Genomic DNA, 144179 nt, shown 5'->3' with positions numbered 1-144179 from the left:
AAAGTAAAATATACGTACCTTATGGATTAAGAGATATACATCGTGATCATTGTCATGATCCAAAAACAGAACAATTTGTTCTTCTGCTTACACCAAAATACAATATAGAGGATAAAATTTACATATTGTTTGTTGCCTTACCTAAGACATTTTGCCTGTTTCACAAAATACACTTGGCCCAAAGCAAAGTACTGCTAATTCAAGCCATTCAAAACTCAAAACTTCTGTCTCTCCCACAGCCCTAAATCTTTTGCTTTTCCTTTTGGAAGTATGAACTGCCAAAGATCAGTCCTTTTTAACAGCAAAGCTAAGGCTTATTTCTCTTTGAAACACAATCTGATATGGATCATATTTATAATCACATTAATTTAGAGAAAAGAGCTCATAAATGCACCCATTAAAATTACTGGAATTTTTATACTACTGCTCCTACTACCACTTCTCACCATTACAGTCCCAAAACTCCATTTTAATTATGTGTTTAAGCATCATGTGTACTAAAGTACACTGATAATTAATGAGTTTGAGCAGAAAATCTTAGTTTTTCATATAACTCTTCTTTTTTCAGTGCTTGACATCTATTTTATATCACAGCACAATAAATATTATCTATAGTTATCTATGGACCCCTATTCATGATAAAATTACACATTATTTCCCATTTTACACTGTCTTTTATGGCTATTCAAGTTAATTTCAAGAGAAATATTCTTTATTTTTTACTGCTTTCTAGTGTGAAGTTAACATGAATTATACTCTAATTTGTGTTTATTAGTGGGTTATGATTATGACTGCATTTCCACAAGAAACATTATTGACTTCCACAACTACCTTTCTGATGATCATAAAACAAATATTCAACAATGAGGAAAGACTAAGAGAAACAACCTCCACACCCCCGCAATCAACAAAAAAACCCCTAACCAAACAAAACTAAACAAAACTAAACAACACAAACAAACAAACAAAAACAAAAACATACCAAAAAATCACCAAAAAAACCCAAATAAACAAACAAAAACCTGAGGAAGAGCTGCCTAAATACAACCTATATTCTATGCTATGTCACTTACAGAAATTTTTTTTCTGCTGTGGTTTTAGATGCAAAAACTTTTGTTGCAGCACTGTACCATCTGTGCCAGTCTATGCCAGTGATTCCAAGACTTTTGGAACAGAAGGTTAAAAAAATTCCCTATGAAAGTCAGAATAAATTAAACTCTGAGCAAGGAAATGTCATGGCTTTGCTGTTCTTATTGACATTAGTCCCACTGACTTCACTAGAAGCTGGTTCAGTCTCTTGTTCTGGTGAAAAACTGTAGATCTGCCAGTTCTACGTGCAGAGCTGCTCATATGTTCTGCATTTCTGATACACAGTCACAATTGCCTGGGGATTGACCATATTTAATTAGATTAGCCACTCAGAACAAGGAGAACTACCCCTTCTCAGTAGGTATAGGAAAACATTGCTATCAGCTTTATACTAGTTCATTAGACTATCCAGCATCATGTTAAGAAAACAATATAAATATAGTAGATAGCGATATGGTTTATTTAATTGTAATTTATGTGATTTAATGAAATAATTTGATCAAATTGTAGAATCAGAATTTATACAGGTACTGTAACACTACAATACCTGCGCTGTTACTGGCTGGGGAAAACTTCAGAATGGTCCAAAGTCTGCACTCTGTCACACATGGATGGCAGTCAAGGGAATGGAAGAGTGGATGGCAGACAGCTTCCTGTCTTCTGAATTTTCCTCTGAGTGCAACAGCAAAACTGGAAACTGCTAATGCCTCCACAGACTGCTTCTTTTCCCTCCCAATGGGCGAAACTGTCACTTTTTTCTTGGCCTCAACAAGGTTATTTGTTTCTGTCACATGCCCTGACTGCTAGGAGATGTTGTAAACAGTATAACCCCATTGGGAAAGCTTTTGTGCAGTGGGGAAGAGGTTTTGGGCTACAGTTTCTATGCACATAAAAAAGGAGCAAAGTCCTTAAAGATGGAAAAGTGTTAGTACTGAGCACTTTGCTGTGTCCCTTCATCTGGCTGGACTAATTCCTAGCCAACAGAATATTAGTCACCTAGGGAACATCTTAGTGCTATATGCAGCAGGTGACAGCTAATTAATAGCATATTACATGAAGAAACTTGCCTTAAACAGGAATCAAGCCCTATCTTGTGCAGCCTGAGTGAATGCTGTATCATGGAGTTGCTGGAAACCAGGATGCACAACCCCTCCAGCCACAGAATAAAGAAATGGAGTTTGACACTCAGTCAATACGGGCTATGTTAGGTATCTTGCTGAAGGACTTAGATGCATCCCAGTGTAAAGAAAGTATTTTCTATGAGGACTCCAGACAGCTAAACCAAGGGCTCGAGGGATTCTGACACCTGATCCAGGTATACACATTTGTGAAGCTAATCCTGCCTATGTATATTCAAATAATTCTGAAATACTTACACATGTTCATACTTTGTCCCATGCTCTTTTTCTTTCAGCATAAACAGAGATAAATAAAGAGATGTAGAGATAAGTCATAATACCAGTAAATATTGAGCAGAAAATTAGTAGCCCTATTTGGGTGAGGACTGAAAAATCAGGCTGCAGTTATCCAATCATATTTTTCTCCTTTTGTGCTACTTGATAAAAAAAGTCACCTACATCCAAGTATGAGTATACCAGTGGAGCACAGAGGAATTTTCACTTCCCACAGTTCTGCCAGTACAACACTCACCTCTGTAGCTGCAGCTGCTAGAACTTCCTTTTAGACTCATTTATCTCCATCCTTCTATCCAGTTACACAGTAAGCCAGTGCTAGATCAGCAAGGGTAATCTAGACTTTTCAGAATGTTGATTCATGATCTTTTAAAACCATTTGTTTGAGGGCAAAATATAGTACACAGTGTCATCAATGAAAGTGAACACAGATCTTTACAATGAAAGTGAACACATAATCTTTACAGATCATGGCAGCTCATGCCTACATTACACAGTTGTAAGTGGCTAAAGTGAATGTTTTCAGGGGAGAATTTGACCTCAGGAAAATCTTTCTTGGTGACTTGCAGTCACCCTTAGGACTGCATATTTTCTGAACTGTCCATGACTGACATCAGAATCAGAGGTTTTTTTACATAATTTATTATAAAGGAGAGATCATACATCTTACAAACAGAATAAAGGTGCATGCACTAATAATGTTTGTTTATCTTTTGAAAATGCTTCTTAGCATAATGTTCATCGTATTTCCATAAAATCAGAGTGGTGATGATGTGATTAGAGAGTTAAGTTACCTTATCATTAAAATGATTCTATGAACAGGATGAATAATGACAGCTGGATATCTGAGATAGCCTTGATCTGAAATCTGTTACCTATATACAGAGATCAGAATGGGAATAATATATGTGAAAAAAATGTAAAATTAAAACTCACTAAGAACTGCCATAAATCAAATTTGCCAAACTGAGTTTTACAGGTAACCTAAATGTGGATAAGATAGAGTTTTCACAGGCAGGGAGATATACTTGTGACTAGGAATAACTGGGAAGCTGAAATCCAATTAATATATGTGCTTGTGAGCACTGGCAGAGTGGAAACAAATGGAAATACTGCAGGAAAAAGAGGAAAGAAAGAAAGAAAGAAAGAAAGAAAGAAAGAAAGAAAGAAAGAAAGAAAGAAAGAAAGAAAGAAAGAAAGAAAGAAAGAAAGAAAGAAAGAAAGAAAGAAAGAAAGAAAGAAAGAAAGAAAGAAAGAAAGAAAGAAAGATGGAAAATACTGAGTGTGAGAGAATGACAAGAGTTAGACAAGACCTGGAAAAGAGTTTCAAAGTCAGCAATAAAACACAGAAATCATTGGTCAAATCAGTGTTGCTCCCATGGGATTCACTGCTGGGACAGTTACAATCAAACCTTCAGCAGACATATTAGTACCCATTTTAAGTAAGACAATGTTGAGGGTTAGTTCTTTCTTTTTTTTTTTTCCCTCTGTGGAATTTTCCCCATTGTCATGCTAAGATACCTGTTGACTGGGCCCTGGTGACAAGGGGGAGGGGACGGGAGGGAAGAGGGGAACCCCGCGAGATTCAAACAGCCAGAAGAGGAAGCGGAAGGCTGGGCCTCGGCCCATTTCCCCTGTGGAGTTCGGACGAGAAGGACGATCGCCGTCTGTGTCCCATCCCAGCGTCGGGAAACCACCATCGGACCCTGCCCGGCTGTCTTCTCGCTGTGAACTACCACCATCCAGTACTCTGCTGAGCACCAGGACCCACACCGTGAGTGGAGGGCTCTCTCTCCATCTCTCTCTCTCCCCCTGGGACAGCTCTGCCATCACCCCCAGCCCTCCTGCGGCTCTGCGGGACCCGCCCGCCCCCAGCACTGGGAACTGCAGCTCAGGGAAAAGGTGCCTGCAGCCAAAAAACACTGGGACTGAGTTACTGTTCTGTTTGTGGGTAATTTCATAGCTGTTGTTGTTCTTGTTTGTCTTGTTAGATATACTAGTAAAGAACTGTTATTCCTATCCCCCATATCTTTGCCTGAGAGCTCTCTTAATTCCAAAATTATAATAATCGGAAGAATCACAATTTTTTTTTCAGTCCAAGGGGAAGCTTCTGCTTTCTTTGGCAAACACCTGTCTTTCAAACCAGGACAGATTTTGGCCACCCAACGTGGGGCCCGAGGGCATTGAGAGAAAAGGGTGAAAAAGGAATAACAGTTCTTGAGTTACCTCAGTTTTGTGTTAGGTGGCATCATGTTGTCCAGCTTACCGTGGTTTGGGCTTCATGTGGCCACAGCTTTATCTCTCCCATTTGCAATCCCTTACTTGATCATGGGTCCTATAACTCAGGCTGCTGTAACTATTATCCAGTTCCTTTTGTGGGCTGATAACGTGAGAAATTCATGGATTTTTAACTTCCTCTGGAAGGTGGGCACATGGATTCAGGGCTATCACACTCTAACTGTATGTTTTTGGGGTTACTTTAATAATGGTACATACTGTGAGGATATGACACCAGGAAAAATTTTGTCCCAACCCCTTACAGTTTTTTGGGTCTGCTCCACCAGCTTTTGAGGGGTTCAAATCTCTTCTAAGCAGTAATGATATCATACAGTGGCTGACATTGCTAATAGGCCTTGTAAACCTGTTCTATTTAACATTCCGAGATGAGGGGAGATTGACGTGGATGACAACCCTGATACGTCCCCCAAGGAATAGGGATCCTGCCCCAGAGCCTTGCCCTGCCCCAGAGCCTGGCTCTGCCCCAGAGACCAAGGATTCTGCCCCAGAGCCTGACCCTGCCCCTTCCCCAGAGACTAAGGATTCTCCCCCAGAGACTAAGGATTCTGCCCCAGAGCCTGACCCTGCCCCTGCCACAGAGACTAAGGATTCTGCCCCAGAGGTTAAGGATGTTGCCCCTGAGCCTGATTCTGCCCCAGAGCTCACCTCAGAAAGGAACCATCCAGAGTGGGTGGGGTTTCTAGTGAAGGAGATGGGCCAAATGCTGAAGGAGTACCTTTCCCCAGCTCTTGAGAAACTCTCCCTCTGCCTTAAAGAGGGAGAACCTGATGGTGCAGCAGTGGAACCCACAGATGTTACATCTCACCAGGTTCCAGTTGAACTGCAAGGGAACTCACAGCCAGCAGCAGTTGCCCCTGTGGAAACTAGAAAGTCTAAGGTGAAAACAAAGCACCTGGATAATAAGGACCAGAAAGCAGGGCCCTCACAACCAGCAGGGGAGCCAGAGGTTGAGATCGTCACAGAGTCCCTGTTGTACGAGAGTCTCCGTAATCTGCGTAAAGATGTTGTACGAAGGGGCCGTGAGGCTTTTACAAGGTGGTTACTGCGGGTCTGGGACCTTATGGGTACAGGTGTGCAGCTGGATGGTACTGAGGCAAGGAATTTGGGACCCCTGACCCAGGACTCAGGTGTGGATCACATATTCGTAAGGGAACCAGGCCCCCTTTCCCTCTGGGAGCGGCTTTTAATGAGTGTAAGAGAGAGGTTTGTCCATAGAGAGAGAATGCAGGAGCACCACCATAGAATGCGCTGGAAGACCGCTGAGGAGGGGATCCAACAGCTGAGAGAAGTGGCAATACTGGAGATACACTTTGGGAGGGGTGGACAACATGACAATGACCCCGACAAGGTCAGGTGCACAGGACAGATGTTGTGGAATCTGGCACACCTGGGGCCATCTCAATACACCACATTCATTGCAGCCATTAATGCTGACACCAACCACGAGACAGTGGGTTCTGTTGCCAATAAGCTCAGGAATTTTGAGAGTATAATGAACGGCCCAATGCAGGCTCAGGTCTCTGCCGTGATTAGGGAACTCAGAGAGGAGTTCAAGGAGGAGATAAGAGGGGTGAGGGAGGAGATGAGGAAGGTCAATGCAGCACCAGTGCGAGTCACAGATGCCAGAGTTAGAGCCCAACGCCCCCCAGCTAAGGAGAGAGGATATACCCCACGAGCTGACCTGTGGTTCTTTCTGCGTGACCATAGGGAAGACATGAGGAGGTGGGATGGGAAACCCACTTCTGCCCTGGCAGCGCGGGTGCGTCAACTCAGGGAGGGAAACACTAACCAAAGGAGCACCACTACAGTGAAGGTAGCCTCAACTTCCCATAACCAAGATGTAGGGTACTACAAAAGGGAGGATGATTTGTCAGATCCCCTTGAGGGAACCTCCAACATGTATGCCCAGGAAGGAAATAATAACCAGTGCTAGAGGGGCCCTGCCTCTAGCCAGGGAGAGGCACGGGAAAACCGGGTCTTTTGGACGGTGTGGATCCGATGGCCTGGCACATCAGAGCCACAAAAACATAGGGCATTAGTTGACACTGGTTCACAGGTCACCCTAATACCATCAGAACATGTGGGGGAAGAGCCTGTTTCTATTGCTGGGGTGACAGGGGGATCACAGGAATTGACTTTGCTGGAGGCTGAGGTGAGCCTGACTGGGAAGGAGTGGCAGAAGCATCCAATTGTGACTGGCCCAGAGGCACCATGTATTCTAGGCATAGACTTCCTCAGGAATGGCTATTACAAAGACCCAAAGGGACTCAGGTGGGCTTTTGGAATAGCTGCTGTAGAGGCAGAAAACATTAAGCAATTGAACACCTTGCTTGGACTGTCAGAGAACCCATCTGTAGTGGGACTCCTGAAGGTGAAGGAGCAGCAAGTGCCAATTGCCACCTCCACAGTGCACCACCGGCAGTACAGGACAAATTGAGATGCCGTGATCCCCATCCACAAGATGATCCGTGAGCTGGAGGGTCAAGGGGTGGTCAGCAAAACCCACTCACCCTTCAACAGCCCCATCTGGCCTGTGCGCAAGTCTGACGGAGAATGGAGATTGACTGTGGACTATCGTGCATTGAATGAAGTGACTCCACCGCTGAGCGCTGCGGTGACAAACATGCTGGAACTCCAGTAGGAGCTGGAGTCCAAGGCAGCAAAGTGGTACGCCACCATTGACATTGCCAATGCATTTTTCTCCATTCCTCTGGCAGCAGAGTGCAGGCCTCAGTTTGCTTTCACCTGGAGGGGCGTGCAGTACACCTGGAACCGACTGCCCCAGGGGTGGAAACACAGCCCCACCATCTGCCATGGACTGATCCAGGCTGCACTGGAAAAGGGTGAAGCTCCAGAACTTCTGCAATACATTGATGACATCATTGTGTGGGGGAACACGGCTATGGAAGTATTTGAGAAAGGAGAAAAGATCATCCAGATTCTGCTGGGAGCCGGTTTTGCCATCAAGAGGAGCAAAGTCAAAGGTCCTGCCCGAGAGATCCAGTTCCTGGGAGTAAAGTGGCAAGACGGGCGGCGCCAAATCCCCACTGAGGTCATCAATAAGATCACCGCGATGTCTCCACCAACCAACAAGAAGGAAACACAAGCTTTCCTAGGTGCCATATGCTTTTGGAGAATGCACATTCCTGAGTACAGCCAGATCGTGAGCCCTCTCTACCTGGTCACCCGGAAGAAGAACGAATTCCACTGGGGCCCTGAGCAGCAGCAAGCCTTTGCCCAGATCAAGGAGATCACTCATGCTGTAGCCCTCGGCCCAGTCAGGACGGGACCAGAGGTGAAGAATGTGCTCTACTCTGCAGCCGGGAACAAGGGCTTGTCCTGGAGCCTTTGGCAGAAGGTACCTGGTGAGACCCGAGGCCGACCTCTGGGATTCTGGAGCCGAAGTTACAGAGGGTCTGAAGCCAACTACACCCGAACAGAGAAGGAGATCTTGGCTGCTTATGAAGGAGTTCAAGCTGCCTCAGAGGTGATTGGCACAGAAGCACAGCTCCTCCTGGCACCCCGACTACCAGTGCTGGGGTGGATGTTTAAAGGGAAGGTCCCCTCTACCCACCACGCCACCGATGCCACATGGAGCAGGTGGATCACCCTCATCACACAGCGCGCCCGTATTGGAAACCCAAATCGCCCTGGGATTTTGGAAATAATTACAAACTGGCCAGAAGGTGAAAATTTTGGTCTTGCCGATGAAGAGGAGCAAGAACAAGTGACCCGGGCTGATGAAGCCCCGCCATACAACCAACTGCCAGCAGATGAAACTCACTACGCTCTTTTCACTGACGGTTCCTGTCGCATCGTGGGGATGAACCGGAAGTGGAAAGCAGCCGTATGGAGCCCCACACAACAGGTTGCACAAGCTACTGAAGGAGAAGGTGGATCAAGTCAACTTGCTGAACTCAAAGCCGTTCAGCTGGCCCTGGACATTGCTGAAAGAGAGAAGTGGCCAAAGCTTTACCTTTACACTGATTCATGGATGGTAGCCAATGCTCTGTGGGGTTGGTTGGAAAGATGGAAAAAAGCTAACTGGCAACGTAGGGGAAAACCAATCTGGGCTGCTGATGAGTGGAAAGACATTGCCAGTCGGGTAGAGAAGCTACCCGTAAAGGTCCGTCATGTAGATGCCCATGTCCCCAAGAGTCGGGCTAATGAGGAGCACCAACACAATGAGCAAGTAGATCAGGCTGCAAGGATAGAGGTGTCACAGATAGACTTAGACTGGCAACACAAGGGAGAGTTGTTTCTGGCTCGATGGGCCCACGATGCCTCAGGTCACCAAGGCAGAGATGCTACCTATAAGTGGGCACGAGACCGAGGGGTGGATCTCACCATGGACAGTATTTCCCAGGTTATCCATGACTGTGAGACATGTGCTGCCATCAAGCAAGCCAAGCGAGTGAAGCCCCTCTGGTATGGGGGGCAGTGGTCCAAATATAAGTATGGGGAGGCCTGGCAGATTGACTACATCACACTGCCTCAGACACGCCAAGGCAAGCGCTACGTGCTGACCATGGTGGAAGCCACCACTGGATGGTTGGAGACCTACCCTGTGCCTCATGCCACTGCCTGCAACACCATCCTGGGCCTGGAAAAGCAAGTCCTTTGGAGACATAGTACCTCTGAGAGAATTGAGTCAGACAATGGGACTCATTTCAAGAACAGCCTCATAAACACCTGGGCCAGAGAACACGGCATCGAGTGGGTGTACCACATTCCTTATCACGCACCAGCGGCTGGGAAAGTGGAACGGTGCAATGGGCTGCTTAAAACCACCTTGAAGGCACTGGGTGGGGGGACTTTCAAAAACTGGGAGATTAATCTACCAAAGGCCACATGGTTAGTGAACACCCGAGGTTCCACTAATCGAGCAGGCCCTGCCCAGTCTGAGCCCTTGAGAACACCAGATGGGGACAAGGTTCCAGTGGTGCATATGAGAGGTATGCTAGGAAAAACTGTTTGGGTGAACCCTGCCTCCAGCAAAGACAATCCAATTCAGGGGGTGGTTTTTGCTCAAGGGCCAGGGTGTACCTGGTGGATCATGCAAAGGGATGGAAAGACCAGATGCATACCCCAAGGAGACCTTGTTTTAGGGTGAACTACCTACAATACTGTGCCTGTATCTGTAACTGTATGGATGTCTATAATTTGAAGATTTTTAATTTGATTTGGCATGATGGTAGGGGAAAATTCGGGGTGGATAATGTTGAGGGTTAGTTCTTTCTTTTTTTTTTTTCCCTCTGTGGAATTTTCCCCATTGTCATGCTAAGATACCTGTTGACTGGGCCCTGGTGACAAGGGGGAGGGGACAGGAGGGAAGAAGCAAGCCCCGTGAGATTCAAACAGCCAGAAGAGGAAGCAGAAGGCTGGGTCTCGCCCATTTCCCCCCGCGGAGTTCAGACGAGAAGGACGATCGCCGCCGGTGTCCCATCCCAGCGTCGGGAAACCACCATCGGACCCTGCCCGGCTGTCTTCTCGCTGTGAACTACCACCATCCAGCACTCTACTGATCACCGGGACCGACACCGTGAGCGGAGGGCTCTCTCTCCATCTCTCTCTCTCCCCCTGGGACAGCTCTGCCATCATCCCCAGCCCTCCTGCGGCTCTGCGGGACCCGCCCACCCCCAGCACCGGGAACTGCAGCTCAGGGAAAAGGTGCCTGCAGCCAAAAAACACTGGGACTGAGTTACTGTTCTGTTTGTGGGTAATTTCATAGCTGTTGTTGTTCTTGTTTGTCTTGTTAGATATACTAGTAAAGAACTGTTATTCCTATCCCCATATCTTTGCCTGAGAGCTCTCTTAATTCCAAAATTATAATAATCGGAAGAATCACAATTTTTTTTCAGTCCAAGGGGAAGCTTCTGCTTTCTTTGGCAAACACCTGTCCTTCAAACCAGGACAGACAACTTCATAAATATGATAGAGGGTGCTTTTCAAAAGGCTAGACTCATTAAGTCATGAGTACTCCATGAAGTAGTGGAGACTACTGAAAGACATAATGTTCATCTACATCACATGCTTTTAAACATATGACCCCAAAAACCTATGGGAAGTCTTAATTAAAATGCCATATTTCAAATCTTTCATTCATACAGACTACTTTGGCTTCACAGATTTATACATTGATGAGATACCCATGTTTCTAGCTATTGTAGGGATTTGAAGTGGTACAGGATAGTTTTCAAGCAGTTAGGAAAATTGAAATTCTTCCCTTTTAGGAAAAAAACCCCACACACTAGAGAATGATTTAAAGTACTGCAGCAGATTTTGGTTCCAAACACAGTTGAGACAAGTTAAACTGAACTCACAACATTTTGGCGTTGAAGAGCACATCACAAAATCAATAAAGCACAGCACAAATATTTGTGGCCAAGAAAATGTTCCCAGTGTAGGTAAATTTAGGTAAAGTCATTTTCAGTTGGATTGGTCAAGTTCCTATTCTCAAATAGTGATATGGAAAGGACATTCTAGTTAAAGAGAATGTACAGTATTGATTCACTGTTTTCATTTTGATAACATCTTAATAATTATTAGAAGTTACCTAAAAAAGAAGTTGCAGATCCCAATTCCCCTTAGAGTCTGGCTTTTATAAAGGTTCTACAAGACTGTATTTTTATCTTCACACTACTGTTGTGTTATATTAATACATGTGTCCTGGTTTGAAAGACAGGTGTTTGGTAAGGAAAGCAGAAGCTTCCCTTTGAACTGAAAAATGTGATCCTTCCTTCTTACAGATTATTATGATTTTGAAATTAAGGGAGCTCTCAGGCAAAGATATGGGGATAGGAATAACAGTTCTTTACTAGTATATCTAACAAGACAAACAAGAACAACAACAGCTATGAAATTACCCACAAACAGAACAGTAACTCAGTCCCAGTGTTTTTTGGCTGCAGGCACCTTTTCCCTGAGCTGCAGTTCCCGGTGCTGGGGGCGGGCGGGTCCCGCAGAGCCGCAGGAGGGCTGGGGGTGATGGCAGAGCTGTCCCAGGGGGAGAGAGAGATGGAGAGAGAGCTCTCCGCTCACGGTGTGGGTCCTGGTGCTCAGCAGAGTGCTGGATGGTGGCAGGTTACAGCGAGAAGGCAGCAGGGCAGGGTCTGACAGCAGTGAGGATGACTCCCAGTGCTGGGATGGCAGGGATGGGACAGAGGTGGCAATTGTCCTTCTCGTCCGAACTCCACGGGGGAAATGGTGCCGAGCCAGAGCCTTCTGTCTGCTCTTCTGGATGTTTGGATATCGAGGGGTTTCACTCCTCTCTCCCCTCTCCTTTGTCACCAGGGCCCAGTCAACAGGTATCTTAGCATAACAATGGGGAAAATTCCACAGAGGGAAAAGGGAAAGAACCAACCCCCAACAACATGTGAGAACCAGATGAAATTTTTTTGTGTTTTTATTTTCAAATAATCCCATATGTTGAATTTTGTAGGAATGGCAAAACAATTTGTTTTGAAACTCTGGAAGAGAAAACAAAGTGTTGTGTGAGCAATGGAAGCACTGAAGCTGGAACACTACAGATTTTCTTTCTACATTCTCTAGAGCCCATGACTCATACAAGAACTCAATTTTTCTTTCAATTATCACAAGCCATCCACTTCTTTCAGTTTCATGTTTAATGAAAGCCAAAGAAATTTCATTCTTTTGAGACTTATAATTCTCTGGGAAGGTGGAGGCTTGAAGGGAAGAGGAATTAGAGATGGAGAGTCTGACTGCACAGTTTTGTAAGGTATTTTGTGAAGGAAATTAGAGAATAAAATGATAATAGTAATGTAACCACAGTCAAAGACAGCATGGGAACTATTTTAGTTTGAACTATTAGCTCATCAGTGGATGAGACTTTATTGATTCCATATATGGTCAAAGACCGGAAACTGTGGGCCAATTATTACTTACAGGCCTTTTGAAACACAAACTATTTAAAAAATACTCCCCATTCATCAATTCATGGACACACACACACACAGAAAAAACCCCACAGAACTGACAGATTAATCCTTGATTACATCTGAAGTACAATTTGCACTGATGTTTATGAGTTCTTTGGCTAAATAAAATCAATTTAAATTAGATGGTCTAGTAAGTCTTACTTGGAGTAAATCTTAGAGTAGATTATCTTTATTTAAATTGATTATAAATGGTAGTTACTGCACTGGAAAAAAGGTAATAAAGCTGTTCATCTTGAACAGAAGATCCTGCTTCTATGAAGAACGAGAGGTTTTATAACATACCATGAATAAATGTGTTTTTTAAAACTATTGAAAGATTGACATTAGTTCTTATAAAACTGATAAATATGAATGTGAAAATGAATAAAATATAAGGTCATCAGTGGCTTACCCTATTTTATGAACTTTGATCATGTAATAGAGTTTGCATTTGTTTCTCAGATCTGAATGGAGATGGAATTCAAGATAAGATATTAATAATAATTAAACTGACTATAACAGGTCTATGCCAGCAAATTCTTAACGACAACAAAGAATGCTTAGCCATAATGAACTGCTTCATTCATTAATTTCCTCATTAAGAGGCCCTCCACTTAATAAATTCTGTAAAAAGTTGATATAATATTGTATTTGTATTCTCTTTTTTTATGAATTTCCACTTTGGTGGTATATTATTTAGAAAATGAAATAAATAATTTAAAACATATAATTGCTTGTATATATTCATATAGTAATTCCCTAAGCAATGCTGTGTTTATAAGTTGTCAGTGTGCATATTAATTTGTCATACCCAACAATCTCATGTTCATTTATTTACTACTGTTCTTTGAGAAACAGATTAAAAAGGACATGCTGACCCTTCTTTGAAAGTTTTAGCAAGGCCAAGTAGGCCAAACAGTATATTCCAATTGAATCCTGCTGGTTGCCAGGACTTGAAAATAACTCATTACTCTTCTCCATGGTTTAATATGCTTGTATGCATGATTATTTATTAATACATGTTCAGTGACAGATAAAATAACACCTTCTCCTTAAGATATTAAAATGTATTAATTGTTCAGTATATACAGGCTCATACAAACTTGTAGAATACCATTAATAAACTGAAATATGTGTCATATTAATAAAAACTGGTGATGTTCCTGTGCAGAATAAACAAAGAATGAACTAAAGACATCATCCTTTTCCTTGTTCTTCTCCTCTTCCTTCCTACCACCAAACCAGGCCCTCATAAATACCTATATGACCACTACCCAGAGAATTTAGTATTAAAAAAAATAGCACCACAGTCACTGCATGTAAGCAAGGAAAAAAGCATATTGTTCCTGCTTTTCCCAAAAACTGCCAGAATCAAAGAATCATTAAGGCAGAGAAGGACTTCTTGAGATCATCTCTTGGAATCTATTACTCAACTAGTGTTACCAAGATCTTGCTGTCCAGGACTGAGGCCAGCTGGGTTTTGAATATCTTCACAGAAAAAAATTCCACATCCTCTCAGAGCAAACTCTGTTCTTGTTTGGCCATCCTCATAATATAAAAATATTTTTATGTTCAGAAGAAATCTCATGGGTTTTTTTAATTTGTGCTTATAGTATTTAGTTTTGTCAGTGGGCAGCAGTAAAAGGAGCCTAGCTCCCTCTTTTTCATTCTCTCCCATATATCATTTACACACGTGTTTAAGATCTCCCTGAGCCAATCTCTCTGGGCTGTTTAGTTCTAGCTCTCTCAGTCTCTCCTCACATGGAAGATGGTCCAGTTCTTTTATCACCTTCTAGACCCTGCACCAGGCTTACTCCAGTATGTTTGTATTTCTTCTTTACTAGGGAGCCCAGCACTGCACCCAGAACTCCAGATGTACCTCACCCATGCTGACCAGAGAGGAAGGATCACCTCACTCAATCTGCTGAAAACAGATGGCATATTGCAGCTCCACAGGCTGTTTGATCATCTTCGACTCAGTGTCCACTGTCCCTCAGGTCTTTTTTCTGCAAAAATACTTTGCAGCTGAACAGTCCACAGAATGTCCTGGTGCTTTTCTCTCAAGAGGCAAATCTTTCTCTTACCCCCATTTGCACATCATGAGATTATTCACAGCCCAATTCTCCATCATGGCAAAGTCCATCTGATGTTTTTGCTAATTGTCCCAGCTTCGATTCCTTTGCAAACTTGCTGAGGGTGCACTCTGTTCAGGCCACGGATTACATGTGAAACAGAACTGACCCCAGTATTTTCCACTGTGTAAACCACTAGCTATCACAAAATATTTTGGGCCTGGCCACTCACCCTGTTTCCAATCTGTCTCACTGTCCACTTTACTAGAAAGTACTTTGCCAGCTTGTTTATGAAGATGCTATAAGAGATAGTGTCATACAACTTTCTGAAGTTGTAAATAACCTTTCACTGCTCTCCCTTTGTCTACAAAGGTAGTCAACTAACTGCAGAAGTATTTCAGGTTTCACTGGATGTTGAAAGTGTAGCGAAGAAATTACATAACTCTCTGCTTCTTTTAGCACTAGCAGCAGAAAAAAACTGTGTTATTGCAATCCTTGCATATGTCTTGTTTATAAATTCTGTGTCTAAGCCTAGGAAAGAAGAATTAAGGATTTACTTCCAAAACCATATAATTTAAATTATGTTCTCAAAAAATAAGATGTTGTGCAACAGATTTTCTCTGACGATATAAAATCCTAGGCCTAATCTCATATACTTATGGAAATATGGTTCTAGTGTACAATGGAATGTGAAGAAAACTTACCTCCTGGACCCATTCAAGACCTTCATGACCAAATCTCTTGCTGATGAACCATTAATTAGTAAAACATCTAACTGCTATTTTTTTTTTTTTATTTGGCCAAAAGTCCCACTGCTGGGAAGGATGCATTTCTGGGAACTGGAGAGGAAGATGGTGTACACCTAGGAGCTGCCTGAGAGTGGAAAATACTATAAAGCAGTGGACATTATGTAGTTCATGGAGTTAAAAGAAAAAAATATGGAACTGACATTTGAATCTGAAATACCTTTATGCTTTCCAATGCTTTATTATGTGCTTTATATAACTAAATAAATATATGCATGGAATTTTATGTTTAAAATTCTATATTTCATTTTCCAAATAATGTATCACTGAAGTGAAATTAATAAAAAAGAGAATAAAAAATACTATTAATTTCACTCTACTTTTGAAGAGCAAAGTGAAGGCATTTCTACCCAGCACATACTCTGATGAATGAATCTTAATGTAGCCAGTTACATTAATACTTAAAGAATTCAAGAATATGGTTACATGATAATTCTATATGAAAGTCCTTGTACTCTGTATTAAGCAACTCTTTCCTGCATTCTTTTTAAGAACAGTAGCACATGAAACAAATAACGGTAACAATGTTTATAAAGCAAGGTTTTCTAAGAGAGGCTGTCTCAAAAATCAACCTTTGCAGAAATTTCTGGGTTTGTTGCTCTGAAGATAAATTACCGGTCTTAACTGCTTGTCCAAGAACATATTTGACTGAGATTCCTAGTCAAATTCTTAATTACTTTCATATACCTGAAAGAATAATATAGCAAACTGATTCTACCTTCTTTAATAGACAACTACTCACATCTGCCCAAGACAAAAAGTAATATTGTCCTGCAGTTACAAATAAAAATACACAGATTATAAATATTTTGTGTTTTTTTTCTCTAAATTGCAGGTCACTTCGAAAAGATGTTAAGATAATAAATCTACTGAATAAACATATTCTCCTGGCACTCAGCAGGGGTTGGCTTGGGCTCATTTGTCTCCAGTTCATTATCTTGTCTGCATTATTCAGTAGTCTGGTTCATGCTCAATGGGCTTCAAACAACTTTTAACAGCTAAAGTCCTTCAGTTTTGACTCACTCTCTCTCTTTGTAAAACAAATCTGAAAGTTGCTCAAATTGCTATGGTGAATTAATGTCATTAATGATGTAATTGCGTGTTACTTATTCACGTGGTTCTGTAAATGTTCAACTTGGAATTACCTAATATAAATGACAAATTTCCAAAGTTTCCATTTAAGCATTGTTAGATTCAGTTTCATTTATGAATAACAGTTGTTAATTCAGAAGACTTGTGCTGCATCCTTTATACATATATATGGTTATTATTGTTTTAAAATTATAAAATATATACTATCTTATTTTATAAATACTTATTTTATATACAAAGATCAACAAAACATGTTGAAATAAAACTCTAAACAACTATTTATTTGCATATATTTATAATTTATTAATGTGTAGCAATACTTGAAAGCCCCAGAATTATGTATTCCTAAAACATGACTTGGACATATTTCAACCTAAGGGTGTCAAAGATTTTTTAATACTGTTTATTGGGTTTGCATGGCAAGATTTTGATAGCAGGGTGGCTAAAGGCATGAGTGAAGGCACTAGAATGTTCCTCCATGTCTGACTGAGCCAATACCAACTACAAGGTGAACCTGTCACAAGCCAAGGCAGAGCCCATCACTGATGCTGCTAGTGCCTTTGAAATTACTTATTTAAGAAATGAGAAAAAAATCTGCTACACAAAAAGCAGCTCAAAGAGAGGAGTGAGAACATATGAGAGAAATTGCCCTGTAGGCACCAAAGTCACTGGAGAAGGAAGGGAAGGAAAGGCTTCAGGCACCGGATCTGGGATTCCTCTGAAACTTGTGATGAAGGCCAGGGTGAGGGAACTGTGTCTGTGCAGCCTGTGGAGGTTTGAAGTGGAGCTACCTCATTAACTGCATACAGAACAAACCAAAATTCTTTTGTGAGCAAAGTGACTGCAGGAACTGCCAAAAATGCATGTAAAGACAGAATAGGGTTAAAACACTATTAAAAGGATCAAACAAAGGCAACTTAGGGACCTAGCAAATGTCAGCTACTTCTTACTATCAATTTTTAGTAATTAAACAACCTGCAAATGCCAAACAATGCTGGGATAACAGAGCTGACAAGTCTGAGAAATAAAAGTGACGTGAAAAAGAAGGAAATTGCAACTAATCAGGTCCTCACCCATTTTCATTATAATATTCCTATCAGCATAACTTCTCTGTCATTCTGGAGTCTGACAACAGCATGATCCTCCTACAAAATCAATAAGTGGAACTTCCAAATTTGTTTCCTCACTAAAAATACATGGAAATTGTTTAAATAAAACAGTGAAAAGAATTTTGCTTTTAAAAGCAAGAGGATTAATAATATTGTTTTTCATTTGGTCTCACATCTATCTGAAGAAAAGTTACTGCTATTTGTAAGCTATGCACTATACAGTACTCAACTGCTTAACAGGAGACACCAGTACTGAAGTTGCAAATACATTACTAGACTACATAAGAGAACTTCTCTCATGCTTTTGAAACCTTGAATATTTAGGAAAGAATTCCAACAAGATAAATGAAAAGATACTTGAAGTAGATACAAAGAGAATGGAGGAAAATCTTAGGCAGTCAGTAGCTGTGTAAGGACATTAATTTTTGTACAGTAAGTGAAATGACTGATGGTTTGCAACAAAGTTTTGTTGGGATGTGGGCAACTGAAATGTATTTAAAATGAAAAATGTATGTTATTAAAGAGATTAAAAAAATAACACAAGGCTTTAAAACACATTTGGGCTGCAGACTTGAAATTTCTTCTTGCAATTGGCAGACTGGGAAAAAAGCACAAAAAATGTGAATGTTCATACAATAGTATTGTTTCTTAAAGTATACCTCTTCACTGAGATTAACTTGGTATCAAGAAAATACAGAAGAGTTTTAGTTCTAGCCAAAGGGGCCTTCTAGGTTTTTGTCGCTTCTTTACAGTCTGTGAAGAAAAAAATCTTTTATAGTTTTTTCAGTAGTGAATCTAGAGATGATAAATTTGTTCCAATGTCACTGGCATACATTTAATGGAACATCTGCATCTTAAAATATTTTTAAAATTTATTTTAAAACGTATCATATTCTCAGGTGGTAAAACCCATTTTCTGTGTAGATGTCTTTGAATAACAACAGAAGCTGTGGTGCATTTGCTCATATCATTATTGCCCTACCGATTAAGTAATTCAAAAAGCAATTGTGATAATATAAAAGTGAATCATTCTCCAGAGGTTTTATATTCCACTGTGTAATAAGAAATTAATTTGAATGGGAATAGGAAAGACTGTGTTAGAGAGTAATAATGGTAATGATCGATAAGGTAAACCAAAAATAGAAGAGACAGAACAATGAAACATTACTAGACATCAGAATCCATCATTCATATAGTTAAGAAATGAAGGGAGATGTTCTTATGCTTCACTGATTTGAATTTATTATGTGGGTTATGTTATTTTTCACATTAGAAAAAATATGCCTTCAAAATCAAGGTCTAACTTGTTTTCATTTCTTCAATTTTGTAGTTGCTCAGAAGCAAACACAACAGAGCTAGTGTAGATGTGATATTTGTTGAGTAATAAATGTTGTTATATTTAAGATCAGTAAAGAGGGAGACCAGAAACCACGTCAGCTGTAAAGAGACAAATAGAATCACACAAAGAGCTATCGACTTTATGAACTAGGAATCTTGAAACTACTTGACACTCATTCTCAATTACCTATCTCTTGTTCCACCTGTTAACTGAACAGCACAAGGAAATATCTCAAGTAAATGAATGAACTTTGTGAACCCACTGTGGTGCAAGAAGCATGCTTCAAAGAAATCAACCCTTGTCACCAGACCACATTGCTCAGAGCCCCACCCAATTTGGCCTTGAACCCTGTCAGGGACAGGGCATACACAGCATTTCAGCACAAGCTGTTCCAGTGCCTCGCCACCAGTAAAGAACTTCTTCCAATGTCTAACATAAACCTTCTTCAGCTCAAAGCAATTTCCTCTTGTCCTACTATTACAAGCCCTAGTAAAGAATCCCTCTACCACTTTATTGCAGGCTGTCTTCAGGTGCTGTAAGGCTGCTATAAACTATCCCTGAAGTCTTCTCTTTGCCAGACAACAACCCCAGCTCTCTCAGCTTGTGGTCATGGGAGAGGTGCTCCAGCCCTGTGATCAATTTAATGGTTCTCCCCTGGACTTGTTCCAGCAGAGCTGTGTCTTTCTCGGGTTGAGGACCACAAGCTCAATGCAGCACTGCAGGTGGGGTCTTGGCAGACCAGAGCAGAGGGGCAGACTCCCCTCCCTCATCCTGCTGGCAATGCTGCTTTTGATGCAGCCCAGGATACAATTTGCTTTCTGGGCTGTGGGCACACAATGAACTTTTAGCCCACAAACACACCCAAATCTTTCTTCTCAAGGCTGCCCTCTATCCATTTCCCACTCAAACTGTACTTATGCTTGGGATTGCATCAAATCAGGTGGAAGACCTTACACTTTACTTTGTTGAACTTCATGAAATTTGCATGGGCCCATCTCTGAAGCCTGTCATAGTCACTCTGAATGGCATCCCTTCCCTCCAGTATGTCAACATACCACCCATCTTGGTGCAGAGGGTGCACTTGATCCCCTGTCCATGTTGCCAAAAACAATGCTGGTCACAATATGTGTTATCAAAGAACACATTCTTAGACCCGCATATTTACTGGGGGTAATTAAAATCATTGTTACAGCATTATTATATTAGGAAGAGAGAGAAGCTTCTCACAGTTTCATCAATCACACAGTGAACCAGAGAATCAAACCAACTGATTCAACTGAGCAAACCAATTAACAAGCAGAAAAAAAAATGGGTAATTACTTCCTATCTAAATCTGTTAACTTGTCTCTAAACCAAAAAGGTCTTGAAGGACCAATTTAAGAGGTTGTGGCACTTCCTCTACTGCATTTAATTTTGGAAATAAATCATACCTAATTTTCACCTATTTTTATACCCAGGTATAACAATCCTTATTCTTTCTCAATCTTATTATATTGATGGGTGATACTGTCATATAAGACACTTGATTATTTACTCTTTTCAAACTACTGTTTTTTAAATCTGGTTTTCTACCAGCTGGATGGCATTCAGAGCCCTCAACAATTCTTACCAACATTCCCCTGATGGGAGTAACACAGAATATTTCTTACAGACACCTATCCAACAAATATGGTCTTTTTTTCTTATTATTCCTATAATTTTAGCACGGCTACTTAGTTTACCTTGGAGTTAACAAGTTTTGTCCTTTTTATTCCCCACCACTCTACCCACTGGACAGAGAAAAAATAATTAAAGGCTTCACAACTGTTCTATTTAGAAGTGAAATGAATTCCTGAACATGATGATGCAATGTGCAAAAATGTACTATTATCAATTCAACTGTTGCATTTTGTTTTCATTTCCTTCCCTCACTTATGTCTCATGTGGATCTTGAACAGGTAAAGTAGAAAAACAAAATTAAGACAATAGACATAATCAAAGTTATGCGATGGTTTGTCTGAGGAGAAAATAAATACATTAAGATTCTTCACATTTACGAAGGCCCAGATTAGACAAGATACACAGCAGGCTTTTCAAACTGAAAGTGGCTTCCAGGTCGCTTTTGATGATACTTAAACCTTACATCAAAATAGTTACACTGCAATTCATTACATTTAAACATTTTGAAGGATACTACTATGACAGAACTACTATTTGATGATCTGTGAGGGTCATAGTATTTTTCTACTGGCTCCCCATGGTAGCATATTAAGTTGGGAGCATTTTCCTCTCCTGAAATTTACAAAGATCTGTTGAGATATCTACTCAAAGCTAGCCTTAATGTGTGGCTCGGAAGGTAGTTTCAAGAAAGGATTAAAAATTATTCCAATGAGTTGCTCTGACCAAGCATGGTGTTCTAATTAAATTGTGCAGGGAGTATATTTTCTTTTTTTTCCCTATCTTTCCACAAGCTAACCTTATACATAGTACTCAAATTAAAATCCAGAAAGAAAACATTAAACTGCTTGCACTTCTATCTGCTGGTTCAATCCTATCTCCCCTGCCAAACTAGAAACAAACTGCTACACTGAGAAGAATTAGACCTCAGTTTTAAGTGCTCCCACAAAGATCCATGGAAGTACTACCCTCATTCTGAACTATCCTGAAATCCGTGTAAAAGGTTATCTTCCATCACCATTAATATTTTCAACCATTGATATGCCTGTTCAGAAACAGCATCTATCTTGAAAACATGTGCTGCAAAAAACTCCAGAGATGGCAGTAAGAAGAGAAAAACATCAGTGTAGATGTGGGTTTGTATTTATGTGCTCAACAGATCACTGCATTATTTCTTTGGTATATACACATTGACAGCCCCTCACAGCATTAGTCTTTTCAAATTGATAAATCTGTTTGAAATGGATTAGCCCTCTTCCTTCCCTGTGCAAGAATAATGGTACTGATACAAATGTAGATTAGCTCTTTTCTCTTACACATTACATTCAAAGCAAATGCTTGCATTACAAAGGATATTGATTTGCTCTGAAGGTGTGAAGAGGTTCAGTGGAACAAAATTCTAATCAACACTTGCTGCCATCTTCTGGTTTCCTAAAAACCCACAAAATGGACTTTTCTTCAGACTGAAATGCTTCTTTGGTAAAAACACAAAATTAAATGCCACTGCTTTCCAATTTAATAAAAACTCTCATATCTCACAGGTCCAAATCTACAAAAAAACATACATGAAGTTTTAACAACAACAACAAAAAAGGAATTAGGGGAAAATATTGATAATGCAATTATATTGCATAGATGCTAAAAAGAATATATTTGGTAAGTTTTCAGTGACACATATGCTTTATTATATACTTCCATTTATGATACACATGCATAGTCTTTCTAATGTACTATAGGTACTGGTAATTTAAATTTGTATAAAAACTAGATTTAGCAACAAAAACATCAAAACAAAGTAAATCACATTTTGGGCTTAAGCCCTTTTAACACTCAGAGCACAGTATGCTTTTGGATACTGAAGGTCAACCTTAATGCAGTACTAGGAGAAGTGGAAAGGGAAATTTGAAGAATTCTAAAGCAACTTCCAAGGCCCAAATCAACTAGAATTGAGCAGGGGCATGAAATGGGTGACAAGGCTCTACATTCTGAGGTTCAAAACATCAGAAGACACAGGAGTACAAAACAATGGCACAAGGGTTTGCCAGCTAATTATAAATAAGCTAGATCTGCAAATGGACGAGGATCTTTATTTCTAGGAAAATAGATTAACTAATGTGCACATACAACCAAGTTAATGGTCTGGTAATCCAATATGCATGCATAATAAAATACCACAATTTATGAAAAAATAATTTTCTTTAGCATGGTGACTACTTCAAACCTACCCTGTTCAGTTTGAAAATAATATTTTCAATAAATCACTTTTATGGCAGGATAGGAGTGTCCTATTGGATGGTTACAGGCAGGACAGAAGAGGCTGGAGGTGGCATTTTATGTAATGACACTAATAGAATGTATGAAGCTTACAGTGGGTAATGGCATAGCTGAGAGACACTGAGTAAGAATCAGGGGAATAATGAATAATGTGGAAGTCATTGTGGGAGTCTGCTACAGACCTCCCAGCCAGGACGATAATGCTGACAAATTATTCTTTGAGGAACTAATGGACACTTCCAAGTCAACTGCCGTTGTCTTTATGGTGGACCTCAACTTGTCAGAAATCAACTAGGAGCATCACACAGATGGTACAATCCAGGACATAAGATTCATAAAAAAACCTGGGTGATATCTTTATGAAAGAGTTCTAAGCCAGCTGACTCAGAATTGGAGAATCACAGAACCATAGAATGTGATGGGTTGGAAGGCATCCATAAGGATCAAGTCCAACATCTGGTCCTATGCAGGACACCCCAAGAAATCATGCTGTATGCCCAAGAGCATTGTACAAATGCTTCTTGACACAGGGAGACTTGGTGCTGTGACCACGTCTCTGGGGAGTCTGTTCCAGTGCTCAAGCACCCTCTGGGCAAAGAACCATTTTCTAATATCCAACCTACACCCCCACCTGATTCAGCTTCATGCCATTTCCTTGAGTCCTGTCACTAGTCACAGAAGATATCAATGTCCGCCCCTCCTCTTCCCCTCATGGGGAAGTTGCAGACTACAATGAGGTCTGTCCTCAGTCTCTTCCAGGCTTAACAGACCAAGTGACCTCAGTCACTCCTCACATGGCTCCCCTCAAGGCTCTTCACCATCTTTGTGGTCCTTTTTTGAACGCTCTCTAATAGTTTAATGTCTTTCTTATATTGCAGTGCAAACTGCACAGAGGATTTGAGGTGATGCCACCCCATCTCAAAGCAGAGCAGGACAATCCCCTCCCTTTCCCAGCTGTGATGCTGTCCCTGATGCCCCCCAGGACAGGGTTGTCCCTCCTGGCTGTCAGGGCACTGCTGACTCAGGTTCAGCTTTCTGTCAGAGGACCCCCAGGTTCCTTTCTGCAGGGCTGCTGTCTCATTCCCCAGTATGTCTGTATGTCCAGGATTGCCCTATCCCTGGTGCAGAATCCAGCCCTTTCCCTTGTTGAACTTCATATTGATTGCCGAGCCTTCTAATTTGTCAAGGTGTCTCTGAAGGACCACTGGAGTAGAAGTGTCCATACACCCATTTTTTATGAAAAAGCTCATACAGAGGAACTACAGGATTCAGATTTGCCACTTGATCCATGCAGTCCCAGTATTTTCATTTAGAACCACAAAGTGAGCAACAGTGCAGAAAGACTGGGAAGCAAGGCATAGCAATGATAGCTCTTGTTTCTCTGGACTGAGCAGAGATTCCTAAGTTGACACCCCATTTCAGCAGGGATAGTCATGGTTCACATTCAGATGTGACTTCGAAGAACTATTTTGGAACGGCCTGTCTTCAGGGACTCTCCAAAGACTACAATATCAATGACTTTTCAAAAGGAGACACAAATGTGGCATTAGTCCCTATGACTTCTAGAGATTATTTTTAGTATCTACATTGTCTTACTTGTCCTGTAGACAAGAGATAAACATGCAAGAATGTACTTGCAATCAGTTCTGTCTTCTCTTTTCAGGTGATACCAGAGAATAAACAACACGGGAAAATCACAGTTTTTATCTAATTCCATATAGACAACACCCATTCAATGCTAGATGACTGCTGTGCTGCCAAGGGTGCTTTCCAAACACCAATTCCACTGCAATTATCCAAGGCCAACTCCAAAATCAACTACCTTTGTGTTGTTACAATTCACAATCATGTTGTTACAATTTTCCATGTGCACCTCATTTTAAAAGGGACATAAAATAATTTAAAATTATTAATATTACCCACAATATTATATTTGTTGGATATAAACTGTCATAAAATGCTTGAGCCCATCAACCCAACGCTACGTGTGTTGGAAACAACACAGAAATCTTCTCCGTACAGCCACCAGATGGTGCCACCTCCATCATTCAACAGGGAGAGCTCTCCCATTCCAAGTGTCCTCCATATAACCAGCAAAATTGCTCATTTGCTCTGACTCCTGCAATTCTGTGAGTAAAAGCCAAATGCCAACTTTACAGTCCGAGTCTCCATTATGGTTAAGACTTCTCACTAGCATTTAAACTTTATCACTCTCTCTCCCTTTTCTGCAAAACAATCCCAGCAATACACACTTCATGACAAAGAGTCGGGTTTCCGGTGCTTTGCTTTTGGCTGAGATGGAGTAATTTTCTTCACAGTAGCTAGAGTAAGGTTATATTTTGGATTTGTGCTGGAAACATTGTTGCTAACTCAGGGACGTTTACTTCCAAGCAGGGCTTACACAGGGTAAAGACCATTTCTGCTCCTCACAGCACCCCACCAGTGAGTGGGCTGGGAATGCACAAGGAGCTGGGAGACCCAGCCAGGATAACTGAACCCAATTGACCAAAGGGATAATCCAGTCTATACACTGTTGGAGAAGAAGGAAGAAGGGGGGAGGGAGGCTTTCAGAATGATATCATTGGTCCTCCCTTGTCACTGTCATGTGTGATGGAGCCCTGCCTTCTTGGAGGTGGCTGAACACCTGTCTGTCCATGGGTAGTGATGAATAAATTCCTTGTTTTGCTTTGCCTGTGTGCATGGTTTGTGCTTTACTGATTAAACTGTCTACCTCAGCTCATGAGTTTTCTCACTTGCGATTTTCTCCTTCATCCTGCTGCAGGGGAGTAAGTGAGTAGGTGTGTGTGAGTTTAGCTGCCAGCTGGGATTAAACCTTGATGTTTGGTCAACTGAAACAGGTGAAAAAATATTTAGCCATATGCTGACCTTCAGATCTGACACCACACACCTTCTCTCTTGTCGCCCTTCCTATTTTCCCCCATCAAGGCATGACTTTAGCAGACTCAAGCGTCTTACAGATGAAATCTAGCATACAGACTACTCTTTGACTATTACTGCTACTATCAACCTTGAGCATTACCAGTGTGCAGCTGCATTAGCACAATGGTATCACCTGACTGAGGTTCAGTAGCACAACAGAAGTGGAATGCAGTACAGAATGCAGTACAGAAGTATTGGCTTCACTGAAGACTAGTGCTTAGTGTTTAATTAAAACACAAAGAAGACATTCAATAATTATAGATCATGTATGAACAGAGGCAAATCCACATGTTGAGCAGGATATGCAGCATGTTGTGGATATTTGTCTGTGTAGCACAGTGGAAATGTACACTGGGGTTGCATACACAGAGCTGTGTTATAATAAAAAAAATAAAAATATGAGGATGATTATTGAGTTCCGTGAATTGATTTCATAAAACTAAGGAAGTAACATATATCTGCCCTTTGTGTCAAAAAGAGCTCTGTGTCACGTAAAATATCAGGTAGTGTGCCTTAAGCAGTTCTATCAATATTGCCTGTCTCCTCTGAATAATTTTATTTTCACATTCTCCTGAGCAAATTTGTCATCTCAAATAGAGATTACTAGAATTTTTTGTATTCATAGTTGCCCTACTGGGGTCCAGACGCCATTTCTAGTGGAATAAGTGGCAACACATCAGTTTACTTTGCTAACAAGGGAATCACTTAGAATGACACTAACGCTGCTCTTCTAAAAACACACAGTAAAAAAAAAGCTACTACAAAACTGGACTATTTGGGAACTTAAGAATACGTGTGATGGTCCAGGGAAGTGTCACTTTTAAGGTGAGTTGCTAAACTTGCTGCCTACTATTTTACTTTTCTTCTTGTTTTCATTTGGAACCTAGAGTTGTTCTTCCCCCATATTTTATCTACACTGGAAAAATAAGGATCAGGATAGAGCTCTCAAAAACCTGTGAGAAATACAGTAGAAATACGTTTGATATGGGTCTAACAATTCAAAGGATGAAAGGTCTCAACATTTCAAGTGCTTTAATACTGAAGCATACTGTGTGTTCAAACTGTGGAGTCATTTCACTCATTCCCTTTTCACTTCTAACTCAATTTTTTTGTCCATATTATGATACTTGGGATTCAAGGAAACTGCATACTTAAAAAAGATGCTTTGATAGGCTTCAGTAATAAAAGACCTAGAAAAGCAGTGGAGCAAGACCTAAGGGTGGAGACAGTATCTCTCAAAAGGTATAAAACAAAAAAGGGATCCTCTATCTGTGAGCTTTTGGATGGACTAATGGTTTTTCATGATATATGTATGTACAAAACTGTAAATACTTTAAACCAATTTGATGGAAAAAAGTTACTGCTATTATTAAAAAAGTGTCAAAAGTTTTTTCTCTCTGAAACCATTATCCCTAGGTTTGGAACGGCACATCAGCATGGGTTTTTTGTATTTATTTTTTTAAAAAAAAACCCCAATATATATGTCTGTAGGACCTCTCCAAATTGTCTCAGTCTCCATTCAGATTTTTTTCTCCCCTTTTGCAGACTCCTAATTTACAAAAATTCTACATAATTACCTCAAACAAAAACATCTCTCCTTCCATCACTTGTAAACCCAGGATAAAAGCCTACTTTAAGAAGGATAGATAAATTGCAAAATCCATGAATACTGCTTGTGTGGGAAGATGATGGTGTAAAAAGATAATGGTATGGAAAGAATAGGGGAATATACAGTTGCTGCTCTCTGGATGGAATGTGGCCAACATATCTGACCTCTCACACACAATACAGTCTCAGGGGAACTAAAGGATGGGTGGAGTGGGACACCATGACCAGGCTCTGGTGACACCCTTGCAGAGGAGGGAGGAACTTGGTGGTACTTCCTAGCTGATAAGATACACAGCAGCTGAAAACAAAGTGAGATAAAGAAACGTCCTGCTGTTGGATCAGCAACTGTGGTGAAATCATTCTCCTTGGACTAACACATGTCCCTGTCCCAAGGTTATGTCTGGTACTAAACTGAGATATCTGCTGCCAAGGTACAGCCACCTCTCACTGAGTAAGATGTATGACTATAGCCATACAAGTTCCACAAAAAGGTAAAGAAGTAGCATAAACAAGAGTTAGGAATGAAAATAAGTAAGGTAAGACTCCACTGGAACTTCTGGGAACAGTTGATGGGTTTCATCCTAATACCTCTGTTGAAAATAAAACAGAACCATGCCTACTAGAAATGTAAGTAATCTACTTTACTTCATATCTGCTCAAGGGGAAGATAGTGCCCTTTATCAAGATAAATTTTTTCCATTAACAGTAATTTCTGACAGTAAACATGTTTTGACTGAAATCAGGGCTTTACTTATAATGCCTTGTGTTGCCTAACACATACTTTGATCAGTAAAGAAGAAGGCAAGGACATGTAACAAAATATGCTCAGTGTCAGATTTAAATTTATTCTGCAATGCCACTTCCAGATGGTAAGACACATGCGTACTACTTTGCACATGCCAACAAAGTATTTCCAATTCTGATTTTCTTTCTAAGTCAAATTGCTTTTCAGTGCTTATGAATGATTTAACAAATGTAAAATTAAATGCAAATTAATATATCTGGTGTAAATTAAATATATTTAAATAAAGTATAAAGACAGTATTCATAATGTTAAGTGTGGTACTTCATAAATTTTTTAATCAACTACATCTTCCAATATGCCAAATCTATTAGAGAAATTATGTTTTGTCTTCTGATATGCTAGACTACAAATATGAACAAAGCTTGAAGATCAGGGTCTTCTAAGTGATAGTGATAAAAAGGCTACTGGACTTCTAAAGTTTCTAGTTTAGCAAACCCCTGAATGCACTCCTTTGATGAGGACAGGAAGAATATAATTACTCTTTAGTTTGTTCCTTGAACTGCAAGAACTGGCTTTAAATTTAGCTGAAGTATTTTATTGATAAGAAGACCTTGGAGTTTTTATTGCTAATGCAGAGCATGAGGAGGTAAAAAAAAATATGGTTTTGTCTTTCAGTTTCAAAATCTGTAAGCAGTTCATGCTCAATACAACTGACTTACTAAGATTACTACACATTTCAGCAGTAACTACATTGCTGCATGTGTAATTGAAGGATTACACATTTCACCTTGTCTTGAGAAAAAGTTTGTGTAAGTAGAGCAAACATTCCACCATGATTCAGCTGATTCTGAAGGAGATTCAAAACCAGGTGACTGAAAGATTTAGAAATAAGCCATCTCTGTGGTGTGTGGTTTTGCTGCAGTTATATTCTAAAATTCTCCAAGAAATAGTTCAAAAATTTTGAAAGCCCTGTAAGATAATGCTTTTGAGTTTTGGGACACACTAAGGAGGGTCAGAGTTCATCCTGCTCTATTATTTCATACTTCTTTGAATTAAAACCATTTTGAAAGGACTATTTGCAACATGGAAGAAACAAGAATAAGAACACTCATATTTACGAATATGAAAATGTATAGAATCATGGCAGTATGCCTATACTTACGTAACTTCATTAGACTCAGAAATTATTGTCACAAGTTTTTTGAGGAGAGTAAAACCAATGAAAAACATATTTTACAGGTTTTTGTTTGTTTGTTTTTGTTTTAATATGAGCAAATCTACTTTCCTTAATTCTAACATGAGGCTGAGAAAGATGCTTGTGATTGTCCTGAAATAGAGGACAACACTTGCCCTGAAGATGACCTGCCATCCTGGCAGACCTGTGAGGTGCTGAGTCACTTCAGTAGAAGTCTTAGCAGCCTTCACACAGAGGGTAGCAGAAAGCTGACATGGAATTATAGAGAAGACCAAGGCCTTCGGGCTCAACCTACAGAAATCCTATGAGCAGGGAACCCGGAAACTTGGCTGCTAACATCCAGTCACATGTTAAACAGCTTTGTTACAGGTGTGAAGTGACATCAAGCACTTCAGAAGCTTTGGTTACAAAAATGGGAAAAGCAGAGTGACTGCTAATTGATTTCAATGGAGACAGCAGGAATATACAGATCAAGAGCTCAAGTGAAAAAACTGATGTCCAGGTGACTCTGATTGTGTCATGTGTGAGAGAGAGTCCCCAGGTTTTTTTGGAAATGCCAGGGAGAAACTTTGGTTCATGGGACTGGAAGGATGCCCCACAGGTGGCCTACTGTTTGATGCTTACTTCTCAGACAGTGATCCAGCCTGCGCTTGAAATTACACTGCTCCTGCTAGTGCTAGTGAGCTGTGGGACACAAAGAGGAGTGAAGGGGAAAAAGACGGAACCCTGTGCCTTGATGAATCTGCAAAAGTTATGGACTTCTAAGTAGGTAGGAGTCATTAGTAGGAAACACATGCTTGTCCGTTGTCACCTACCCTAGGCCTAGCAGTTCATCAGCAGTAAGCGTTTATCTGAAGTGGAGTGCTTCAAGCCTAGCTGATTGCTGTGGAAGATTCACCTACACTTTGAGAATTACAAAAATCCATCACACCATAAAGGTTTCTTTGCAGTAACAAAATAAAAATTGTATCCCTTTGATCAAAAGAAATCGTACTCCACCTAGGACACTCTTGCTCCCCTGACTTCAGAATGCCTTCTCCAGAATATCTGAACAAGAGAAAGAAATTTTACACACACCCTAAGGACCTGTAGATCTACAAAATAAAATTACTTTGGAAAACGGACTGGTAAAAGATAATCCTGAAGATGCATAGCACCAAAGACCAACTTTGGAATTGTAAATGGAGGGGAGTAGATTCAACATCTAGCTTGTCCACAACTAAATAGGAAGATACATGATTAAGTCACAAAATAAAACCTTGTGCTCACACTTTTCTCTAGAGATAGCTTGTAAGAAATATGTCTGGCTTTGTGTAAGAAATTTACAGAAAGTCAGCTGCACAGATATTCTCATGTATGTATATTAATGCTTGGACACTAATACACATAACATGGAAAGTTACATTTGGCATTTGGCATGCACAAGCTGCTGATCACATTTTGGTTTTATTGGTCCAATTATTTTTTTTTTGTATTACTGCTGTTGTTCAATAGAAAACGATGCTAAATCCAAGAACTGAAAATGCTGAGATTGTAATTTTTCCAAAAAATACAAAGTAACTTCAGAGGAACCTAAGCCTCAATAAGACAGTGTATTTTTTGTCTTCTGTTATCATTCTTCAGTATGTCTTTTCCCTTCCTTGTCCTCATAAAGAACATGATCCCTGATAAAAATTTCTTTATATCAAGATACTGATTTCAAAATGATTTTATTCTGCATATTGGGTAGATGCAAATTATTGCTGGTGCGGCAGGTTGTGGTAAGCAGGCTTATAAATCCCATAGTGAAAGGAAAGTTCAGACGTGGTAGGCAATATTCTTTTATTTCTGCAAAAACTAATGAAAAGATGTATAGCATCTGGCAGTTTTCTCATTCCTTTTTCCTCAACAGTTTAATTTTTAATATTAAATACAAAGGTTCAGCAACACTGACAGAACGTGAGGCATATACGAAGTCCAGCAGCTGGTTCACTTCAGCATTCACTGAAGCCACCTGCTGTGAAAGGCCTTTGGTCCCAGCAGTGGAAGTCACTGGCATTGGGAGTGTGATTGTCAGGGAGTCTTGTGAATGGTCAGACTGGGAAGTTTCCCTAAAAATCCTTGTGACTGCAGAGGTCCTCAGCACAGCCACTAAGGGCAAACACGGCCCAGTTATTTCCACGTGATTCAGCTGACACTCAAGCCAGAAAACAGCCTGGAAGTCAAGCTCTTCAGAGAGATAAATTCAATTTGTTTTAGCCATTATGCCAGTAATAGCTCAGCCATTTTTAACTGCTCAAGAGATGCAGTAATTTCTACATTTGCCTAGCCTGGGAGAGAAAAATACTCAAAAAACTTTTATGGCTATGGCCACACTTAAATCCCTTGGACATACCAATGGGTTCATTGGAGAGCAAAAAGATAATGAAGGGATTGGAGTACCTCTCTGATGAGGGAAGGTTGAGGGAGTTGGGCCTGCTCAGTCTCGAGAAGAGTTTACTGAGAGGAGACCTTATCAATGTCCACAAGTATCTGATGGGCAGGTGCCAAGAAGGTAGATCCAGACTCTGCTCCGTGGTGCCGAGCAATAGCACCAGAGGCAGTGGATAGAAACGGATGTACAGGAAGCTCCACCCGAGCATGAGAAATAGCTCCATTACCGTGCAGTAAAGAATTTCACTGCGCAGGGCAGATTGCCCATAGAAGTTGCCTAGAGAGGTTGTTGAGACTCCCTCACTGGCGAGATTCAAGGACAGCACGGCCGCCATCCTGTGTAATTTACTCTAGGATGACGCTCCTTGAGCAGGGAGGTCGGGCCCCTTCCAACCTGACCCATTCTGTGGCAATTCATACTTTCACAAGAGCGGGCAGACACCGCGCGTACGGAGCGGCCCTGCGAAGGACAAGCCTGAGGCAGGCCGAGCTGCCCGGCCCCCACCGGGTGCCGTAGCCTCGGACAAGCCGCGCCCCTTCCTCACCGCGCCCTCAGCCGGGCGGGGCGGGGCGGGGGCAGCGCGGGGCCGGCCCCTCGAGCCGCGGGGCGGGGCGGACCGGCGGCGAGCGGCAGGAGCCGGGGCGGCGGCGCTGCTGCCGGGCGGCGGCGGCGGCCGGGAGGCAGGATGGTGTTTGAGTCCCTGGTCGTGGACGTCCTGAACCGTTTCCTTGGCGACTACGTGGTGAATGTGGACAGCTCCCAGCTGAAGCTGGGCATCTGGGGAGGTACGGGCCTGGCGCGCCGCGGGAGAGCCGCCTGCCTGCCCTCATGCCGCCGCGTGCCTTCCTGCCCGGCCGGGTTCGCCCTGCCGGCCGCACAAGGGAGGAGGCCCGGGCGGTATCTCCTGGGCGCTGCCGGGCCGGGCAGGCCCACCCGACAACTCTGCCGCCTCTCCACCTGCCCGGCCGCTTAAAAATAGCCGCGGGGGCGGTCAGGCGGGCAGGCTGGGGAGGCGGTGCCCGCGGAGCAGCCGGCTGCGGCAGCGGGGGGTGGTGGAGCGGGAGGAGCTGCGGAAGGGGGGCAAGAGAAACCGGGAGAAGTGCTGGAGGCGCATGAACGGCCGCTCCTGTTTTGTTTTTCCGTATGGAGCTGCCCGTGCTGCCTCCTAGTTGGGGACGGACCTCGGCTGGCCGCGGCGTCTCTAATACTCGTGGAAAGTTTGGGAATTAGTGGGCGGGCTGCTTGGAGGCGGGAGCCTGACCTGGCTCTGGGAACGCGAAACTGAGCTGGTTTACGGGCGTTTTTCACGCCCGGAAATGAACGATGCATAAACGCCAACGGTTTTGATGGCGTTTTCGTGTCAGGGTTTTAGTGCTCGTGGGTGTGAGCGGCCTTTCCGCGAACGGCAGTGCCATCCCGTTTGTTCTTGGCGCTGTCGTCTTGTAGATCTGGAATGTTTATTTTTAGCCTTAAAGAACCAGGAGTAGATATTGCCTTAGGTGTCTGCAGAGGCGGTGCCCAGCTGTGCTAGGCGAAGTAAGCAGTGGTTTGTTAAATTAAATTAACAAACCAGTTCTGAAGGCAGTGAAGTGTTCCGTTTGTGCGCTCGCGAAGTCCCCTTAGAGAGATACCTACAACAAAACAGCACCAAAGGTCTGTCAGACACAGACCGTGAGCAGATGCCTGCACAGTGACCACTGCTGGCTCAGTTTCGAATGTGCATCCCAGGTGTCTGCAGCATCAGCAATAGCAAACACAGAGGCTCGGGTTTTTTTTGTTTTTTTTTTTACGAGTGCATTCATACAGTAGGTGTGAGACATTCTCGAGGTATTTGCCTACCTGCAATTCCATTCCTAGGCACTCATACACATTAACCAGATTTTGTAAGCTTCTGTTGGACCTTCTTGTATCCTGGACATTTTTGTTTTAATGCTTGTTTTCTGAAATGGCGTCCTTATTTAGTTTCATCTCTGCAGTAATTTTCCTTCAGTTACTGAAGGCATTTATAGCATCTTTGTAGAGTTCAGTCTGTATAAGGAGTCTTAGCACAGCAACAGCACATGTAACTGCTGGAGACAATGTAATAGTCCTTGATCTATAGCGGTAAGGCTTAATATTGCATATCTCGTACTGATTAGGTGAATCATATTTGAAAGGTTTGTCTAAATGCACCTTTAAGCAAAACTGTCAAACTGATTGTTTGATTTGTGCACTTAAGTTCTGAAGTTACCATAGCTCCTTCTTTCTGTTCAGTGAAGACAGACAGAATGTTTAATGAAATATATGGAACATTGTAAATTTTTTGGGCAATGTTTATACATTACAAAAAAAGGTAAAAGCTTCTTTTTCCAGCTCTCTAGGTTGCTGATGGTTAGTCATGGCAGCTTATGCTTCTGTGAAGCAACTACTAACAGATGAGATGCACTCTCTTTCTCAGTTAAAAAAAAAAACTTAAGAAAAAACCACAAAACAAACCAACTCAAACAAAAACAAACAAATCCCCCTCAGTTTACTTTGAGATTTTGATATTCAGCTGTTATATTTTTCCATGTCTGTGAAAGTTGATTTTCCTTTTTATAATTTCATCTTCGAGAAGCTCTCATATTTTAGATGCTCTAGTATAGTTTTATTTAAATTAAATTTCTCATTTCTCTAGTGCCTGTGTATAAAATAATTTTTTCTCTGCATCGCCTGTTGACTTGTTTATAGTGTATACTGATATATGGAGCTACCTATGTCTTGCTGTAAGAGTCTCAGAACTGCTGTGTAGCTTTGTTGAGGCATCACCTGTGGAGTTTAATTTTTTTCCTGGTCTACCACAAGATGCTTTTTTTTGTCTTAAATTGTGTTTAATGATCTGTGCATCTGCAATATTTCTTTCATTTCAAATATCTCCAAGGACCTAGAAATTGCATTCTGCTATCTAAAAGGAAGCAACTGTTAGTAATAACAGCAGGAGAATGCACTTTTTATATGGACTGCATCACTGATTAGCAGATCCCTACACTCAGTAGGGACCTAAAGTCTGTGGATAATTCTTTTAGCTTGCAAATTACTAAAATTCTGTAACTAAGGTATTTTAAAAATATGCTGTTTTTGCCTTCATATTTTGTGTAAACTTGAATAGCTTTTAATGCTTGTCTGTGTGCTCTGAAAGCATTTCCATTACAGCTATGTGTTTTCATACAGAGTTGGTCCTTGTGTGTCTTGATAAGATCACTAAATTTTACATCAATGATGTACTATTGAAATGAAATTGTCCTAAATTCTTCAAATTTAAAAAAAAGGAAAGTTATTTGGGTTTTTTTCCCCTGTTACAAATCACCACAGGTTATGCATATATGTATAGTCTTACATTTTAAAAAGCATGTATTTTTTTGCCTCTGAATGGTTAAAAACCAGAGTGCTTTATTTTAAAAGGCTGTAGGGAGCGAATTGTGGCATTGTGGTACTTTATAGCTAGCCTGTTTAAATTAAGGCAGGTAACCTGTTTGTAGACTGAATATATGTATAAACCTTAATTTTACATAGTTTCAGCTTCTGTAAATTGAGAGCTTTATTATGACTTTTCAATAAGCATACTTAATAGTAACCTTGATTTGGATAAATGAGAGTATACTTCATGCAGTATTGATGCTATTCTATATTTGATCTGTGTAGTAAAGTTGTGTGATGATTCTGCTCCAGAAAACAAATGAACACATTAATAATTACAGAAATGCTTTGATCCTTTTTCTTGTTAAAACCTCCTCAGACTGAAGGGTAAAAATATAGACTGTCTCAATCTTGAAAAAAGATGTGATAGATGAAAACACTCATTGCTGAGAATGTTGCAAGAACTGAATGACCTGAAATATAAAAGGCAGTGCAGAAGGCTGAAGGTAGCTCAACCTACAAGAGGTAAAATGACAATTTGAATGTGTGAAGCCAATACTGGAAAAGCCAAGGCTCAGGAAGAAGTATAATGGGAGAAAATTGTACACCTAAGGAACTCCATTAGCATGGAGCAAGCTAGAACACTACTGTGTTAGGCAGCTGTCAGACAAAGCTATTGGATGGCTGATGCTGGGAAGGACAGTAATCTCTTTTTGTTTGGTGTTCACTAAGAAAGATAGTTTAATGAGCTGTGTTAACAAGTGTGCAAGTACTTGTCTTATATTGACAGGTTAGATATGTATTTATGTGAGTTAGATGTTTTTGCATGCTCTAGACCTGGTCAAGTTAAATACCTGAAAAGATGCTTGCAGCAATGTGAGATGTATAGTTACCTTTGACAAGAAATGAAGTGCCAGTGAGGTTTCCAGCGTTGAGAGACCAAACAATTGTTTTATTACAGTTCATGATGCTATTATTTTCTTTTGACTATGTCTAAATAATTTTTCAGTATCTTGGTCAGACCCTCTGTACTGCCCTTAAAAAAGCTTAATTCTCAGTTGACTTGGCACACTTGCTTATTAGGTAATGTCTCAAGCATGTCTTATTATTTGAATAGCTGGTGTCTCTTTTTGGGGCAACTGTATTAGTAAGATGATACAGGCAGATAATTGGCATGTTTGTGACACACTAACTTTTTTTTTTTTTTCTACAACTGTTGTAGGGAAAGACAATTACTCCTGTGTGCCTTGCTTTTTCTAGGTATAGCAGGTGCAACCTCCTCTCCTCCCCTTACATAATAGTAATTTGAATCCACTTGAGGGGTATGTAATATCCAGTAGTTTTTGCTGTCTTTCATGGCCTATTTTACAATAGATGTCAATAGATGAGGTATTTGGCAGATACTGATCCTGAAAGGCTTACAGCTTGTCTCCAAGAGGGTATGCTTAAACAGAAATAATTAACAGCATGAATACAAGTGGGAAATAACTAGCAAAGGCAGCTGTTTATGTTAAGTGATCAGAGGTGCTCACAAGCTGACAATGCTGTCAGAAAAAAAAGCAGAAATTTTGTTAAAATATTTGAACAGGAATGTTGGGTACTGATAAGATACTAGCTAAGGTTTTTTGCATTTTCTGATCTTTCATCTCTCTCCCATCTGCTTTGCTTCCCTTGCCCCTTTATTTGCAAGACAGCAGAGAGTGTTTAATTAGGTAAAATCTACAGGATTTTAATGTAGATTAATATTCTTCCCCCCCCTTTGTCTTCTGTTTACAATTGTAACAAAACTTCACTTAGGCCTCTTGGGTGAAGTAGTTTACTAGGTCTCTTTTTGCAGGCTGAATCCTTCATAGTAGATGTTGGTTCATGCACTCAAATTCATGAAGTTATTTTGAGTATCTAAAATTAAAACTATTCTAGAATTTTGACAGTGATTTTATTTTGTTGAATTATTCACATTGTTCAGGCATCAGTAAATCTGAAAGTTTGCTTTACAATGTAGCCTAAATAAATTCTAGACTTTGCTATAGATATTTATAACTGTTCTGGCTTTTATTATTGTTTTGGCTGGTGGCCTGCATGTTTAACCCTAGATATTTATACAACTCCAACTATTTGTACATAGAGTTTCTAAGGTTGCTTGGTTGGGTAATTTTTAATCATGCATTGGATGCATTTCTGACATCAGAACATCTCATTGCTCCCAACAGGGGAGCACCAGCCCTGCCAAAAGAACCCCAACCAACCATCAGCAAAATGACAATCAAATCTTGATGTATTTTCTGATTTTTGCAATTAAAATCTACTGTCAGTACTCCAAGGCAAATTCACTAGCTGTGTTATGTCCTGTAACTAGAGTTCATTGCCTGGTTTTCCTGCTTCTGTTTGTGGGGGCTCTTGGTTTTTTTTGTCTCCCATCCCCAACAGAATGGTCAGGATTCAGTGTAGTTGCATTTAGATCTGCATTCATTGCAAGGGAAATGGCTACATGTGGTTGAGACTAAATTTTGGTGATGAAAGAGAATACTGACATGGTCAATAACTGCATTTCAAATCATGACCATCAAAGTTGGTTGCAAGCTTTGCAAGTGTGGTGGCATTGGAAATATTTCCTGTTTACTGTGGGACTATTTAGTCAGTCTCTTGGGCTCTCTCTCAAGTATAGGAAGAAGAAGAAAGTTTACATCAAAACACGAAGTCTAGTGCCTCTTTAGTAGCCTTTTTTGTGCTTGATGGTCCATTCACTGTGATCAGACTGCATCCAGGTTTTTGTAAGTAAACTGTTATATTTTAGTAAACATGTTTCAGCAATTTTATACTAAAATTCTTATGCCTGCAGTTCTACTGATGTGTATTTCTTCTAGAGATTCTTAACTAAAATATTAAAATTTAATTGTAAAATCACAAGTGATTTTTAAAGATTGTAAAATCATAAGAAAAGCAGTGAAGAATTATGTACCCCTCTTCCAAATCCCAGCATTTAATGTAGAAATTTCAAAGTCTTCCTGTTTGAAACATTATCAAGTCTGTATTTATTGTCTGCCATTATGATGTGCTCAGGTAAAATGAGAAATAGTTCTGCCATCACAAAATATTGTTTGTAAGTGCTTAGGATAATCCTTACTCACTTTGCAGCGCTATGTTTTTGAAAGCATCCAGGCTGCCAAATTATTGTAGCTTGAGTTACTGTGCCTCTGAGGAACTGTGGCATGTGTCAGAGCCTTGATAAATGAGAGGGAATGTTTACATAGCCATCAGTGAAAGTGAAGAAACTCAACCCAGTCAAACTGTTTCATGTGTCACACAGTCTTACAGTTTCCTTGTGAATGTTTTTAACATACCTCAACTGACCTGCAGAAATTGCACGTAGTAACTTGGTTACGAACCTGAGCCTTTGCTCTGGATGCCATTAGAATTACTTGCCGTGAATAGAATTACAATTAGTGATATCTTCTTGAAGAAGCAAATGTTTTTTTTTTAGTGTTAAAATGGTCTCTGCAGAGTAAGCTTTATCAGGGAATAAATTTAGAATGGAATTGAACCAATTTTTACATTCCATTGTAAAACTATCACCTAGTTATTGCCTACAAAGACTATATAGTTCTAGTTCCTGGAGTAGTTATAGACTACTATTGGGAATGCACTCTGCCTTTCCATTCCTCCCCCGCCCCCCCCCCCCCCCCCTTCTGTTGTTCTTGGCAATGTGTGCTTATTTTAAGGCTTAACATCAGTGTCATATGCTATCAAAAAGCTTCTGCATGCAGTATTTCTCCGGAGAGGCTGATGTTAACACATGTCAGATATATAGACTTCTACTGGAAAGTGATTATAAACTGTTGAAATGAATAAATTAAAACATTAAAAACATAATAATATTTTGTGAGTCCTATGAGTTGGATGGGTTAGTTTACCTGGTCAGCTCTTTCATATCAGTTAAAGAACTTGAGCCAACTCTTCTGGTTTATGCACTTTTGAGATTTGGGTCCAATTTCCCAAAATTGGTGGTACTTTGAACAGTTGTTTTTTGCCATTAGCACTATATAACTTCAAGAATATTCTTGCAATTACAGCTCCCATTTCCCCATACATTTTGCTATTTCTACCATACATCCCGAAAGAAAAGCATTTTTGGGTGAATTAAATCTTTGTTTACAACCCCAAGTCATATTCCTTTCCAGGCCTGTAATCTTCTTCTGGTTTCTGGAATCTCATTTATGCTCCTGCTCAGCTGTATCAGGTGTCTGTTCCATGTGCATGTGTTAATGCTGTACAACTAATTTGAAAGTAACCATCACAGAAGCTGCATCTTCTTGTAGATTTTGCAGAAGACATTCCTTTGGACTATGTGTGTGTTTAAGTTAGGAGTTTTCTGGTCCCAGTATTCCTTTTGTTATGGCAAGTGATTGACATGAAGTGTGTATTGTAAAATTGATCTTGCATTTCAAATTTTCTTTGTTCACAGTATACTGAATTTCTCTCTTAAAAATTAGATTACTGAAGTACTTCCTGTGAATTTTTGTAAGCCTATAAATAAAACTGGCAAGAATAAGACATTTTGAGGGCTAAAATTCCACTCACATTTGCTGTTGCTAGATTTCTGAAACAAGCCTAGGAAACAGATGGTTGAGGAAAAAGAAGCTAACTTTTCTAAATGGAGCCTTACAAAATTGAGACAAAAATTTCTGGCATTTTGAGTAATTTTAGGCTATTTTTCTTGGACATGCAAGCTTTGTGAGACAGTGTCAAATATTATTTTGTAGAATGATTAATCATCTTTCATGGTCTTAATCATCTTTCATGGATATTTGACGTGTAGGCTGTGGATCTCTTCCACAGTAAAAGTTTTGGGAACCATAGGTCGTGGACCACTGGGGTGTCTCATTGTGAAGGGGAAGGAAGCACCCAAAATTAGTAAGTACCTGTGGTCGAAAAGGAGCAACAAAAGTCAGAGTGTCTGTAAAAACTTAAAAAGTTTTATTATTAAATGATACACACAGTGTGGAAATTGGTGTAAATTAGTCCATTATAGTATAAACACATGGTGGTATATCTTGGATAAGGGATGGGTGAAAGAGAAGAGAGAGAGAGAGACAGAGAGATTAAAGTGCAGTACAGAGAAACAAAGGAAGAAAGGTTTGCACTCCTGACTCCAGCATCACTGTAGATGGTGGAATGTCCAGGGTCCTGGGGCACTTGTGCCCAGGTTTGGTGTAGGTACCTTTATACAGTTAGTTTCCATACCACGGAGCTAATTTGCTTGTTTACTATGCAAATGAGTTATAATCTGCAGTTAATTCTTCTGAACTTTTCTGGAAATGGGTCAGAGGGCTTTGGGGGTCTCTGGAGGTCTTGTTTCCTCCATACTGGGTTGACCTTAGGTTGACAGTCCATGCCTGCTTGTTGACCTCATTCCTTTGTTTATGCTCTACTTTAGGAGCCAGAACATAGACCTTTGTCCAAGAAGAGGTGTGGCTTGCATCTGTATGGCCACCTTTTCCTGCCATATCCCATTCTTTCTCGTGTCACGTTCTTATTAATGAATTTTGGTTGACTCCACTGCTATCCTCCATTGGTGTTTGAGATGTATACATTATCCCCTTATCTTCTAGGCTTCTGTAACCCACTGATTCAGACTTCAGGACTTGAAATGTGTACCACTACTACTTTTCTTATCCCAGTTTTACTTGTTTGTTTCTTTTCTTTTAGGAGCTGTTGCACTGAAGAATCTGGAAATAAAAGAAAATGCACTGGTAAGCTACTGAAAATAACAGTTATAGTTGCAAAAATGATTCCTGAGCTATATTTTGGGTTTAATATGCATATTTTATTTCTTACTTTAGGATACACTTTATTTTAAGTGGAAAATTACTGATTTGCTTTCTCTGCACCTATATAGATTATCTGATTCATTTGAGATTAAATTTAAAGGGGAAAGTGTATGCATTTTTATCCTCCTGAGAGAACTCCCAGCAATTGCTGAAAGAATGTGCTTAGGTCAAAAGCAATACTGAAAGACTATTTTCTTTTTCCCTATAGCTCATGAAGCTAAGACTTTGTTTTTTGGAGAAATATCTAGCCTAACATGGCATAACAGTCTGAATTGGTAATCAAATGCTTGCTTATCCATTATACTGATTTTGTATTTTTATGTGGTTGATAGGTAAGTTTGTTAAGGTTATCATGTTATCTTTTCCTGTGTTGGAGTATTTCATAATTGTTGAATTGAGTTTAAATTTTCTAAACATCTTTGTCTTTCAGAGTCAGTTGGATGTGCCATTTAAAGTTAAAGCAGGACATATTAGTAAGTTGCATTTCATCTTGTACATATGCAGGGGTTTGTAAACATACTATGTTGCCTTGCAAGTGACTTTAGGCATCCTAAGCAAGTAATTTCCATACGTTCATTGATTTGTATACTTTGTACATTCTGAAGTTTGTCTCTTCTGAAAAGAAACTTTTTGAAGAAGCTTCTTTTGATAAAGTATACTGGGGTCATTTTTAATCACTTCAAAATTAATGAGAAAATAGCCTAACACAGTAAAGATGAGCAGTTGAGCAGGACTGGATCTCATTTCTTGTCTAACAGGACTCTACAGTTCATTTTTACCTTTCACTTACCTTTTCATTTCCTTCCTTCCTTGTTTTTGCTAAAATATAAAGTTTTCTTATTGCAAATTGATTGTATTGTAAAAGTTAGTGGTTTCTTAAAGTAAAGTAAGTCTAAAGCCATTATGCTTCCTTTAAATCAACTCTGTAATAATGTATTTTCTGTGACTGATTTAATATTTTATTACAATTTGTGCTTGGGTGAAGGCGAGACACTGAGAGTGCTGCAGTGGATTTCCAAGGAGGGAGAAATTGCTGTTACGAAGGAGAAATGTAATTCAAGGGAATAAGGAAATACTGTAGACTTGATAATTCTGCTCACAGGAAAGCTTCTCATGTTGTTTGTGTAAGAAAATGCAACCCAACTAAGGCTTCTTTTGCCTCAGGTGCACTGGGGTATTTTCTGTCCAGTGTAATAATTAAGAGATTTTGTGTTTAATATCAATTATCTTTGCATTTCTTTTCCAGTCAACTATTTAACTATATACTTTCATATTTGTAGGTCAACTTAACCTACAGATTCCATGGCAAAACCTTTATACTCAACCAGTAGAAGCAGTTCTTGATGGAGTTTATTTGCTTATTGTGCCCACAGCCAGTAAGTTAATATATAGGAAGAAGTGGCTATAGATTGGTGGTATTTTAAAATTGTCTGGAATGGGTTGGTAGTGTTTTCATGAGCTTTATTCATAGTAGATATTTTTAGCAATTACAATTAAGTAATGGAGAGGAAGTCTTTCAGTAATTTACCTTTTGTCACCTAATTTTTTTGCTGTTATATGGCTGTTATGAGAAATAAAAAAAAATACAGCTTTTGAAACAGTATCTTTAAAAAATATGTAAGGTTTTTTGGTATAATACTTTTTTATATTATGTGTTTAGGCATAAAATATGATGCTGAAAAAGAAGCTAGGCAGCTCTTGGAAGCAAGACAAAGGGAATTGCAAAGAATAGAAGAAGCAAAGCAGAAGATAGCTGACCAAGGTAAGAGTGGGAAAACCTAATGAAAGTGATACTGCTTCTTTATTTTAATGCAGAAAGACGCAGATTTTGTCAGAGTGTTCTAGATTGTTTTCTCCTTGTTACTTAAAAATCTACTAGTTATGGTTTTTTTAGGTATAATTGCCGTTAGTATTGCAGGACCAACATTCTGAAAATAAAAAGGTTTGGGCATTGATGTGATCTGCTATAAATTAGGCTTTTGAAATATTTCTTTAGTATCATATGTGGCCTGATATTTTCCTTTCTTCTTTCATAAGATGGTTTCTAGTATCAAAGCATTTTTTACCAATACAGCTTTTCAAAGGTTTGCTTCAATCTGTTCTTTGATTCTTGCGAATTCTTATCTTTAAATTCAACTTCTGGTACTTCCAAGATATCTGATTGGCTCACCTTGAGCATTGGTGGGTGCTGGTCGTATTTTTGAACTACCCGATTCTTCACTCAGCAGATAGTAAAGCTAGCAAACCTTCAAATCTGAGAATATAAATGTAGATTATAAAGAGCAAACATATTTTTAAACAACTGGAGTACAAAGTAATAGAAAATTCAAACATTTATTTTGCTAAATTTATTATTTTATTATTTTGTCTAATTTTAAAAAATACTGAAAAAAAAGTAAAATTGTTTTCCTTTAACAGATAAAGTAAAGGAAGAGAAACAAGACACTTTTGTAGAAAAGCTAGTTACTCAGGTCATCAAAAATCTTCAGCTGAAAATTTCCAACATCCATATTCGCTATGAAGATGATGTAAGTACTTTTGTATATCTCAGCATAAGGGGTTGTGTACTGTAACATAAAATTTGGAACCTGTCTGATTTCTTCTGTTTGCTTTTCATGCTGAGAGAATACTAGTATAGTCCTGGGATTTCTTAGTCTGATTAAGAAAGCCAAACAAACTAAAAAAAAAGCTTGGACCAAAACATTAAGATACTTAAATTCATAGCCAAATATATGCTTGTAGAGTGTGAATTAATTATTTTTTTGTCTTTTCCTTTGTCCTGTTAGATCACAAATCGTGATAACCCCTTGTCATTTGGGATTTCACTTCAGAATCTAAGTTTGCAGGTAATTTTATTTCTCACCTTTTATCTGAAAAGCACGTTACTATATACCAATAGGTAAAGTTCTGCTTTTGTGTGTTGTGCTGTCTGGTAACATAATCTCTAATGGAAAGTACATCTATAATCATCAGCCATGCTCAATGATAACTGCTTGGTTTATCAAATTCAGCGCAAGTACTGTGGTGGGTATGCCATTAAAGATAAAATGCTAGCATTAAAGTAGATCTTTTGGAGAACATTCTTACTCTTTTGCTTGTTGCTCTTTGTGATTTCCAATACACTTTGCTGGATTTGAGCTGTTAATTCTGAATATTTTACTGAAACTTACTTGAGCTCCAAGAAAAGAAGTTACTACATGCTAACAGGGAGTGGTGGGAAAAGAAAAAAAAACAAGAAAAGAGAAAAAAAAAGACAAATTAGCTCCAGTTGAAAAATTTTTTTTTATCTGTGAATTACACTTTAAGGTGCTAAGAGAAGTAATCACAGATGGTATGAATTTTTTTTCTGGAAGACTATGTAGTAGGAGCAGTATGTTGATTGTGCTGAGTTGCTGATTCTGTAGTTTTTGCTGGGAAACTGCTAGTCTTAAAGAATGTATGTCTTAAGTAAATATTACTTTCTTGAATGAAATGGTAGTTTTGTGAATGCTTGTTCCTAGCACATTAAAGGATCTCTTTAGCTCAAACTGAAATTAATTGCTTCTGGAATTATAAAATAATTCAATTCCTTGTTCAACTCTGTCCAAAGAGCCTGCCTAAAAATATTATTGGTGTGAAGGAAAACAGTTTGCAATACTGAAAACAGGATTTCATAGTATCTTTGGTTCTTATGTGCAGCCTATCAGTGTACATACATTTGCATATTTTTTTGGGGAAATAACCTTTCTAGGTTCTCACTTAAAGTAATGAATTAATCCTCTTAAATCAGAAGATTGTATCCCATTGTTTTCCATGGCATTTAACTATGAATGTGTTGCTTTCTTTTTTTGTAGTTTGCTTCTGTTATAATGTGTTGGTGAATTATAGATATTGGAGTATTTTGTTTAATTCTCATTTCAGACCTCAGATAAGAATTGGAATCCATGTTTACATGATGAAACTGCCAAGTTGTTCCACAAGGTACAGTATAAACCATATGCTAAGGAAAAAATTGCTAATAGAACAAGCTGCATTAGAGTTTCTTCCACAGAAAGTAAGATCAAGAAAGCATATAACTGTATAAGCTCTATAGCAAAAGTAACAATCTGAATATTTCTATTCATCCGGACTGTGAAATCCAAATCATTAATCTCAAATTTGTGGATACTAATACATGTGTTTTGTTGTATTTTCAGCTTGTGCGACTAGATAACCTTTTTGCTTATTGGAATGTGAAATCAGAGATGTTCTACCATGGTGGTTGTGATGAATCATTGGTAAGTAAAACATGAGACAGTGTATCTAGCTAGTTGAAACTGGGAAGCAGAGAGCATGCTTCACATTCAGGCCTGGTTCTTGTTCTGTCAATGTCCTGGGGAATTGTTTGTAACTAAAAGTGTTATTAGGAAAAAATACTGTATGTTAATGGTTTTATGTGATGTTATGTTATGTTTTTATGTGAAGTATAGCACCCATCTGAGAAAGTTAAAAAAAAAACAGTCTTCTGCCAGTAACAGAATTCAGACAATTAATGGTCATCTTATTGTTCAGTGATTTTTATTAGCTAAAGATGGACATAACATTCTGTTTAAAACATAGATGAGTATTTTGAATTTTACTTTGGGTCAGAGGGATTATCTGAGAATGGTTTAAAAAATGCTAACATTTTTTACTTTAAAAACTTTATCTGGAAATAGAAATGCAACTTCCTGTTCACTCTGTTGTGTGTGTAGGTTAATTTAAAACAGGGAGTTGCCAGTCACAACGTGATTCCAGACGGTTATGATTTTGGTAAGTGTTATTTAATTGTAATGTGCATTTGTAATTTTAATTTTTAGTGTATCTTAGAGTTTGTCACTTTGGCTGTTACTCAAAAATCTTACTAAGAAGTGCAGTTTAAGCCTTGGAAGAGTTGCTGTCTTTCTTATAGTGAGTAATGTATTGTATAAGTAGCCTTAAAAAAGCCTTGATAAAAGTGAGTCTTGTGTCATGTATCATTCTAATGGAATGTCATACATAGATCCTCATTCTTAACATCTATTGATTAATTCTTTTATTCAAGAAGTTTAGCAATAACTTAGACACTGTGTAAGTTTTGTGAATTCACATTAGTTTGAGTATGTTTTTGAGGTTACCTGGTCTATGCAAACTATATTTTTAAATGAGAGGTGGAAACAGTAATCATACAACTTTGAAACATTAACTTTTTTTTGGTGAGAATATTGCAAGTTATATTGCTTTGAGTATTGCTCAAATACAGAAGTCTGAAAGTCACATTGGCATCACTCAAACTTGGTAATAGTTTGCTTTCTATTGTATGGAAAATACATAGTCTGTGTGATTGTTTAGAAACTGTTTGCAAGTTTGAATTGCCTTGGAAGTAGCTTGTTCTCCAGCAAGAAAGTCCTCAGTTCGCTGTAGCAAGTATTAAAAAAGGCACTGTCAGTTTCATGCTGCTGCCTTCCCCTAAAAGTGTCTATGTTGACTGACAGAGAACTATCTAGTAATTTCTTCTGATTTCTTACTTATCTTTTTTAGTTGCTGGCTTTGATTCTTTTTGCAAGAAAACAAATGTTAAACATTATAAGTGGTTTAAATCTTTATGTAGTAAGTTCAAAATAGGTGTATGTAAAGTTCAGGATTAAAGATTTACACCTTAAAATTCAGCAGTGCCATCAGAGATGCTGAGCATGCTGGTGTTCTGTGGTAAATGAAAATTTGGTCATGTTTGGGGTGTGTCTTTAAATTAAAACTTTGATAGGAAAGTAATAAGCATGAATGCTAATTTTATCACTTCATGTAAATACAAACATTATACTTATGTATAAAAACAATAAAAATGAAGTTTAGGAAGCTAAATACAGGGACAGAATTAATTGAAATGCTACCATATAGAGGTGTAGCTAAAAGTTTTCATGGTGTCTTCTTGCAAAAATGCATGTTTCCACTAGTATGAAACTTTCAGAGAATTTTGAATATTTTATATGTAGGTAATATATCAGTATTTTTGCTGAGGTGAAATGAATTGTATTTGATAAAAATAGGATTTACACAAACTCAAGTAATATAAAAATTCTTACTGTTGGATCAACTGCTGAAACAGATGAAAATATTGAGCTAAACATGGCTTCAAATGCCTGATACTGCCAAACTATGGAACAGATAAAATATTTGTGTTCTGAATGTTTTTTCTTGTGATGTGTCTCACTTTTATGGAGAATGCATATTGATTTTGTTCCATGCTTACTTGGGCTTGAAATTAGGTACATGAAATGTTTGGTTTTAAGCATTGTTGTGAGTATAATTTATCAAAGAGTAAAGCATTCCTAACAACAACAAAAATCTTATGGAGTAAGAGTTCCTATAGTAAAATGAATGCCATATTTGAAACTGTCTTGTTCTATAAATGTATCATAGCTAAAAAAGATTACATTTGCTACAAATGTCAACTATGTGTTGAAACATCTGTGTGTAATTCAGCATGCAAGAAAGTTTATGGTAGTGGATGGTGCTGCAAAAGTTTGATAAATGTTGCCAGAATGAAACTGAAAATTGAGTATAGACTGTATTCTCTTTTAAGATGTGTTGGTGCAGTTCATCTTTTTCAAGTCTAGCATTTTAAAACTAATAAACTGGCATAATTTAAGATAAGCATATGTATAATTTATTACAGTCTTAAATAATTTAACGGCACTTTTTATATCAACTTGTGTTTTTTAGTATTCCGCCCAATTTCAGCTAAAGCCAAACTCCTTATGAATCCTCGATCTGATGTTGACTTTTCATCACCGAAAATAGATTTAGATGTTAATTTACAGGATATAACTGTGGAATTCAATAAGCCACAGGTATGAACTATTTTTCTGAAGTTTTATGTAATGTAGTAAAAAAAGTTAAGTTTGCAAGAATAAGAAAGGCAGCCTGAAATTTTATGATGTTCATATAGAGTCTATTAACTTAGTATTGTTTTTCTTTGTAACTGATTTTCTCTTCAAAGAGAAACTTGATACCTGTTGTTCTCAGATAATAATGCTCAGTTTGAATTTGTTTGCCTAGTACTTCAGTGTTATGGAGCTTCTTGAGTCTATTGATATGATGACTCGAAATCTGCCATATAGGAGGTACAGACCTGATGTTCCAGTGCACAGCAATGCCAAGATATGGTAGGCAACCTTAGACTTTGAAAATAATTTGTTAGTTATTAACTTGAAATAATTACCAAGGAATTGCTTTTTACTTAAGGGGTTTAGAACTCTATTTCTTCTGAAGGGAAGTCTTCTCTTTTATTTTTTATTTTTTCTTAAGTTAGTGTAGTAAGAAGTTGATGAGGACCTCAAACCAAAGTTGAGGGCACAATATTTGAAAAACTGTAATTGAGGTCTTAAAGATCATTATCAGGAACTTGTCTGATAGTGGTTTTTGTATCATAAATTTGTTTAAATGAAGCCCCCCCATTATATGTTATATTGCATTACAAGAACATAGCTATTACCTAAAAATAGGCAAACCTTTGCAACACAGATTATAAGGATTTGATTTCTTTTCAGAAGATGCCTTACAAATATATTTTTATTATTCTCATATGTGCATGCATAGATTTGTGGGTACTTTTCATACACAGTTGCCTTTGAATTTTAGGAAATGGCAATGTCAACCTTGTGTAGGGAAGAAAAGTAAAATTGTTAGGTTTCTCTGCTGATCAGAATTGCATTATTAGTCAGGGGATTTCACTCTTGGTGACTTGAAATTGTATGTAGACAATCTGCAAAGCCTTAGGAGTCTTTTTGATAACAAAAAGAAAGATAAGCTATGTGTTTGTCTTTGCTTTTAGGTGGAAATATGTTCTTGATGGCATCCTTGAAGTAAATGTTCGACCTAAACTCCAAATGTGGTCGTGGGAACATATTTCACATCATAGGAAGCAAGTGAAGAGCTATAAAGAGATGTATAAAACAAAGATAACTTCAAAAAAACCTAATGAAGAAATCTTAAAAGTATTGGAAGTTAGTATAAATGTGGTTCATCTTGATACTTGTTCAAGCTTAAATGTTAAAATGTTCCTAAATCAGTTCTAAGTTAAAATTTTCAGTGGCCATACTTGCAACTTTGTCACTACCTGTCTCTCTGAGTAGTATTAACAAACATGTAATGTAATTATTTAAATTAGAAACTGCAACAAAGAGCAGCTTAAGCTGATGTGCTTTTTTCCCCCAGGTTGGTTTTACGTTTTCAGATTGAATGAATTAACTTGGATTGCATAAATTGAATTGTTTGCTATTGTTTCCTGTAAAACTGAGCTGTGAAATGTAACAGTGGTTGAATTGTCAAAATAGTTTCTTATCTCTCTTCTAGGAATTCGAAAAGGCCTTGGATATTTTTAACATCACTCTAGCAAGGCAACAAGCAGAAGTTGAGGTAAAATTGCATCATTTAAATGAGTCTATGAATAACTGAAACGTGAGGTTGTGGAGATTTTAGGCAGATGCCTTTTAGCTATGGTGCTTGAATTGTGTATCATACAGTCTTTCAATTTTCCTTGTTTGTGTTTTTTTTATTGTAAGTCATAGTTAGTTTCTCAGCTTGTAATTGAACAAAAATTCAATAAATCCATATACTCTTTCTTCAAAATTTCTGGTCGAGGATAAGTACCTTTCTACTTCTGGTGGGAAGAATCTACTGTGGAAAATGTGGCCAAAGGATGACTGAACTCAAATTAGAAACAATTATACCCAAAACTGTGGGGTGGAGGGTCCCTCCCTCCAACCCACAACAGTCTAGATTATTAGTTTATTCTCTTTTTTTCATGATACTGTGTTACATTGAGTGGCCACCTGTAGTATGCTGATTCTTTGCAGTGTTTCTATTTGCACGTGTTAAGAGCAAATGCAGAATACATTTAAGTAAATCAGTGCAATTAGGTGAGATAATGCGACTTGAGTAGTTACACTTAATTTGTTAGCCTTGGTTTTCCTAGGTTGATGTACTGCTTAGTTTTATACACAGTGTCCTAGCATCTTTCTAGGAGACTGAAGTGAAAATAGTTTATATTTCACTGAAATCTGTGATCTGTCTTCATTAATAATCAAGGCACCTAAAAGTAAGTAGAATAAGAAGTTTGCAATCTGAAAGAAGGCAGTAATTAATAATTAAACTTTATAAATATCAGTATGGCTTATGGCAGTGGTTGAAAGCAGTTTGATTTTTTTTAGTATGTGAAGTATGTTAAATATAGCATAAATGCAATTGCTCTAGTCATAAATACTGCGTTTCTAACCCAATACTCTGAAGAGGAATCTATGAATGGGATTTTTCCTTCTATTTGTCTGTATGTACACCCCCATTTGGATACTTATGTTACCATCATCCAGACTTTAACAGAATCAGAAGAAACATTCGAGACATTCATTCCCCTTCAGTTTGTCCAAATTGGAGCACTTTTCAAGGGGTGGGGAGGGTTTGTTTTTGTTTTAGTTCTCATTTGGTTTTGTAATAGTCTTACCTTGTAGTGTACAGTTTTTCCTCCAATTTTTTGCAACTTGATGGAAATCCTTAAATACTTCCTATTGAGTTTTATTCTTCCTTTCCCCAGTATGATTATACTGCTTACAAAAGGTTATGTCATATTGTATTCCTGACTGCCTTCAAATTCTGAGTTTCAAGATGCATTTATGTAACACTTAGAGCTAGGTTGCAAGAAAATGGATTTTCAATTGTTTGGGCTTTTAAGTGCTGTAATTGAAAAATGTTAGAAGTGCATCTTGAAAGATGTTCTAGCTGACTACCTGATATATTTCAAAGTATTGAAAATCAGATCAAAGTTTTCTGTCTCCATCTATCTGTCAGGACCCATCTGTGTTACTGTTATCAGGTTATACCTTTGAAAAAGGATTCAAAGGACTTAGAAGAGACAAATCTACTACTAGTTTGGTATCCTGACAGCCTTAAGTCTGCCAGGTATTTAAAGGACCACCCATTAGATGTGGGCTGAATAAGGCCAAACAAATGATCCTGCTGTTTGCAAAGCTTTTGTTTCTTAAAAACGTACCTAAGAGTTGCATTTCAAGGGCTTATTTTTACCTAGACCTTGAAATCAAGCTCCTCAGAAATCATGTTTGAGATCACAGTACTGATTTTTGGACAGCTTTGTAGCCAGAACTTTATATTCCAAACCTCAGACTGCTTTTGCTTCTTTATCACAAGTGCTTAAAGTATCAAATAGTAGCTTCAGTGAGCTAAGTGTCAAGTCTCTTTATCAGCTTGAGAAATCCTTCCAACCTAGGGCAGAATTTTAGGATTTTCCTAAGTAAGAAGACAGGATAGAGTCATGGAATTATTTAGTTTGGAAAAGACCTTGAAGATCACCAAGTTCAACTGTTAACAGAGAATTGCTAAGTCTACCAGTAAACCATGTTCCAGAGCACTACATCTACATGCCTTTAAATACTTCTAGGGATGGTGACTCAACCACATCACTGGGCAGCTTGCTCCTTTGCTTGACAACCCTTTCAATGAAGAAGCTGTTCCTAATAACCAATATTAACCTTCCCTGGCACAACCTGGGGCTGTATCTGCATGTTGAGTTGCTTTTTACTTGAGAGAAGAGACTGACCTACCTGGCTACACCCACCTTTCAGATAGTTCTCTCTTTTAGCCAAAATAGTTGAACTTGCTAATTAAGCTTTAAGTCTGTGACTGTGTTGATTACTAAACCATTGTAAATAGGTGTCAGAGAAAGTTCAAGAGGATTCTTCAGCAAATTTTTGTAGTTCCTATACTGCACAGATTTTTTATTTTTTCATATTTGCAGAAGTGGCTTCTGTCTGCAGTCTTTCTTACCCTGGGCTCTGATGTTTGCTTCTGCCTCAGTCCTTTTATGAGTCGTAGCTTTAAATATGACCTGTTCTCCATAGCAGTTGTCCTTCAGCACCTACCCCTCAGTATCCCAGAAACCTGTAATTTCACAGACTTGATCTCCTTTTCTCTAAGGCCTGTCCATTTTTCCTTTGGGTCATTCACTTTGTAGCATCTGCTTGATGACATGGTATCCATTAAAAGAGGAGTTTTGAGGACTTTGTTGAAACTTTTTGAAGCTTTGTGTTGTTAAGCTGACATTCTGCACCATCTCTCTGAAGTGAATAAATAGTATAAATCCAGAATCCTTTCTGGTTTTGCGATGAGTCCTGCCTTCCTTTGGCCAGTAGCTATGTAGATGTGACAAGTCCCTACAGAGTACTGATTTATATCCTAATTGTGTTGCAGAGTTTTGAACGCTAAGAAGGGATCCCTGTCTCACTTTGACTATAGTGTCTTTAAATTTATAGCTTATCTGCAGCTGTTTGTATGTTTTTGGATCACATTAGTCACAAGGAAAATTTGTGTGGATCACTGCAGTTCTGAGGGCAAATTTGTCCCTTGGATCACTTGATATTTGTTTGCCATCCCCATGATGAACTTTCAGTGGTCAATTTTGGATGTAGTCTGTAGTCTTTTTGTGAGGACCCAGTATTGGAATCATCACTGGCATCAGATGATGATCTAGGGCATCCTCTAATTGTGGTGATAATGAATGTGGGAGAAGGGAGGGCTTCCTTACTATTCTAACTCTGTGTATCACATGCGGGGATGATTAGAGCAAATAGTGTATTATGAAAATAAATACTTCTAAAATTGCTTTGGGCATCCACCTTGAAATGAAAAATATAGGGCTATTGTAAAATTTGGCCTGTGATGGCTATTTAATTGCTTACATAGTTACTTTAAATTATTCTTTAGAAAGCTGTTGCATATAATGTTGAGGGTTTTTATGGTGAAAGCTGGAGAGAAAATCTGCTATGTAGGAAATATTTATTGACCTTTTAAATTCTCTGTTCTTTTTTAAAGGTGGTTGTTATTATGCAAAACAAAATTGGTACAGTATTGCACTCTGTACTTGGAAAAAGTGACTAAAAGGGAAACTAAAAAACATTTTCCCATTTTAATGGTTGTCTAATGATGTTCTGATATGTTAGAGCTGCTCTGAGTCTATATTTTTCGTAGGAATATGGAGAAAAAAGCATGAAGAAAACTACTTACCTGAATATTTTTTAAATTTAAGGCAACTAAGGCTGGATTGAAAATCTACAGGCCAGGAGTAAAACAAGATGATGAAAATTCTGGTGGCTGGTTTAGCTGGATATGGAGCTGGTCGGGTGAAAAAAAGCATGAAAACCAAGAAATAAAGGGTTCAAGTATGATCGTTTACTGGTGTTCTTTCTGTTACTAGGTATCTCTTAGAGTCCTAGGTCCCTAGCAGTGGAACTTTGTTATCGAATTATTGCTGTTTACATTTTCTCTTAACCTTTTCCTTTGCTAATGTAATTCTTAATTGCTTGTAACAGCAGTTGCACAATAGTACAACTCCTTCCATAGTTCCTTCTGAACTGTGTTCAGTACGGTAGAAGTTATGGAATGTAAACAATTATACCTGCATTCATTTTAAAATTGGACTGTTTCATGCAGTGTATGTTTGATTTCTGAGGCACCTAGTAAAGGTTATGGAAGCTAGGAAATAGAATAGGTAAGGAAAAAAGCTACAAGAGCATTTTAAAGCATGCTTTAGATTCACAAGACTTGTTTAGACCCCAGAGTACTTTCTTCTCCTAATTCAGGACAGTAATGTTGACAATATCTACTGTATATTATAGAGCTACCAAGCACAGGGAATTATATAACAGTATTTGCATTTTTCAGATACCTATACTGAGATTAACTAACCTCTTGAAATGTGGCAGGTCTTGAAGAACTGATGACACAGGAAGAGAAGGCTAAACTTTATGCAGCAATTGGATATAGTGAAACAGCTGTTGATCCAACTCTTCCAAAATCTGTAAGTCATAGCTGACTGTATGATAACAAACAGTTGGTAGCTTTATCTACTAATAAATATCTATAAAGGTGATAGGAGATTGCTTTTAAATTACTTGAAGCTCTGTCTCTATATTTGAATACTGTTCTGATACCTTTTAATGAACTTACTGCATGCTGTTTTTCTGTGTAACAGAGCATCCTTAGATGCAGTTTCAGTATAGTCAAAGCTTACTTTTGTATATTCTGAAATGGTAACAAATAAATTTTTTGCTTGCGCTAACAAGAATAAGAGCATAGATGTAGTGTGTTATGCTTTAAATATTGACGTATTCTTAGATTATCTTACAATATTCAAAAGCTTTTTACGAAAATTCACTAGGGAATCTTAATAAAGGATAAGGAAGTGCACTGGAATCTAAAATATGAGTGATAGTAGATGAGGTAGAGTAAGTGATTACATAAAGAGATAATTCAAGGATTGTAATGTGAAAGAGCAACATTTTGAACCATTTGGAAATAGTCTGATAAATGATCTTTCTGTGAGATACCAAGGATGGTATGATGAACTGCTTTCTAGCTCTGCATCAGTGTCTTTACCATGAAACATAGTAAAGATATCAAAGTCTCAATGCTTGTAAGGATACTCTAGCCCTTAGTTACTTTAGTTACTCTGCCTCTTCCTTGACTTTTGTGCCAGCTATGATACAAGCTATACATGAAAGCCATAGTTTCAAACTTACTTGTAGCTTTCATCTCTTCATAAACTGTATCAAGATGTATATAAATGTATTTTATACTCTTGTGTTGTTTTTCTAGTATGAAGCCATGAAGTTCTCTGTGAACTTACTAAGCATGTCGATATCAATAAGAGAAAACAAGCAAACTCCTAAGCTAATAGAATTTGCATTAACTGACTTGAGTACAGTGTTTACCCAACGACCAGGTGCACAAGCAATAAGGTGAGCTTTCTTTATCAAATTTGCTTTGTCTTTCATGAAATAATGATGAAGACTAGTAGGCATTTTAAGACTGTGCTGTGGTATTTAAGTGTCATTTTTTGTGCAGTTTGGAGTGGAATAATTTTGCATCTACAGAATGAATCATGGATACTCTTTCTATTATTGATTTCTCTGCGTCTTCTGAGCTTTTTGTGCTAATATTGATATTTTCCTTTTTCTTTCAGTTTTTTCAGTCATTGTTATGTGTAAACAATCCATGTGCTTTGAAAAAGCAAATTTGCTTTTGTAATTTTTTGCTCAAGTTACTTGCTTTGAAAAGTAACTTAATTTTCGTTTTGAAACTTAACCTGAGCAAGGGGATCTGGTAACCATTTGTTTGTGGGGACTTCACATGACTGAAAAGTTCTTGTGTTCTCAGATCACTTTTGGATTTGTAGAAGACAGAGGTAACTGACGATTTTTCCCTTGTTTCGTACTCTCACAGTAGGTGGTGAGAAGCATCTACTGAAGTATTTCAATTTTGTTTCGAATGTAATGACTAAAAAATTCTGGGAGATGGTAACCCTCCTGTTTTAAGTCTTGTTGCCTCTGCTTTGAAACATATAAGTAAAATCCACGTATGATATTAAGAAACTATTTATCTTGATAAGTTTAGTGCTTTTTTTTCTTTTAAGTTTTGCTTCTATGTTTTATGATGGTACTCTAGTGCATCTAAATGGCCCTGACAATGCTATTGTACTTAGAAAAAGGGGAAAAATACTACATTTTTTACAGTGATATATTTTTCTTAGAGTGTTGGGAGATAAAAATCCTCAGCTCAGAGCTGTTACAGAGTTGTACAGCATATTGAAAATAAAAAAGTCCTAGACCTCAAAAGTACCTCTTGCAGTAATGAGGCTATTCATCTTTGTTTCTTTCATTTCTCTGTGCCAGAAGCCTTTTCTCTCTGCTTTGTCTGTTTCCCACTATAATATACCTTCTAATTCCTGAGGTCATACTGAAGAATTCCCATTTGTATTTCCTACCTGCCCTGACACCCGTCCTCTTGAAAAGTGTATGAAGGAAATGACTTGTACACCTTCTGGTATTTAAACAGGGTCAGCTAATAGGCACAAAAGATAATGAGATGGAAAACAGTTAACACGTGGATGTATATATTAAATCCTTAGAATAAGCTGTTTATAGTTAAGGTAGGGTAGAAATTTATTGTACTGGTTTGTGTTTTGATTTTTTTTTCATCTAATTTTTAATACTCTTACCATCTAATTGTACTTACCCAGATGGATATTGCATCTGAACAGTCTGCTTACATTTCTTCACAGGTTTGAAACAAAAATTACCTCACTTGAAGTTACAGGTGTGTCTCAAGAAAAGTGTACACCCCGTCTGCTGTCTTCTCGAACAGTCTATTCAGATGAAAGTACCTCACTTTTAAGCATAATGTTTGAGACTAATCCTTTGGATGAGAAAGCAGATCAGAGAATTAGAATAGAATCACAACCACTGGAAATAATATATGATGCAGTAAGTAAATACTTGAGTAAGTTATGAATTGTCAAAAATCCTACTTAATAGTAAATTTACTGTGTTGGGGTTTTTTTCTTCAACAGACAACAGTAAATAGCTTAGTGGGTTTCTTCAGACCTCCGAAAGACGTACATTTAGAGCAATTGACATCAGCAACTCTGATGAAACTTGAAGAATTTCGTGAAAAAACATCAACAGGCAAGTGCTGTATGCTGTTCTGATGGTGCACTCACTCAAATTTTAGATCATAGGAGTGTTAAAGTTGTGTCTTTCCCTATGGAGATGTGTGCATCTGAATCATAGCTTTCTAACACACCACCTAAATACATTGAATTATTCAATCTCATTGTGATGTGTTTATTCTAGGTATTGAATAATTTTATGCTTGTATCTTTTTGAATTTCAACTGTTTCTACTTATTTGTAAATATGCTCCAAAGCCATAGATAGTCTTTCAGTATTTTTACTCCATTCAGAGTTAAAAGAGTTTGTTAGATCTTCTGTTTTGTTCATCTGCCCAGAGTAGCCTAAAGCCTTGTTCCAGTTACAAATGAAAAATCTGATGGTGAAGTCTAAAAATATGTGGTACATTGCTTGTACAGTCTTGTCTGAGTCTTAGAGAATGGCCAGGGAAAAAAATATTTGATCTGCAGAATATTCTGTTATAGGGGACTATGCGAATCTCAGAGGTAGAATAAGAAAAATGGCAACATATACATGTAATTAATATGTTCAAACCTATGGTCCTCAAGAATGAGGTCTTTATAAACTTTTCTTAGAAGCAATAGAAGATAGCTGGAAAATATAGGGGAACTGTGAACTGCAATATTGAAGGAACCTGCTACACCAGAATAGTTATGATTTTCAGCACTAAAAGATATTACAAATGCTTGGTTTACCAGAGCTCTGTTATGGATTCCACTACATGTTCTTCCCAAATAAAAGAAACAAGAAAATACTTTCTTTACCTTTCTACATCACTCAAATTCAACTGGGCAGTGTAAACTGAAAAAAATCTTTTTTTGTTATTCAAAGTTGCTTTGTCATGCAAATACTGAAATGTAGTTGCCATCCAGTTCTTTACTGATTACCCTAAGTCTCTTGTGGCAGGACAACCTTTGATAATGTAATAGTTTTAATTGTTTTCTTACCAGTGGATGTGTTGACTGACATGTTGTCATCTTCATAATTTATTATCTCTACTTCTGTGATCATCAGCTTGTTGTAAATGGTAAATATTTCATGAGTTGTGGCTGCATCATAAGGCAGTTTCCAGAGCTAACTTGAAGCAATACCATTCATTCCTCTTCAGCTGAGCAAAAAAGCAGATTTTGTTTTCAAATCTTATGACTGTCTGATTTTCCCAACTAATTGCATGATTTTTACACACACTTTTTTTTTTTAAGATTATATATTTGCGTATCTTTGGTATCTCAGGATGGAGATGTTTATCAGCAGAGTTAGTGTAAATTTGTGTATCTCAGTATCAACAAACTCTAGCAGTTCTACCAGTGTAGATGGATACTCCCATTGAGAAATTCTAGAGCAATTAAATTTCTGAATCTGTGGAACACAGTGGGTTAACTCAGTAATTTCAGAGTTGCAGTTCACATTCCAGTTCTTCTCATTTCATCTCTGCTCAGTGGGAAAGTTTTTTGAGTTTGCATCTGTCGTGTTGTTGTTTATACTTATCAGTTAGCACTGTTTACTTTTGTCTACTTGATGCTTCTTTAAGGAGTGTCTATAATAAATTAAAAAAGAAAAAATCATAAAAAATATGAAGAGCATATGTACCTTAGTTATCTAGCATATAGAATTTATTTAAAATTAGACCTGATTTTCTTTTTATCGTTTTCTTTTAATTCTACAGGTTCTATATTAATAACTTTTGTTTGTTTATATTTAATAATTGTACTGTTTTTTCAGGTTTGTTGTATGTTATTGAAACTCAGAAAGTTCTTGACCTCAAAATAAACCTCATGGCTTCATATATCATTGTTCCACAAAATGGATTCTATGATCATACATCAAATTTACTACTTCTGGATCTTGGTAGTTTTAAAGTATGTATTTAGCTAATGCAGTAATTTACTGAAAATAATAATTCAGCTTTTACCTAATTTACAGTTTCTTAATTTGAGTTTTATAGTAGTGATTAAGTAGAAGTATCTCTTGCAGTTTGTGTTAGGTATTTATTTTAAAGTGCTTTCTAGTCAAGGCAGAAGTTACTGAACTCTTCTTAGTAGATTCGTCCAATGCAAAAGAATTGCTAGAAAATGCTCATTCCCTAGTATGAAACTACTGTTCATACTTTGGACTGTTACATGGAAAATGTCTAATAATTTCTTACGCTCCCTTGCAATATAAAATAGTGAATTTGTTTCTTTTCTTGATTTTAATATTTTGTGATAAAATGGTATTCTTATTTTTCATATTATTATTACTTACCCTCTAATCACTGAATTTACCTCAAAATGAGAAAAGTAAACATACTAGCAATTCTTAAGATAATTTGGATAAAATTAGAGGTACGTTTGAGATAATGATTTATCTTTGTCTTTACCTTTGCATGAAATATATAAAATTACAATTTATCACTGAAAAAGAAATAGACTTTGAAATAAAACACAGGAGACTTTGTCCATATTATTAGCAATCTTTTTACTCACTGATGAACTTGCGTTCTTCAGGATAAATCATCTTATATATGTACAGGCAATTTACATTTTTTTCACTTGTACTCTGGGTCAGGCTGATTCTGCCACTTACTATCTGTTTAGATTGTTGTTTGGTTTTTAGTAAAAATTTGTTTAAAATATTGCTAAAGAGAGTTAGTTTTCTATGTGATTTCCACATAATTACCTTCTGAACGTATGATTTCAGTTACAATTATAAAACGGTTTGGCTTGGAAGAGATCTTTAAAGGTCATTGAGTTTAACCTCCCTTCAATGAGCAGAGACATCTTTAACTAGATAAGGTTCCTCAGCCATCTGTCCATCCTGACCTTGAATGTTCCAAGGGATGGGCACGCTCCCCTTCTGTGGGCAGCTTGTGCCAGTGTCTTGGCACTCTCATTGTAAGAAAATTCCTTATATCTAGTTTGTATCTGCTCTTAAGAAGTGTTACCCCTTGACTTGTCAGAACAGGTCCTGGTAAAGTCTGTCTTTTGCTATTTCTTTCACCATCTTTCTTTTTGGCCCACTTTAAATACTGAAAGGTTGCTGAGAAGTCTCCCCACAACCTTCTCTTCTTCAGGCTGAACGACACCAACTCTCTGCACTTTTCTTAGGGATGTGTTCTGTCCCTCTGATCAATTTTCTGGCCCTTTTCTGTACCTGCTTGCACAGGTAGCAGTACTCCAGGTGAGGAGCAGAGTAGAAGGGCAGGATCCCCTCCTTCGTTCTGCTGGTCGCACTGCTTTAGATACAGCCCAGAATGTTTGGCTTCCTGGGCTGCAAGTGCACTTTGCCAGGTATCATTCAGCTTTTCATCTGCCAGCACCCCCAGGGTCTTATTTCATAGAGCAACTCTAAATCCCATAGTCAGCAGCCTACATTGATCACGGAACTACTGAATCATTTGGGTTGGAAATGACCTTTAGGTTCCTTGAGTCCAACCATTCACCCAATACTGTCAAGTCCACCACTAAAGTATGTCCCTAAGTGCCATGTCTACATGGCTTCTAAATTCCTCAGCATTCAATTACTCAACTATGTCCCTGCATGGTAACCCTTTTAATGAAGAAGTTTTTCCTAATATGCATTCTAAACCATTCCTGGTACAACTCAAGGCTGTTTCTGCATGTTCAGTTGCTTGTTTCTTGGAGTAGGAGACTAACTCCCCACCTACATCCTAAAGAGCTACAGACTCCTTTTGGGTAGTTTTAAGGTAAGGGCCCTGCTCTGCCTTGTTTTCTCCAGACCAAAGAACTCCAACTCCCTTGGCTGTTCCTCACAGGACTTGTGCTCCAGATCCCTCTGCAGCTCTGTTGCCCTTCTCTGGACATGTTCCACCAACCCACTGTCTTTTGTTGCTGTGAGGAGCCCCAAATAAAGTATAGTATTCAAGGTATAGCCTCACCAGTGTCAAGTACAGGGGGACAATCCCTTCCTTTGTTCTGCTGGCCAGACTATTGTTTCTGGCCACCTGGGCACTCACTGGCTTACATTCAGACAGCTGTCAATCAGCTCAACCTGCTGCCCTCCTCCCTGAGCTGTGTCACTAAGCAGAGGGATTCTTTACCTTGGCACACCTCTCACAGGTGTGCTCACTGCTGCTGTCATGCGTTGGCATAAGAGTCAGGCACATCCTGCAGCCTGGCACCTGGGTGGCTTCATGTTCACCCCAGAGCTCTGATCAGGTACATCAGTTGTGGTGGTACCATGCTTTAGTAACCCGGGCTCCCCCTGTGCAAGTGCAGGTGCCTACAATAGGTCATGTTTAAAAAGAGTGAGTTGTATTGCTTCAGAAAGTAGAATTAGTGAAGAAGATTGCTCTGTAGATACTAAAAATTATGTGATCTGGTTGTAAATCCAAGTTATTTCAGTGACAGATAATTCCACCATCTCTTCTGAATGTTGATCATTTGTAGGCAGTTCGTAGAGTTGGCACTTTATAGTTGTTTGTGTGCTTGAGACAGCCTCCTGGATCTAATCATAGATCTAATAGCCCAGTCCCTTTTCCACCCATACAAGATTACTCTTGGAATTACATGGAGTAACACATTTCAAAATCATGCTTTAGTGGGCCTGTGAGATCTTTTTCCTGAACTGGATGAGTTGTGTTTGTAGTGAATGTGACTACTAGATTGGTTCCTCTGATTTAGTAGAAATTACAAATACCATGAGAGAAAATTCAGTTGCCTCTCAGGATATGATTAGTAATTCTGAGTGACATATGCTTAAGTGAGAGGTGGGTCATTTGTTGAATGACTATGCTTAACACAAAACAAATAGTCTTTTCCCCTCAGTTGCATACTGGAAAAGATCAAACCCCAGGAGGAAAAATGACATCTAAAATCAAAACTATGTGTCAGTAGATAAATAGGGTTATTAATTTAGCAGTTCTGAATTTGCATCTCCAAGTTATTTTTAACATATTGGTTACAATGGACTTATAGTCCAGCAGTATGGAAAAACAAATGCTGTCTTAGATGCTAGTTGTTGAATCTCTTCTAGTTCTTTTGAATATTACCTGGGTTTTACAAAAGTGAATATGAGTCCAGAGATGAAGATCAGAAAGGGCACATATAAATGTGAAATAGGAAAGAAGTATGGGTGTCCCAAAGCTGGATCAAATGAATATTGACTGATATTAAAGGAAAGACATTGATGATGAGAGGTCCAAATCATCTTTTTTTCTCTAACAACTGAATTCAACAGGGTTCAGAAATAAATGTCACATGTCTGAGTTGTTTATCACAGTAATATTTTTATAGACAAATTCTGAATGATTATTCTACTGATTACAAAGGGTTTGAGGCTATGCTTTGGAGTATAAGCTGCTTATTAAAGAAAATTGCTCAGTACAGACTATATAGTATATTTTAATTTGCTTTTTGTTTCTTTCTTTGGGGAAGAAATGGTGCTAATACTCTCTTTTGTTTTGGTGCAGGCTAGGAATTTTAGATACTTGCTGTGCTGTGATAGTTGTAAGACTTTGTGACCTATAGTGATGAGTAAATAATTTGTTGTGGTAGAAACAAGTACTTTCAGAATTAGTACTTTGAGTATTTCTGAAATTGATTTATGATTTTGTTTGTTTTTTTACCTGTTCTAAGATGACAAGCAAAAGTCGTTCTGATTTATCACAAATCAAAGTAGGACAAACTTCTATTGAAGATATAATGTCAAGAGCTTATGACAGTTTTGATGTCCAGCTCAGCAGTATGCAGTTACTGTACAGCAAACATGGTAAGTATTCATGAAAGTTACCGTTCTTTGTATGACTAAATATAATGTGGTGGTTGTTGTGCCTCATATTTTTAGCTGAAGCAGTGGATAATATTTTGGAATGTACTTCAAATGTAAGTGTTCTAAATCCAATACTATGAACATGTCATGAATTTCTGAAACATACCTTTAAGACTTCAATCTTAGCAGTTTTATAATAAAATTCTTTCTGTTGAAGACATCTCATTTGATTTGTTGCATAATAAATGTACGACTGTTACTATTTTGTTTATGGCATTTTCCTTCAGTGCCTTTGCTTTTCTCCAGATTTAAAGCAGAATCCAAAGTAGTTGTAGTAGTTTGATCATATTTTTGAGGATAAAAAAATTGATGAGAATCAAACAACTTCAAGAATTGGAGTCAATTTACTTCAATAAGGCATCAAAGAAACTTTAGTTTTTTTGGAAACTAGCAACATAGAGTGAATCATAATCAGAGAAGTCTTAAGCATTTAATTCTTAATCCTTTGGTTCTAGGGGAGAGTCCACAGTCTAAACTCCCAGTACCATGCATGTTAAGAATTGGGTCCTTAGAAGTCTCCCCTATCTATGGATGGGATAGCTGTGTGGATGAGACTAGAAGAAATTATTAATTAGTTTTGTATGTCTGAAGTTCAGCTCATATATAAATACATCTCTTGATAGAGCTGTAAAAGAGATCCTGGCACCTGAATTTTTAGTGAATATCAGATACTTGAATTCTGTGATTGTACTGAGAAGGAATCTTTCAGTGTTTAAAGTATAGATTTTCTCTGTTCTAGATGAGAACTGGCGAGAAGCTCGGAAGCTGAAAAATTCACCTCAGTGTATCTTGCAGCCCTTGGATGTAAAACTGGAATTTAGCAGGGCTATGGTTGTTACAGATGCACGAATGCCTAGGTAGTATTTTTCCCAACTTTGAAATTATATGGTTAATGACTTTTTTGAGGGGGAAAAAGAGGAAAAAAAATAAGGATCTAGTTGTAACTATGCACTTTAGAGTTGGATATGTGTACATCTTGGAAATAAAATACATTTATCTAGAAAAAGAGAAAAGGCAATACAATGTTATAATAGTACGTTAAACATAATTGAAGATTTTTATTAAAGATATTACTGCCTCTTCTAATTCAGCCTTCCTAATAGCTACATTCTATAAATAAAAATTTAAAAAAATTTGAAAGGCAATATGTTGTCATACTCTCTCTCTTTTGACTTGGCTTATTGCTCTAGTTAATTTACCTGCTATGGTTCACTTCTCCAAGAAACAGCCTTTAATGTCTTGACTTTGCACTTAAGGTTGTTTAGCAAAATCTCATTAGTTATGAAAATTGTACTAATCAGAATAAAATAATAAATACTGTTAATAACGATGAATGATTGCATGATGTAATGCTGCCACCTTCTGGAAACCTGGGAGGCCAGATTCTGCATTTTGATGCTTACAAAACATCCTAAAGTTTTCCCTCCTTATTTTTTCTCTGTTTGGTGAAGAAGATCAAATAAAGGGGATGCAATTCACAGTAATCTTTTTATGTTAGAAAGTGGGATTTCATTTCTATGGTCATATAACAGAATTGGGTAATTTTAATGTAGGTTCGTAATTCATATATCTCAAAAATTACACAGGTATAACCTGGATTAAGGAGCATCTTCTCTCAATAAGTGCATATATTGTAGTATTGCAATACAACCTGTTTAACTGTCTTGTCTACCAGTTGTGCTTTGGCAGTTAATGTGTCTAAACTGATTCTGGAAAATTTCTGTGTAATTTTTCTCTACATCTCATTGGGCACAAATGATAAAGGTTAATTGTATCTTTTGTTTCAGCAAGAATCCCCCAAACTGCAAATTTTAATATAGTTGAATAGGGTAGTATCCTCACATCAGCTACATATATATGTAAATGTATTTTTAGTGTACACGTATATTTTCCTTTATATTTCAGTTTTTGTAAGTATATTGTTACGTAAACCCAGTATCATATTTTCCCAGAGTTTTTAAAAATTATTATTTGGAACTGTCTGTATAGAACAGCATAGTGCTGTTGAGAAAAATTAGTGAAAAGATGTTAGTTTTACAGGAAAAACTAGTACCAGAATTATTGTTTAATGTAGTAGATTTTTACAAATTAGTTTATTAAGTTCTTCTTCCCTGTTTTACACTTAGTCATCTACTGAGTACCTTCTTTCTAACTATATGGGCTGTCTGTTGTACAGACACTCATCAAAAATGTCTTAACAACGTACACAAGTTTTTGTAGAGAGGTTTAAGTGCAATGAAAGTGAGAATTACTACTGTATATTTAATTGCTATTGCTCTTCCAACAACTGAGGAGCACAGCAGAGAGAGATAATGGGGAAAGATGCTTTCCTTCAAACCTAGTAGTTACACATCTACCTTAATCCTCTCCATAACTATAAAAGAACAAAAAGAAAAAAAAAGGGGTCTAAATCTCTCTCTGACAGAACTGAAATTAAGAATAAAAGTAGTAGTTGAGAATTAATCCTGTAAGTTTAAGGATGTGCAGAAGTTATTAAACTGAAGAAAAGTAGTTACTGTCACAGTTGAACATGTACAATGTTGTGCTTCCTTAAGTGTCAGAAGCTGTTTTTTCAGATTCAGAAGTATTGAAGTTAGCTAAGGTGGATTGAAAATATGGAGCTTTTTGTTGTCATGTCTTCTTCAGTCTTTTGTGTCACTTTGAAGCTTAGATGTGAGTTAAGTTCATCAAAAGGAACAAGCTTGTCTTGTTCCTTACACACTATGCTTTATACATCTAGTGCTGCCTGTTACCTGTTGAACAGACCTGTTTATCTGTTCTAAATAGAAGTTGTAGTAAAAGAACAATATGTTCTTTGAGCAGACTTTCTGCTTATATTTGTTTCACTCACTTGTATGAGAAACTAAGTTGTGTTTTAAGTCTTTAAAAATTCAGTATGTTTGACTTGATTCTACTTATTTTTTTGCCAAATCCTATTCAAAGGCACTTAAAATATGTTTTATGGTTTTCATTTTAAAATGTGGTTATTTTACTCTTTTATACCCTGTATTGCTATATTTTATTTTATTAGTTTATTACTTTGTCAGTTATCTAGACTACTGCTATAGTCTGCTTAATTGTACATGAGTTCTAGGAAGTATTTTGTATTCATTTTTTGATGTTTTGAGCACTAAACATGTGTATGCAAGAAACACCTTCACCTTCTTTTCTGTATGAGACTGTGTAAAAGCTCAGTTATGTGATTTATTGGAAGTTATTAAATGCATGAACATGAGGAAGCAATTTCTGATTGTAAGGAAAATATGCCTTATGTAACCTTACCAGAAGTGGTTATTAGTACCATTTGTAGTTCTGATCCACAAGACTCTGTAGCAAATGGAAATCTAAATTGAGCTGCTAAGTGGGTGTTTTCTATACACACACACACACACACACACACACACACATATATATATATATATATATATATATATATGTATATATATACACACTACATGCAATGGTTAGATGAAGAATTTTCTGACCAGGAAGACTTGTATGTTTTTCAGAAGAAAAATAATGTAAAGTTTGATTGAAATTATTTTAAGATTTATTAACTGTGGAACTTTTAACTTTGGTTCTTTAAAAAACAGGTTCAAACTGTCAGGACAGTTGCCTTTGCTTTCCATCCAAATATCGGACCAGAAGGTGACAAGTATCTTGGAGCTAATTGATAGCATTCCTAAGCCAGAAAGTGCCCCTGCTACCAGCTCTCCTCCCAAAGTGACTGAGGTAAAGTTTTTAAAAGAGATTTCATTAAAAATTATCAGAAAAATGCCTTCTTGATATTAGCATTCCAGTTTTGAAAGGTGCTTGAGAAAGTGATGGACAAGCATTGACTGAGTGCCTCTTGAGAAAGTTAGCACTTTCTCTAAAGCTGTAGAAAATTTTCTTGCTCTTTAATTAGTTTATTGTGAACTTTAGCCAATAATAATGAAATAGTTGTCCAGTGTTTGGATTTAAAATAGAACTCCTCAGAGTTTTGCTACTATGAGAATTAATTTGTAGTTCACAATAATCTTGACTAACAAACATACTCAATTTTGTTGAAGATTATTTTATTTGTATCTTCAAATTCACACATGTATCATAGTGCTGCAGAATTTGGGTTCAGCTGTTTTGTGTAGTGAAGAAAACATTGAAATGCTGGAATTTTTGAAGTTCAAGTATTATGTGATGTTAGATGAGAGCTTCAAAAGCTGAACAAAAAGTACTCACTCTCTTTTTTATAAATAATGTCTGCCTGGCAAGAGTAGCAGGTTTTTTTTCAGCTGACTTCAGTACTTTTACCATTCCAAGTCCATTACACAGTGTAGCTCAGGGGTGGAAGTTCTTCCTTGTGATTACAAGGATTAGGAGTTTGGAGAGGAGTTCTTGGTCTTTCACCACTCCTTTTGCTCGGTGAATATGGTTTGGGTCACTGGTTTATACCTTCTTCAGAACAGAAGTTTGTCCCGTTCTTATTATTCAGTATGTTGAAAAATACATTTCACCTTTTGAGCAGTTCTTAACTAAATTAGGAAATTAACTCACAGTTGCTGATTTTGGACATGACTAGTCCGTGTGATCTGGCTATGTTTTATATATGTGTAAGGCAGTCCTTTCATTAGAATATATGTAAAATCTTTAAAGTCAAAGACAAAATTTGGCTCTCCATTTTTCTGTCATTTGTAAGTACTTACAACAATCTGTTATTTAGTAACTCATGCACTTAGTTTTACAGGACTAGTGGTCATCTTTGTATTTGGGGTTTTTAAAGATTATTTGATAACTATCTTTCCATCCTTGTGCAAATTATCTGCACTGTTCTGGAAAGCTGTTGCTGCAGTTTGGTATTTTCTGTGGGTAATATTAGCATAATATTTACTAACAGTAAATGCAACAATTAGACATGCATACCTATTGAAAGTATCTACAGAGAGTAAAGACTGTTTTTCTTTGTGTGGTTCCTGCCATCTCTTTAGTGATACCATTAAAATTTTAGCTAATCATTCTTTTACTTTTCATATACTAATAGTATACCCAGCAAAAAACGAAAGCTGCCTTAGTCTCTGTTGTTTTGTTTTTTGAGGGTGGGTATTGGGATTTTACTTTTACATAAGTAGAATTTGCATGTGTAAGATGATTGTCCTGTGCTGTATAACACTGACTATATTTGAATTTAGTTACTGAATTCAACTGTTAAATCTGGAGTATTTTAAGTGGCCTTGAAGTAATTGGTATTACCTGTACTTTAGTTATGATATACACCAGATGAGGTGAGGAAAAACTGTGGACTGAATATAAATATAATTGCATTATATGTGAATCTCTATAAAAACTTATGCTTAATCCTGTCTGTTCAAGCTTCCATTTACTTCAGAACTTAACAGACTTTAATAGCTGGTGTTAAATTCATTTAATGTGAGTAGATTTTGTGCTTTGGTTGTAGCAGGTATACTCCCATACTTTTATCCTTTCTGCTGTAATTCTTCTGAACTTTGTTAGCATCACATCATTTCTGAACTGAAAAGTATGCAGAATCCTTTTTCAGACTGCCCTTTTCTTTACGCTCTGAGTTAGTGGTGGATGTGTTCTTGATCTGTAAAAACAGAATACATTTTGGAAAAGATCCTTCTACATTTTTGTGCTCAGCATTTTAGTCTAAGAGGACTCTCAAGTGTGTAAGGCTGTTTTTCATGATTTGGTACAATGAAGTCAAATTTCACAGTATTTTTCTCGATTTCTTAGAATGTGGAAGTGTTACAGATGAGACACTTTGACAGTTACAAGAATCTTAAATACTTTGTCTATTTATTACTTGTAGACATGAATATATTCAGTCAGATTACATAGGCGGGAGACCAAGAGAGATGTGGGAATGTTGAGAGTGAGATGAAAAATGTAGCCTTGGAAACCATGTTGAAGATGAGTGTTTCTTGTTGCCATAATGTATAGATTTTGTACTGTGATTTTTTTTTGTGAATAATTGTTTGACACTGAGCTTTGAAAGGTGTGGTAACAAGGGAGGGGAGAAGGTGTCCTAGATCCAAAGGCACTCAAGAATAAAGGGTACACAGTGCACAGTTCTGTTATTTGATACTCTGTGCAAGGCACATGTATATAACATCTGCATGTGGAACTTGCAGGTGAGAGTTCTTGACAAACTTGGATTGCTGAGATTGCTTTTTGATGATAAATAAATAATTTGGATACCTTTACTAAGAGAATTTAGTTCTGTCATATATGAAACCATGTGGAGTGAAGGATTTGTGTTCTAGAGTGCACTCTAGTGGCATTTCACATATTTTCAGTTATTACTCTGGGTTGTGCATGACTGCATTTCACAATTGAAGACTCAGAATCCTAGATTACCCTGACCTGGAAAGTACCTACAAGGATCATCAAAGTCCAACTCTTGGCCCTGCACAGGACCATCCCTAGGAGTCATACCATATACCTGAGAGCATTGTGTAAGCATTTGACTCTCTTGGGCTGGTGCTGTGGCCACTTCCCTTGGGAGCCTGTTCTAGTGCTTAAACATGTTCTTGGGAAATGACGTTTTCCTAGTGTAAATCTCCCTGACGCCCCTTCATGCTGTTCCCTCGAATCTTGTCACTGGTTACCAGAGAGATCAGTGTCTGTCCCCCTGCTTCCTCTTGTGAGAAAGATGAAAACTACTGTAAGGCCTCCTCTCAGTCTCAGTGCTTTACTAGGTTTTTGTTGTTGTTGTTGTTGTTGTTGTTTGTGGGGTTTTTGTTTGTTTGTTTGTTTGTTTTCTTTCTGTAATGTCTGAAGCAGTGCTATTCAATAAGGTGAAGTGCCAGGTCCCACACTGGGGTCACAACAACCCCAAGTGGTGCTACAGGCTGGGGACAGAGTGGCTGGAAAGCTGTCCAGCAGAAAAAGAACTGGAGGTGCTGGTTAACAGGGCTGAACATGAGCCAGTGTGTGCCTAGGTGGCCAAGGCAGCCAAGGGCATCCTGGCCTGTATCACCAATACTGTGACCAGTAGGACCAAGGCAGTGATTTCTCCCCCCACCCCCCACCCCTTCTTTGGCACTGGTGGGGCTGCGCCTTGAATCCCGTGCTCAGTTTTGGGCTCCTCACTGGAAGAAAGACTGAGGTGTTGGTCTTTTCTCCCAAGTAAAAGTGCCAGGACAAGAGTAAATGTCCTCAGATTGCTCCAGAGGAGATTTAGATCGGGTATTAGGAAATTCTTTTCACCAAAGTGATTGTCAAGCATTGGAGGAGGGTGCCCAGTGGATGAGTCACCATCCCTGCTGCAGCTATTTAAGACTTGTAGATGTGGTATTTAAGTTCACCACTAAATCATGTCTCTGGCTGTGGTAGGTTTACTTGGTAATCTGAAGGGTCTTTTCTAACCTAAATGCTTTTGTGATTCTATGAAATACAAAGCAGTCCTCTATGCTCTGATGTTTTATGTATCTCTTTTTTTCTTCCCCACCCCCCCCCCCCCCCCCCCCCCCCCCCCCCCCCCCCCCCGCCCAGTACTTGTTATTTTTGTAGAGGTGTTGATCTTTCTTGTTATCTGAGGTTGCTGTATTGTAGTCCTTTGAGGGACTAGGATTTTGTCTAGGTTTTTCCTATAATGTACTATTTTTGACCATCTTTTGATCTATGAAGATAAATGTTTGAACCTCTTCACTGCATTTCCTAGTGTGTTCTCTCTAGTTGGATGCAAGTGCAATAGCTGCTGCTTTTACCATTTTAGGCCTAGCTTCTGCCCAGGCTTATAATTTTAGTAATGTAAGTGTTTAACTTTACTGATTTGCACTTAAGCTAAGTTTCCCTAAGTTGTAAAACTTGGAAGCAGCATATATGCATGCAATAGCATGACCAATAAATACAAGAAAAAAAAATATGTTATCTCCTGTTTCAGGCTGTACTGTCCCCTATGCTTTCAGCACCAAATGTATCTCAAGATGTGTATCCTCTTTTGGATCTTCATTCATTTGCTGAGTCAGGTAATATAATCTGTTTTAAAGTCTTGTTTAAGAAATGGGTCAAGTCAAGAAGTTGTTGAGTTCTTTGAATTAGTTTAGTAATATTGCTGTAAGCAAGGATATTGAGCTTTGTTTCAAGTTCTTGAGGGCTGAGTAGTGTTATATTCTGTTTAGCTTATAATTGATACTGCACAAACTACTTGAGTATTTTCTCATAGCAGTAAAATTCTGCATGCTGTTTTTTGTCATTCCCTTCCTGAGGGCATAGCAGGAAAATTTTATTTGGTATGGTGAGTTTATTTTTGTCAAGACATCTGAAGTAGTATGAAATTTTTAGCTTTAGTGTGTACATAGTCCTCTGATGATGGTTTTAATTATTTTCTTATGATGAAGGATTTATCGTCTATTTAGGTGGATTTATTTAAATTATGAGTAGTGAAATGATGACTCCTAGAAACTGCTGTATTTTTATAAAGAAACATTTTGACTTCTATTGGATAAAGCAGAAGATTGGCTGTGGGAGAACCAATTGTGTTCAATATTGCTTAGCTGTTCAAAACAGCTTAGCTAGATCCTAACATTTCATCTAGTAGTTGCATCAGAAAAATAATCAAATATATCAGTGTTATTTCAGCATCAGTCATGCTTGTGATGCCAAAACACTCAACTGGAGAAACAGAAAACCAGACTACTACTCCTTTCTCAAGTTAATGATTTTTGTGGTTAGGAAACACTAGCAAAATTATCAGCAAAGTTATTATGTCTACTTTATAGCTTTAAATTCAGCATGTATGCAGTTTGTGTAAAAATACGTGTTTGTGCATCTTCATCTGTTTTTATAAGAGTTCCTCTTAGTGTCCAAAAATAGACTGGAAATGTCTTTCAGCTCTTAAAAATGAGGTTGAAGTAAGAAAGCATTCTGGCAACAAGTAATTTGAGAAAGTAATAGCTGGATTTAGATTTGAGTCAAATCTGATTTTTAATCTATGTTATACATATAGCTATGCAATCCTTTTAAGTGGTTTATTTTAATTTTCTATCTTCACCCTCCAAAACTCAGGGCTGCTTTTCAGCTTTACAAAATACTTAGCGTAATTTGTTGAGTTTTTTAAGAAGGACATTTCTTCTACAGTTACGTTGTACTTCAGTGTTCATGGTTTTTAGGTGAAGGAGAAGACCTTCACAAGACATCACAATCTATTTATCTTGGTTATATTTGTGCACTAATGTAAAGTAGATTAAAAGCTTGATAGTTCTTAGTAGTCTTTCTGAAATGGGAGATCTACAGCAGGGAGAAATCCCAAGTAGTGTGCCTGATATTGAGACCAGTGTCAATGTCATGTACTGTCAACAGCAGGCTGATCAGCAGACAAGTTAAGCTGTTAGGTCACACCAAAGGCAAGACAAAGCATCATTTGTGCTGTCTTTTGCAAAGCCGAAAGTAAGAGAATGCTAACGAAGGAATTAGCTAATGAGATCTGAACTTTATGATGACATGATGGAAGCAGCTTTGGGTGGGGTGTAAAGTTGTGGAGGCAGGAGTTGAGATGGTTATGGAAACAGATTTTATTGGTTTTTAGTTGTCAGCTAGATACTTGTATGTTTAAGCTTTTATAGTTGTAGATGTAAAAACTATAGGTCATAATACTGTAAAATATTGGCTGTGTAAATTGGCTGTACATCTAATGTTGTGATTTAATCTGTAGAATCAGAAGAGGAATTTTATGATGCACTAAGCAGTCCTGTGGAAGATGTGCCATTTTTTGAAGTCCCAGCTGATTCCCTCAAGCAGGCTGTCAGTACAAGGCGAAAAACCCTACACAAACAAGAATCTTTGAAAAATATGACAGATTTCCAGCTGAAGTTTGAAGTAGCTAAGGTAAAATTATTTTTCAGAATTTCCCTGAAGCACAGCAGAACTTTTAATTTTTCCATGTTTATTGTGTTTATAAATTCATATCTGCAGAGATGTTCATTCCCCATTTTTCTCTGGAACTGTTCAATATTTTTTCCAAGTCATAGTTGTACTTCTGTATCCTTGTCATCACTGAAATGCTTTGATTTATCCACTTGATTTCCCAACTCACTTGGTCACTGAGTTTTCTTTACTGATGTCTCAGAAATTACATTGCATATTTGTTTTAGCTAAATATCTGCTTGTGGCATCTATTTTTTCCAGATACTGCTGTGGTCAATGGGAAAACTTCATTAATGTTTTATGTTCTAACAAGCACCCTATTTTTCAGTTCTAATTCTTCCCAGATGCTGTTGTCACACATGTAAATCTGTAAGATCTTGAACGTAAGAGTGTTCTGTGTTCTTGCTGTTTCAAGCTTGTGGGGGGAAAAAAAGAGTATTTTATCCAAATGTCAGAACACTGGTATCAGTTCTAGTAAAAGAGGTGACTTCTCAACACTATCATTCATTTTGTCGTTATGCCGTCATGGCTAAGACACTGCTATTTCTGAAATTCAGTGTATTTTTACTTTACGTTTATTTTAAAAATAAACTGTACAAATTCAGTTAACTTTACAAATTTTGTTTTATGATAGGATTTACAGAATATCTTCAACACACCACAGCTAGCTTGTAGTGTACTATATACTACACCTTTACTACAAAGAAAGCTGAAATGTGTTATTTGTGTGATGACAAGGCCTTATTTGGAACTACTGGTCTAAAATGAGAATGCTGTGTTTTATGTTATTTTCAAATGACAATTAACCTACAATCTTTAAGAAAAAATTAAATTTGGAATCTATTAGAAATCACCTCTATTGTCCTCATAGTTTAAGATTACTTACTGGATTTTGTTGTGATTTTCCTCATTTGTAAACAGCATTACATGGAAAGGAAGACTACATGTATTTGTTTAGTTGTCAAAGTTGGATACGGCAGCTCAGCTGCATATTTATTTAACAACAGTATTGTCATGCCTTGGTGAAATTGTAGTAAATCCTCTAGCCAGACATTCAGTTTGGGAATCTAACTCTTAGCAGAAAAATTCAGAGAAATTCCAGTGAAAGTAGTAAAAACTTTGACTGAAAATCTAGTTTTGACTGTATTGAACATTGCTGAGTGCTGTAAAGAATTAAAAAAAAAAATAGTTTGCGTAACTGTTACTTTGGTACTACATACATGCATGTTTGAAGTTTTTGTTATGACAACAGCAGCCAGTACTTCTTGTTGAATTGTTTATTTTTTCCAAGGCGTTTACTGTATAAATTTCAATTATCTATACACAAATAGGCATTAACCAATAAAATGTATGTGGATATATTATATTCTGTATAAAAACTAAGAGTTTTTTATACTTCTTGTAATCCCTTTCTGGTTTTGGGTATGTTTTGGTTGGTTTTTTTAGGTCTTAATTAAATTGTGCCGTCTTACTGGTGATACTGAGGTGCCTGTGCTCCAGCTTGATATTTTGGGCTTAGGCACTGAACTTAAAATGAGGACTTTTGACATGACTGGGAATGCTTTCCTTCGTGAAGTTGGTCTTCTGTGCCCAGAATATTTTGGTAAGTATTTATAATCTGATCAAGGAATTATTCACAAATGACACCATGAATTTGTCTTCAAAAACTGTGTAGGACTTTTGTCAAATAAGGAATATTTTATTCCTGAGTTGAATCTAGGGCTAAGGGCAAGTAAATCAGGAGCTCATCCTCTTATTAGTGAATATGTTCTGGTGCTGATTATTGTAGAGAGATGATTAACTATTTTACATCTGCAAAAGAGGTTTTGTGATTAAACAGTAATGACAGCTAGTAGCCTAGTTGGCAGTTTATAGATTAAGAAATGAGTTTTTCTTTTAAAAAAATTAAATTTCTGTTTTTTTGGTTTTTTTTAGATGATAATGACAAACCAGTTTACATAATTACTACACTGGATAATGTAGAAGATGATCTTCTCACTCTGGAGTACATAAAGGTTAGGAAAGAGTAGACTTTGCTTTTGAATTGTAAGCTTGTCATAAACATCACATTAATAAGGAGCAGATGTTGTTACTTACTGATGTTTTTAACATCTTGAGTGTCATGTGCAAAATCTGTCTACTCCTTCAACATAATAACTTTTACATACTAAGTTGTAGTGGTTTTGAAAATGAGTGTTCGTAAATGGAATTTGCAAACTTCTGATTTGTCTGTTTTATGTGCCTTTTTGGTGAAATAGACTGATATTAAAGGACCAGAACTGAAAACTGTCTATCAGAATGTTCTACAGAAAATAAAGGTATGATTTCTTTTTTTTAACATAATTTTCTCAGTTTGGGAGGAGAGGCTTATGGATAAACAAAAATTTTTCTTCTAGGTGAACTTTTCTTCTCTAGATGTTCATTTGCATACTGAAGCTCTGCTGAATGCTATGAACTATTTGAATAATCTTCTACCTAAACAAGGAACTAAAGTTGCGGAAGAACCAGTCCATGAAAAAACAGAGGAGAAGAAGGATGTTCTTAAAAAATTAAGTAAGTTTCTTGATTATTTTTTTCCTTTTTTCATTCCTCTCTCTTCAGTTAAGTGAGGAATAAAACAGACATATTTTCTATCTTTCCAAACTTGTCAGTGATGTTTGATACGGGAAATTTTGCTTAGAATTAAATGTATTTGTGGGGTTGCATCCTTCACCATTACAGTTTTCTGGCATATATCAAGGCCATACCTTTGCTATGGATAAGAGGCACTAAGTAAATGTAAATAGAAAACCCATAAACTGTTGTCAGGTTTTTATGATTTTTTTTTTCCTGGTATGAATTAAGGCACTTGATGGCCTTATGGTGATTACATTATACTTGAAGAGCATTAACTTCTTGTGTGCTATGCAGTTCAGAGGGATACCAAAACAGTACATGTCCACCTTGATGAACGTTAACTTCTGTTATTTTTTATTTCCCATAGCATCAAAAAAATCAAAGTATGAAGATGTTATTGATCTCATTGTCTGTGCGGACTTATCATGTTTGAGTATTTTTATCCGAGAGAAAAACCATAGAATTGCTGAAATTCACATTGAAGGTATGAAGAAAACTTTAATCACAAAGGTACAAGACTTTGTAACTGTAATAGTGTATAGATTTTGTATGTCTTGTTTTTGAGGTCTGGATAGCCAAGTAATAATGAAGAAAGCAGCAACTGATATGACTGCAAAATTGAAGAACATCATTATTGTGGATTCTGATGAGACAGCATTGTATAAAAAGGTAGGCATATACATGTATCTTTTTTTTTTAATGGATGCTAAATTGAACTTTTTAGACTCTACTCTCTACTGTGGCTTTTTCAGTCATGTTTGATGTATTTGTTGGTAGTAGCATTCTCTATATGACAGATTAATTTTGCTCCCATAACCAGTAATTATTAGACTGACATTGAGTTGCGCAACTGTGGTGTCAGCTGCTCATTGTGCTTCTTACTATGCTGACTTTAGTGAAGAGAATTATTCAAGCTAAGATGTCAACTGAATATTTTCAGCGATTTCAATGCATTTTTAAAATTTGAATTTTTAAAAAATATATTGTTGAGACACTTGAACTAAAAATGTCTTAATGCTGCGAGGTACTACATTGTGTTTTGAAGTTAAGTTTCTCCAGTAAGTAAGTTTTTACAATAGAGGTACTATTTTTTTTTTCTTCTTAAGGCTCTTTATATCACAGGAAAAGAAGTCTTCAATTTCAGAATGATATCATATGTGAATGCTACAGATGGCATTGCATATACAAATATGGATGTTGTTGACAATCGTATTTATCTAACTGTTGGGTGTATTCAAGTAGTTTTTGTCAACAAGTTTGTTTCATCTATTTTGGTAAGTTAAATTTTCCAGATACTGTTTCTTAGTATCCAGGTGAAGTTGTCAGAACAAGAAAGGGGTAAAAGTGTTCCATAAGGGGTTGTGTCTATTTGTGTAAGAGCTCTTATATACTGTGGTAAAAACTTTACTGGGATTAATGTTTGGGCTGTTTATTTTTCCGGTTTGTTACTGTGGAGTAGATGAGTAAGCAAAACAGTTTACCACTGTTAGTGGTAATGTTTTCCTTAGATGATTTGTGATAGCTGTTGAACATGCATACCATTCATTATTAATAACACTGAAATATAAGTAACAAGCCATGAAAATTGAGCCCTTTCCATAAATTCTGCTAGGTAAATCAATCTTTTGCTGCTCATATGATTAAAAAAAATGTAATTCCTACAAGACATATTACTAGATCATTCTCTTACCTTCTCATTTTCCAAATATTTAGTATAGAAATTTATTTTTATATATGCACAATTTATTGTATTTGGGGGAAGATTATCCTATTAAAGGATTTGGACAAAATGTATAGCAAAAATAACATCTTAGGATGGTTTGCTGTTTAAGTAACTATGATTCTTAGTGTTTTTGAACAACTGTAATTCTTAATTAATTCCTGAGATCTGTATTCCTTTCCTAGGCTTTTATAAATAACTTTCAAGCTGCCAAGGAAGCTCTTACTGAGGCAACTGTTCGAACAGCCGAGAAAGCAGCTACAGGTGTAAAAGGGTTAGCAGAGCGTAGTTCCCGTTTGGCGCTAGATATAAATATCAAAGCACCTGTTGTGATAATTCCACAGTCAGCAATGTCTGCAAATGTCCTGGTGGCTGATCTTGGTCTAATCACGGTGAAGAACCAATTCTTTATTGCTAAAACAAAAACACGATGTAGTGTCCCACCTGTTATTGACTCTATGACGGTGAAATTGAGTGAACTGAAGTTATACAGGTAATGTAGTATCAATATTTTTAAAATTCATTTATTCCTTTCGGAATTCTTCAATTAGAGAGCTTCAAAGACTAGTTAAAAAATTCGGTAATGATTGGTGATTGACAGACTATTATCTTGGAATCTAACAGCAAACTAGTATTTTTTAAAGCAATGAAAATGTATGTTTTAGAATAAAGAACAATCTACACATCTTTAAACAGAAGCAAATATTTGTTCAGCGCAAATTGTGTAGTACTACAGATTTATGCATTGTTCATTATTTTGGGACAGGCCATATCCAATTGTATTAGACTGTTTTGATGGGATTTTCAAGCTATGAGTAGCAGCAAAGGTACTGACTTAGTTAGCTGAAAAGAGCTGTTTGAAAATGGCTCTTGGTGCAGAGGTTCATGGGCGGAGAGGGAATGGAAGGAGCTTTTCAAACACAGTTGTACTGATGAAAGAAGGAATTGCTCTCCACTGGAGGGTAGGTAAGAGGTCCTGACTTGCAACACGTTTGTGTGTTGCGTGCCTGGTATGTGCCTGATATCTCCTCCCTACAAAAGGAGTTCTACTTGGTGAAGTAAGGCTTCAACTAGAGCTACTTGGAGTAGTATAAAGGCAGTTTTATAGCATTATTTTAAAAGATGAGGAAGACAGATTTTATTTTTTTAAAGAATGTGCAATATGTGAAAGCTGAGAGTATTTTGCTTCTTTTCACAGATCTTACTATGAGCAAGATTCTTTGCAAACTGAAGTACAGTTGCTGCAGCCAGTCAGTCTGGAAGTAGCTGTTGAACGAAATTTAGCTGCTGCATGGTATAATGAAGTTCCTGATATTGAAGTATCTGGCAGACTCAAGCCTATGAACGTAAGCAGTTTTTTCTGAAAGCAACTGTTAAAATATTTGTGGAAAACAGGTTCATTTTTCTCTATAAAAGTCCAAGCTCAGTAGTTTAGGTATTGTTTGATTTCAAGACATAGAGGTAGAACAGATTTTGTTTCATAGGGGAAGAGGTAATGAATAGATTTCTGTTCTAATTTAAGCTCTGCATTTCATCTGTGATACTCCCGGCAGACTTTGTACTGTGAATTACTGTTGCTAGTTAAAAATGCTTATTCTATTCTAGCTTTTTACCTGTCAATATCTTTCAATGAAAAATTGGAAAAGTTGGGGCTTATTGGTTTGTTCAACAGCAGTGCTGAATTTGTACCTATGACAAGCCTGAATAGTTATTGGTGACCTGCTGTGCCACATAGACACTGAAAGATCCATGGAGCCCCAGATGGGGTTCATCCTAGGGTAATTTAAATTTAACATAACAAGAGAAATTTAATGTAAATTAAAATTTAAACATAACATAATTTAAATTTAACAGTAAAAATATAAAGGTTGTGAAGTGTGTGAGGAAAACTGATTTGCCAGATTTTGAAATAGAACTCATAAGTATTACTGTAAAGTAACTATTACTGTGAAGTGCCTTGTGACTAAATGCAGATAAAAATTTTGGTCAACTGTAAGTCAAACTGTATGTGTATGTATTCTGACATTCCACTTTCTAAATTGTAACTTAGTAGCAAAAGTTTGTGGATGAAAACAAAATAATGTGTGACTGACTTCTGATTTCTAGAAATTATGGTAAGGAATTGTGTGAATTTGAGAAAAATTTTCAGCATCCTAAACAGAGACTCAGATGAGATTAATTTGATTTATTTGTTTATTTGTAAGGTTAGATTTTACTTCCCAAAAGTTCTGTGAACAGAGTTGTTCTGATTTCCATTCCAATCTTTTTTAAAGCTAATTCTCAGTCAGGAAGATATTACCACAATACTGAGGACACTAAATGAAAATGCAGGTGAAGGCTCTGGTGCATCAACAGCTTTGCCAGAATCAAAAGCATCAGCTAGTCATTCTAGTGAAATGCATAGTACTTCTCAGCACTCTGCAGGTAATATCTTCTAAAATTACATCATCTGGATTTTTTAGGTATGATTGTCAATGTATGGCTTCTGTTGGAATTGCACTTAAAAATGAATGCCAGACTCATTTGTGTATACCAATTTTGTAGAATCACAGAATAATTAAGGTTACAAATCATCTCCAAGATCTTGAGATGCCGCCTTTGACCAAACACTACCATGTCAACTAAACTGTAGCACTAAGTACCACGAGCAGGTCTTCATCACTTCTTGGGATGGAGACTCCACCACTTTCCTGATGTCCAGCCTGAACCTCCCCAGTCTCGCTTGAGGCTGTATCATCTTACCCTGTCACTCACTAGCTGTCTGTGAAAAGATACCAGCCCTCCATCTTGCTACAACCTCATTTCAAGTAGTTGTGGGGAGCAGTAGGGGTCCCTCTGAACTTCCTTTTCTCTAGCTTGAGCATCTCCAGCTCTTTCAGACACTCCTCATATAACTTATGTTCCAGACCATTCAGTGGTTCCATTGCCCTTTTCTGGATATGTTTCAGGACTTCAATGACTTTGTTTTTTGAGAGGTCCAGAACTCGAAACAGGATTCAAACTATGGCCTTACTTTGAGTACTGGGTGAGTGCAGGGGAACAATCACTCTACTGGTTCTGCTGGCCACACTACTGCTGATACAGACCATGAAGACATTGGCCACCACTGGCTCATGTTCAGCCACTATTGACTAGTGCTCTCAGTTCCTTTTCCCACAAGCAGCTTTCCAGACTCTGTCCTCAGCCTGTAGCAGTGCCTGGGGTTGTTGTGATCCAAGTGCAGGGTTTGGCACTTCACCTTATTGAACTTCATGCCATTGGCCTCAGCCCATTATCCAGTCTCACCAGACCCCTCTGCAGAACCTTCCAACCCTCCAACATATCAACATTCCTGCCCAACTTGGTGTCATCTGTGAGCTGACTGAGGGGCACTTGATCTCCCTACCCGTATCCTTGATAAAGTTGCTATACAGAACCGGTCCCAATACTGAGCTCTGGAGAGCATCACTGGTGACTGCCTGTCAGGTGGATGTAATTCCATTCACCACCACTCTCCTAGGTCCAGCCATCCAGCTAGTTTTTAACCCAGCAAAAAAGTGCCTGTCCAAGCCCTGGCCTGCCATCTTCTCCAGGATAATTCTGTGAGAGAAAGTATTGAAGACTTTCATGTCTTAATGTACAGGTAGCCATATCCATAGCCTTTCTTGCTTAATGAGTCATCTGGTCAGAAAAGGAGATCAAGCAGGGCCTGCCTTTCCTAATCCCATTCTGAAACGATTCTGGCTGGACCTGATCCCTTAATTGTCCAGTTTGTGCTATGTTATCGCACTCAAGATGATAACCTTCCTCAGTACCAAGGCCAGGCTGACAGGCTTGTAGTTCTCTGGATCTTTCTTTTGGAGATAGGCATCACACTAGCCAACCTCCACTCGTCTGGAACGTCTCCAATTAACCAGGACTAATGATAAATGATGAAGAGTGACTTGGTGAGCTCTTCTGCCAGCTCTGTCATCACCTTAGGTTGAATCCTGTCGGGCCCCATAGACTTATGAGCTTCTGAGTGGCACAGCAGCCACTAATTACTTCCTCATGGATGGCAGCAGGTCTCTTCTGCTTTCTGACCCTGTCTACCAGCTCAGATGGCCAGTTGCCCAGAGAATAATAATTATCACTCATAAACACTGAAGTAAAGAAGGCATGAAGTACCTCAGCCTTTTCCTCGAGCCATCCTTAGTGGCAGCTTACCCATCTTCATCCAATGAAGGGTGGACATTATTCCTTTGCCTGCTCTTTGGTGTTAATGTATTTATAAAAGCTCCTTATTTTCCTTCACAGCAGTGGCCAGATTGAGTTCTAGCTGAATTTTAACCTTGTTGATTGTCTCTCTATGTGGCTTAACAGTATCCTTATACGCTTCTTGCTGTTGCCTGTTCCTTCTTCCAAAGGTCATAAACTCTGATTTTTTTCCCCCTGAATTCCTCCCTATTCAGCCAAGCCAGTGCATAGAGACAGTCTGGTCCTGTGCCTATAAGATTGCCTTATTCCATTCTTAAAGTACATCTAGACTTCTTGGACTCCTTTGGTTTTAAGGGCTTATTGCCGAGGAACTGTCTGACCCAGTGTCCTGAACAGGACAAAGTCCACCCTCCGGAAGTCCCAGATTTTGTTGACACCCCAGAGTATTGAAAATTCACGTGTCAGGGTCGCTGTGCTCAAGATTGCTCCAACCACAGCATCTCCCACCAGCCCTTCTCTGTTTGTAAGCAGCAGATCCAGCAGGGCAGCACCCTCAGGGGGCTCACTTCCCAGCTGTGTTGGGAAGTTATCTTCAGACACTCCAGGAATCTCCTAGACTGCCTCCTCTCTGCTGTCTTCCAGAAGACATCTGACAGGTTAAAATTTCCAAGGATTTCATTACTATCATGAAACATCAGCCATCTGATTGTAGAATAGTTCATCTACCTCCTCATCCTGGTTGGGTGGTCTATAACAGACTCTCACCAGGATATTTGCCTTTTCAGCCTTCCTCCTGATTGTCACCCATAGGCACTGAACTATCCTTGAGCTCTGTAAAGTCAAAACACTTCCTTATGTACAGAGCCACCCCACCACCTCTCCTTCCTTACCTGTTCCTTCTAAAGAGCTTGTAGCCATCCAGTGTATCAGTCTGGTTATGCCACTTCATTTCTGCCATTCCTTTCTGTCCTGGTTTGAAAGACAGGTGTTTGCTAAGGAAAGCAGAAGCTTCCCTTTGGACTGAAAAATGGGATCCTTCCTTTCTACAGATTATTATGATTTTGAAATTAAGGGAGCTCTCAGGCAAAGATATGGGGTAGGAATAACAGTTCTTTACTAGTATATCTAACAAGACAAACAAGAACAACAACAGCTATGAAATTAGCCACAAATAGAACAGTAACTCAGTCCCAGTGTTTTTTGGCTGCAGGCACCTTTTCCCTGAGCTGCAGTTCCCAGTGCTGGGGGCGGGCGGGTCCCGCAGAGCCGCAGGAGGGCTGGGGGTGATGGCAGCGCTGTCCCAGGGGGAGAGAGAGATGGAGAGAGCCCTCCGCTCACAGTGTCAGTCCTGGTGCTCAGCAGAGTGCTGGATGGTGGCAGGTTACAGCGAGAAGGCAGCAGTGCAGGGTCTGACAGCAGTGAGGATGGCTCCCAGTGCTGGGATGGCAGGGATGGGACAGAGGAAGCGATCGTCCTTCTCGTCCGAACTCCATGGGTGAAATGGGCCGAGCCAGAGCCTTCTGTCTGCTCTTCTGGATGTTTGAATCTCGAGGGGTTTCCCTCTTCTCTCCCCTCCCCCCCTTGCCACCAGGGCCCAGTCAACAGGTATCTTAGCATGACAATGAGGAAAATTCCACAGAGGGAAAAGGGAAAGAACCAACCCCCAACATTATCCACCCCGAATTTTCCCCTACCATCATGCTACATCAAATTAAAATCTTCAAATTATAGACATCCATACAGTTACATATACAGGCACAATATCATAGGTAGTTCACCCTAAAACAAGGTCTCCTTGGGGTATGCATCTGGTCTTTCCATCCCTTTGCATGATCCACCAGGTACACCCTGGCCCTTGAGCAAAAACCACCCCCTGAATTGGATTGTCTTTGCTGGAGGCAGGGTTCACCCAAACAGTTTTTCCTAGCATACCTCTCATATGCACCACTGGAACCTTGTCCCCATCTGGTGTTCTCAAGGGCTCAGACTGGGCAGGGCCTGCTCGATTAGTGGAACCACAGGTGTTCACTAACCATGTGGCCTTTGGTAGATTAATCTCCCAGTTTTTGAAAGTCCCCCCACCCAGTGCCTTCAAGGTGGTTTTAAGCAGCCCATTGCACCGTTCCACTTTCCCAGCCGCTGGTGCGTGATAAGGAATGTGGTACACTCACTCGATGCCGTGTTCTCTGGCCCAGGTGCTTATGAGGCTGTTCTTGAAATGAGTCCCATTGTCTGACTCAATTCTCTCAGGGGTACCATGTCTCCAAAGGACTTGCTTTTCCAGGCCCAGGATGGTGTTGCAGGCAGTGGCATGAGGCACAGGGTAGGTCTCCAACCATCCAGTGGTGGCTTCCACCATGGTCAGCACGTAGCGCTTGCCTTGGCGTGTCTGAGGCAGTGTGATGTAGTCAATCTGCCAGGCCTCCCCATACTTATATTTGGACCACCGCCCCCCATACCAGAGGGGCTTCACTCGCTTGGCTTGCTTGATGGCAGCACACGTCTCACAGTCATGGATAACCTGGGAAATACTGTCCATGGTGAGATCCACCCCTCGGTCTCGTGCCCACTTATAGGTAGCATCTCTGCCTTGGTGACCTGAGGCATCGTGGGCCCATCGAGCCAGGAACAACTCTCCCTTGTGTTGCCAGTCTAAGTCTATCTGTGACACCTCTATCCTTGCAGCCTGATCTACTTGCTCATTGTGTTGGTGCTCCTCATTAGCCCGACTCTTGGGGACATGGGCATCTACATGACAGACCTTTACGGGTAGCTTCTCTACCCGACTGGCAATGTCTTTCCACTCATCAGCAGCCCAGATTGGTTTTCCCCTACGTTGCCAGTTAGCTTTTTTCCACCTTTCCAGCCAACCCCACAGAGCATTGGCTACCATCCATGAATCAGTGTAAAGGTAAAGCTTTGGCCACTTCTCTCTTTCAGCAATGTCCAGGGCCAGCTGAACGGCTTTGAGTTCAGCAAGTTGACTTGATCCACCTTCTCCTTCAGTAGCTTGTGCAACCTGTCGTGTGGGGCTCCATACGGCTGCTTTCCACTTCCGGTTCATCCCCACGATGCGACAGGAACCGTCAGTGAAAAGAGCGTAGCGAGTTTCATCTGCTGGCAGTTGGTTGTATGGTGGGGCTTCATCAGCCCGGGTCACTTGTTCTTGCTCCTCTTCATCGGCAAGACCAAAATTTTCACCTTCTGGCCAGTTTGTAATTATTTCCAAAATCCCAGGGCGATTTGGGTTTCCGATACGGGCGCGCTGTGTGATGAGGGCGATCCACTTGCTCCATGTGGCATTGTTGTCATGGTGGGTAGAGGGGACCTTCCCTTTAAACATCCACCCCAGCACTGGTAGTCGGGGTGCCAGGAGGAGCTGTGCTTCTGTGCCAATCACCTCTGAGGCAGCTTGAACTCCTTCATAAGCAGCCAAGATCTCCTTCTCTGTTGGGGTGTAGTTGGCTTCAGACCCTCTGTAACTTCGGCTCCAGAATCCCAGAGGTCGGCCTCGGGTCTCACCAGGTACCTTCTGCCAAAGGCTCCAGGACAAGCCCTTGTTCCCAGCTGCAGAGTAGAGCACATTCTTCACCTCTGGTCCCGTCCTGACTGGGCCGAGGGCTACAGCATGAGCGATCTCCTGCTTGATCTGGGCAAAGGCTTGCTGCTGCTCAGGGCCCCAGTGGAATTCGTTCTTCTTCTGGGTGACCAGGTAGAGAGGGCTCACGATCTGGCTGTACTCAGGAATGTGCATTCTCCAAAAGCCTATGGCACCTAGGAAAGCTTGTGTTTCCTTCTTGTTGGTTGGTGGAGACATCGCGGTGATCTTATTGATGACCTCAGTGGGGATTTGGCGCCGCCCGTCTTGCCACTTTACTCCCAGGAACTGGATCTCTCGGGCAGGATCTTTGACTTTGCTCCTCTTGATGGCAAAACAAGCTCCCAGCAGAATCTGGATGATCTTCTCTCCTTTATCAAATACTTCCATTGCCGTGTTCCCCCACACAATGATGTCATCAATGTATTGTGGATGTTCTGGAGCTTCACCCTTTTCCAATGCAGCCTGGATCAGTCCATGGCAGATGGTGGGGCTGTGTTTCCACCCCTGGGGCAGTCGGTTCCAGGTGTACTGCACGCCCCTCCAGGTGAAAGCAAACTGAGGCCTGCACTCTGCTGCCAGAGGAATGGAAAAAAATGCATTGGCAATGTCAATGGTGGCGTACCACTTTGCTGCCTTGGACTCCAGCTCTCTGGGGCAGAGTCGGGCTCAGGGGCAACATCCTTCATCTCTGGGGCAAAGTTAGCCTCTGGGACACAATCCCTACTTTTTGGGGGATGGATCAGGGTTGTTACCCAAGTCAATCTCCCCTCATCTCGGAATGTTAAATAGAACAGGTTTACATGGCCTATTAGCAATGTCAGCCACTGTATGATATCATTACTACTTAGAAGAGATTTGAACCCTTCATAAGCTGGTGGAGCAGACCCAAAAAACTGTGTAAGGGGTTGGGACAAAATTTTTCCTGGTGTCATATCCTCACAGTATGTACCATTATTAAAGTAGCCCCAAAAACATACAGTTAGAGTGTGATAGCCCTGAATCCATGTGCCCACCTTCCAGAGGAAGTTAAAAATCCATGAATTTCTCACGTTATCAGCCCACAAAAGGAACTGGATAATAGTTACAGCAGCCTGAGTTATAGGACCCATGTTCAAGTAAGGGATTGCAAATGGGAGAGATAAAGCTGTGGCCACATGGAGCCCAAACCACGGTAAGCTGGACAACATGATGCCACCTAACACAAAACTGAGGTAACTCAAGATCTGTTATTTCTTTTTCACCCTTTCCTCTCAATGCCCTTGGGCCCCACATTGTGGCACCAAAATCTGTCCTGGTTTGAAAGACAGGTGTTGGCTAAGGAAAGCAGAAGCTTCCCTTTGGACTGAAAAAAAAAAAAAAAAAGTGATCCTTCCTTCCTACAGATTATTATGATTTTGAAATTAAGGGAGCTCTCAGGCAAAGATATGGGGTAGGAATAACAGTTCTTTACTAGTATATCTAACAAGACAAACAAGAACAACAACAGCTATGAAATTAGCCACAAACAGAACAGTAACTCAGTCCCAGTGTTTTTTGGCTGCAGGCACCTTTTCCCTGAGCTGCAGTTCCCGGTGCTGGGGGCGGGCGGGTCCCGCAGAGCCGCAGGAGGGCTGGGGGTGATGGCAGCGCTGTCTCAGGGGGAGAGAGATGGAGAGAGCCCTCTGCTCACGGTGTCGGTCCCAGTGCTCAGCAGAGTGCTGGATGGTGGCAGGTTACAGCGAGAAGGCAGCAGTGCAGGGTCTGACAGCAGTGAGGATGGCTCCCAGTGCTGGGATGGCAGGGATGGGACACCGACGGCGATCGTCCTTCTGGTCCGAACTCCATGGGGGAAATGGGCCGAGGCCCAGCCTTCCACTTCCTCTTCTGGCTGTTTGAATCTCAGGGGGTTTCCCTCCTCTCTCTCTCCCCCCTCTTGTCACCAGGGCCCAGTCAACAGGTATCTTAGCATGACAGTGGGGAAAATTCCACAGAGGGAAAAGGGAAAGAACCAACCCCCAACTCTTTCCTGCTGCACAGTGGCCTCCAGCTCCTTCTGTTTGTAACCCACGTTATGTGCATTGGTGTAGTTGCACTTCAGCTGGGCTACAGATTTTACTCCTAACCCTGTCATCCTACCCCTAGGCTCATCTTAAGTGAGCCTGGTCTTATTCCCACCTCCCTGAAAATCTAGCTGAAGGCCCTCTTAATCAGTCCTCCCAACTCATGAGCAAGAATCCTTCAACCCCTTTGAGACAGATGAGCCTCATCTGTCCCCAGCAGTCCTGGTATTACATCAATTGTCTCATGGTCACAAAAAGAGAATTCCACCAATGTCACCAGCCTTCAAGCAGTGTGTTCATCAGGTGTGTTCTCCTGTTTATTTCAGTGCTCTTCCCTGCCACTGATGGATTGAGGAAAATACCACCTTGTGCTCCTGTGCCTTCTACCAGTCATCCTGAAGTCCTTTCTAACTGCCATAGGGCTTTTTTTCCTCAACGTTATCATTGCCAACCTGTAGAAACAGAAGTGGGCAATAATCAGGGGTATGAATCAGTATAGAGGATCTTACAGAATGGGTTATGTTGAAAGAGACGACAGCAGGTCATCTGGTCCAACCTCCCTGCTCAAGCAGGATCATCCCAGAGCACATGATACAGGGTTGTGTCCAGACAGTTCTTAAATATCTCTGCTGAGGGAGACTCCACAATCTCTCTGGGCGATCTGTGCCAGTGTGTGGTCATCTGCACAGTAAAGTAGTTCTGTTTGGAGCTTCCTGTCCATAACTTTTTGCCCTGTCCACCTCACTGTCTACTGATTGAGGCAACACTTGCTGAGTTTGCCTGTGAGGATGTTGTCAGAGGCATTATTGAAAGGCTTGTTGGAGTCAAGGTAGACAATAACCACTGCTCTTACCTCATCCATCCAGTTAGTTATTTTGTTATAGAAGACATTCAGGTTGGTCAAGCATTATTCTCCTTCGGTAAGTCCCTGCTGACTATTCCTGATCACCTTTTTGTCTTCCATGGGGATAGAAGAGATGGCCTCCAGACAAAGGCACCTTTGCAGGGGTTGAAAGGAGGCTGACTGGCTAGTAGTTCCTTGGGTCCTCCTTCACTGCTGTATTTGAAGACTGGGGTGACATTTGGTTCCTTCCAGTCCTCAGGCATCACTCCTAACCACCACCTTTCAAAGATGATTCTGTGCAGTTAAGTCTCTCAGCATTCATAAAGGTATCCCATCAGTGCCCATGGTCTTGTGTGTGTCAGTTTTGCACAGGTTGTCTAACCCAATCCTTCCTTACCACGGGAAAGGCTTTCTTCCAACATTCCTTTACTCCGGCCTCCTGGGTCAGAGATTCCTGAGGGCTGGTCTTGTCAGTGAAGACAGATGGAAAGAAGACATTCAGTAAATCCTCTGCTTCCTCTGTTACCAGTGTCTCCCCTCCATTTAGCAATAGTCCCACGTTGCACTCAGTTTTACTTTTGTTATTAGAGAAGCTCTTCTTGTTGTCCTTGACATCCTTGGCCAGATCTAGTTCCTGATGGGCCTTGGGCTTCAATGTCTCAACTTAGCCTGACAACCTCTCTATATGCATTCTAAGTAGCTTCCTCCCACTTACATCTCCTATGTAGCTTCATCTCTCTTACGTCTTCCTATTTATGTGTGAGTAGTGACAGAAGCTCCTTACTCCTCCATGTAGGTCTCTTGCCCCTTTGCCCGATTTCTTGCTCACTGGCCTGCATTGGGATGCCAGTTCTTGAGCCTGGAGGAGGTGATCCTTGAATGTCAACTCCTCTTCCCCTGTTCCCCTGGATTCTTTCAAGAGAATTCCCTGAAGTGGCTAAAGTTCTCTCTCTTGAAATCCATGGTTACAATATTAATTGCTGCATTGTTCACTCTTCACCCAGTAGGGAACTCTACAGTCTCATGATCACTACCCAGCCAAGGCTGTCCCCAAACTTCGCATCCATCTCAAGGCTTTCCCTACTTGTTGGTGTGAGGTCAAGCAGCTACAACATTCCTTGTGGGATCCTCCACAGGATGACATGGAGCTGTGATCAGTGCTTTTAGGAACCTGCCTGGGCTGTTTGTATTTCATAGTGATGGTTCTGCAGCAGATGTCAGGGTAGTTGAAGTCCCCCACAAGTGTTTTTTTTTTCTGAGGCTGCTTTGTGATGCATGTTGAAGGTGCCTCATCCACTTCCTTCTCCTGCTTGGGTGGCCTGCAGCAATCACCCACAACAGTGTCTTCCCTACTTGTCTGTCCTTTTACCCTGACCCATAAGATTTTGACTTGCCCATCATCCACTGCAAGACAGAGCTTGATACATTCCGGGTGTTTCCTCACATAGAATCTTTCTCCTAAACAGAATATAGCCCTTCATGACAAAGTTCCAGTCATGTGAGCTATCCCACATCTCCATAATTGCAATTAGGTCAAAGTCCTTTGATTGCATACACATTTCTTGTTTCTCCTGATAATTTTTGATACTGTGTGCGTTGGTGTACAGGCATGTTATAGAAGTGCATTGATTGTGCAAAGTCTGTCTTGTGGTTTCATCTTTGGATGTTTGCATTCACTGACTGTGTTCCCTCTTAGGCCTCCTTTTGCTGCTTGGGTGTTCACTGTAGTTCTCCCCTTTCTCTCCACCTTATCTCGTCAAGCCTGGCTCTGTCCTCGTTCCCCTTCAAATCTACTTCAAAGCTCTCTCTCAACAAGCCCTGCTAACTCCTGAGCTGAAGTCCTTTTTCCCCTTTGAGACAGGAGGACCCTGGTTGGTGCCATCAGGCTCTGTGTTCCATAAACTGACCCATGATGAACAAAACCAAAATTCTTACAGTAACACAGAATTGTGTTGCCAAGGTGTTCATCTGCATGATTCTCTTGACAAGACAGACGAGAACATAACTTGTGTTCCAGATCCCATCTCCTAGTAATACTTCTTACCTGAGCCCCCCAGAAGGCAGCACACTTCCCTGTGGGATGGGTCCAGCTGGCATACAGGGCCCTCAGTTCCTCTCAGAAGAGAGTTGCAACAATTACTCTTCCCTCTTACTTAACCTGAAATTGTGATGCATTTGGTTGACTGACCCACTCTGGGCAGCCCCCCCAGGTAGACCTTCACCTTCATTATCATTTGCTTCACTCTCAGGTTCTGGAGTTTCATACCTATTTCCTAAGGTTGCCTGTGAAGGCAAGGGAGGTGATTTTCCTGTTGCCCCCAGCATTTAGATCCCTTCTTTCCGTCTGATGACAGTGTTGGAGTTCCTCTGCCTTGGGCTTAGCTTCCACCTCCTGCATTTCTTTCAGCAATTTTCACCAGTCTATTTTTCTGTCAGACCCCCTGATAATCGTCAGGCTCTCCACTTCCTCTCTAACCTCAGCCACTAGGCTCAGCAGGTCATTCACCTGGTCCCACTGCACACAAGTGTAGTCTGTCCTGCCCTCTGGTGCTAATGCCAAGCTCAAACACTCTTTGCAGCTGCAGATCTGAACAGGTGTATGCTTCTGAGGAAGCGCAGTCTGGGTTGCTATGCTCCATCTAGCAATGGCTTTTGGCTTTATGGAGGTCACTGTTGTCTGTTCTCATGGCATAGGCGAAAACCACCAGGTGAGCTCTCAGTAATTGGGTGTGGGGGCATGGTCACTCTACCCTCCTACATGCCCTGCCCATGTGAACTGCTGCAGCTGTGCCACATCCTTCTGATGTGCCATGTCGTGCTTGCCCACCTTTTCACTGTGCTCCAAGTTGATCAGGCTTGCAAAAGTCATTTACATTTCCCTTGGTTATTCTGTCGAGGCCCTCAGGGTGGAGGAGGGCAGGGCCCAGGAGCTCTTAAGAGAGCTCCTGGGCCCTGCCAGGTCTGTTCCATCTCTTGAGTTTCCCTGGATCTGGGAAACCCCTGCCAGGCTCTTAGAGGTATTTTGTCCTGCAGCTGTTGCCACTGCTGTTCTGTTGTTGTTGCCGTCACTAAGTTCCTCCTTGGCAGATGCGGTCGGTTGACTACCATTGGACCTATTATCTTGACACTGTGTTTTGAGCTATATCTGACAGTAATAATAGTGAAGAGGAGCAGCTGAGCCACTGTAGTGAGTTTTGGAGAATGACATATAATGTAAGGATCTTGTTTTCCTGGCCATAATGTGAGGCAGCACTTAAAAGCCTGTCGACTACATTTGTTAACATCCCAACTTTGGAAGGCTTCCATTTTACTCTCTTTCCTGTATATGGTGGTTTCATTGTTGTTCTGATTTAGATCTATTTGTCTGTTTAATGATGACGCCCCCAAAATATGTTCTTGTTCAATATATGTTACTGCCTATCAGCTGTTCAGCACACACTAGAAGAAAAGCAAGTAAAGTTAAGAAAACCATCTTTTGTTGAATTCCTTTATTAAATACAAACTCCAGCAACAGTGTGGCAGATAAACAAATGAGGATGTAAATAAACTTGTGTTCTTCGTAACAGTCTTGTGCACAGTACTGTGCAGTATCAAGGGGAAGTTGTACATTTGTGTTTTAAAGATGGTAAAACACTCATGTAGAATATGTAAGAGGAGTGTTTTCTATTCTCAAACATGGTGTGATTTTGCCAAAAGTAGTTAAATAAAGCATGATAAACACATACTAAATGTGGATGGATTTACATGTGGAGAAAAAGGGAAGTTGCTGTCTTTATGGTTGTAAGTGAGGATGTTTTGTTTTGTTTTTTCCCTTATTTGCAGTCAGATAATTTTCTTAATATTAACCATTTTTCTGATTCCTGAAAGGTGTAACTGTTGTGACATCAGCTGTGGTGGAATTGCATTCACCTGTGAAAATAAAAACAACACTAAAGCTGGACTTCAGATTTGACTCTCTGACATTAGTGTTGTATAGTCCAAATTCAAAGCAGGTAAGTATTATTTTGGTTATTAAGCCTAATCAGCAGCTTTAAGGTTGCCTAGAGTCCTGGAAATTCTGAACAAGAATAGTTTATTTTATGACAGAGAAAGTGTATTCTAGCAATAACAACAAATGTGATGGAAATGACAGAACAGCTATTTTAGCTATATTGCTTTTGGCAGATACTATAAGAAATAGAATAACCAGTGGTAGCACATAATACATGGCATCTTCTGTCATCTGACTAAAAATCTGATCAAAATTGATATTATTTTAAAATACAGTTTGGGAAGAAAAATATGTAGAGGAATGAAGCATATTCATTATTTACATGTGGAGATGAATACATGGACACACACAAAGTGGTGGAGAAAGATTCTTAAATTTGTCAATAGGAATGCATTTATATTCATCTTGGTTTAAACTTACAAAGCTTGTCGCCAGATTTCTGACTAAAAGTTTCTAATTTGTAGTAAAACTTGGATCTCTCACTTATGTAAGTTTGCTTTAGAAAGATGGTAGAAGGGCAGAGCTTTGCTCTTTGAAATTTTTCTCTTGTATATTGTTGATTGTGGTTGTCTTTTGAATTAATAGTGCTTTTATTTAATTCATTATTATTGAAAATATCATCAGTTAGAATAAAACTGTGTATCACACCTATGTATTATTTTTTGCTACCTGTTATGAAATCTAAAAATATTTCATTTAAACAGGTTAACACTTTGGATCAGAGAGATGACCTTTTGAAGCTTGCAGAGTTTAAATTAGTTCTCATGTCAGCTGCTCTGAAAATGCTATCAGATGGTTCAATGAATGCTTCAGTCAAACTGGCAAATTGTACATTAGATGATAAAAGACAGTCTATCCAGAAGGCCACACCAAGGTCTGTAACTTACATAATTTACTGTTTATTAGAGTTTGACAAAGAGTTTATAACACTTCAGTTTTATTAGTATTCTGTTAAAACCGCCATTGTTTTAGTGTAGGAGTTCTTAAAGTACATATTACTGTGGATATATGTTTCATGTGCCTTTTGTTCAGCATACCTTTATGAGAGACGAGTGCTAGATACAAAAAATTAAATAAACTGAACTTTAAATGCAAATTTAACAAATGCACATAGAAAACAATTTCATTTTCCAATTAAGTTCTTAGTAAGACTGAGATGTTTCACAAATACTAACAAACTTCAGTAAAATGTAGTACTTTTGATGTGAAAACAAGGAAATATGATGGCTTGTCATGTTAAAATTATGAACACCTTTAGTTACTAGTGCATGGGATTCCAATTAGTTTTAAAGTTATATAAAATTTGTGTTAATGTTTTTATGTTCTGAAATTATTTGTATTGCTTTTTAAATTTAATCTTGTTAATGTATTGCATCTGGAATGAGAATCTTGGCTGTTTTTCAGTATTTGTGGCTGGCTTTTTATTGCTTCATTAAATGCCTCCTTAATTATCTTTTAGAATGGTGGAAATGAAACATGGATTTGAAAAAAAGGTTATGGTGGATGTAAACTACAAACAGGGGAGAGATGGCACTGTTCTTGATGTTATTGTTCAAGAGATATACCTTTGTGCAAGCATGGAGTTTCTACTTACTGTAGCAGATATATTCCTAAAGGCTAAAGCAGAAAGTGCTGCTGCGCAGGGAAATCTCAAACAGTCATTGCCTGTAAAGGACCAAGGTATATACCAGTATACACCAGAAATCGTTTAGAGTCCGTATTTGGATATCAGCTTAATTTTGGTATTGTAATACTATGTAAGAAAGACAGTACTCCTTTTATGCTATTTCCTATGTTTCTATGTATAGAACAGCTTGTAACCTTTCTATATATAGAACAGCTTGTAACCATTGATGTTGATTTCTTTGCATCATGGGAATAGATTCATGACCTTTAGTCTTTGTTATCAAATGAAGTCTGGTCTTACTAGAGAAAGAAGACATCTAAAAATGTATGTTTGAAATAGAATGGGAATAATAATGGAGTGTATTATATTGTGCTTTACACATGGGATTAGCCTGCCTGATATTGCTGCCTAGATTTGTCATTTCATTTATCCACTGATTTGCATTTCTTCCTACATCAGAAAACAGACTTTTAGCTTGAGTACCTGACATAAAAAATTGTTCCATTTGAGCAGAAAATATGCTTTTTAAGCTTCCGAGCCTCAGGTAGTTCTCATAATATATGCCAAAGCAAGTCCCAGTTGTTTTGGTGTTTCTTTCCAAAGTGTTGTAGTTGTATCCCTCTCAGCCACGCCTGTTGTAGTTATTTGCTGATGGTCAAAGTCTGAACAGATAAGGAAGTCTTACATGAAAGTGTATTTTTATTGCAAGTATTTACATTAGGCATCAGTAATGCTGGATTATTGTCCTGTGAAAAAATGAGGTTTCGCTACTCCAGAGAGCAGAAAATATACCTAGCATTTTCTTAAGACTTATCAGAGTTGGCATATATAGTTATGAAGCTGATACATTTCTTAATGCCAGAGATAGTAACAGTGGTGATACTGTTACCCTTTTCATTTGGACAGAGAAGCTTCCTGAAGTCTTTTGTTATAGCCAAGAGTAATTAGATATTAAATGGTTTTGTGCCTGCAGTGAAGAGCCTAGAAATGTCAGTTGCAGGGATCTACAGATCTGCTAACACTAGTTATGCTAGATCTTACCCCTAAATAGTCAAGGCCTCCCTATAAGTTACAAAAATTAATTATTATAATCAATATTATTAATTCAAATATTAACTCTATTATATTAAGAATTAAATAACAAGAAGAAAGTAATTGAAATTTAATCTTTGAACAGTTAAACTAATGTAATTTCTATTTCTGAAGCATCTGTGCAGCCTGTATCTACGATGGAGATGAACATTGTTGTTAAAAATCCAGAGATTGTGTTTGTGGCTGATTTAACAAGAAGTGATGCTCCTGCCTTGGTGGTTACAACACAGTGTGAGGTCTTCATTAAAAGTAGCCCTGAAAGGTACAACATGACAGCTGCTGTTAGAGAGATACAGATGAAAGCATGCCCATTTCTTCCAGAAGAAAGGAAAGAGAACATTACTACGGTGAGTTTGCAGCCATTCAGTGTGTATTTAAAAGATGCTGTGTAACTTATACTACTAAAATGCAAGTAGATTTCAGATTTTCATATCTGAAATGTTGATCATTATGTATATATCAGTATAAATGTATATACCAGTATAGTAATATACATTTACAGTGTAAGTAAAATTTTATGACTAACTGTTGATTTTATTCTCTTCTGTCTGATATGCCTAAAGTGTCATCTTGATCTGTGACAATGGGGTTTGCTTTGTATGACAAGCTACACTTCACAGCCCCAAGGAATAAAATATTAGTTAACTTTCATATCCCATGTAAGCCCAATAAATAGTAAGTGTATGCTATGTCAAATGCAGTGTAGTAAATCTGGGGTGCCATTAGTCTAAAACCTTGTATTTAATAGCTGTGTAAGGGAATAACAGTGTCACAAAAAAAAATAAAGGAAGTGCATATTAAGAAATAGTTTACTTACTGTATGCTATTCATAAATTCCCCAATTTTGAGGTCCATAGATCTGTTGTGTTAAAACTGCCTATTTGTATTTTTGCAACAGAATCAGACTTGTTAGTTACTGTTCAGGTGGCAGTGCATTGACTCCTGGAGTTTCTTACAGCTTTTCTGCCTCTATAGCAAACTGTTTCTCAGTTAACTCTGTGATGATATTGTTGCATCAGAGAAAAAATTCAAATTGACTGTATATACGGCAGTTATCCATGGCATCAGACCACAGATTAATTTTGAAGAGCAAATCTTCAGCTGTCTGTTAATGCCTGCTTGCTTATGGAGTGATGTAGGAAAGACCAAAGCTATTAGCAGAATGATTGGGACTTCCATTTCATCTCAATTTCAGGTAGAATCATAGCACCTCAGTTTACTCCTTGGGTGTACACAGACTTTAATTGCACTAAAATGTTAATCTAGTCATTTAGAAAGTGATGCACTAGCATTGATAGCCACAATACAATACAAACTTGTTCAACTTCTGTTTTTGTAGCTGGCAAATGTGATATAAATGTTACTTTCCTTGTAGAAGGCTACTAGAAGGCTTCACACTATGTTCTCCCTCTTACAGGAATATCTTCTGATGGAATCTCTTATCTCAGGCTGTAGAAACAGGGAGAAGACCTGAATCTGACAGGATGCTTGTGCTATAGATAGAGGAAAAAAACCTTTTGAGTACACTAGTTTTACTGCTTAAAACAGTACCATCCTTGAAAGATGCAGATAGTTCTTGAGAAGAGTCAAAAAAAAAAAAAAGTTACCTGTAGGTAGGACCATAACTGCTCCTTTTGAAAACATGTGTAAGCAAACCTCTGAACCCAGGTTTTCTGTAAGAATCCAATTTTAGTCTGGGAAAGTGTACTAGTTTGAAAGCAAACCAGTGGGAGATTCCAAATCAGAAATATAATTTAATAGGAAAATTAAAATAGATGCAATAATACAGGAACACTGACAGAGTCAGGATACAACCTGACACCCTGTTGGTCAGGATGTTGGTAGCAGTCTGATTAAGTGGTGGCTGCAATCCTGTTGAAGTGGTAGATGTGGTTCTGTTGAAGCTGTGATCCTGTGGAAGGGTCTGATCTTCCTCTGAAGTTCCAGTGGTGGTTATGGAGCTCCTGTCCTCTGGGAATCCAGTGGATAAGGCCACTTGTGGTGTTCCAAACCTCAGATTATATCCAGATAGGAATGCTCATTTCCTCCCCTTGGGTTCAGCAACTCACTTTGAAATGATGTAATATTATCAGTCATGCAGTGAGGCTTGATGGCCCATTAACAGAAGATATCCCCCTGGAGGGAGTTACCAGGGATGAGTCATGGAGGAGATAAGGAACACTGCCCCACCTGCTTTTAACAGTTTATGAAAATGGTAATAGAATACATACTTTTGGATGCACCTTACATTGTAACCTAAGACAGAAAATAATTGGGTTGGATGGAATTCATCCTTTTGATGACAAAATCATGAAAACTGAAAGAGACCTTCAAGATCATTTAGTCCAGCTGACAACCCAGCACTACCATAGTCACCCCTAAACCACATCCCCCGGTATCGTCCAGATGCCAAGCAGGGAAACTAACTGCCAGATATAAAATAGCACAAATAATGAGGAGGTCTTTATATATTTCTTACATGTGTGTTAGTCTAAAGAAGAATCTGTTATTTTTCATTCTTGAATGTGATACAGAGTAAGGAAAGAAGGAAATTTGAGTAATAGAGTAAAAAATAATACGGACAAAAACTTCTGTTAGATCAAACTCATTTGGAAAAAGTGTGGCCAAACTGATTCAGGGTATATCTGTGCCTCCAGCATCTGATTCAGATATGGACAGAGATGTCAGAAAATATTGCACAATTAATATGGTTTGAAATTAGAGTTTTTGAAAGACTTACCATCTCAGATGGGGATTGGAAAGCAAATTGTCCTGTCTGTACAGTATCAGTAGAATCTAATTACATCTGAGTGCTCTATTACCATAGCACTGGTTTTGTTTATAGCATATCTCTGATTTGCTAAACTTTGGCAGGTGTTAATGTTCAGGGACTGATTGCAAAACAAAGTTGGAACAAAGTGATTGTGATTCCAACAGTTACGTTGTTATTCAGGAAAAATGTAACTGTGTCCTTGCTGTATGGCAACTGAAGAATTGGTTCTCAAAAGTAGAGACATGATGATGCAGTGCATTGAAGATATCTGTAGACTTTGCTGTAAGAATGGAGTTACTGAAGTGTAATGTATTTTACTGTAGCTGATGTTTCAGTCTTTAATGATTGAAAATGCCTGAGGTGATGCTTCTGGATACTTGTTACTTCTTTCAACATATTAGTGTTCAGAATTCTCTTGATTTTGAAGAAGCAAATATTCATAAGTTTTCTTTCAGTACTTTTTATGTGCATGATTTCAAAATAAGTTTTTTAAAATATTTTTTTCCTCTATATGACGTGTGTTTTTACTTTGTTGTGTAGGTATTGCAGCCTTGTGACTTCTTCTTTGAAATGAAACAGTCAGGTACTAATCCACAGATGGCTGATCTGACCATTAAATCTCTAACAGTAGAAGTAAGTAGACTTGTATTGTGTTTTTAGTTTTCTACTTCCCACTCAGCAGGCTATGAATTTGCTTCAGGAATGACTGAAGTGGGGAATCGTTCCAGTTTATCATTAGGTCACCTGCCTAATGAAGCATATCAAAATGAATAAAATTGAAAGTGAACAACTGTGTCACTATGCTTCAGTTTAAATCTGTGTTTTAGAAAATGGCTAGTGTGCAGAGATAAGTTTTGAAGCGTTCAGATAAATCATTGAATGATGTAGTTTAGAAAGCTTCTATCTGGAAATAAGGCAGGGGTTGCAAATCTGAAAAGATTGAACTATTGCTTCTGGAAGGGAAGTATGTTCAAATGAGAGTCCTGTAGAAAATGGAAGTGTTTTGTTACTGTAACATACTCATTATGCCTTTTTGTCTGAGACTAGCTGTTTCTGTACTAGATTCTCATTTCCAGTTATTCCAATTCCTTATTTGTAGGTTTCACCAATAATCATAAACACAGTAATTACTATTACATCAGCCCTTTATCAAACTACGGAAACAACAAATGAAGAGATTAGTCAAATTCCTCCGGATTTATGGAATAAGAAAGATATAAAAAATCTGAAATTGTGGTTTCTTGAAGAGACTAATGAAAATGAAGATAAAATTCCTAACACTGAACTGGTTCCCACAGGAGAGTCATTGAAAATTAATATAGAATCTGTTTTTCTAACACTTGAAGCTGGAGTTGGGCACAGAACAGTGCCAATGCTTTTAGCCAAGTCCTCATTTGTTGGAGAAGTCAAGAACTGGAGTACTCTAATCAACCTACATTCTCGTCTTGAGCTGGAGGTGAGGAATCTTACATAAAGAAACAGAAGTTTTCCTATAATGCTAAACCCTATTTGCTGAATCTTACATACATGTTGTTTAGACAATCAAAGAAAAGTAACTCTTGTATTTGGTGACTAAACTCCGGCAGATATGTGTTGTGGGAGCATGATGGGAATGAGGGGTTAAGATAGCTAAATTTTAATGGAAATCTGATGCATGAAGATACAATGTTAATTAATGGCACAGTAATTGGTGTTAGGCAGCCTCACATTTACACTCATAGCAAGTTCCTAAAGACCTGTTGCATCCGTGTTAAATGTTAGAATTGCAACTGGCTGAAAGTCTCTAATAATCTTCAGTTAATATTACAGTAGAATATATAATGTGCTGTTTCTATAAAACGTTATGTGGTATAAATTCATAAAACATCCAAACTGACTCATATTTGGAAATTAGTGACAAAATTCAGTGATTATTGTAGGTAGATTCTTCCTTATCTAGTTTTTGAATTCCAGTGCACCTGCCATTTAAACCAAAATTGTATTTTAAGTGGCACAGTTTTTACTACTTATTTGGACCTCACTTCATAGTGGTGACTTAGCTGTCTCATTTATTTCTCTAATGCATTTGTTTCATTTTATGGTAGCAGCTGAAAGTAAAATCTGATTATGAATATTTTAATTACCAAAATAAATTATATAATTCTAAATACTATTTTTAATTTAAGTTTTGTGTAAATTCCTAACTGATTTCTGTATTTTGATAGGTACATTATTTTAATGAGATGTTTGGCGTGTGGGAACCTTTGCTTGAACCGCTAGAAGTTGAGAAGACTGACTTATTCAAGCCATGGACTCTCGAAATCAAGGTATAGTTTCCAAAGCTGAACTCAAATATAACATTATGATACCTTAGAAAAAACAAATGCTCTCCACCTTTCATTTCTGAGAGTAATTTAACAATTTTGTTCCTTCTTGTTGGTTACTGAGCATTTTTACCCAAGTAGGGGATGAAACCAGTTCTTATACAAGGAAAGATCCAGATTCAGAGATCTGTTAAATATTGTCTTTAAGGTGGCAAAGTTTTATTCTAGCAATAATTTAGGTATTTATTAGATACCTTGGTTAGTTTACTAGATTACTATATTAACGAGGTAATCATAACAGCTTTGTATCAGTTTGTCCATGTTCTAATGATGCATTCAGTGACTTTGGAAAGACAAGCCACTGCTCTTTTTCCACAATAGTATGTGTAGCAAAATTGTGTTGGAAAAACTGATAGCTGTTGAGTAGCACAAAGAGTGCTGTGGGAGTGATGCTCTTACCCCACTTCATTTTCATCTTTTCTGGAAATAGTCTAGTTTCTGGTCTCAAACTAGATAAGGTGTTATTGAAGGATGGGAGGCACCTTTTGTATGTCTTCTGTCTTAACTTTTTCATTTCATTGTTTCCTTACATTTTTCAAAACTGCTTAAATATTTTCAACCTGAGAGGTTGCTCAGAGTTCAAGACCCACCCTTTTCCTAGGACTGTTATTATCCAAAATTTTCCCCAGTAATAGACTCAGCAGGATAAAAACTATGGACTGTGACACTGCAGTTAAGAAATTCCTATTAAAAATACCCCTGACAAGTTTGGTACAAGACATACAGGAGAGAGGTAGTGAGTCAAGCCACAGGTCTTCACCCTGATATGAAATATAACATTTGGAAATACATAATTTCCAGAAGTGTTGAAGGCTAGAGAAATGTATTCCATCAAGTTTATTTATTTTTTCTTTCAACCAAATGAAAACAAAATAGGTATTTGATTTGGAAACACAAAAAGACTAAATTTGAGGACTGTTTTAACATTAGGAAGTCAATTATGTGTAACATTTTTCAGTGTTACTTGAGGTTAATATGAATGTTACCACACAGTATTTACTGGATATGTTAGTAGTTAGTATATATTTTCTTTACTTTTGAATAATCATAAATTTAGCTACTGTTACTGGAATTCCATTGACTTCCTGGATATATGATTTGTTACTTCTCTTATTCTCTACTTCTTTAGTTTCTATTTGAGAATAAAAACATGAACAACAGAAAAATGGAAAACTGTGGCAGGACATGGAAATGGGGAAAGGGAGACATAGGTAGTCTTGAGGTGAAACTTCCATCTACAGAATGAGTGGTCAGATAAGAATTCTTTAAACATCTCCTTTCAGATGAAGAAGGCTAAAAAAGCACTGTTTGAATCAGATGATGAAGAAGAAGAGAACTACAAAGTTCCAGAATATAAAACAGTAATAAATGTTTCCTCAAAAGACCAGCTTAACATTACACTGTCCAAGTTAGGACTGCAGATGTTAAGTAACTTGGGCACGGTAAGAAAAATTTCTTAACTATGCGGTATTAGAATTGCTAAATGAATACTTGCAGTGATAATCTTGGTGAAGCCTTATTCAGTATGTTTATGTTTTGTATTGATTCTTTACTTTCTAGGCATTTGCTGAAGCAGCTAGTCAAACTTCAGACATCTTCAAAAAAGACCGAGCACCATTTGTAATAATAAATTCTTTAGGAGTTCCCATCACGGTCTCGCCTAGTGATTCCTTTAGTGTCCTTGATGTTAAGTTTGGAGCAAAAATATTTCATTTAGAAGACAAAGAGAGTTTAAATATGGAATTTGTCAGAACTAGAAATGAGAGTGACCAGTTCACAGCAATGACAACACTGAGTAGCAAGAGATTTTACATTCAGATCTGTAAGTTCCAAAGTTCATACATCTTCTTTTTTTTTAATATTTATCATGCTTAATACAGTGTCTTGTACAGATCAATAAATTATGGAGGGCAGCATAACATGAAAGAAGTGTCTGTTTGAATTCCAGATGCATGGCAGTATTTGAAATCCTGCTTTAGCCTTTACAGCTTAAAGTTATGTATATCATATTTCTTCATTTTGCAGCATAGGTTTTCTACTGTGATAAATTATTCATGTAATAATCTTTATTGCAGTCAGATATTTGTTTGTATTTATATGTTTTGCAGAATTCAGCTGCTCAAAATAATTTTTGTTTCAAATTGAGAACTATATATGTGAATATTTACAGAAGTTACTCTTAAAAGGGCTGTTTTTACAAAGATTGTTTTAAATAGTTTTAAACAAACCATACCTAAAGCTAAAATTGAAATTTAGCTATTTTTAATGGTGTATGTGTTTACAATTTGAATTGATATATTGTAGCAATTGGAAGTTTTGCAATCTCAACCATATGATGTATTAGTTGAATTGTTTTTACAGTATTAGACCTGTACCTAGTTAATAAGCCATTAAATCTTGTAAACATTTCCTGTGAGGCACTAATTTTATTTGCAGTAGCAAAACCCACTTAAATGTTTGAATGATGGACTCATTTACTCTTTTCCTTGTGGCAAGAAAAGAATCTTTGCTGTTTCCTTAGTAACACTGCAAAGGCAGCATATTAAGAGTGCTGATTGTACTTTTTCATCTGACAGATGTTTTTTTTATTATTAGATTGAATGACACAGAAAACCCTGTTGAATACACATTTTTTGTCTTTCAGATCTTTCTTTATGCTTCTTTTGAGTGTTTCATGTTTCATCTTGTAAATTCTAGGTCCACATAATCATTCTACTGTGGAAAAGATTCCATTGACTAAAGTGGGTCGATGTATCTACAAAGTGAGGCACGAGGATTCAGGTGTTGAAAGGTCCATTGTCAGTCAAATTGATACTGTTGAAGGAAGCAAGATGATTACGATACGTTCCCCTGTTCAGGTCATTATATATCCATACATTTAATTCTTTAATGAATGAAAAGGATCCTGTAGTCTTTAAATAAACATTAAAAAATATATCTTAAAGAATTACCTGAATGGCCCATATACCTTGGCTTTGTGTTTGATTTTTCAAGAATAAAAAGCATTTTCAAAGTGACAGATGGGTTGGGTGCAGGTGGGCATCAGTCAGATTTTGGATCAGGATAATTCATTAGTAATGTTAACTAATATTGGCTCGAATTTTGGTCTTGAACTATTTGCTTTGTATGAAGTGATCAAAATTCTTTTAATCTTAGCTTGGTTCCGCAAGTTATCCTTCAGCCAGGTAATTTAGTTTTCTTCATTCTGTACCACTGATACATTATTTTCAACAGTGTCAGTTGAAAAGTGAGTGTATATGTCTTTTGATTAAGTAGTATTTTTGATATTATATAGTTTATAGCTACAGTGATGAATCAGATATTACAGTTCTATAGAAATAGTGTTCTTGTCACATTTCAGTTGCTTTTTTCACTCAAAGTGGTTTATGACTTGATGAAAAACAAAATTTTACTGTTTGAATAATTTCTATTTTTTTTTCAAGAGCTAGTTAATGCCATTAAATTAACCTTGAAATAAATAAAAAAGAATGTTTGCAGGAAAGATAACTATGTGCTCCAGAATGGACATTACAGATTTAACCTTAAACTTCTGACTTCCCTTACACTTTCACTATATGAATTTTTGAACCTTGTATCTATTATATTTTTAGGAGACCACAGTTTGGAAAGTTACCATATAGTTGAGATTTACATGTCTTTGGTTTTTCAAAAGTCTTGTTGACTCTTCTTTTTAAGTTGATATATTTATTTAATAAATAAATGTAGCGTTATATTGCACAGCCAGATCATTTAGGAAGATTTACTGTTTTAGAGACAATTCTTCTGAAATACTTACCTTAAATGGTATACATGTGAGATGAAAAACAAGGCTTTTCATCCTTGCTTTATTAAGCTCAAAATATACTTTATCTTTACAGTTTTTCCTAATGTGTACTGCTGGAATTTTTATTTTACATAGATAAGGAATCACTTTTCAATCCCGTTAAATGTATTTGAAGAAGGAAGATGTTTAGGGACTGCTTCACCAGCAAATGAATTCAACATTCCCTTTTCTTCTTACAGGTACTTTATTGTATTTTTGTTTTCTTGTACAATATGTTTATATTTTTTTTTATTATTGTATCCATATAATTATGCTAAAAAATTGTTTACCCTTGCTACCTAATACTGAAATAATGCTGTGCTGTCATTGTTAGGTAGAATCTTCTCAGAGCATGTAATCTGAGTTAAACAGAGTACTATTTTATTGTTGAATTGGAAATATTTTGAAATCCATTTTTATGAAGAAGTTAAATTAGCTAAGTTACTTTAAAAATCTGAGCTCAGGTACTTTGGGAACACAGTGATTGTAATTCACATGGTATACTTCTTAGTGGGTGATGTTTGGTGAATTAGTGCAGCTCTTTGTTTTTTTCTGAAAAGGCTTCTTTTGATTGTTTGATTATGAAGTAAAATATTAAAAGCTATACAGTTTATCAGAGATACTAAAAAAGACTCATCATCTGTAGAAAAACTTGGCATATAGCATAGCTATGCTATTATCACATTCAAGCTAATAAGAAAACTGCAGTGAATTTGGATGTGCATTTTAGCTGAACTGTTACCAAGTTTTAGGTAGGTAAAAAGGTTTGTTTCAATGAATTTGTTTTAGGTTTGCTTTTATGAATTTTTTATGTTTGCAGAGACTTTTTCCTTCAGTTTTCTCCCAAACACTCTCCTTATATTTAACAGCAAAAGCTTTGTATCTTCTTCCTTACTTAAGTTACATTTTGCTGTAGATTCATTAATTCATTGATACATCTAACTATCAGTGTAAGATTTAGTGATGTTCAGATTCATTGCACAGATGAGTTCCACTAGGCAGTCAGGAAATGTGTTAAAACAATGAAAATTTTATTCAGGAGCAGCTGTATTAAATTAAAGCCATTGCCTTATAAAAGCATTATTATGTTTACGTGTGTAAACAATCCATGAACTAAGTTGGTGCTTCATGTGACTGAAAAGAAGGGCACTTTCTGCACATCTGTTCTAGGAGTAAGCTGTTGATGCAAGCCTTTAGCTTGGAAGAGGAACAGAGCAGCACTTGTAAGGAAATTCTGTAGTCTCTTAATAAGAATATTTAATTAACCCATGTGGAGGTATGGAACAAAAGAACCCTACTGTTACAATAGTATGAAATTTTGGGATCCAGTCCATCATTTGATCCCTTTTTAATCAAGATAAAGGCAGGCAATGAACTACTGCTAGAAATCTTCCTGAATAAAAATAATATTAGAATGTCCCTGTTGCATAGTACTTTTTATAATTGAAAGATTCAGTCACATGTTAAGTGTCTGAAAATGTTTTCATTTACAGATCCATATTGAGTTTGCAGCCATTAGCCAATGAAAACGGAGTGGGAGAATATGATATGTGTGAAGGAATTACGTTTGATGAAATTATGAAAAATGTTGACAGTTTATTACAAAGGAAGTGCCAATCTGTGAGGTCAACTAACCAATCACTTATCATCAATATTGTTCCTGTAAAAGATTCATTGACAACTTCATTAGGTGCAGAAGATGAATGGGATTTTCCATACGTTGTTCATTTATGGCCTTCTGTTCTTCTCCGCAATCTTCTTCCTTACCAAATTACTTATGCTGTTGAGGTAATTAAATAATGCTTGGATTTTAGTGGTATTTCCCACTTAAAATGTGAATGATGGTTGAAATGGAGATTAAAACAAAGGGGTTCTGGTGGAATATTTATGAAGCAAGTTCACAGATCTTATAAGGGCAAGTCTTACATAGTCTAATAAATGTATAATACAGTCCAATTCTGTATTTCCAGAATTGAAATATTACCACAGAATGTGAAATGTGGTGTCATTAAGCCATACTTCAGTTTTATATGCAAAGTAAACCTTAACACTGTACCAGTTGGGCCCTGTGAGAGTCACTCAGTTGCCCAAGTCCAACTTCAGCCTAATTAAATAGTGCAGCTGTTTCTGTGAAGACTGCACCAAGTGAATCACCCTATGTTAGCATTTTATGTGCAGTCACTGACTTTCAGCAGTAGCATGCTTTTAACAAATTCTCACAGGCCTGCCTTTTTGCCAGCAGCCTACTGCCAGAATTCAAATTCTTTCCAGATGAAATTAAAAAATCAAGTGCACTTTAACTGTTAAAAAGCATTCTTTCCAGTGCCAGATGAGAGATAGTCTTGAGTAAAATACCTAAAATATGCAGCATAGACATTGACTCCTCAGCATTGTATATTTCATGCTATGGATCTGGTACAATTCTGTCCACTGATGTTGTCTAGGGTAATAGAAATAAAGTTGGGAGACAGATTTTTTTCAGATGGTCTTAATATTTAGTATTTGAACTCAAGTACTATAATGTAATATCAAGCTTTGTCACAAATAAACTGTTACTTGGACTGGAGACTGTAGCTTGTACCAAATATATGGAAATAACAGGCTCTGTATGTTTTTTACAAATTTAAAAAGTGAAGAAAATACTGTGTTGAGGAAATTTGTCATTTAAGAATATTAGTGTGTTTGAATTTGGTGATGGGTGGAGTTTTTGATTTAGGTATCGATGACTATACCTTAAGGTTCTCTTGGCAAAATGTTTTAAGCTAGATATTTAGCAAAGTAACATAGTTAAATAGCACATAAGGTAGTTTAAAATTTTGCTTAAAAAGCTTGTATCTTAATTTTTAAAGCTAGGTAGAACATAAAAGTTGATACTAATTTTGTGTGTGATTAATGTAAGTGTATCCTGTTTGGTGTCTGCTTGTCTTTTTAAGGGAAATGGAAACAAATATGACACTCTACAAGAAGGATGTTCTGCCCAGATTCATAATGCAGTCTTGGACCAAACCAAACTAGATTTGCAGTTGCTTAACTACCTTGATCAAAACTGGAGAAGCGAGTACCATATAAAAAGCAATCTGCCTGATATCAGCTTCACAACATTTCACTGTGTCACAGAGCTGGATAAGACTGAACTGGATATTGCTGTTCATGTGACCTACACAACTGGGCAGATGATAATAGCGATTCACAGTCCCTACTGGATGGTGAATAAAACTGGTCGAATGTTACAATACAAAGCGGATGGTATTCACCGCAAGCATCCTCCAGATTACAAAAAGCCCCTCCTTTTTTCTTTCCAGCCTAAAAACTTCCTTCAAAATAACAAGGTATTCTATTTTGCAATCCTGACACCTTATGTTGTTGTATAAATGCATCTTTACTCTTTAAAATGTATTTATTCTTTCCTGTGCTCTGTAAAGGGTTTGAAACCTATAATATCTCTGTCTAAAAACAATGTTCAAAGTAAGAGTGTTGTCAAATATGCTTGAGGTAGGAAATTTAAATATATCAGAGGTGTTGTTAAGGAAGAGATTCTCACTTTGAAAGAAGTTCACTGAGAAGTGTTGTCTAAATAAAACAAATTCCTTTTACATTTAAACTGCATAAATAAAGGTTCTAATTCCAAATAAGACATAGAAATTGTGTAGGAAATGTAAAGCTGTGGTACTTGAACAGTGAATGCTACTTGAAAAATTAATACTTAAAATGGTGGTTGGTAGATTGGTTCTGGGTGCATAGTATGCTAAGGTTAAATTCACCATTTGAGTTTCCTGAGTTTTTTAATGCTGAATGTTGTTGATGGATGAATAGTATGAGAGAGATTACAAGAGTGCATTGATTTTCCTTTGAAGTTTTAATTACGATGTTTTTTAGGGAATCTTTATGTGATTTCTTCCTCTGGAATGTCTTACACTTAAAATGCTTATTCCACATGGTTCATAACTAAGCATGGTAGGAAATACATTTCTGAGATGATACTGGCAGTTGTTACATCTTAAATGGAAATACTGGTGTTTCTATTCAAAAGTTATGTTTATGCTTACTTTATATGTATATAATTTTAAATGTCAGTGACTTGAAAATTAATTCAGGGTGCTTCTTCACAGGTGCAGCTTAGGGTAACTGACAGTGAACTGTCAGATCAGTTTTCACTGGACACTGTTGGAAGTCATGGTTCTGTGAAATGCAAGAGTCATAAAAAGGAATATCAAGTGAGTTAAATTTATCTTTCAAATTCATTATTTTCAGGAGATATAAATGGGGTTTAAAAAGTGTACTTAAAATAATGTGTTTCTGTTCACAGGTTGGTGTCACCATAAACAACAGCAGTTTCAATATTACTAGAATTGTAACGTTCACTCCATTTTTTATGATTTCAAATAGAAGTAAATACACTTTGGAAGTAGCTGAAGAAGGCAAGGAAAAGTGGATTCCCATCGTTTTGCAACAGGTAAATTTACAACGGAACCTATTTCAAGTTGTGTCTCTAAAGAAAAAAAACTGATTTGAAGACTCACTGGTGGAAAACATGAGCTGTATGTAGTGTTCTGTGACAGTGCCTGATTATACCATGCTTTTTCAATAAACCGTCTGTGTCCTTTACCATTTCTCAGTGCTGCATTAGGACATACTGTAAAGCTGGTTTACATTGTAATTGTAATTTTTTATTCTGTCACCTTGTGTCATAAATAGTATGAGAAGAAGACCTCTACTATATTATGTTATTACTGTATTATCTCTCTGCAGTGGCACTAGAGCTTCTCTTCAGTTTAGCAGCAGTACATGGTAGAATATTTTGGCTGACCTCGTATGCATGAAGCCACTTCGGTATAGGAAGAAATTCCATTGTGTAAATTGGATCAGAGAGATCCAAATGCTTCCTCAGGATTTAGTCTCACTACTGCTTTTAAGTGTTCAGTGCATACTTCCTAGAAAGGAATCCCTGGCCCTCAGGCCAGGTGGTGTGAAAATGGTTTTAGAGCTTTTGTCTGTGCTGCAGAGACTGTTGCAGACTGGGTGTGCATTTTGGCTGTTGGTGCTGGGTCTTGGGACCATTGGACCTTCCTGCAGGACATGTAGGAAAAGTGGCACTTGTTTGGAACAGTTGGAGGTTTCTTAAAGCTGTAAGTCATCTGTAATGCCTTCTGGGAAGAGTGAAATCCTTCCCCTTCACCCTTGACAAGATCATTATCCAAAACAGAGTTTAGCCTAACAGATAGTGTGGTTGAAGGCTCAGTTGATTTCATTTAGAATCCTAGAAGTATAGCATTATTAGGCTTGGAAAAGATTTCTAAGATGATGTATCAAGTCAAGCCATGAACCTGGCACTACCTTAAATAAGTCACCACAAAAATAGATCCACAAATTTTTTTAACACTTCCAGTAATAATGATCCCACCACTTCCCTGGGCAGTTATTCTAATGCCAGACTTCTCCTTTAGTTTAGAAAATTTTCCTCATAGCCACTTTATATGTCCTCTGGTGCAATCTGAGGCTGTTGTTTGGAGACCAGCCTCCACTTTGCTACGTCCTCCTTTCAGGAAAATTGTAGAGAGTGATAAGATGGTCTCTGAGCCTCCTTTTCTCCAGACTACACAATCCCAGCTTCCTCAGCTGCTTCTCATAGGACTTGTGCTCCAGAACCTTTAGCAGCTCCATTGCCATTCTTTGGACACACTCCAGCACCGCAATATCAGCATTGTAAATAGTCTAAGTAGTTACTAAAAATGCTTGCAAACCAAGTTGCAGAAGTTAAAAGAATATATTCAGTGAGATTCCTAACTAGATCTTTCTATTACTTTTTTGGTACCTTCAGTACATGCTCCTTAGCTGTGCATATTATTATTATTAATGATACAGTCATTAAAGACATGTCAATTAAGTGGCATTATTTAAATTACTGAAATTGATATGTTGTTCCATTGTGATTTTTGTTACGTGCGCATAATGATGTTTAGATCTTTAGATGTTGAAGTCAGTTCAGTTTTCCATGACGCTTATCATTTTCAAAAAATGTTTCTTTGCTTTTACTCAACAATGGACCGTTTGACATAAGCCTACCTGTTTGTTCTATGTCCTAATATGTTCCTCTGAACCAAACTTTTTCTTGGCCTTACACAGTTTTTGAGTTCTTTATATGTATGATTCCTCTTCTAGTTTATTGATAAAGGTCTGAAACCACTATATCACTATAATAGTGTATGTGTAGTGATATGGGCACCTTCATATCTAATTTCTTACTCCTAGGAAGTATGGTCAGATGATATTATTTCTTGTTTTATGGTTTATATTTGAGATATCTTTGCTATTAGAATAAACCAAAATATTTGCAGAAAGTTCTAAAATTTTTGCAAAAACTACTCAAAGGTAATAGTTATGAGAGCTGAAATAAATTCTACGTGTATAAACTCTAGGTTTTCTACGTTGGCTGTTTTTTTTGTAGACCTACAGGATTTTGTCCCACAAATGTCAGTGTTTCTTAAGTGTTTCGTAATTGTGTTGATTAATCTTAGTCTTTTTGGTAATAAAATATCCAGGGAATACTTGTGTATTTTAGGATTACTCCAAAAAACTAAAAAACATAAAAGGTTAGATACGGCAGTTTACCATATAGAGCAGTACAGGTCAACAGAAGAATCTGTATCCCCTTCTAAAGCCCATTTTGACATGGTGTCAATATTTTTCCCTTTGATAGACAGTCTCTAAAAATCCTTGTTGTGACAACTTGGTCTGCCACACTTGTTCTTTTATCATTCAGTTGTCTAACCCAGTATGTTTTTCATCTCTTCTAAATGTAGGTAGTGTCAAGCCTGTATTAGATCTATCACTGTTCTTAATCTGGGACAATTTCCAGGAGCAAGTTTCGATCTGATCCTGTTGCTGAGATGGGGAGCTCTGCTATTCTGCTAGTCTAAATTTTTTTTTAACTAATGCTTATAATTTTTTTTTTGAGTATTTCTCACATAAGTTTCTTACATTAGGTTGATCTTCAAAAAGCAGAGCAGCTTGCAGAAATGTTATTGCACATTTTGGCTTGCTCCTTTCTTCCACTATTCTATTTCTTGTCCTTTTAAGTTAAGCAGAGACTTTCCTGCTGTTTTTTTTTTAATTCACTCTTCTTTCTTAGTGACAGATGGCTTGTCTTTTCAGGAAAGGAAGCAATTCTTGTGTAGAACCAGTCTCTGAGACATGTTCTCTGCCTGGAATGTAGTAAATACATCAGAAGCCTTAATCACTATTTTTAGAAAAATCCATTGTTCTACAAAGATTGTGAGTGACAGAGTTTGTTGGACAGTGATTAGTGCGCAGTGGCTTTCTAAGGATAGTCCTTTGAATTATGTGTAGTGTAAGGCATTGATCAACAAATATCCCTAGAGAAAGAACACACTGCTGAAGACTGTCCATTAGATCACTGCTAAATATAAATTAAACATCCCACTGTGGAAGGAAAATCATTGTATAAATATAACTTCTAGTGAAGAACTTAGGAAGTGTGTGGTAAAAGGCTTGAAAACAACATGTAACACAATCTGTGGCTAAAGTCTACTACAAAAAAATTCAGTTTTCTGTAGTTGATTAAGTAATGTCTTGTTTAGCCAATCCTTTTTACTTACTTGGTTTGGATTTTAAACTTCCATTTGCTGTTGACTGATTCTCCTTGAATTTCCTCTGGGCTCAACTAATTCCACATTGAGACTTACATGCTGTGTTTTATTATAGTTTACAACACAATTTAAATTTCCTTTGTCTGTGGGATACATGTTGATGTAAATAACACCTTCAGTCTTACCATTTAACTATATTTTTTTCCTTTGTCTTCCTGCTTCCTGTGGTGTGAGAAACAATGGGAAAGGGAACTTAGTGGCATGGTAAGTTGGTGAACTAGTCTTTCACCACTGAAGAATTAATTCTAGGATTCAGATGCAATTAAATATGGACATCTCATTTCTTAAACTATGTTAGAGAAAAATGGTTCTAAAATTTTGGATACTGCATGTCAACAGTTTGAAATACAGGAAAGATGGTCTATCTATAAAGACTTAGGCTGTTGATAGCTGAGAGTTACTGTTAATCATAGCTTGTTCTCATGGTGGGACTATTAATTAGTTAGAGACTTTTCTTTAGTTACAATTAAACCTTTGTCTTCTCTGTCTCCTGGTTGTATCCATTTAGCAAGTAAACTATTGAAGAGAGATTGCCTTTGAGATTTTTAAATCCATGATGGTTATGATTTCATTTGTGAATGTGAATATCAGAATGTGCTCTCTGATTTGGCTGCCTAAGGCTCCATACCGTGTGTTTTAAACCCACATACCGATGTGTGCATATGTACTTCTAAATATATATTAAAACTTTCAGAAGGACTGCTATTGGCTGTTGTCTTGTGTACTCAAGTCAGTCTGGAGTGGCATTTATACTAATGTCCCATTTGGGATTCCTTGTCACTGTAAGATTGATTTGAAATTTGTATTTCTTTGGAAAGAGGTCTGCTAATAGAAGAACAGTTTTGTCTCTTATTTTACCAAGTTTGGCATTTTCAATGTTGAAGCTTTTTTTTTTATACTGTGGAGTTTATATATTTTATCTATTTAAAATGTACTTCTTTTTGTGAATATGAAGTCTTACTGTTTCCTCTTTAGCTCCTTAACTCCACTTTCTTCACAGTAGTCTGAATTATTTCTTGACTTCTTTCATTTTTTTGTATTCAGGTAAGTAATACCTTTTAGGTTTTTTAATAGGGTTTCAGATCCTAATTGGTACTCTTTTGGATAGAATTTACTAGATTAATTTTGGGCTAATATGAATGTTATTTAACACCTCATTTGTATTCTCACTTTGAAATTTCTGATTTTTCTTTTCTAGTGCATTCCTTTTTGGCCTGAAAATGATGCCAACAAACTGCTTGTTAGAGTTGAAAATTCTGATCTCCCTCCAAAGAAGATAAATTTTGATCAGCAAGAAAACTGTCTTTTATTGCATTTGGACAATAAGGTAACATACTGCCTTCCAAGTTTACATGTTAGGTAAAACAGCATAAATCACATTTTCATTCTCCAAACTTTGTTTTCCCATTCAATCTCATATTGCAAAACCTTAGCTGAGGAGTGTTTATGCAAATGCGCTCTCATGCTCTCTTTTGTGTGTGTATACAAACAGATAAAAGTCGGTATTATGTTTTAAGTACTTCTCTGGGGAACACTTCTACAGGAGCTGAAATACAGATTGTTTTGCAAGTATTCTTTGTGAGAAGTATAGTATTAGTAATAAAATTATTGGTTCTAAAGTAACACTGAGTTGCTCTGAAAAGTAACTTTGACTCCAGTAAATTTACTTGTATGTTGCAGATAGTCTCACCTAGCAGTAGTTTTTAAGTAGGTTAGTGTTTTTTGTAGTATAATGTTCTTGAGGGCTTGAATGTGTATGCTTGTAACAAGAAAGGTTACTCTACTACCAGTCTAGGAGACTAAAATCTACTAAAAAACTAAATTTTAAAAAATTAGACTGTAAAAGACTAACTTTTCACAGTACAGAACTCCTGCATAGTTTTAATTACTATGTGTAATACTTGCAATCTAGTATTTAGATCAAAGAAATATTTTTAATATGTGGTCAAATGGCTAGTTTTACTACATTATCATTTTTTATTATGGTAAGAGGAAAAGTTTTTCAAAATATTTAAATGACATTTGCTTTGCTAGAAATCCATTCCACTGTTACTGATTTTTATAATTTTTACAACTGATAGCTTGGAGGAATTGCAGTGGATGTTAATCTGACTGAACATTCTACGGTGATTACTTTTTCTAATTACCATGATGGTGCAGCTCCATTTCTGTTGATAAACCACACCAGAGAGGATATTGAGTATGGACAAAGGTATGTATGAAAAGGATATTTGCATGGAGACATGTGGACTGTAATTCTGTATATTGTAAGCATGCATTCTCTATGGAAGCCTGTTTTAAAGTAATGGTTGTCAGATTTTGTCAGAACACCCAAAAATCTCTTGCTTGGTAAATTGAAGACAATGAATTGTTAGCAATGTTGTACAGTACTAGGTAGTTCTACAAGTGAGCTGTTTTGTGGTGTCTTTTTATATTAATTTTGTGGCCTTGTGACATCTACATTCCTGGTGAGGAGCAAAGGATATGCTTTTCTGGAATTATGCAGGTGCTGACTGTGTAGAATAAGTAACGAAGGAGATTTAGCTGAAAGAATGGGTTAAAGTTATGTGAGATAGGGGCTGTGAGAGGTAAAAATAAATTTTGTCAGTCCAGGATGAAACTAAGCGAATTTTAACAAATACTAGTTTTCTGCAGTGAGTGAATATATTCACTTCTGCACCTGCACAGTTATTCTCTACCTGTAATATCTTTAATAATGCTTTGCCACTGTATGCAAATAGTATGCAACGCTGAGAATTGTATACCTGAGCATTCTTGAACTATTTCTTTTTTAAAGCCAAATAACCTATTTTTTTTCCCTTCAGTCAGTCAGAGCAGTATTGTTTAAAGATTTCTATTTGGAAAGTGTAAGAGTTGCTAGTCAAATCCTGTTTGCTTCCTGTTTGCCTGAGGAATGATTATTTGGTTTGTTTTTTCTCCATAAAGATTTTTAAATGTTATCTTTTTAAATGAATTGTGGGCATCCCTAGTGTCAATTAAATTAGAACAGAGTACAATATTTAGAGTGGAAGGGCCTATCATCTAGTCCAACTGCCTGACCACTTGAGGCCTGATCAAAAGTTAAAGCTTATTATTAAGAGTATTGACCAAGTCAAGGGCTTGGGGCATCTCCTGCCTCTCAAGAAAGCCTTCCAGTGTTTTGAAAGACAATCTTCCTAATGTCCAGTCTAAACCTCTCCTGGCACAGCGTGGATGTAGGGGGAATGGTTGAAATCACTGCATCCCAGCGAGCAGAGATCAGCATCTCTCTCTACTTCCTCTCCTGGGTAACTCCTTCCAGAGAGCTGTAGATGAAAATTCTGCAAGTTTTTAACTATATGAGAGGGGGAGTGGAGTTTAAAGCACATGTCTGAAAATGTTGATCACAAAGTGGGAAAGAAAATTAGTGTATAAAATCTGCTGTATATACTTTATTTTCAAAGTATATGTATGTATTTTAAAGTACAAATCCTCATTTTTATTATTGTTCTGGGAATGTTTTTGTGCATGATTTTTCATGCATGATGTTATTTTTGTTCTGTTTTCGTTACTTGAAAATATAATTAGTGTTCTTGTTGAAATGCTAGAATGCAAAGGTCATTGACATGAAATATTCATTGATATTTGAATTGAAAATTACTTTGTTCCAGCTCCCTCAGTGAATTAGAAGACTATCTTCAGCCCAATAAGGCAGTGTTGTATACTTGGGCAGACCCAACAGGATCTAGGAAATTAAAATGGAGATGTGGAAATAGAACTGAGGAAATTGGCCCAAAAGAGGTGACATTTTAAAATCTTTTTAATGCTGTCTCATTTTTTATATGTCTCTTCATTGGTGTATGCATGAAACTTTGTATTTAATGAGTAGGAGCAGCAGTCTAGTGTGTGAGTTCCAAACACAGAACAGTAACAACACTTTGTTTGCCAGAGCTTGTGCCAGTAAGCAGTCTTCAGCTGAAAAGCATCAGTGTGTATGGTGAGAGGCTGTCATGAAACTTTGTAATTACCTTTCTCCCTGTACCTTAAAAGAATGTCTTCCATTACTGTGTTGCTAAGACTCCAGCATTTTTTTGTGAAGTAGAATGATTAATAGAGTTGTAAAAACTTTTCCTTTCTTGTTTGTAGGACAAAATGGACGTACTCACTCTGGATCCTAGAAAAGTGGTCTATTTCATGTCATTTTATGAAGGTTTGCAGCGTATTGTCCTGATCACTGAAGATGAGAATGTATTTAAATTGACATACGAAAGTGTAAAAGCAGAGCTAGCAGAACAACAAATCATTCTGTCTTTGCAAGATGTTGGAATTTCGTTGGTTAATAATTACACAAAACAAGAGGTGTCCTACATTGGAATCACAAGGTAACTTTGTGTGCAACAGTCTAAAATGTTTAACTTCAGTTTAAGTGTTTAATGTTTAAATTCATTCTGAATTTTATTTTGGCTTGTGCTGAAAGAGCAAAAAGAGGTCTGGGTTAATAATATTCAAACCTAATCACTATCTTTTCCTGCTATCAAGAGAAATCTTTTCACTGTGTTTTGTTCTAATGCATATGCTAACTGTATTTAGATGCATGTGGTTTTGGAGCATGTATTTTGTAACTGTGGCAGACTTCCCAATGCACTGAACAGAAAATATTTCCTATCCACTTAGTTTGAGAAGCAATAATAGAGTTTTAAGGAGTAAGGTCTGTGAATAGTTTGTGTTGGTGGGTTTTGTTATCTTCACTACAGAAACAGCCAAATTCTGCACTGGAAATTTTGATGCAAAAGCTTGTAGGTCCCTTTAGTTTTGGTTGATTAATTATGATGATCCAGTGCTATACTGCTTGGGTTTCCTACTGTAACATTTCAGAGAGAAGCAGAAACAAAATTATGTAATGCTGTGGAAGTGTATGCTATCATGTATTTGAACAGGGGCTTTTTGGAATCATCAAGGGACACTTGAATATAACTGCCATAATCCACCCACTTCTTATTATTCACAGTAATGCGGTTGACAGAGCAAGAGTTTTTTCTTGATTAATTCTTCACACTGTACTGAAAAACAAACAAGTGTGAACTTCTCATACGCATAGGCTTCACATAATCACATCCATCATTTACAAAGAAAATTCCAGTCCCTGCCCTCACCTGAGAAAAAGTGCTCTGATATTTAAACAGTGGAAACACTCTATTAAAAAGTGGCAGCTAATTGCCAAGATTCACAGTAGTGTTGAGATTTCACTTAATTGGTTTTTCTTTGAAAGCAGTCATCCATAGTCATTAGTCTAGCAGTGCTTATAGTTAGTTTTGCTGTCAAACCCTGATGAGATGTCAGACTTCTTGAAAATGGGTGGCAGTACTATTGAAATTGGCTTCCTTTTTTAGGAGCAACAACAACAACAAAAAAAAAAGTGGAAAGGGGTAAAAAAAGGGAAACTCGGCAATCAAGACAGTACTCTTTTTTATAGGTTTTTTTGTTGTTTTGAACTTCAGCTCACCTTTTTTCTGCCACTGATGTGTCTCAACACAGACGCAGATATAGCTAAGAGAGGTTAGGTGGCTTTGTCTGGAAAGTTACATATTTGTAGGCTATAGAGTAATTTGTGGAAAGAAGGACCTTCTACCTGCCTGATACAGTGTTGGTTTGTGCCCTATTTTGCACTTGAAGTTTGACTATAAGGTAAAATCAGGTAGAGAGCTTCTCGCAGGAGCAGTGGAAAAATGTCTAATGCCCTTTTAAGTTTGATTAATTATTTGCATTAATAAAACGGAGAGACACAAGAAAGGATAACATTTTTTTAAAAATAAACAAAAAACAAAACCAAAACTCCCACCATGAAATCTGTAGAGGAAACATGTAAAACAAAATCACCACCTATTGGTTTAAGATGGAAAGACTAAACAAACAAGCTGTCAAAAATAAGACACAGTGCAGGAAGCATTTTTTTTTTGACTTGAACTTTTCAATTTGAAGTAAATTTAAAATGCCAAAATAAATACTAGACTATAAGCAAAAAACTACATCGAGATTGTAGAACAATGGATGGCAGTATTGCTGAAATTGAGTTTCCTTGAGTATCACTACATACCCTTCTTCATCAAACTGGGGAGTTACACAGACTTGTTAACTTTTTTTTTTTCCTTCATCATATTGGAGAGACAGGCTTCTGCTTAGTACCAAGAAGGCAGTGCATGATTTGGGTGCTCCTATTTGCTACCGTAGTACATATGTTGTGGTTTCTCATTCCCTAGTTACAAGCTATTAAAAGTCACACTAAAGTAGGTGTGGTTTTGAAAACTTGTTTTCAAAAAGCTAATCCTTCTCTTTTGGTTCTTCGTTTTGTTTTCAAAGTTCTGATGTGGTGTGGGAGACAAAACCCAAGAAGAAGTCAAGATGGAGACCGATGAGTGTTAAGCAAATTGATAAATTAGAACAAGAATTCAGAGATTACAGTGAGCTGAGTCCTTCAGAAAATAAGATCATTGAGCTGGAATCTAATGTTTTGGTAATGCTGATAGTTCTCTAATTCTATTGCTTATATGTATGCACAAGGAAAAGATAATATTAATTAAAGATATATTTTATATTTATTCATAATTTATTTATAATTTAATTAATATTCATATTAAAAGATATATTAATTTTGATGAAACTTATGGTGAAATTTGAGATGATTGATTTACCTACACCATTTGAAAACACTTCCTTATCTCTTAAAAAATGCAGGAAAAATTCCACAAACTTTTGATCTCTTCCTCCAGACTTTTTGTTGTTAGTGCCTGACTTTGAAATTGAGATGTAACACTTTTGGAGGTGGTGTTACTACATGAGCATAAAAGTACAGTAAGGAAGCTTTGCATTTGGTTCATATATTATACCAGTAAATATGTTAATATGAGGTTGTTTTGTTTGTTTGTTTTAACCTGAAATCTTGTATTTTTAAAATGGCTTGTTGTGGAATGACTTAGCTGGCATTCAAGCACATAAAATTGGAAATGAAATTTCAGAAATTATTCTGGAATGTAGAAACACATTATGCTCCAAATGCTTAGTCCTTGTTTGTGGATAAATTCTAGACACTCCCTAGAAACGTGTTGTAGGAAAATAAACATTGTATAGATAAGTAATCCAATTTTTATCTTGGCCATTCATTGTCTATGACACTGTTCAGCTTTTCCTCTAGACAGCTATGTGTTAAATGGTAGTTACCCCCAAATAATGCACCATTTTGTAATTTTATTTCTACTGAAATTTATGGCAAAATTTCTTTGTTTTAAATAAAGGAAAATTAGGGCATCTAACTTAAAAACTGCAGAATATCTACTACTGAGCTTTACAGTATTGGTGAACAATGTAAATTTTAAGTATATTCTATAAAGTAGTATTTTAAAACACTTGGCATACTGAATTTTCTTTAATAATTCAATAGGTATGTTTAACTCCTAATGGAATGAACATGACGATTCAACAGCCAAATGAGATTCCTATCAGAAGAAATTATCTGCCTGCTTTAAAAGTGGAATACAGTTCCTCTGCACATCAGAAATCTTTCAGAATTCAAATTTACAGGATACAAGTGAGTCTTGTAAACAAAGTAGTTGTTATTTTTTCTGAAAGAGCAGCTTTTATGGAAATTTGGGTTCATTTCTACAATTGTTTGGATTTCTCATGTTTTCAATTTAATTGTCATCATTGGCTTTTACATCAGTGCTTCTCAGTTTTTGAAAATACTACTTAAATGCATCTTGGAAAAAAAGGAAAACTACTATGACTGAAGTTAAAAAATTGACATGTGAAAAAATGGATTTAAATTTGACTTAAGAAAAAAATATTTTGCATTCATCTTACTTGCTTTTTCTTGAGCATTTCTGTATAACAAGCAGTAAGAGAGGTAAAATTTATTGTCTTGCTATGCTCAAGATTTTAAAAACAAATCCTTTGCAAAACTTTTGTGGACCATTTATTGCTACCAATGTACAGTAGCTTTTCTAAATTATTAGGATTGGATATTAGATTTTGAAAATAGATATCTTTTAAGTACAGTTGTGGCTTTTTTCTCCTTTTGGATTAGATTGGCAGGCCACAGGTAATGATCGTATCTCTAGAGTTTTTCCTGATTTTAAAATATTTTGCTATTGAAAATCTAATGTGCTGCACCTTGTCCTGTCCTTACCCCTACTAGATACAAAACCAGATTCCTGGAGCCATATTTCCCTTTGTGTTCTATCCTATTAAACCTCCAAAGTCCATCACCTTGGATTCAGGTTTGTTCTAGTTTAACATGATCCTTCAATTTAAAATAACAAGATAACTTGAGTGTACTGAAGTTAACCATTTTGTCAGATTTATCACTTTTATCAGGTGAAGTCTGTATGAGCTTTCTGACTACAGATAATACAAATAATAATGGTAGCAGTAAGGAAGCAGTTACCACTACAAAGAAGATATACAGAAAGCAGTTTCAACAATTAAAAATTAATAAAAAAAAAGAATCTGTCTTTTATTAGTCCTTATCATACCTTTTAAGAGCATCTTTTTGAAACTTTACTCCATTGATTTTGGAGAACATATAACATGAAAGTTATGTAAGCTTAAAAGCAGGTTTTTTTCAGTTCAGACCACCACTAAAATTTAATGCTGACTAATATATAAGAAGACTTGTCTATTCATAAGATAAGTCTTTTTAATTTTGATGGTAGTGAATCTGTTGCACTGTCTCTGTGCTGCTTTCATTTGGGGCAGTGAGGATTCATTTTTCATCTTTAGTCTTCCACTACTTCCCTACTGCTCTAGTATCATGCAATGCACGACTTAGCAGCCTATCTGAAGTAATCTTTAACTAGTAAGAAATGTTCCTAAGCTCAAAGTTAAGTGAGGCACCATTTATAAGCTCTCCAGATGGCAAATTATGGTTTTGTATGTTTTTTTTGGGTAGCTTTCTCCATTGCTTGTAGCATAGAGCTCAGTGTCACTGTACTATGTGATGAACTGGAGTCTTTAATTAATTGTTTGACACTGAAGTCACTTGGAAAACCTTAGTAATACCAGAAGGGATTCTGGATTGAGACAAAGAATACTGCTTGCAATTTTGTCCAGAAGCTAGTAGGATTTCAGTTGCTCATTCTAAATATGGTTGGTTTTAAGCTGCAGTGCATAAATCTGCAGAATTCTTTCTTGTTTGTTTAGTTTCCATTTTTGTACCAGCCATTGGAAAATGTTACTCCATGACTAAGGAAATTAACATAAATATAAGATTATATCAATATTAATTTGCTTTTAAATGAAAATTATGTGTTTTCAGTTAAATAGCATTTTTCCATTTCGTCCTTGTCTTCCTATTACTTTCTGTTCCTGCTCTTTTCCCTGTCTTAGCTGTTTGCCAGTCATATCCATTATGTAATCCTGTTGTACAGGATTGAGAAAACCCTGAACGTATATGACATTTTCATTAAAAAAATCTTAGGAAGTTATGTATATCATATTACAGTCTGTGCTGATCTCTTTTTATTTGACAACTTCATAGCACCAAAACCATTTACTGATGTCAGTATTGTCATGAGAACTGCAGGACACTCACAGATATCTCATATTAAGTAAGTATTTTGACATGTTCCATCTCTATTGCTATTGGATCTGTTTAATCAAGTGTCAAAATTAAGATTATCATAGATGATGAACATAATGAAAGGTAGTTTTAACACAAACTCAGTCTTGGAAAGTCAGAGCAGTTTAACAGAGATGAAAGCTCAGTGTCCTTTATTATCCACATAACTGAAGAGTGAAGCAATGATTTTTAGATGTCTTTTTAATGCATATTTTTAGTCATCTTTATTTAGAAAAAAAATCTTATGTATAGTGATGCTGTATACAGTGTTAAATGCTGCTATGTGTTTAAAATCAGCCTGGTTACTTGGAATGTGTTTGTCTTATGCCTAAATAGGAAGCCTTCTCTTCACCAGCAATGATAAATCCCTCAAAAAACCACAAAACAAATAAAAAATGAAAACCAACAACAAAATACAAACACACACACAAAACAAACCCCCCAAAACCCACACCAATAAAACCCCACCAAAACCAGTACCTGAAGTTGTGTAAGTGGTCTAAATATCCTATATTAAGATTTAAGTGTCAATGCGTTTTTGTAGAACACCTTAATAATTATTTTTTGTTTCATGTGTAGGTATTTTAAGGTTCTGATTCAAGAGATGGATCTCAGATTAGATCTTGGCTTCCTGTATGCAGTTGGTGAATTCTTTGCACAGTCTGATGTGCCAAGTGAACAAGAGGTAGAAACCTTTTGTTGTTTGAAGATAAATAAATTTTAAATTTTAACTATTCAACTTGTATTTTAAAAAGCCTAAAAGTTATTTTCTGTGTCCATATCAATGGTTAATTTCTGTGTATGTGGGAATATTATGAAGCTATTAGGGTTTTCATTGCTGTTGCCTAAGACAGACAGTAGATAGACTCTTTCCTTTATGCTCATCTTGTATGCTGTGCAAAGAAGGCTTTAAACCTTACAGTACAGGGACGACGAGAGGAGTTTGTACATGGGAGAGTGTTAGTAGTATTAGTCAATGTATTGTATCAGTGACAAATGACTACTAGTTTTATATACTCCAAATTTTGAAGAAATACCTTTTTCAAATGCATTTACAGCTACAGCTTTTCAAAAAGGATGTTGAGTCTCTTCAAGAAGAACTAATGAGTGTGTCATCCATGGATACATCACAAATCAGCTTATATGAATACTTCCATATCTCTCCAATTAAGGTATTGCTTTCCACATTACAGACTGAGTTTGCTCTCTGAAAATTTTTGTCTCCTGCAGGAAAATAGGCAATGGAAGTAAAGATTAAAACAGCTGATTAAAAAAAGGGTGCTGGGAAAGTATTTTCATTGTTACCACTAGCTTACTGTTGCATTCCTATGACTTTCTTTATTAGTAATTTTTTTTTATTTAATTATTTAAACGTTCCTTGAAAAGTGCTCTGGTTTATGTGCACACAGTATATTAGGGATTAGAGAATGACATAATTTCTAAAAAACATACACAGCCAGGATAGGAGATTAGTGTGTAGCTGACATTATTACAATATTACAGCTGTGGTAAGACTTTATAGGTTCCACAAAAATTCTTAAGAGAGTGAGTTTCAACTCTGCAGAATCTTGTGAGGTGTTAGAAATTATATTTGACAAGAGAAATTGCAGGGAGGAAATAGGATGGAATAAATGGGCTTAAGTTTTTGTAAAAGATTAGTCTTTAGTGATTATGCATTGAGTGACAATGATTCTATATGGTGAACTGTGAATCACTGAAATGATTTGTAGTTAAGCTCTGTTAAATGAATGTTGCATGACACTGTCTTTCGAGAATCAGAAACAGGCATAACTTCCTTTAATATGATTTTGAAAACTGCTGGATAGATTTGTACCATTTTGTGCCACAAAAGCCCTTAGAGCAATTTTTCTGAATGTTGTTCTGATTTCATTGAAACAAATGCTTTGGTTATTTCAAGTGTGCACAGGTAGGATTTTTCCTGTATGCATATTCCAGTAGTTATTTAGCACCTGCAAAACTTGTGTTGGTAATTATTTGTTTTCAAGCTCTTATGTTACATTCTTGCTTGGACAATATGCTGTGTTGTCATTTTCTGTCTGTTTTGACTTTGGGTATAACTTAGAGAAACTAAATGTTTTTAAAAAGAGTTAATAATCTAAATTATAGCTAAAAGAGTCCAGAAACTTTCTCTGAAAACATAAATAAGCAGTTTCAAGTTCTTGTTTTCTTAATGATACTTTAAATTCTTCACTTCCTTAAATATTAATGGGCTTCTTTTGGGCTACATCATGTATTTATGTCTTCTGTTGCAAAGTCAGACTGGTTTCAGTCAGACTAGAAATGTCTTAACTCAGTTTTTAAGGCATGGAAAATATTATAAAGATAGAAATACTGTACATCTAACAACTAACAATGTTATTTCTGAATCTCGTTTTTCTCCTTCAGTTGCACTTGAGCTTTTCACTCAGTACAGGTGGAGAAGATAGTAACAAAGAAGAAAGAAAGAATGAGTTGATACCATTTCAGTCCTTGAATCTACTGCTGAAGAGTATAGGGGCCACCCTTACAGATGTACAAGATATTCTTTTTAAGTAGGTTAAAAGTACAAATGTAAAAATCACTCACAAAACTATACCAATATTACATAAGTTGTTTTATTTTGCTCTGCATTGTAAGGATTTACTTTTTCTCTCTTCTTTTTTAGGTTGGCATTCTTTGAGCTCCAGTATCACTTCTGTACTACACAGCAGCTCCAATCATCAGTTGTAAGGCATTATTCAAAACAGGTGAGAATAAGAACATATTCTGATTAACTTATATTTTGAAAGTGCTACCGTGCACTTAGATTCTATTAAACTAAATAAAATTACTTTCATCCTTGTATCTATGTACAAAAGCTAAATAAACACATACAAACCAATTACTTATTAATAGAATTTTATTGCCTTGCCAAGTGTGATGGATAACAAAACAGCTTGCTGGAATAGAGAGGGAAATCAAACACAATGGAGTTCTGATACAATGTGATTGGCATTAAAATACGAATGCATTTTCTTGGACATTAGTACTGTATTAATCATGGTTTGTTCTTGGCTTTTGTGTATTTTTGAAAATCCTGTCATCCAGTGGAGAGAATTCAACAAAAATACCATTGCATAAAAGAATTACTCCTCCTCTATCCATCCATCATTAGTAATAAGAGGCTACTGAAATGCTTCTAAGTACTGTTGTTTCTTGGCTGACAGAATATAGTTTACTCCTGAATTTTCTCATCATCTTAGTATAACTACTTCTACTTTTCTGGAAAATTTTATGGTTTTTATATTGAACTCATGTTTCTTTACCTTTCTTAATCTGAGATAGCACTCTGCTTGCCTTTTTTGTAGTGTAATTTAGGAGATATTTTCACAAGTAACTATTGTCATTTTAGGCGATAAAACAGATGTATATTCTTATTCTTGGCCTTGATGTGTTGGGTAATCCATTTGGATTCATAAGAGGCTTGTCTGAAGGAGTAGAAGCTTTCTTCTATGAACCATACCAGGTAAAATTCTCTACTGCCTCTTTTATAAGTAGATGGATATACATTGTATTGAAAATCTATATTGATACCTTCTTTGTTTTGAAATTTAGATTTAGAATTGAAAATTCCAAGTGAAAATGCCTGGAAAACTCAAGTGAGATCAAAAAGGACAGAAAAGTTCATTTAACTTAACTTCCAAAATGCTATTTCCTACAGTTCATACCTTAAAATAAATCCTTCTATATAAGAAGAATCCAGGGAATTAATTAGTATTCTGAAATTGTCTGTCCTATCACAGGAGCTTTTGTGGGTGCTTTTACACTTTATCACACAGTGTCATCCTGTTGTCTTCTTTATTACGTAGAAATCCCAATAAAAATGTAAGATTTAAAAGTCTGTAATGCACATTATTCAAAGCTCATCATTAATGTACCTTTTTTTTCTCATAGGGAGCCATCCAGGGTCCTGAGGAATTTATAGAAGGAATGGCACTAGGATTTAAAGCACTTGTAGGGGGAGCTGTGGGTAAGTTTCAGCACTGTGAAGGTAGTTTGCCTCATAGTATACAATAGAGGTGAGTATTTGTAAATTGCATTGGAATTTTAATTTGGTTTATATTCCAATAGGTGGATTAGCAGGAGCTGCCTCAAGAATCACAGGTGCTATGGCAAAAGGAGTAGCTGCAATAACTATGGATGAGGATTATCAGCAAAAAAGGAGAGAAGCCATGAATAAACAACCCACTGGTCTGAGAGAGGGTATCACCCGTGGTGGAAAAGGACTAGTTTCTGTAAGGAGGAATACAAAAATTAATTAATTTTGTGCAGGCAAGAGTACCAGGGTCTTGTTGTGAGAGAGATTTTGGTTTTCAGGTTTTTTTAGTTAGGTTTTTGTTATTTTCCTAATTTTAATTTTGGTTTTGTAGGTATATAGCTACAATTGAGTGATAGTTTTATGGAAAAAAGCAAGAGGGTAGAAAAGAAGGTAGAAGCTGTGAAGCAGGTGCCTCTAATTTTCTTAGCTTATTAGTGAATTCTAGAATACTTCCAACTCATGTACTTTGAGGCCATTGACCAATGAAGTAGAAAGAAAAATGTTAGAAATGAAAAATACTGTATGGAAGCCTATTTGTAATGTCTGTTTTGTTTATCTTGGTAGGGTTTTGTCAGTGGCATAACAGGAATAGTTACAAAACCAATAAGAGGTAAGTTTGGTCTTGATGCATTAACTGTTCACACAGTGGTAAATTATTGATAATTGATGAGCTGTTGTAAATCACAGTTATAAGCTTTTTGTCAGAATTTTATATTCCAGCTGACTTTTAGTTTAAACATAGTTTATATGAGCTTTGTGTGGACAATACATTGTTGTGTAACAAATAAGATTTGTAGTTAAATGGTAATAAAACTTAAGATTTTTAGAGAAACTCTGTGGTTTATAATAATCTACTGCTTTTAATGCTTTTAGGAGCTCAGGAAGAAGGAGCAGCTGGTTTTTTCAAAGGTGTTGGAAAAGGCTTAGTGGGAGCAGTGGCTAGGCCCACTGGTGGAATCATAGATATGGCAAGCAGCACATTTCAGGGCATTAAAAAGTAAGTAAAATAATTGTACAGAATATCATGTGGCATGAAAGAGGCAATAGTAATACTGGTAGTACCTTGTGTCTTTGTAACACTTCTGTGTTATCTACAAATAATATATATGTATACTAACATATATATTATATACATATATATATAATGTAACAAATAGTTGGCTTTTAAACAAAATACACACTTGATATAATTTTAAAAACACAGACACGACTCTCAGGTATTTCAAGCATTACTGAAAAGGCTAGTTTAAGTATTTCAGCAACGAGACTTCCTTCAATTGATTATTTTTTAGTTTTACCCCAACAAGCAGGGAAAAAAGGACTTCTCATATATATTCTAAGTTACTTTATGTCCTATTACTACTTTGAGATAAGTTCCAAGACCACTAGATGATGCCAGTCTCAGAACTGTGTTATGATGCATTTAAATATTGTGAGAGTCTAACTTTAATAAATTGGTTGCTGAAGATGATCTCGCACTGTTATATGCAATGAAGGAGGAGACAAGTGTTTTGAAGAGGCACTTAGTAACTTTAAATGCAATTGTTCAGTGGCCCTGTTCTTAATGAGGTGGATCACTTCTGTTACCATAAGAATGCCAGCCAGTCTTTCGTTTTCCTGTTCAAGTTCTTTAGCAGAGAAATGCAAGAAAAATATTGAAGTGAAAGTTCTATATGGTACAGTTGTCTTTACTTTTGAAGTTTTGAAATGCAGTAGTTAGACACTAATAAAGTATTTGCAGATGTGTGCTATTGTCTGCCATAATAGTGATTCTCAGAAACAGATTCCTGAATCTAGTGCTGTTTCATGTAATGTCTGTTAAAATGCAAAAGTGTGTATATAGACACCAATAGTAGTTGTACGAATACTTGAATTTAATTTGTATACAAAATAATTTTGTTCCTTTGCTAAATAGTATAATTGAGTAGAGATATTGACGTGTATCTTAAATTTTCTGTTTTGTCAGGGTTGCAGATTCATCAGAAGATGTGATAAGCCTGCGACCACCTCGTTTCTTTGGTGAAGATGGAGTTATTAGACCCTACAGATTACGAGATGGAACTGGAAGTCAAATGTTACAGGTGAAGAAAATGAAAGATAAATTTTGACATGCATTTGAACTCATCTTACATAGAAATAAATACTTTAGAATTTCCCACTTCTTAAATTCCCATTCACATCTTACCTAGTAACTCAGTAGTCAAGAAACTGAATTTAATTTCTTAGGCATATAGCCACATTGGGGATTTGGCTGCTGTGATACAACTTTTGAGGAAGACACCATAAAGTAAATCAGTATATCTATAAAACTTTATGCACAGAGCATTCTGAAAAAAGAAAAAGGCTTATATGTGCAAATGAAAAGTTTTATGCCTTTTTTTTTTGGTGAAAAATATTGAAAAATACACATAGTTGTTTTCAGTAATTTTGTAATACATAGCTTAAACGATGACTTTTATGTCTTAATTTTATGTAAAACAGCATTTTAAAGACACTTAGAAATAGTTGTATTTATATCATACTGAACCCATTGGAAGAACATTAACAGTTCTGGAATACTGTTTGCAGGAAGTATATGCTGAACAGCACTTACTTTTTAATGATTCATCTGCCATTTAAGCAAATTTGACTCAAAAAGTTTTCCTTAGAAAGGGAAATAATTTCAGTTGTGACGCACACAGCTTACTGAGTTTCTGTTTTTTCCTTTTTTTAGAAATAAAACTTCTTTCTAGAAATGTTCAACCATTACAAATAAGGTAGCAATTAGTGATCATATAAATTTAAACAACTTTAAAAATACTCAGGGAAGGATTCACAGTGTGCCATGAAAATGTCATACCAGAATAACCTTTCTCGGTGAAGTAAATAAAAATGAAGTAGCCTTTGGAGAGCATTTTATGACTCATTTTGATTACTGCCACAGCTGATTGTTCCATGTTGAATTCCACTCTTGTTTCTGTTTCTCCTGCATTTCATTAGTTTGTCATTCATTTTCTGACAGAACATGGTTGATCTGTTGGGAACACCTTAGCTGTGTTCATTGTTCCATTCACTGGTGATGTAGTACTTTGATAACAAATAGTATACCTGTGCCTTTCTTGTGAGGAAATGGGTTTAACCTGTTCTCTCCAATTTATAACTAGTGTTATGAAGCAGTATTGCCTTAACTACTCTCTGCTCTCTAGTAGTTAGAAGCTACTTCTGGTGGACAGAATAATTTGTTACTAATCTTTATCCTCTTTTTGTTAAGAAAATAAATTTAAAAATATCCCCCTGTCTGTTTTAAAGTATATTGCTAAAACAAATGTTAGCAAACAGTCAGCTCTGATGAGCTGATTTTACATTGCTTTTGCTTCTTAAATTTGCATGGTTTTGTATTTTGTTTTTTTTTTTTTTTTTTCTGAGAAACCTTTATAAAAATCTGCCATGTAACATGTAATTCTAATTTTTCTGTATTGCATGGCTGAGTACAGTACCTTCCATTATCCAACTTAAAAAACTCTAAGGTGTGGCCTTGTAATGCCTTTGATATTTTGTGATAGGAGCCACCATGTAAGAGTAGTTAAAACTGAAGAATTGTTAGCTTCATATTTGTTTTTGCTATTGATGATTCTAAGGCATAATTGCTCTTCAAGAAATGTTTCCAAAGCTCTAAGCAGAGTAGACCGATCTCCCTGCAGACAGTCAAATCAGAAAACAGGGATTTGCTTTTCTTTTTTCCCAAGATATTAAATTCTGCTGTAGGATATTTGGTGTCTTAATTTAACATTAATTTAAGTATACTAATGTTTTTGGTTCTTAATGTTTGTGGTTCTAGAGCTGTTAATTTGTTTTGCATGAGACTCAGTGTATTGCATGTCCCACTAATTGAAGGAGTTTGGATAGAATAATATTTTCTTATGGATAAAAAGATTTCTCTCCTTTTTGCAATGCATCTTTGCATACAGGTCTGGTGACTGGTTCCACTGTGGTCACTGTATTGTAGCTTTTCAAAAGATTGCAGGGTTAGGTTGGAACAAAACTTTTTTTGGTGATTTAGAGATTGTATATGCTGATCAAAGCAAATAAGAAATAGGTTATTTTTGTGTGGTCATACAAAAATACATGTTCCCTAAACTTAGGATATCACTTCAGAATTTCTTTGTTTTCTGTGGTTTTATTTTGCTTTCATTAACAAACTTACCAGGCAAACTAGTGCTTTTAAACTAATACTTCTGCTTTCTTCTTCCCTTACCATGCTTTCAGAAAAGGCAGGCCTACAAAGAGTGGACTGTGGCTCACAGTAGTAGTGATGATGATGACAGTTAGGATAATGTGGATTGTAACAGATGTACATGGCCTTTGTCACATTCTTTCTGACGTTTTAAGTTTTAAATGTTGCTGCTCTAATTCCCGCTGAGAAATTGGGGTTTTATGATACTAGGTTCTTACTTCTTAAACTGTGAAAAAAATGTGGGGATAATAAGCTATATGATGATGACTGCTAGGCAAACAAGCAAATAATATAATAAAGATAGTCTCACAGATAAAACCAGATATTAGGTAAAATAGTATTGAATAATATGAATAAATTAGTAATACCATGACTTAAAGTTTATTTCCAGATGTATTTTTATCAGCTGTGTTTAATATTTTTGCATTTATATAAGTGTTTAACAGGGTTTATTGCTTTAAATGTGTTTAGTAAAACTTTACTGATTTGTACAGTCCTTGTTGGTGTTAAAATGCTGTTTGACTGTTTTATCCAATTACTATTTCAAAACTATTTTGTCTGCTTTTCCTCTTAACAATAAACATAAAAAAGTGTATCTAAAATGGATTCATCTGTTCTGTTCCAACATTGTTTCTCATGTTTCCTGGAGCTAGATAGCATAAGAACACTTAATGGCTTACAAAGGTATTTAATCAATAAAATACATACATTTTTCAAGAAACGTTATCATAAACTTTTTAATTTTTCATTTATAATTTGATTTATCATAATTTTGTAATACTTACTTTGTGTATCTTCTGGTATCCTTAAACGTGAAATAGCAGTTTATTTTTTTATTATTTTTATTATAAATTCTGTTTCACAAGCCAGTATTTTTATTTTCAAAGCAACAAAAAAAAAGTTAAAAATCCACCCCAGAACTAAACTCCATTAAAAACCAAAGACAGATGTAAAGAATACCAGTAGTTCTTCAAGACGCTGTGTGATAAAACATACATAATATGCAAGAATATTTAGGTTTTTTTATTTACCTAGACATGGGGGTTGAGGGGAAAATGTCAATACTGATAGATTACAATTGGTATTGTAAATTTTACCAAATACATTTACAAGTTTCTGATTTCTTAACAAAAATATTTATTCTATATTCACTAAAATGCTTGCACAATTTTCTTGCTCTTTTTTTTGTGGTTTGTTACTTAATTCAGAATTTTGTGTTGCACTTTAAAGATACCTTGTAATAGATAATTCTGTACCAGTAAGTATTATAATGAGAATTAATTCTTCTGCCACCATCTGAACAGTCAGCATTGCTCTAAAACAATAACTTCTGAAAATGTTGCATATTTAGCAAGGTACTGTTATGTCTTTCATTGTCTGTTGCCTTCCATTTATCACAATTCTGGGGGAAGAACGATTAAAATTGTTAAGATTGCTTATTCTGGCACTGTTCATTCAAAATCTGCTGTATAGGGTGATCTCTTGGGCAATTACTCTTTGCCTTTAATGTCCCAGTAAAAGGGGGACATACTAAATTAGGGAGGTGGTTTCAGCTGAAATTGCTGATGCTTATGATTGCTACAGGTTGTGTGTTGCTAGTTGTTTTATAATGCTGTCACCTCAAAAGGATGCCTTGCAGAAACAGATGAAAGGCTGAAATGCAGTGTGTTACTACCTGAAACACTGTGAGAAAGATTTTGAGATACAAATAGATCTCCTATATTTCCATGAAAAACATAGGAAATAATTTTGCTCTTCAGTTATGTAAAAAGACATGATGTCAAAAAGTTGAGGAAATTGTTAGGTATAGCATAATGGAAAGGTTACTGTGACATTTAATTAACTTTACTGGGTTTTAAAATTTTGGAAAAATATTACTTAACTTTACCTTTTCCCTTTTTACTGTTTTACTGCATTTCTTTTTTTATCCTATAAAACCGTTTTTCTTTTGTAATGATCACTCTTCCTAGAAAATGCATATGAATTTTGTGAGAAAAATTTCTTCCTTATTCTAAAACAGCTTTAAAAATGTAATAGTTTTTTTACCAAAAATTGGCCTAACTTTTAAATTTTTTATTTTACAATCCTACAAGTTTATGTATAACATGGAGGTAAAATTATACATGATTGGTAGTATTTCTGCGTCAGATATTACTAATTCAAGTTACACTGCAGTGTAACTGAAAGGAATTCGTTCTTTACTTGCTAGATTAAAAGGCTGTAGAATGCTGAATGAAAAAAAAAGCCCAACAAAGCTAACAAAATTTGCCAGTTACAGTTGGCAAATGTGTTTATATGCCCTAGAATATTTAGTCTCTTTGGTGGAGTATAGTTCTATTTCTCTATTTTGGAAGTTTTTGTGTTAATAGAAAAGATAGTAATTTTGTACAAGTGTTTTACTTGTTAATCTCTCTAGTCTAGGCATCTCTGAATATACACAGAAAAAGAATTGGATCTCTGGATATGGGGATTTGGATAAAAAAAAATTGCCATCTGGGATATTAGTACTTAATTTCTCTTTAGGTCATAGGACAAAAAGCTGTGAAAAACTAATAGCAGAAACTGATGTTCTTTCAGGATGGAAAAATCCTGCAGAACTAAAACAAAGACCCCAAAACATTTAGAAATTATTTTCTTTAGGGATTTAAAGGAACATACCAAAAAAAAGAGAGACAATATTTTCAATTTTTTTTTTCTTCAATTGAAAGTATTTTAACAGTTTAACTTTTGGCTCCATAATTCCTGCATCCCTTCCCTTTTTAACTGCTGAGTTGAAGTCCAGTACTGTCCCTGAAAATTCCAGGTCTAAGTGCCCTCTTTTTTTCTCAGATTGACAATTTGTCAACAGCACAAAATTTAGCAGTGCACCTTTTCCCAAGAATTCAATTCAGCTCTTTAAGTGGCTTGTATAACTTCCTCCTTGCTGTGGTGAACAACTGGCTGTTCCCTTCACCTTTGGTGTTACCCAGTACATCCATTTTGCTCAGGCTTTTCTGGTGGTCTGGTTTTCTCAAAATGCTCTATAGACATAAGTCAGTGCCACAGGATACTTTACACATTTTTAGGGATAATTTAATAGACTGCCTATATATAAATTGTTATTAGTAATTTCCAGAAACAATAGACATGCAAGGTCTTAGCACTACCAGGGAATAAAGCTGAAAGACTGATTTTGTTCTTTTGAAGCTAAGTTATTAGCAGTGCACCATGCAGTCATTGGTTCTCTGTGCCAATGTCTTCCCAACCTCAAAACATACACAAAACATTTTTTTTGTACTATTATTTTAAATTTGCTTTTATAATGTGTGGGTTTGTAAGGATACTTACACTGTGTTGTATGAGGTTGCTGCACAATTATGTTGCTTCAGAGAAGACAGTCCTTCAAAGCTGTGCTTCAGTGCTATATCCTGTTGTATTGGTGGTGTTCAGCTTTTGGTTTAGTGATTCTTTGTGGTTATCATGATGAAAGTGTAGATCAGTATGGTTTCTCCATTTTAGCTGCTCAAACAAATTCTCCTGTGTATTCAGATCACATATTAAGATAATTCTGCCAGTCAACATAGGCAGTTTGTATTTTTGGTGTGAATTAGGAGCTTTGCATTCTGAAAGAAGGCTGCTGTCCTAATTTTTATTGTCTTGCATACTGTGGCCTTAGATTTAAGTGTTGATCATGACCACAAATTCCCATTAATTTTAATAAAACCAGTTTGATTTCAGAGTTCCTGTTCAGCATTGCTAAATGGAATCTTGAATACAGATGCTAACACATCATGGACATTGCACATTGCTTTGTATTTTGTATAATGATATTGCACATTAGGATAACTGAAATGAGGAAGTAAGTAATAAAGTATTATCAGTGGTTATTATACATAAATCACGAGAGAATTTTACATGGTGTAACATGTATGTTTTACGTGTTATTTTTTCTTTAACAGTTTTCCCCCTTTTTTCACACTCATTCAAGCTACATCTAAAAAGTCATGTGGGAACTGCTTAGAACTATGAAATATTTCTGTGGGGAAGACTGGCCAGGTTAGCCTGCAGAAATTAGCAATTTTACACCTTTTGAAAAAGTTACCTTATAATTTGAGCTGAAATATACATTCAGGATTGGAGTTTCTTTACATACTGTTCATCTGAGATGAGTTCAAGAAGGATATCAAACATTCTGACATAAGTATCACACACAAACTACTAATATTTTTTAGAACTATTACCAGAAGAATCATATATTTTCAATTTTGCCTCTACTACTTGATTTTGCTCTGTATAATTTCTGACTTTGTCAGAGGCCTCTCTGCTTGCTTCTCATTACGTTAAGAGGGTGTGGTGTGGTCAGCAATTTCTCCAAGTGCAGAGATACCACTTCTAAGACATTGAGAATATTTGCATATATATGCGTAACTGATCACATTTATTGTTAGATTATCGCAGTGACATCTAAACAATTGTACTACAGGTAAGAATTTGAAAAGAGGGGATCTCTTCTTGTGTTATTTCATGCTTTACAGCTTCTGGGGTGTCTTTTTAAAAACAGATTTGCTTATACTTAAGATTACTAAAGTTTTTTTAATTTGAAATACAGTCATTGTGTTTTTAAAAATTTGTATGTGTTTTTTTTACAATGTTGAAAATAACACTGACCTAAGAATGACTGATCAATATTACCTTTCATAGTTTTGCATCACCTAACAGTGGTTCAAGTTGCTGTCTTTCTCCAAACAATAGCTACGTACCATATCATTTTTAAGAACTATTTATTTGTATGTATTGAATGAACAATTATATATCATTTTATGTTTGAGTTGTGTATGGCACTTCGGTAACAGAGTGCACTAGAGACCTTGTTATAAGAATTGTCAGCAGTCTCCCTCTATTATGTATTTCCTAATGGATAGGTGTAAGTCTAATGCTAAAAGAGATGGAGATTGTAAATAAAGGGTAGATAAATCCAAAGGCAGAAAATTTAAAAGTAGTTAGTGCCTAGCATTGGCAAGTGTTCCCTTTGTAAATAGCCTGTGCAGCATTTCCCTGTGTTTTATTTCTCCATTTACTCCTGTTGTCTACAAAACTATAAATACACATAATTTGAGTTTGATTTTTGACTCATAGCTAGCAATGAGGACTAGTTATCTCAGTGTATGCCACATGCCAACAATGTTTTTGAGCTCCACAACTCACATATTTGGGAATCATAATGGAATTAAACACTTTTTGTGAAATTTGGTAGATGTTAGAATAGCTTCTGTTTAAGGTTGTCGCTTTTATAATAAGTAATGTACTTCCATAAAAATTTTCACAGATCCTAATTTTTGTATCTGTAAACTGAGTAAGTTACAACAGGGGGGCATTACTTGTTGAAAATTAGCTAGGAAGCTAATGAAAAGACCCCTTTCCTATTATTATTTTGTTTGAGAGCCTTACTTCAATGGTATATGAAACACAAGAGAGTTACTTTCTCCAGCATGAGAAATCCTCTTCATCCTAATAAGGCTAAATTGCATGAATGATTTTACCCTATACTTACTTTGAATAGAACAGAGGTACTGGTCATTCTGTTTGATATTTATGTATTTGGTCAGTAAGAGAAATTTGTGTCATTATCACAGTGTCTTGAAGTTAGGTGTCTTTTGTACCTATTCTGAACCACCCTTGCTCTTTCCACATGATATTTCTTTAACTTCTTGAAAGCCTTCTCTTCCATTTCCCTGTATTTTTTTCTAGGCCAATAATGAAAGTCCATCAGAGCACAGAACTAGACCAGTTGCCTGACCAAGTGGGTCAGGTTTCCTATCCACACTGTCCACAGTCTGTCCATACAGCCTCCTCTGTCTTCTAACCATCCAGTGTGTTATGTACTGGAGCCTTGTAGGAGCTACGTTTTAGACAGTTTATTTCATTGGGGTTTTTTTTAGATCAAATCTTTTTATATGAGAGGCAGGGAGAAACACATTTCAGAGGCAGAGTAGCACTTCAATAAAGTTTGAATAAGAAGTTTCCAAAAATTTAAAAAAAAAAGTTTATTTTTCCAAGCCCTTCGTTCCTCATTTCTTATGCCATTCTTCTTGCTGATTTTGTCCTGCTCCTGACACTAGCTCTTGCAGAAATAAATGCAAGTAGTGACTTATGTAAGTAGGCACATTGACCAATAGTTGTGATTTTGTAGCCTAACAGAGATGGGGAAAGAGAAATAATTTAAAAGAGAAAAATAATTTGAAAGCTTTCAAAGAGCTTTTTGGAAAGCTCTCTTTAGGGTAGCCTGCTACTCAAATATTTATCCATTTTAGTCACAAAAGAATCAGTGTCTTAGCAGAAGATGTAATTTTTAAAACGTCTGTTTGGGCAAGTGGAATTATCCATGCAGTCAATTTTGAAGTTTTTTACACTTATTAAATGTCTTCATAATTTTATTGTGTTGGGGAACACACATTAAATGACTTTGCTTTCTTAACTGTTTTAAGAATTAATCTAGATATTTTAAAATTTTTGGCATATATATCTGAAGCTATAGATTTGTAGTTAAAACTTCATGGAATCATACTAGTTTGTTCTAATCTGGTGTTGCTTCCAAGTTGTAACAGCTGGGAAGCATGCAAGCAGTTGTATTTCTATTCCTAATCAGTATGCAGCAGTACTAATTTGACCACTAGTTCAATCACTCACTGCTCAGAAAGTCAGAAATCCAGTGGTTGCCAAGTCATGTGAGAGGTACAGGGCTTCTGTTTTAAAAAAAAGTGACTAATCTGCTCATCAATGTCATCAAATGTCATCAGTATTTAAAATATATTGCTCATTAAAAGTATTCAGCTACAATATTCTCATTAATTGTAGGAAATGGTTAAGTTTACGGGGAAGCAAATAGAGGAATGCTAAATATTACCTTAAGTGCATTAATTCTAAGTCACACTGTCTGCATGATAATGGTGCTTATATAAAGTTAGGTATATATTTATTCTCAGAGTTTGTTAGTCAATATTTTGAAAGTTTTTTCATTTATTTATGAAAAAAATAGGAAAGGATTCTTTATTGTCTCAGAAATGTGTTAGTAGAAGTTCAGTGTGTACCAAAAGTATGTAGAAAATTGAGTCCTGAAATTTTTTGAGAAATTATATTGCTTCTTGTCAGTTTTGGTTAGGACTGATCTTTATTTACATAGGTGTATAAATAGCAACCAAGTAGTTATGAACATTACCTGTTACAGATGTTAGTTATATTATGACTCTATGAAATTAGCCTTTTATTTTAAAGTATGTGCCTTGTTATAATTTATATTTTTGGAGCATAAATACCTTTTAAGCACAAAATTAGTACATTACTAGCATATTCAAAGCTGTAAAACTTTTATTTCTTTTAGAAAATTGAAAATGGAAGATTTGCAAAACTCAGATATATTGCACATGCTATGGTCAACAGTACAGATCTGTTAATGGTAACAAAAAGGTAAACAGTTTTGACTCTGTATAATATGCATTTAAAACAGTCATCCAGATGTGCATGCCTTGATGATTGCTGATCAGTAAGTGCACTGTCATCATATATGCAGACAAAATGATGGGGTAGGCATGCCTAATGTGCTGGTAATCATCTTCAGAAGTGTCACTGTTCAGCAGGAGAGTGTTCAGTGTTAGTTCTCTCCTGTCTAAGAAGGGGAAGAAATACTGATTCTAAGATTTCTTTAGCTGAGAATTTGTTATAAACTGAGTTAGGCTAAAATCACCTGAACTGTGGGATTCACTTGTGATGGTGTATTGAAGGAAAGGATAATAGAACAGTCAGTGTCTAGCAGTGGAGTATGAGGCATCCTTCTCAAATACAGCTTTAAGTAGTGTTACAGTTTTGCTGTGAAACACTATTCTAAATGTTAGAGGGAGTTTCAAAATTCAGTCTTTTGGAAAGTATGCTGTATAGTTACAGATCATGAGATGAAACCTATTTTGCAATGACAAATGAATTCAGAGCAAGGGAAACATGATTACTTATAAGTATTTTAAAGTTACTTTATTTTTTAAAACTACTTTTGTTTTCTGGTGCCTAGTGGTGTGTTATTTGTGACAAAAGGGGCGTTTGGACAGCTGACATGTGAATGGCAATACACTTACGATGAATTTACCAAAGAACCATTCATCGTTGATGGTCGAAGATTGCGCATTGAAGCCAAGGTACATTACTCTTACTGTGTTCTGTTGTCTTTTTGTGTTACTGTTTATGAAATTGAACTTTGAATTTCTGCTTGCTCTCCTCTGAATTCTTAAGAGTAAGGTGTACTCAGAGAAAGGAGTTGAAACTTGGCATGGGTGAACTCCTCAGATAACTAGTCTCTGGCTGTTTTAAGCAGCATGGTGGCTTGGTCTTTGCAGATGAGATTATTCCGTGAGCTGTGGGATTTTTTTGTTTGTATGCACCAGATCATGGTGTGCTCATAGTCTGGAAAATGCTGATACAAAAAAAGGCTCAGAAGATTGCAGAATTTTTTTCTTATGCTCTCTGGGGCTCTTCTCTCTATTGTCTTCAAAAATGACCATAATTACATGTATTTTCCCCCTCTCAATACTAATTGAAGAATGTTGCTCTTAGTTGCAATTTTTCCTTAAAAAAAATCCTTAAAATTCCTTTCCCTGGTAAGGTGGCAAAGGACATAAGGAGAAAGATGACCACCAGTGACTATTTACAGAGGCAGTTTCTAAAAAAAAAAAATCTTAAATTCTTATTAATATGTTAACTGAACTTAGTTCCATTCAATAAATTTGTCTGCCAGTGTTTTGTTTCTGTTTTTAATAAACTTCACAGGCATAATTACACATATTGGTAGTCAGGACAATCTTGATGGTGCAAAACGTCGTTCAGTTTTTCACTCAGATTATTTGTTTCTATTGCAGAGAGCATGAAAGGCAGAGCCATATTGGTTTGGAATCTTCCAAACTGGATTTCTGACTGCAAGTGAACTTTTACAGGATGAAAGAATTCTTAGTGTTTCTGCCATTTCAGACAATGCTGAATAACATATCCATCTTTACCCCTACACAGCAGTCATTTCAGAATCCATTAACATGTCTGCAGTTTGCTCTTTATTGAAATCTATGGTTCAAAACTATATTTTGCAAATAACTCCTTATGTTTTACTTTCTGAAGCCTAAGTTTCTGTTTTCACTATGTCCACTACTTGCAAGTCAGTATTGGTGGAATGTCCACTGAAGTAATGACTTGATTACAAATTAAAAACTTGGGGAGTGATGGGTTTTGTTACCACGTGTACATTGTCTGCCTTCCATTCCTACACACGTTTATAGACCCTTATCCAGGGACTCCATAGTAAAAAGGAGAGTCTGTTACTGCTGGAGCATTCAGTCTACTGTGCTTTCATGCAGAAAATGGTCTCTCTCAGGGTGTGTGCATGTGATGCAAACATACTCAGATGACTGTTCTTGGTACATGTGGCTGTTTGAACCATTGTATCTGCCTTGATAATAAATAGCATTTTAGTCTTAAAGCCTGAAGTCACTGACTTCGATTTTGAATTACTGTTTTGGCTTTGGTTTTTTTAGGAACGAGTTAAGTCTGTCTTCCATGCCAAAGAATTTGGAAAAATTATTAATTTTAGAAGTCCAGAGGATGCTAAGGTAAAGTCAAAATACAATTAAAATTATATTGGTAAATTCAACTTTAAAAGTGTGAAAGAAATACTCTTAACCTGAAACTATATGTATTTAAAATTCAGTATTTCCACATATTCATTACAATAATGGAAATAGCAATAATCTACTCAGTACTGAATTTCAAAAATACTCAATTCCAAACCAGACTTCTCTACATAAATCTTCTGAATTACACCAGTCTAACAAAAGATTGATTGAAAGTAATGCTAACAGAAAGTAAAAAATCTAGAATATGAATTAAAATAGTGCAATTTAATAGAACAAAAATATTTGTAAACTACTCCTGGTTTTGTTTCAGGTGGTGGGCAGGGGTGTTAATGCTCTGTTCCTTAAAATACAGGGGGTTTTTTAATAATTAAGAAAATCCTTAATAAAAATACCAGTAGGTTTTTTTATATATGATGTTGGTGCTATTCTTATACACATTTGCTGTATAACATCTTTATTTTGACATCAGTAGTTTTGAGTACAACAGATGGTAGGAACAGTTCAGATCTGCTAACAGAACTATAAGGAAGCTACATGTCAAAGTTCTGCATTGATTTTAACTAGTGTAGCTATTAATTTTCACAAAAAATTTCAGTGGGGTGTGGTTCCCTGGGATCATGGTTTGAGACGGCTTGCAAAAGTTACATTCTCTCATCAGTTTAAGTTGCTTTTGCATCTTCTCATCAGTTTAGATTGCTTTTGCCTTGGTGAGGGTAGTTTCTAGTTACAGGTAAATTATAGCAGGTAACTCTTACCTCAAAATGTAAGGGCTCTGTGCTGAATTTGACTTGTCTGTAATTTGGTGGCACTGAGGTTTTCTGGTTTTTTTTCTTCTTGGATGTAGTGGAACAAGGGTGGGCAGTGCTGAGGTCCATTAGTGTCTCTGGGAGAGGAATCCCATCTATGCCCCAGCTAAATCAGGAACAATTCCAAAAGTGAAATTAGAACAACATATTACATATACCAGACGTCTTAAGTAAAGAAAAAAAAAAGGTGAAAACATTGAGTACACCTTTCACAAAAGTATTGGGGTGTGTATTTTTGTAGAGGCCCAGGAATCTCACAAATTTTCATATGAGGGGATAGAACCTGATACAGCAACAGGTTCTGATTTGTAATAATCCACTCATCTTTCTTCAAAGAGGTATGCACACTTCATGGCAGACCCTTGGTATAACTTCATGTCCTACTTCAGATTTCCATCTCACTGCCCTTTCCCCCAGCCCTCTTTTTTTTTTTTTAATGCTCTTGGGAAAATAACTTCTGTGTAGTGCAAACATCCCAATATGAAATTCCTTAAAATAAACAAGATGTAGTTAAAGAAAGCTTTTTTCCTAAGTAACCTATCACATTGCTGCAACCTATTATTGTGTGTTGTGATCCTTGCTTCTCTATTGTCATCTGTGATTTGTCTAGAGTTGTAGATGAAAGCAGAGCCAGAATGGGGGTTAAATGTTGTCTTCTTTTTTTCACTCAGATTATTTGTTTCTATTGCAGAGAGCATGAAAGGCAGAGCCATATTGGTTTAGAACCCTCCAAACTGAATTTCTGATTGCAAGTGAACTTTTATAGGATAAAATAGTCTTAGTGTTTCTGCCATTTCAGACAATGCTGAATAACATATCCATCTTTACGCAGCAGTAGGAGGAAAATTTTTTCCTTGAAGTACAGACCAGGAAACAAGTTTAATTAGACATGGTATTAGATGTTGAATACTGGGGTTTAAATGGCTTCATTTTCATTTTACAAAGCCAAGGGTTTATACTATACAGTATTTTTGACACTTTGTTGAAACTTGGTTAGGAAAAGACGAGTAGTAGTAGTAGTAAAAGTAGTGACAGAAACCATCCTCGTTTTCAGCTGCTTTGTCTGTTTTGTACCACAGAAAGATTTTAATTTTTACCTTTTTTCTTCACACAGTGGATCCTTTCTAAACTAGAAGAAGTACGAGAAAATCAGCCAAAATTGTAATGAATGGAGAAGCACCAAGATAGGAAGAACACTGAACAGCTACCTTTTAATTCCTCTTTCACAAGCAGAACTGTTTGAATATCATCAACAAAAGAAAAAACAGGAGGCAGGGAAGATTTGTCCAGTTATTTATTACAGTCACAACAGTCTATATCAGAATAGTAGATGATGCTAGCTTAAAATTATGTAATGATAAACAAAATCTGCCAAGTTTTGTCTTGGTTTGCTTCATTTATTTTTTTTTAATGTAAGAATTTCAGGTATCATTTTTTATATAAGCCGTATAAAGTGAGTTTGTCTTAATCTTTGATACTGAAATTGAACTCTGGAATAATTCTTATGATACTATTTGGAGCAAATCTTGCAGTTTTGATTTGACTGTGGAAATCAGTACATACTTTCTCTTTTGGTTTTAATGTGACTAGAGGCTGTGTTGAAATACAAATTTTTTTGTGAAAGGAAATGTTAACTTAATCACCAGTGTTGCAACTCAAAATATAAGGAGGAGGCTACTGATCAGAGAATTTGAATTTAGGTCATAATTGTCTGCTTAGTTGACAATACTAGGGCTTTTTATAAATGAATGGACCAGATCAGAATTAATTTACAGTACAGTATCGCTTTTAGTGTAAACTTTTTTATATCCTACTCAAGGAAACATTGCAGCACCTCTATCAATTATTACAGAAAATTTAACAGTTTACAAAAATGCGTATTGGGGAGAATTAACTCTGCACTAAAAATATTAATAAAAACCTATTATTTTAAATAGAAGTTAGTAACAGTCTTGCAACTCAAGAAGGAGTTTATGGGGTTATAAGTGCACTGTTGCATACCAAATATAAATGCCTTGAATTACACAATATTGTGTGCTGAGCAAGTGACTATTGAAGTCAAATTTATATTAAATAATGAATATATGTCACAGATGCTTTTATTAACTTTTCTTACCCAATGACACTTTGTTGTTTCATACCCAGACAGCAGCATTTTATTAGCTTGAATATCTGCAATTCTGTTTATTTTTTAGATGTAGTAGTAATAGTATTGTTGAATGGCTGTTTACTGCAGTTGATACAAAAAGTACATGAAACTATACAGTGTTACATGAAGGTTTCTATAACTTCCCATATCAAAGTCTTCAAAATATCTTGTACATATAGAAAGCACCTACTGCCAAAATGTGATTTCCAAACAATAGTTTGGAATATTTATAGCAACAGGATAGGATTCTAATGCGGCTGGTGATGCTTGAAGTATCCAAATTGTTGTGTTATTATAAATCTAAAACAACTAGCATGTAACCTATAGTTGCACATATTTAATTTACTGTAAGTCTTGCCATTGGTGTTGAATAACCATTTAGCAGGTTACAAAATTCAGGTAATCTTGCAATTTTCCCCATAAATTGAATAAAAATATTTCAAGGGGATGCAAAACTATTATAATGATGGTGTTACTCCAATCATTTTGTACACCAAGAATATACCAAGAGTATTAACTCAGGTTACACCATGCCAAATTTCCGTACCTTGCCTTACATAACTGGTGGTTTCATATGCACTGAGTTCCATTCTTTATCTGTCAATTGTTTTTCATCTGTCATTTCTGTCTTAGGCATGATAGTTCATTTAATAGCCTCATAATGTTCTTGATAAGTGTGTGATCTCCTCTGCATCCCTACATTTACAGAGTACCTGCTGCAAATTTCACTTACAATACATCTTGTACTTTGTACATTCCCATTTGTGTGTAGCTTTTCCATTTTCCTGATTCTAAATATTTTCTCTCCACAGAGCCTCTGTTTTAATTATTTCTTACATTTATTTTGCCAACAAACTCTGATTCTGAAATCTCAGCTGGCTCTTCAGTAATATTTAAGCAATTTAACTCTTAATGTTGAAGGATTTATTTTAAATGTGCATATTTTTGTTTAAGCACCTCATGTTTTGGAAAACATAACAATTCCCCCAGAATGGCATTTTTCTTATAAACTATAAAATATTTTGGTCTTCTTCTAACTAAAAGCCTTAAGACAGGGGCTAAAATGCCCAGAAGTCAATGTGGGACTTCTCTTCCATGTCCCTTGGTTTCCACTTGTAATGAAAGTGATTTTCTATTGGTCCTTTTTCTAGTCTGTAATTTGTGTCTTTTGACTGTTTGATTTTTTTGTTTGAGGGTTTTTTGTTGTAGGTTTTTGTTTTTTTTTTTCTTTTTAAGAAAGCTTTCTCTATACAGTCATGAAAAGATTTCGCCATTTCTTGGCAAACACCAGTTGTGTCCTTTAACTATATATCACCCCAGGCTGAAGAGAAAGGTATTTAAACTTGTGCCATTGTGTAATTTTCTGGATTACTGCAGGTTGTATGAGATGTCTACTCTGCTGTGCCTCATTCCTTATTGCAATATGCATATTTTTTCAACAAGAAGACTGAGTAGGTGTGTTCATTTTTATTGAAAGTGTATATGCAATGAGAAAAGGGGATCTTGATAAAAACTGAAATGTAGGCATTTAGTTCTGCCCACTGTGGTGTTTGAAAGTGTATCTTGGCCTTTACTGAAGTGCTGAAGAACCTCTTCTCTTCTATGACTGTTATGTAAACTTAATACATTTGTGAAACATCATTTGGGTTCTCAGTTTGCTAAGGGTTGCAATTACCTCTAAAAAATTGCTGAAGCACTTGTAAGTCTGGTTGTTGCCCTTCCTTTTTGTTCAGCTGCATGGCTTTAATGGCATGGCTCTCTTGGTTTCTACCCCATCCTATCCCCCACTTCTTAATCTTGAATAAAGTGAAACTGAATTTTAGTTGACTGAAATGTAAGTGTTGCTTGTTTTCTTTATATACTGCTTTAATTGACAGATAATACCATTACTTGGAATTTCAGAGGTCAAGCCAAATCCTGTCTCTGAGAACACATGGTCAAACTTGTGTTGCAGCTGTCTCAGGAAAACAGAATTAGAGATTTTAGAATTTACCTTTTGTTTGTTATTTTAAAACAAGTTTTTAGTAGCTGGATTAGCATGTATAATTTCCTTTTAAATTTTTTTTGACGGGTGTGGAGGGTTTTTTTAGCTGTTGGGTTTTTTTTTTGTGGTGGTGGGGTTTTTTGGGCTTTTTTGGGGTTTTTTTTGTTTGTTTGTTTTGTTTGTTTGTTTTTCTTCTGTTGCTGTATTGAAAACGACATAGTGGTGTTGCCAGATGATAGAATCATGGAATGGTTTGGGTTGAAAGGGGCCTTACAGATTACTTGGTTCCTGTATGCCTGCTGTGGGCAGGGACACTTTCCACTAGACCAGGTTGCTCAGAATCCCATCTAACCTGGCCTTGGATAGCTTCAGGGGTGGAGCATCCACAACTTTCTGGGGCAGCCTATTGCAGTGATTTGCTATCCTCACAGGAAGGAATTTCTTCTTAATATCTTATTCTAAACCTACTCAATCTGAAGCCATTCCCTCTTGTATTGTAAGAGCACATAGTGCTCTTGGCAAAAGTTCCTCCAGAACTTTCTTGTGGTTCCCCTTTAGGTACATAAGGCTTCTATATCAAGTCCCCAGAATCTTCCCCAGGCTTAATCTCCCAACTCCATCTTCATAAAAGAGCTACTCCAGCCCTCAGACCATTTTCCTGGCCTCCCTCTGGACCCCTCTGGATCCCTCTGGATCTCTAGGAGGTCTGTATCTTCTATTGAGAGCCACAGAACTGGCACAGCACTCCAAGTCCAGTCTCATGAAACTGAAGAGAGGGGCATAATCCCCTCCCCTGCTTTCTGGCCACACTGCTTTGGATGCATCCCAGGATACATTTGGATTTCTGGGCTGCAAGTGCTCTTGTCTAGGTTATCTCCAGCTTCTGATCCATGAGTGCCTCCAAGTCCTATTCAGGGGTGGTCTCAATACATTCTCTATTGAGCATGTACTTGCACTTAGAATAACCCAATTCTTACAAAATTGTCTTTTTAATTTATTTATTTTATTTTTTTTAATAAAGATTCTGTATGTATGCCATTAGCTATTTG

At 37.1% G+C, this 144179-nt stretch overlaps 1 protein-coding gene across 1 annotated transcript; it reads left to right on the top strand.

The window, feature by feature from the left end:
- Positions 1-32664: 32664 nt before the first annotated feature.
- Positions 32665-143666, top strand: VPS13A (vacuolar protein sorting 13 homolog A). The gene is made up of 72 exons (XM_062513616.1): positions 32665-32770; positions 41067-41110; positions 41619-41661; positions 42469-42564; positions 42849-42950; positions 43607-43716; positions 43975-44034; positions 45089-45148; positions 45364-45444; positions 45901-45958; positions 47888-48015; positions 48224-48330; positions 48999-49170; positions 49520-49582; positions 53262-53394; positions 53938-54032; positions 54830-54972; positions 56295-56496; positions 56583-56697; positions 58425-58561; positions 62279-62411; positions 63211-63328; positions 66065-66203; positions 70354-70438; positions 72124-72296; positions 73782-73938; positions 74271-74350; positions 74594-74653; positions 74732-74888; positions 75319-75435; positions 75517-75620; positions 76058-76225; positions 76857-77164; positions 77870-78017; positions 78945-79095; positions 91199-91323; positions 92027-92196; positions 92782-93002; positions 94156-94388; positions 97355-97447; positions 97914-98270; positions 99019-99120; positions 100461-100619; positions 100738-100999; positions 101875-102035; positions 103097-103200; positions 104494-104788; positions 105934-106329; positions 107110-107214; positions 107307-107453; positions 111866-111994; positions 112749-112879; positions 114318-114447; positions 114793-115028; positions 117004-117157; positions 118082-118228; positions 118835-118916; positions 120176-120245; positions 120836-120941; positions 121315-121428; positions 122663-122808; positions 122922-123003; positions 123648-123761; positions 124190-124265; positions 124367-124530; positions 124899-124944; positions 125208-125331; positions 126301-126415; positions 135905-135990; positions 136586-136709; positions 138093-138167; positions 140112-143666. The coding sequence occupies exons 1-72, from the start codon at positions 32671-32673 to the stop codon at positions 140160-140162; spliced, it is 9579 nt and encodes a 3192-aa protein (XP_062369600.1). The 5' UTR covers positions 32665-32670; the 3' UTR covers positions 140163-143666.
- Positions 143667-144179: the final 513 nt, after the last annotated feature.

Source organism: Cinclus cinclus, chromosome Z (genome assembly GCF_963662255.1).
Source record: "Cinclus cinclus chromosome Z, bCinCin1.1, whole genome shotgun sequence".
NCBI lineage: Eukaryota > Metazoa > Chordata > Aves > Passeriformes > Cinclidae > Cinclus > Cinclus cinclus.
This window is presented reverse-complemented; position numbering and strand designations above follow the sequence as displayed.

Coding starts and splice junctions, on each gene's coding strand:
- VPS13A (XM_062513616.1), top strand. CDS start 32,671: ATGGTGTTTGAGTCCCTGGTCGTGGACGTCCTGAACCGTTTCCTTGGC. Junction 94,389..97,354: donor GGAAAGAGAACATTACTACG/GTGAGTTTGCAG, acceptor TTTGTTGTGTAG/GTATTGCAGCCTTGTGACTT. Junction 126,416..135,904: donor CTGGAAGTCAAATGTTACAG/GTGAAGAAAATG, acceptor TATTTCTTTTAG/AAAATTGAAAATGGAAGATT.